A 107411-nucleotide genomic window follows, 5' to 3' on the forward strand; every position below is an offset into this window, starting at 1 on the left:
TGATTTTGAGAGTATATTTTGCGATTCCAGTGTTTTGTGAGTTTTGTTTTAAAGCAGTGTTCAAGCTTGCAATAAATATTATCAAGGAAAATCATAAACATGTGGTATTATAATATAACAAATTATGTATCAAATATAAGAGTCGTCCAGAACTCAATATTGTAGTGCCAAATGCAACAAATTTGCAATGTGTCAGGAGTATAGAGATAAACCTACTGCTTTTGGAACCAGTTTTTGCAAGGTACAAATATTCATAACGGGAGCTAGAGCGTCTCTTACTGAAAGTGGATATTTTGTATTCATTCATCTGAGAAACGATGTAAGTGGCAGAGGGGGGGGATATGGTTGCTGTGTTTCACAGCAAGTAAATTGTAAAGCCACAAATAAACTGCTATACCACTCATGCGCAAACAAGCATTGTTCACCCACAAAAGTAGATGATAGTTGCACACTTCAATGATGTGAGAATGACACTTTCTTCTGCCAGAAGAAAACAAAGTCTTCTCTGTTAGCCAAGTTACTCAATTTCTTTGGTAGAGGAATTCACTGTAGAAACACTGAGATCGAATGTCACATACAAGTTTCTTTGGATAACAATTTGAGCATTATTACAATTTCAGTATGGTACTGATCATTTACGTAAAGACAGTAATACATTTTCGTATTTCATCTTATTAATTTATTCAACATACATAAATTCAAGTCAGTAAAATATTCCTTAATATTATATACTGTAAGCCATACTATTTAAAGAAATTCGAGAGCATTTTTCATGGTAGAGGAGGAGGAGGAGGAGGAGGAGGAATGGCACAAGAAGGAAAATTATACCTCTTCTCTGTTTTGAAGGTGGTGACAAGAATAAACAAAGACATCTACAGTTATGGCACAATATTACTCTTAGTTCTCTCAATATAACAGTAAAAATATACCTATATTAACAAAAAATACATACTAATATTTATATAAAAATATCTATAGGAAATTGTTACACTCCAATACTTCACTCATTATTCCATAAAACAGACAAACTTTCTGCAGTAACACATAGGTCTTCTTAAGGAGTGACAAAAATTCTTAGCTTTCTTCATAAGAGAAGTGAAACAGGGGTTACAGTCTTGTGGATTCACTACCTATAAAAGAGGACCTCAGTCAAAATTTATCAACTAGCTATTAACTCATCCTAACAATTTCCCGTTTTGTACACAGGTGTCTACACAGACCAATGTCTAGACTGAGAAATGTTTCGAAGTCTGGATACAGGATAGGCCCTCAAAATAAAATACAGTATATTTCTACGCACTCTACACAGCCTGATATAAAATCGTAATGGCGAATCTACTACATATTCCTGCAAATTAAATGAATGAAAAATCCATTACCTTAATGTAACTTATACCTACTCTGTTTCTATATAAAGTTCAAAAGGAAACTATGTAAAGAAAGAACAATCAAGTATCTTCAAGTTTCTGTCTGATATTTGGAAATGGTTAAACGCTGAGCTCCAGACAATGCTGGTTACAGGATATTAAACTATAAATACAGGGTGATTCACGAGATTTATCGTCACTTATGGAGCTTATTTCCGAAGACGTTCTGAGCAAAAAATGTCATATAAACATTTGTCCTAATCTAAATATTTTCAGAGTTACAATAATTTCAAGTTGTTAGTAAAATACCTTTATGCGAGATCGTGCATATTTGCTTGCTTTCCGCACAAAACCAATACGCGGTAAGTGTGAAATACCACATTCAGTATTCCCAACGTAACACACATAACAATTTCCCTATTCTTACCGCTTAAGTGACATATTCATTTTACTGCTTTAGGCTTTTAACAAATTATTTTTAAAGACGTTCAATATAGTAATAATTATAAACTGGAAACTTACCACTGCAATTTCACCCAAATTGCACTGTTAACTATTGTTTTTAAATATTTGCAAAAATTAAGTAAACTCTACAACACCACAAAAGTTACTGCATTTGTAATGCAAGTAACATTAAGGAAGCCGTGAAAAAATCAACAAGATTCCAGACTCATCATAGACTGGGGGGAAAAAAAAGACAGACGTATATCACGGCCTGCTGGAGTATAGTAAACACAGAAAACATTTTATAGGAACAATGTTGAAGATATATATATTTGTTTCCCAAAATTGCCGTCATTGAACAGAAACCAAGATGGAGATTTCATTGCAACTAATTAGAAATTCCTCTTTCAGGTATGTAATAAACGATCTTCGCACAAAATAATGTACGATACACGAGCGGTATGTTTGTTTTCATGTTCTCGGAAATTAAAAAAGCTCAACTACATTTCGCTTTTTCAATCTTTTCCTCGAACATGAAAACGTCAACATACCGCTCTTGTAACACATATTACTATTTTTCTTTAGTTTTAAGGGTAAAAGAATATTACAAATAGAGAATGAACTATTCAGAAATATAATTTCTTTAATTGGCTAGTATTCTGTAGCTAAAAATGTGTTGCTAATGGCTTTGTACAAATCTTGATTTTTAATTTTTAATAAAAATGACTTCATTGTTAAGTACTTAACACAAAAATTGTTACAAATCAAACGACTTTAGGAACTTGATTCTTTACAGTTTAATTATGCAACCTAATGTACAGTCTTGAAGAATTTACAAGAGTAGCGTGATTTGTAACAATTGTTGTGATAAATGCATAAGAAAATTAAGTTTGTAGTTAAGAACCGAAAAAAAAATTCTGTACAAAGCAACTATGGAATTCACAAGACATTTTTAGCTTCAGAATACTAGCTAATTAAAGAAATGATACTACTGAATAGCGCATTCTTTATCTGCAATATTGTTTTACCTTTAAAACTAAAGAATAATGGTATTTTACAAACAACTTCAAATTAGTGTAGTTCTGAAAATATTGAGATTACGACAAATGTTTATATGACATTTTTTGCTCAGAATGTCTTCGGAAATAAGCCCCATAAGGGACGGTAAATCTTCGTGAATTACCCTGTATATACATACCTGTCTGAATCTTAGAAAACACATACTATTAACTTTGGAGGAAATATTAATAATTATTTTTAAGGACGACGAAACAATTCCGATGCTTAAAATGAAAAAAATACAATGGAAGAGAAAAAAATGCAACTTTCTTTGGTCTATGTCAACCTTATTGTGGCTGTCACAATACTTACATAAATATGTTTGAGTAAAAAAAATATGAAAATACAAAATATTGCAGTCATTATGATATGTAATAAATTACAACTTTTCTTCTGAGTTATTCGCCTGTCAAAATCTTCCACAAATGTTGGGGAATAAGGAACATTACAATCTTCAGTCTTAAAGTGGCAGCAGAGACTAGACTGTTGTACATGTCCACGATCGAGGCACAAAGAAATCCAAAACAGGATCCTGCAGGTACAAATATACAAGAATTAACATCTATTTTAAATGAGTGTGGTTAAATGTTACATACTTTTCAAAGTTAAGTTGCACTACGTAAAACAACAACCTACATGTTCAAATAAAGAATTGTTAATATGATAGCCTGTGATATCGCAAATGAGAGGGGGTATCAAGCTGAAGCCACATCATATCAATGAAGGCTAACCTCAAAAGCGTTACTGTATACAAGTCCTTACTGAGAAAGTTTTTGTATAGCAAATAGAGTTTAACAAACAAATAATTATTTGATTAGCAAAAATGTACTAACCAGAACTTGTGGACAGTTGATACGTGCGTACCATTCAAAGCCATACAGGCAAGTAAGAATACCAGTTCCAATACAGAGGAGAAGCCACACAAAGATGTTCCCTCCAGACATAAAATCCTTCGTCAAGAACATCAAAATTACTGCAATAAAAATGTACTATTACTGATACATTTAGGTCACATCTTTTATGAAATCTGGTTATTTGACATTTGAAAAGTACAGGCAAAAACAAAACGCTGCCATGAAGCTAATACCACAGTCTACTATATACCAGTCACGAAGCTTGAGTTTTGAGGGTGCTAGAAACAATAGACTGTGACGGTTCTATTTTGCATTGCCTGTAATGAGGCGATATTAGCGATCCTAGTGGTGAGCAACTATCTAATGTTTGCATATTTACTACTTATTGAGCTTCGCGACTGTATATACTAGACTGTGCTAATACATACTGTACTTTCTCATTATGAGCTATATATTACAAGTTTCAAGTTTCGTAACAATTCAGTTCTTTATCATATATTTTTGTAAATACTTATTTTTTAAACTATTATTCAATATACAACTTTTTTTAAAATCAAGGTCAGACTGTCTCAGTGGCTCGCCAGTCGGCATAATAATTATTTAGTTTCTACTGTCAGGTACAGTTAATGTTCTTGTATTATTTATTGTATAGGGTTATTCATAAGTCCGTGAAACATTAAACAAATTCACCATAAATGAATTATGCAATAGATGATGGTAATTCTTACCTGACAGAGAGAGAAACTCTCCATAGTCGGCATGCTTTGCCAGCAGGGGTCAGTAGTAACAAATATGGCGTTCAGTTAATGTCACCATTAATACCAGCCTTGACCATCAACACTACCACAGCCACTGCCACCACTACTCAGTGGTTTTATGTTTCAATGTCAAAAATAACCTATGTTGTCAAATGTCCCTAATTTGGAATTTATATTGATAGTTTCGTCATATAAATGTATAAACAGTTATTAATAGTTTAGTCCAAATGGAAAAATTATTGCAGTAAAATTCAGCCATCAAACAACAACAAATTAACGTATTCGTCTTAAAACAATATAAAACAAGGACATCACATCAATTTGTAATTATTCTGCAACGAGCAAGAAATTATTATGTTCCTTGAAGTTAGTACCGGTAACTAATAAATTATTTCACAAAATTATTTTACAAATTCATGTTACAACGTACCTCCAATTCCTGCAAATGCTATAAATAGCATTGGATAGAAAAATCGGAAAGTGAGGGCCAGGATGTATTCATGGAAGACAGCTGACACAACAAACACCATTAGTGTTGACACCCAGCGTTTTCTTGGACTCACATTCTCATTGAAATCCTTGTAGATGTAAGTGTACAGCCAATCATGAACAACAATGTTCCACAGACGATAGTATGCTGCATGTGATGATGCTGTCCACCAGTCCTGAAAGATGACGAAATCTCTTCCTTTAAGAGGAAAGCCAAGGCAAGGTATGTGGACTGTATAAGTAAGCTGTAAAATATTAATATTTCCCCTTATAATGGAACAGACGGAACAGTGAACATCAAATGAAAGTGTCCCATATACCCTTCACATTAAAATTTACAATTACGCGACAATCTTAAAAAAAAAAAAAAAACTACTGATCCAACTGCTCACTGTGGGGAGGAAACATCATATCAAAAATCAATGGATGAGGATAAAAATTAATTAATGAATAACTCCCATTTTTTAAAACGAGTGTCTTGAAGATGACACGTATTTTACGTATAATTAATGTTTAATGTATTTAAGAACAAATGTTATCTTTCTTCGGTGAGATCCTACGCTGCATTTTTTGGTTTCTTAGGCTGTACACTTCCAGTTTCCTGAAATGTATTATGAAGACTATGAACTGTTTTACGATCTGGAGCTTCTATACCTGGGAATCTTTCTTGAAACAGTCTTCGAAATTCACGAGCTGAATGAGTTAACACATATGAATCGTAAATAAAGACACGCTGTGCCGTTGCAAACTCACGAAGGCATAATACATTTTATGTATCTGTCGAATTAAGAAACGAACAACACAACACACATCCGGGAACAGCTGTGCTATGACTGTGAGTCAGCAAATAAGCAAGCAGACTTGCTACTCCCTCCAGTGTGCGGCAAACGAGTGGGGGCTCATTCATAAGAAAAACCCCGCACTGCAGGGAAAAACATAACTGATTGCACTGTATAACATAACACAACATAATTTTATTGTATTTCATAGATCTTACATCATTATTTTAGTTCTGAGATGTGAAGCACGTAAAAATTGTGCAAAAATATGTAACACATAATATTATAAATTTAATTTATAGGCATAAATAGTTCACTAGTTGAATAGAAAGTACCAGTGGCGTAGCATGAAATTTTGAGCAGGGGAAGCTAACTCAAGTTGTTTTTCTTGTACATATGAGAAAACGTATTACAAAAATATAGTCTTAAAATAAATAGTAGTCAATGTCAAGTCAGCAGTCTGAAGATTGGTTGGAACCTCGTAAGTAACACCAATAAGGCATGACCTCAAATGGTACGTAGCAAAATATGATTTCATATTTCTAACAAATAGACATGGTCATTTGTTTTTTAAATCACACTTTTGTTCGTAAGTCAGTCTTGATAATAGAATTGTCCTAACAATTCAAGTAAATCGGTGTCAGGAACTGTTATTTCACTCATTATTTATTATATCAGCCACAGTGCACAGTAACACTTCAAGTGAACATAACTCACGAAAGGGATAACTCGGAAACTACATTATTTTCAATGTAAAAGCTAGCTTCTTGCGAGCCTTGCGACCAGGGTAGTTTAATTAGAAAAGGATGGAATATCTGCGGGGTGGGTTACACAGAAGAATGAGTGAAAGAAACCAGTTTGCTTGGAAGCTGATGTGTGCAGGCTTCTTGTTTACTGCTGAATCACAAATCATCCTAAGCTGCCGCATCACAATATTTAACGCATTAAATATAAATTCTATTAAAATTAATAAATAATTTTGTTCATAAACTGCAGGTTTATTATGAAATTATTATTAATTGGGGAAGCTTAGCTTTTTAGCTTACATTGACGCTACGCCACTGGAAAGTACAAATATGGAGAAATTTTAACTTCTACTCTAAACTTTATCTTTTGGCCCTTTAAAGCTTTTAAGATAATTAGGCAATATACTGAAGAGTGACATAAATAATGAACTCCCGTTTTGTAACAGCTGAAAATAGCAGAGGATAAACAGAGACCTGATTTTTCAGTACATTCAATATATCTCAATTGTGATCTATTTCTTGCAGATTTCTTTCTCCAGTCAGTTACTTTTAATTTACCTTATAAAACATCCGGTCTGCAAAGCGTAGCATCTCAGCAAAAGCATTCATCCAGGAGTGCAGAAGGCAGTAAAATGCGCACAGCATGACCAGCATGGAGGGCATCATACTACCGAACATCCCCACAACGATAGATTCGGAAAGGGGAGTGTTCCGATGACTCTTTAGTCCGAAGTCTCGGTATATTGGTATCAAGAACCTCTCGAAAACAAATGCCACATAGAATATAACACCAATCACTTCTAGGAAGCACCATACCACAAACTTCCACCGGATTTCTTTCGTCCTGAAAGATAAATTATTTCAACATGTAACAAATAAAAAGAAGTCTGCTGTATTTCAATTTCATAGGTAAAATAACATGTTTGTATAAACTGTATTCAAAATTTGCTCAAATAATAGTAATTATGGTAGTAAAATTAGAGAGCATGTGTTCCATTTTCGGCAGAAAAATGGAGTTTACATGTTTCTCAAGGAATAGGCGTGTCTCTTGTGTTTCTTCTGTGATGTCCGAATTATTATTGTCCTCCTATCAGGCTGAACATGATCAAGGAGTGCCGTTATTGGTACATGTCTAGTATTGATTAACGAAAAGGAATATAATAAAAATACCAGTTCTACAAATTCAGAAACCAGTGATCACCTTGTCATGTATCACACCCTATTTAATTTAAAAACGGGTGAATCAACCAATAAACGAAAATATGATGGATCATATTCGGCTCTTGGATTTACGATTTACGTACAGGCAATAAAATTGCTCTGGACACCTTTTGTGTGCTATGTAACAAAGTGTTAAGTAATAGTTCTTTATTTACCGCAAAACTGCGTAGACATTTGGAAACAAACCACCCCGAATGTAAGAACAAGAACATACATTATTTCAACGTAAATTTGAAGGGTTAAAAACAATGTCAGAATTCATTGGTGAAAAGTGCGAAAACCGAATTTGAAAATGCTACAGAGGCCTCATACCGGGTGAGTTGTGAGACGAGGAAACAACACTATTCTTCACAATGGCAATTTGAAGATATTTTTTTATAATTATGCATGTAATTACTGAAAAAAAAAATACACGCAGTTTATAAATACTAATACTGTATTTTTATAAACTCATGTACTTTTAATAGTACATTATGCAACGAGCCTATAATGGTAGTAATTAAGACGCAAGTATGATTGTTTATGAAACGAGCGCAAGCGAGTTTCATAATTTTCATACGAGCATCTTAATTACCATTATAGGCAAGTTTCATACGACTTTTTATGCTCGACCATATTTCTAACCTGTAAGTATTGAAAATTAGGTCTTTTTATGGTTATGTGCGAACTGACCTGAATTATGAGATGTGCGCAGACGCGAAAGTACTGATTTTTTCCGAGGCCGAATGTCATTGACCTTGGCACAGAATAAGAATGAACATTAGTCTGATATAACCTGGAAATTGATTTAGAATTGAAAAACGAGATGACAAATTGAATTTATTTGAATATTATTTACAATTAACGCTAATTATTATAGTAACAGAACATAACCTTCTGTGACAGTATTGGATTTCCAGCCTCCGTGACGTTTCTCTAATTGTCTGTCGATTGCATATCCGAGAATAATTAATCGATATAACGGTACAAAGCTGACTTGTGATTGGCTGAAGACCTGTACTTTAATGAGTAGGTGTACTTTAATGACATGCATTAAAGGACTGCTACCAAGTGTATAATTACTACATTTCGGCATGGTCGAGCATAAACATATTGTCGACGTTGACTATGTACAGAATATAAATATGGATGCATATTAAATTAAATCTATATTAATCTATCAATTAAATTAATTTAATTTAATTTGAAGATCTGTGAATCTTTTTTCGAGTCGAAAAGGATCTGCGATCAAAAAAGTTTGGGAACCACTGGGTTAAAGCAATATTATTTAACATTAGGACAGATACTCCTTTATGCTCACCTAGGATAATCATCCCTGTATACTAGTGTTGGGGCAAACAGAAAATATAAAAATTTTGAAAATCCTGGACATGCAATCATTTCTTTATCACCAGACTGATGAGATTTGTAGGCCAGAGCACGAGGTATGTTACTTCGAACAAATGCATATGTCTTCATCATAAGGCGCACCTGAAACCATAACCAAATGTTTTATAAAGATATCATTTAAGTCATCCAGAATAACTTACCAAAAATAATGTTATTAAGATTTCATATTTGATGTATCATCTACTATCTAGCTGTATCAATACTTTAGATCCTGTCTATCTTTTATTTCTAAAATAAAAAACAAATATGTAGAATTCATTACGTTGCAAATCATTGTCTTACCTGCTCCATTAGAATAGCCATTGATATTGCTGGAGCGAGGTTGCTCTTCAGAACTTTTATGGCAGGAATACAAAGAAATAGTATCTGATATATGATAAGTATAGCAAGCCAACCATAATCCCAACATTTTCTTCCTAAAGCTGTCGAAAACAAAACAATATTATTTTCCTAAAATGATAATGACAGGCCGACAGAACCAGACACAGTCGAACTGTCTGCCTATTGGCAGTAAAATTTAGAAGATTATGGAAGTAACATCGTACTGAACTAGTCAATCAGGTAAAATAACACGATGATTTAAATACCTACTAACATAGTGAAGTCGTTATTTATTTTATCTACGTAACTTAATAGTTCATAAGTAGCAAGCATTTGTCTATTTAGTGCATGATCTAGATCTGCAAATCTTACTATGTAACACAATTTTATCATTCTCAGAACGTCTTGTAATAGTAACTCTAACAAAACAAGAATAAAATGTTCTTCTATTACTGAAGAATCTAACCATTATCCATATGATTTGCTTAATAGAATATACAGACAATGACTGATTTCTTTGAAGATACGTATGAATTAATTAATCATTACTTACAACTTGGTACCCATCTAATCCTCTGTGTTGCCCACATATTGAAGCAGCAAAATAACAAAACTGTCGTGACTGACAAGCACAACCAGAGGAAGAAAATCATAGGAAAACCTTGAAAGTTCCAAAGGATTAAATCAATCCCCAAATCCAACCTGAAAAAAGCACGTTTTTATTAATATAGCATTCAAACAATAAGACAGAAAGAAATGTATCACACATTGATGTATTGTTTACGTATACCAGTACAATTTTATAAGAGTGACATGTATCTGGATATTATTTATATATTTATTTTGTTTTCTACCAATACCTCGTATGTGCAGCATTTATTGTGTTAGTGACATAAAGGGGTGGTGTTTTAAAAGTAAGGAAAGCGAGTATAGAATAATTTAAGGAAGTTTTCTAGAACTTATCGAAGTACAATGATTCATATGAGCAGAAAACATGCAACATAAGCACATGTTTCTGGTTACCCTATGACAAAACTTAAAATCTGCAGAAAAGCAATTTGCAAACTTTAGAAAGTTTTCTGTTTACATAAAATAGTAGCAGTCATAACAACTCCCACAGCTGCTTTATATATCTTTCTGAATCTTCCTCCTCTACACTTATTGATGAAAGCAGAGAGGCAGGGATGGCAAGTTTCATATTTCGTCGACAACTGAGAAAACGCTTTATAAGACAAAGAGAGCACATGAAGTTTTCTTGAGACAATGAACTGAAAACACATTTAGTATGGCAATAGATTCAACGACACCAAGATACTAAAATGCTCTTTCTGAAAGAACTTCACTGCATCTTTTTCCGGGAGAAGTGAATGATGAGTCATCAACGAAATTCAGACATTCGAAAAAACTTAAAGTGAGAAGATATACAATTTTATCAGCAAAAATAACTAGGGCACCTAGAAAGAATGGCTTCAAATCGCATACAGACATTATTATAGAATATCAACCAAGAGGAAAGTAAGAACATAGGCTAACCACGACAAAGATGAAGAGCTGGGACACACCTTCAAGAGCCATAAGGGAACAGGTAACAAAGAACCTGAGCTATACAAGCTCATGAGGATGATAGTGATTATGATGATGATGGAAATGACGATAATGGGTGAGGCCCACAAATACTATACAAATGACTTTTAAGGAACCCGGAGGTTCGCTGTTGCCCTCACATAAGTCCACCATAGGTGCCTATCCTGAGCAAGATTAATCCAGTCTCTATCATCATATCCCACCTCCCTCAAATCCATTTTTATATTATCCTCCCATCTACGTCTAGGTCTTCCCAAAGGTCTTTTCCTTCCAGCCCCCAACTAACACTCTATATGCTTTTCTGGATTCGCCCATATGTGCTACATGTCCTGACCATCTCAAACGTTTGGATTTAATGTTCCTAATTATGTCAGGTGAAGAATTCAATGCGTGCAGTTCTGCATTATGTAACTTTCTCCATTCTCCTGTAACTTCATCCCTCTTAGCCCCAAATATTCTTCTAAGCACCTTATTCTCAAACACCCTTAACCTCTGTTTCTCAAAGTGAGAGTCCAAATTTCTCAACCATACAAGACAACTGGTAATATAACTGTTTTATAAATTTTAACTTTCAGCTTTTTTGAGAGCAGACTGGATGATAAAAGTTTCTCAAGTGAATAATAACACGCATTTCCCATATTTATTCTGCGTTTAATTTCCTCCTGAGTGTCATTTATATTTGTTACCATTACTCCAAGATATTTTAACTTTTCCACCTTTTCAAAGGATAAATTTCCAATTTTTATATTTCCATTTCGTACTATGTTCTAGCCACGAGACATAATCATTACTTTGTCTTTTCGGGAAATACTTCCAAACCTATATTTTTTACTTGCTTCAAGTAAAATTCCCGTGTTTTCCCTAATAGTTTGTGGATTTTCTCCTAATATATTTACGTCATCCGCATAGACAAGAAGCTGATGTAACCCATTCAATTCCAAATCCTGTCTGTTACCTTGGACTTTCCTAACGGCATATTCTAGAGCGAAGTTAAAAAGTAAAGGTGATAGAGCATCTCCTTGTTTAGTCCTCAGTGAATTGAAAACGCATCAGATAGTTATAATAATCATAATAATAATAATAATAATAATAATAATAATAATAATAATAATAATAATAATAATAATAATAAATAATAATAATAGTATACCATCTGACCCTAGGAAAGTAGTATCATGAACATTGAAAGTACAAAAATAAAATAAGTAATAGAGAAATGAACATACATTTATCAATAGACTGACTCACAAAGAGACTTTAGTGAGCACAATAGAAGTTTTATGGGAAATAACAAGACAGAAAAAAAATCTGTTGTTGTGAAATACTTATTCAATGTTCCCATATGGCCTCTACATTAGTCACCAGAAACATCTGCACTTCTATTGCAACACATTAACTACTGACACATGCAAGAGGCAGGTGTGCAAGTGTCAACAAAGCATATTATAAACAATGTTACAACTCGAGCACGAAACACGGGCTGATGTATTTGGTAGAAACAATGAAAGTCAGATGTTCTATGTTGCCAACTTAATTCAAGATTATTTCAATACTCTTTTGCAGTCCTACTTAATTTAGAAAATATTCAAAATTATGGATGAAATATATACCAGTAACTATAACTCAGTCCTTGCAAATGACCACATTGGGTTAACATAAGGCACTTAAGATTGTTTTTAATCTGTTATTTAACTATGATGCATTAATTGCAAGGTTACCGGTATCCAGAATTGATGGAACTCGCTGATTTTTGGACCTATGTTTATTAGGACTTTTCTTCTTTCATTGTCCTCTACTCACCCCTACTATTTGTACCTATAACTCTGAAACACATTGTATAATTCTTGAGTACCATAATGGAAAAAACTGCAATCAAAGACCCTCCTCAACTAATGATTTCTTTGGCATTCTAATTATATTAAGAAAGTTATAATAAAAGCTATACCGATACTTACTTCCCAGCAATGACAAGGTCGTATACTGCCGTATTAATGAATAGAATAATGAGAATGACAATGAAGATATTGTAAATTGTTTGGATGTGTTTAATCTCGAACAAATCCGTGAGAAGGGAATTCCTAGCCATGAACTGCTTTTCTGGTAACACACCATCTTTCTTGGGTTTCCTGGAAATAAATGTATTACATGTTATTGTTACGAAAAAAATTAAGAATCTGAAAACAAAGTTCGGCCTCAACCAACATTATTTCCAGCAAAATTTTGTACTTCTGTTTCTTATATTTTATGAAACTCTATGTCCCAGAATCTTTAGCTTAAACAGCAATTACAATATTTATCTGGGAACACAGTCTATGTAACAATCATTTTTAAGTGTTTATTATACATAGAATTAAATATAAGTATGAGAATATCCACGTTCATATTCAATTTGTAAACATACAATACAATCAAATGGTCAGTAAGCAATAACTAAAGCTCTAAGTTAAAGCAATCTAACCTAACCTAATTTATAGCAAAGACAATGTTAAACTTCACCAGTGCACATGTAAGTTTATGCTATCATACTCTACTCGAACCATTTTATAATAATAGATGTGTGCGTTGTTAGTTCATGAAAGGGCCTGGAACTGCAGTGAAAACCTAACGTTTGTCTGTATGAATTATCTTCCTGTTTCTCAAATCACAAGTTCTGTATTGTTTCTCTAATCAATTTAAAACTGAAAAAATTTTTAACATCGGTAAGAAATACTTACGTTCTATTCTGATACTTGTGTCCATCATCAACCAGGACATAACGATGCTGTTCAGGCATACTGTTCTGTTCAATCTCCTGCAGTACCTTACCCACCATCACTGATAACTTCTCATCTACTTCTTCAACAAGAGTAGCTTGCAATCTCTATATAAAGACAAACAATTTATGATAACAAGAGTTTTCTATAATTGTACCAAATACAGAGATAACAAAACATTATCAAGCAAAATTGTTACTTAATAACAAAACATTAGAAATATATTGATAAGCATTAATGTGACTTATTGCAGATTGAATTAAAAAACCTAAGATAGTGGAAAGATATATACTTTTGGTAGCATTATGGTATGTGACTGATTTGTTTCGATTAAGAACAAAGCAGTGATCAGTTTCAATATTATTTACAGCTTTCGACTTGATTACAATGACAACACGACTTCTGATTACGATGTGGTTCTAAGGAAAACAACAAATTTAATAATCATGAACGATGAAGTGGCATCAGCCGTTACGGAATTTCGTTAGATACACCTCTGAGTCTGATGGAGTGTTAATGAGAGCAATTATTGAGCATGCGACTTTTTATGACGTTATTGAGCAGATCGCAAGAATTATGTTACAAAAAGATATAGTTCCACCATACTTCACCAATGGAGCAATTCTTATACATAAAAAAACGATACAAATGATATATCAAACTGGGGGCGACTTACGATCTTTTCAACATTAAGGAGAGATATAGAGCGTGTACTGGAGAGGCAAGTCCAGTTTCTGTGAAGTCCAAAGAGAATTTAGTGATTTCCAGACTGTCGTTGACTTAGTAAACTAGTTTCTGACTTGGAGACTGGGTGACTGAGTTTCAACAGTTAAAAATGAAGTTATCTGTGTAACCTCTTAAGGATTATTCTTATGAAGAAAAGTTGAATGTTAAAGAAAAAGGCAGACCTTGCCTGTTTTAGTTGTTAAAATTTCTGACAGCCAGGGCTGTATGTAAAAGGGGAGATTACCAGGTTTGAAACTCCTCCCCCCTCCCCTTGAACTTAAAAAAAAGTAACATTTTTAGATTTGAGCATTTCTTTATCCATAATCGTTTTCCCTTCTTCAATTTTTCACTGCCAAAGTAACAAAATCTACATCGACATAAGACATAGTTCTCTTATCTCTCCTTCACTATAACCCCCGTGCTTGGTGCTGCGGCACGTTCGAATTATAACAATGCTATATTTATTATAGAGAGACCTACTGTCTATTATCGACCTTGTAATATAATGAAGCCAACACAATATGAAATTTAACTTTTTGTTTCTTAAAAATTGGATGGCTGTGAAAAAATTATGTTTAAAAGATTTTATAAGGATATTAATAAATGTTGTTGTTGTTTTCTAATGCCAGGCATTTGACAATGAAGTCATTTGACCTCTTGCACTCCAATATTTTTCAAAGATATTATCATGACCAGCCACTGAAGCACAGATTTTGAGGTGTTCCGAATCCATTTCTTGGTTTGAGTTGCACAATGGACAGTTAGGGGACTGATATATTCCAATTCTATGCAGATGTTTGGCCAAACAATCATGGCCTGTTGCCAATCTAAATGCAGCTACAGACGATTTTCGTGGTAAATCGGGAATTAACTGTGGATTTTGATGCAGAGAGTTCCATTTTTTCCCTTGGGATTGTGTTATTAAATTTTGTTTGTTGAAGTCTAAGTATGTAGATTTAATAAATCTTTTCACAGAGTAATACGTAGATTTAGTAACAGGTCTGTAAGTAGCAGTGCTGCCCTTCTTTGCTAAAGCATCCACATTCTCATTTCCCAGGATTCCACAATGGGATGGTATCCATTGAAATACAATTGGATATTAATAAATACACCTTAACCCTCCTAGTACCAATGGGGTCAATATGACCCCAGAAGCTCTTTTGAAAGAAAAATCTCCGCCATTTTTAAAACTATAATTTTCAAAATTTATCACTTTATCTCTTTAAGTCAACTGTATCCAATGATGTTTCATTCATTTTTATATTTTCAACACATTAAAAAATATTCATTTTTTCTTCACTGAGTACCATTGGGGTCTATATGACCCCATTATAAAATTGGCTTTTTTTCTTTGAATGTAACATTATGAAAATAGAAATGCTGATCGTCACTTTGAACATCTGTTATATGGAACACGTGCAACAATGAAATATTATTTCTTACCCATTGTTAAGGTTTGTTGCCTAAGTTTTTATTAGTGTTTTGCCTCATTGTGATGTAGAATTACATGATGAGTGCAAGATATTTTACTAGTTCAGAAATAGGCGTAATTGTGAATGAAGAAGATAAGGAGGAAGAGGAATATAATGAGGACCATGAATATAATGAAGAAAAATCTGATGACGATGGAGAGATTGATGCTATTACAACAGAAGACTGTCAATCGGCTGAAAATTCTGATGAGGATGATGACGATGATGATGGAGATTTAGAAACTACTGTTCCTGAAGTTTCTAACATCTCAAATTTGAATGTTTTCAAGTAAGTTTATTTCACCTACCAATTATTTATTACAACAAAAAACATGAGCAATAATAATAGATGTTCCGCGCCGTAGCATCGTGGTCTAAGGCATTCTGCCTAGGACTCGTTACGGAATGCGCGCTGGTTCCAATCCTCATGGGGAAAGAAATTTTCTCATGAAATTTCGCCCAGTGTATGGGACCAGTGTCCACCCAGCCTCTTGATGCACTTGGGGAGCTACGATAGGTAGCGAAAATCCGGTTTCGCAAACCAGCTCTAACGGCTGGAGGGATCATCGTGCTAACCATACGATACCTCCATTCTGGTTGGATGATCGTTCACCTCTGCTTCGACATGTGAACGTGAGGCCAGCAGCCGGCTAGTCGATCTTGGCCCTTCATGGGCTGTAGCGCCACGGATTTACTTTACTTTTTATAATAATAGATAATCACTAAGTAAATATCTGGAATAGCAATACTGTTGTTTTGAGATCCAGAAATGGAAACGAAGTATGGAATAAAAGTCCTGTTAGATTGCATCAAGGGAGGCAGCCAGCACGAAACGTAATGAAGACGGCTCCAGGTACAACGCAGCATAGTCTGAGGAAAGTAAACACTGTGCAGTCAAATTTTGAATTATTTACGAAGCCCAGCATTTTGCAGAATATTTTGAAGTGGACCAACAAAAAAGGTAACATTACTTACGGTAACAAATGGATAGATCTTGATAGAGAAGAATTTGAGTCCTTTCTTGGCGTGCTTATACTCGCAGGAGTGTACAAAGATCACAATGAGGGCATAATGAATTTATGGAACACAGAGCATGGCCGACCACATTACAGTTGATGAATAACTGGTAACTTTCAGGGGCAGGTGTCCTTTTCGGCAGTATATCCCCTCAAAATCCGGAAAATATGGCATCAAAGTATGGGCTTCTTGTGATAGCACTAATTACTGTCACAAACCTGCAAGTATACACAGGAAGGGGCGAAGACGAGCCTAGAGAATCGAATCAGGGAAAAAGAGTAGTATTGGACTTAACTCAAAATTTATTCCTGAGTGGTAGAAACATCACAACAGATAATTTCTTCATAAGTTTGGACCTGGCAAAGGAATTAGAAAGAAAACAGATGACTCTGTTAGGAACAATAAGAAAGAATCGCCGTGAACTACCCGCAGAATTTGTCATGGCAAAGGGAAGGAAAGCAGCTTCAAGTCTGTTTGGATTCCAGGAATCCGCTACGATAGTTTCCTATTGCCCAAAAAAGAGTGAGGTAGTGACCCTGCTGAGCACTATGCATTTCAAATAGGAAATAGCTGAAGGTGATAAAGAAAAACCTATTATGGTACTAGACTATAACGCAACATAGTCAGGTGTAGACACAATGGACAAATTAGTCAGGACATACGCTACAAAACGTATGACAAGGAGGTGGCCCATGGTTATTTTTTATAATATTTTGGATATTAGTGCGCTCAATGCGTTCATAATTTGGCTGGAGTTAAATCCTGACTGGAAGAAAAAAACCAACTACAGAAGAAGATAATTTATTCTTGAGCTGGGAACATCTTTAGTACAGAAGAACAGAAGTCGGCGCATCAAAGTTCTTCCTCCTCCTCTTTCAGCACAAGTGCAAAGTGGGGCAAAACGTGGACGATGCCACTTATGTGAACGTTCTGTGGACAGAAAGCCTCCAGAAAAGTGCATAAAATGTCCATCTTTCGTCTGTAAACAACATTCCGAGTTGTTTTGTTTCAAATGTAAGGACGTATAATATGGGGGCGGAAGGATGGCAAAGTGTAAAATATAAAAATATAAAAATGTTTATATACATAGCTGTTCTGTTTTCAAGGTAAACATGTATGTTTTTATGCCAGTTCATTAAAACAATTGCATTACTACCGATATATCTCGTGTAAATTACTTGGGGTCTATATGACCCCAGCGGTACTCAGTGTAAAAAAAGAAACCTGGTAGTAGGGGGGTAATAATAATAATACACAAAAAATTAAAATAGCTACTAATAATGTAAATTGTAAACAATTTTAATAACAACCCTTCCTTGACAAAATTTTGCACACACTACTGCTGACAGCAATATGGAAAAGTAGTATATTTGCTACTTCTTATAGTAATAAATGAATATACCGTAACTTGGGGTTACTTTGTTTCATTTTTCTGATTCTTTAATTAAAACAGACTTAGAAAATGACATTCTTACGGAATTATTATTTTTTGATAATTTTATTAACTAATTTGGATTAAATAGAAAGTATTGGTATTACCATTTTCAACAAAAAAATACTTAGGTTTCTCCTACTATATTTTTTAAAAAGTGGAGCAATGTTACCTATATGATGGGGAAACTTTGCCCCAGACTTCAAAGCCAACACTCAGAGATGGAATATTTGTTATGGAGCATTGTATGACTTCTATTAAAATAAAATATACAATATTTATCAAAATGAAAACAAATTTTCATACAGAAAAATTGTAAAATATTCTTATTTGTCACAATATTCATACTTGTTTAGGATTATATCCCACAGTAATACATCAGCTGATTTGAAACCTAGACACCGATTAAACTTTTTATTTAAGTGGAGCAGTGTATGATCCCAAAGAGAAAAGTAATCCCAAGTTATGTATGGTACACTAAACTATTTGTAATTTACTTGAGTAAAGACTATAGTAATATCCCAGAAGTAACACCAATTTCTTGAATAGATATAATTTTCGCGAACCACCAGTGGCTCAGTGCTGGAATGCTGGGTTTATAAGCCAGGAGACCTGGGTTCAAATCATGCTCTACTCTCAATTTATAACTTGTTTAATGAAGTGGTATAGTGTTAAAAGTTGTGTAATCAAGATGTATATTATAACTTGTGTTGGGCAAGCCCATAGGACAGGCAACACAGATGTTTTCTTCGGATACTCTGGTTTCCCTATGACATTCATCATCATCATCATCATCATCATCATCATCATCATCATCATCATCATCATTCATTACGAGTGTAATGTGGTTCCACCATCTATGGTGCACTCTGGATAGTCTCTGACAAAGTAAGTGGTCTATGCTTCTCAGCACTAGTGACATCTATGAATCTGCTTGTAGAGTTGGGGGAAATAACGACAAGCTAAGGGAGCCCTGCCATTATAAAATACTTTGCACATAAATTTCAGAGAAACTAGAACTGCTATAAATATTTGTAGCCATTCTAATAACAGCAGAAATGAAACACTGCTTTAGAACTTCAAAGAAATAGAAACATTCCTTTCTTTGTGTGGATGAGTGTAAGTGTGTGTGTGTATGCACAAGCCTTTTTTTTGGGGGGAAGGGGAAGGGGAAGAAAAAAAACGCTTTTCTTAGCCATGCTCTCCACTGATTACGTTTCCAGCAGCCTCAAAAATTTAATGACAGGGTGACTGAAGCTTTTATATTACATGAAGCAGTGAGGAATGTTGAATGGAGCTGTTATCATAAATAAGTTTTTTATCACTTGATATAACAAACAGAACATCTTAATTTTGTGTATACCGGTATTCATTCATTCATAGTTTTCTGCCAAGAGAAGGTCTTTCACTGCAAACCCAGCATTCTCCAAACTTTCTTATTTTCTGCCTTCCTTTTAGTCTCCACATACGATACATATAATTATCTTAATGCCGTCTATCACCTGATATCTTCTGTTGCCCCGAACTTTTCTTTCGTTCACCATTCCTTCCAGTGCATCCTTCAGTAGGCAGTTTCTTCTCAGTCAGTGACCCAGCCATGTAGCTACAGGTATATTATATAATATTGTACTGTATGTTTAAGAACTCTGGCGCTTAAATATTTCGTTCAAGATTTATCATATTCCATTTTGCAGGTTGCAGTAACACCAAATAATAATGTGTTCACAGACCACCACTGTTGCGCGTGCCTACGCACGCACGCACGCACACGCACACGCACGCACACACACACACACACACAACTCCACGCACGCGTGAAATATGCGTGAGTTCACAGGAGAGTAAGAGAAAGAGAGAGCTACGACTATCTGCTTTCAGGCTGATATCTTGGAAAACATCTGAGATAACTGCTGGTAATGTCCTTTGCAAGGCAACCTTTGATATTGCCATCTCAACTATAATGCTCTCTCTCACACAATCTCCCTTTCTTTCTCTCAGACGACCAAGGTACAATTTCAACAAGTTACCTACTAGAATATTTATATTTAGAGGTGACGGACTTTGTAATTTCTGTAACTATGTTATTGTAATATGATGTATGTCTGAAAATATTTTATTGCAATGTTCGTGATGAATGCGTATTATTATTATTATTATTATTATTATTATTGTAGTCTTCACCTGACATAATTAGGAATATTAAATCCAGACTTTGAGGTAGGCAAGGCATGTAGCATGTACGAGAGAATCCAGAAATTCATATACTCGTAGTGTGTTAGTTGGGAGGCTGGAGAGAAAAAGACCTTTGGGGAGGCCGAGTCGTTGATGGGAGGATTATAAAAATTGATTTGAGGAAAGTTGGATATGATGGTAGAGACTGAATTAATCTTGCTCAGGATGGGAACCGATGGCGGGCTTATGTGAGGGGCAGCAATGAACCAACAAAATGCGATCACCATGTTCGTCTCTGTATTCGTGTCTGGGTATACTACTGCATGTTAACGTGAACAACATGTACAGCAAAGATTTTATGTGTAACATTCTATTACACTAGTCAACAGTCATTTTGTAATCTAAACGAAAACATGTAATCTTACATGATTTTTATACGCCTACGGTAATTTCTAATATATCACCAAAAAATCTCTATGGGGCTCTATTTTTGAGTTACGTACAATCTATATATGAATGAAAACAAACGTAAAAATGAGACATTTTCATGCACGGTGCTTAGTCTCAAAAACCACCAATAATCGCTGAAAGAATCATTTTGTCTTTCAGTAAGGATGTGTGTCAAGGTGAAAAATCCCTGATGAATATACGCTAGGTTTACCAGGAGTATAGAGCAATGGTATCCGAGCTATTCTATCTTTTCAGTGAAGCAGTTGTAAAGAAAGTGTGATTGAGTTAACAAGTACGAGCTTTATCATGAAGATTTCCAATTGCAGTAGTACTTTTCAGATTGGAAACAGGCCACAACTACTTAGATGAACATCTTTAAAGAATGGGAATAGTCTCAGGAACAGGATACTTCTTGTGCAGAGAGGACGTAGCTTCAAACAAGGAATACGTACCTGTTACACTGCAGATCACTGGACCCAGAGAAAAAGGACCGAAAATATCTAGCAGAGCTCTACTGGGAAGCACGAGGGCTAATGATGTGAAACTAAGCTCTAGCCATTTGAAAATAACAACAGATTTCCAATTTCAGCCAAAAAGTTATCAACAAGTTTGCTCATAGCAAAGAACATAGAAAGGACTTCCCTTTAAAGTAGGACTATATATCATTCCTTACCTCGTGAAACCAAATACATTCGTGCGCTGTAACTTATAGTAAGAGCCTTATGGTTGCGGTAAGTGAGCTAGCTAGCTGCAAGTCGAAGCATAGCGAGGGAAGGAAGCATCTCAGTTCACTTTTTCCTTCCCCTCACATGCAGGTAGGTTTCATGAGATACCGAATGGTCTATAAGTGTTTTAAAGGAAGATAATTATGTATACTATTATTTGGCATGTTAATTGTTTATATGACCAGCTGATCCTGTACATACAAAGTAGTTACGTTTTAGTCGTAATTTAATTGTAAAAATGAACACCCTTCCTCATATTTCATTATTTATTTCTTCCTTTCTGTTGAGGTTAAATCTATTTTTCTTGGTCTGAAGGCTGTTTTCAAAATGTAAATTTTATAGATATGACTTAACTGTAACCATCTATAAATTATACCATGAACTGCCACTGGTATTCTATTCATCTACTGATAAACAGAAGAAGGCACAAATATTTGCAAGTGAAACCATTATTTTTGGTAGACATACAATGAACTCCTCCCCTGATGACTACCAGCAAAGCTTTCTTATACCTCTTACGAAAGGAAATATTTTTTTCGAAAATAGACTATTTTACCTTATTCTAATCATCTATTACTATACGAGCTGATAGCAATACAGTTAGGTCGTTTTATTGGCCAAGGAATCGTCTATATGAAAACTCAATGATACATAATTTTTAATTTTTTTAAATTCTGGAGCTATTAAAGGACATAAGTTTGAAAGGCAACTGTATTGTTTCGTTTAGGTGCCACTTTCTAAAGACTTAATTATGGATGCTAATTTGTAAATACAGACCTGCACATTCTCACGAACTGTTTGTATGGACATTTTTCTAAGTGTGACAGAGTCCATTTCCTCTACTGCTGGCCCACGTGCTAAAACAAACAAGCAAATAAACAAATGCATGCTAATAACAGTGTTAAATATAATAATAACGACTTTTCCTATTAACATAAGCTGTCGACAGAAGAAGAGTAATGACGTAAATGAAGTGTGATTTGAGATAAGGTGACCATTCGCCCCCGAAATAAGATGCATGTCACCAACTGATTCTGTCCTAGATTTTGTCTCCAATCTGTTAAATAAATGAAGTTAATTAAGGGAGTGATGGGTGAAATTTTGGTCATTTGCAGTCAAAAATCCCATTTTCATTTTCTTGTAAAAAATGAATTGGCAAACTTTTATTTATATGTTGAGCAAGTCTCAATGCTCTTGGGTGCTGGGAGGCATAAAAATTACGCAATATATAAATGGCTGCACCCTTGAACTTTAATTCCATGCAAATTTTACAAGCTGTTTTTTCACACTTTTTTTAGCACATCTTGTCACGTTCGAAGTGTAAAGGCTCTTATAATTTTTATGCTAGGAACATTAATTTTTTTACTGCATGTTCTGCACTGTGGTTAACAAAATAGCACATGGGTTTTATAATTAAATTAACATTAAAAAAAATGAAATATTTATAATGGCTATGGAAAATTTATATCTTTAGGTATGCAGTGGTTATAACAATTTTTCCCCCTTTTGTAGTAAAGATATAGAAAAACCAATGCGTGACGTTTTTCTAAATATGCCACTGGTCTTCTTGCAAAAAAAAAAAAATAAATAAATAAATAAATAAAATTAAAAAAATAAAAAAATAAAATAAAATATTTTACTGAAAAATTGAGCGACACATTTAAATTTGAAATATGAAAATTTTTCAAAATAATTTTATTAATAATTCAGAAACTAATTGACTCACAGAAATTAAACTTCACACATCATTATCTATCACAAAAAATCAAGGACGTAGCTTGAAAACTGTAGAAAATAGAAATTTCAACCATCACCCCCCCCCCCTTAAACACTGCTTGCAGAAAGTTGGTAAGTCAAATCTAGGTGCTGTTTTGCTCATGTATTACAGTGAGAAAAAATTTGTGTGGAGAAAAAGTTGGTAGGTCCAGTTTGGAGGCTCTGGAATTAACCATGAGTAGGCCTACACTATATTTCAAAATTATGGTAACACTTTCATGTTACTATTATTATTATTATTATTATTATTATTATTATTATTATTATTATTATTATTAATATTATTATTATTATTATTATTATTATTATTATTATTATTATTATTAAAGTATTAATGATAAAATAAATTAACTCTGAGCATATAATTTGTTTAGAAATTCTTAAACTTTTTATTGATACATTATATACACTCAATGTGAGAACCTCTTGTTACATGGCATACATCAACACGAAAGTCAAATTCTTGCCATGCTGTTTATGGATGCAATTGCAATTATCTGATGTCTTACTTCTTCAAGATCTTGGGGTAGAGGTGGCACATAAACTGCATCCTTAACATACACCAAAAGAAAGAAGTCACATGGTGTCAAGTCTGGTGACCTGGGAGGCTAAGGACGATACATCAGATCAGCGGTGTTAGCACGTCATATCCAATGATGTGGTTAGATGATCAATTCGGAAATGTCTACGAAATAACCTTCGTACTATTGTTACTATTTGCCCAAGTATGTATCAAATATTGCCCCATGCCATAGCATCGTGTTCTAGGGCAGTGGTATTCAATCTCTTTTGCTAGCGTATCCCCCAAAATATATTTGTACTCCTAAACTACATTGCAATTATATAAGATTTAACAAAACACTATGATTGAAGTTGTACTAAAAATAAATTATTATTATTATTATTATTATTATTATTATTATTATTATTATTATTATTATTCAGTAGTTATTGATGCAATAATAATAATAATAATAATAATAATAATAATAATAATAATAATAATAATAATAATAATAATAACGATTTCCGTAAAATGTTATTCAAGCAAGGAAAAACAAGAGTTGATAAAGCAAAAGAAAGTATAATATAATGCAATAATTATCAACAAGTACCTATAAAAAAATAAATGTCAGCATTTTTACACACGTAATCAATGCGATGCATACCCTTTGAGACAACCCTTCTGAGGATACATGTACCATAGACTGAATATCACTGTTCTAAGGCATCATGTGTAGGATTCAAGTTATGAAATGCGCGCTAGTTCGAGTCCTCCTGGAGGAAATTTTCTCATAATTTTGGCCAGTATTGGGACCGGTATCCATCCAGCGTTGTGATGAATCTGGGAAGCTGTGATAGGTAGCAAAAATCTGGTTACAAGAACCTTTTGTAACCGCTGGAGGGATCATCATGCTAACCACATGATATCTCCGTTCTGGTTGGATGATCGTTCACCTCTGTTCAGGTATGTGGACGTGAGCCAGCAGCTGGTTGGTCGACCTTGGTCCATCATGGACTGTTGTGCCACAGATGTATCAAATATTTAAGTATCAGTCTTGAAAAATACTTTTGTTGGTAGTTTATGTACTAGTAATGATCATATCACAATCACGTAGTTCATTTATGTTAGCAATTAGTGAATGCATTATCATTACTGTGAAAAATGGAGTCCTATTCATAACACAGTCTTTGAGAAAACCTTACTTTAAATAAAATCATAATATTTATTTTTACAGAACATCTGTTCTCCATTACTGAGGGATAAATGTACATTTCGCACAGCCAGTCATATGTCTAAAATCACATATTGCTTTCGGGAATAATTTACAATACTATTTTACTGATTGGAGGTAGAAAATTCTAATAATAAAATAACAATCCATCAAAGGTTTTGGCAAATATATTATAATATTTTTACAGCAGTATTTTGCTAGGAAATAAGTTAGTATATATTTACAAATCACAATTTTCGAGTTACGACTCTATTTTACTGGAGGAGTGATTTGTACAATCGCGTTGAAATGAATTACTAGACTTGAAAAATACTTCTGTAGATAATTTATGTACTAGTAGTAGAGCAGACTTTAATATAGTAAATTGTTAACAGTGTATATTATTTCCTTGCATAAACTGAGCAAATTAAAGATTAGGGAAACAAATAATTGTACTTACATAATGTTTTCGCTCTGTTTGAGATAACTTTTGACCTCACTCCTCATTAACATTTAACATAAAATCAGAAAGTTTCATTTTTTCTACAACGTCCTTGATTGTTGGAACTAACTGATAAAATTGAAGTCAGTTGTTATTCTTGTAAATACATTAAATATCAATGGCAATATAAATAAATTCAATCTAATCTGATCACTGTCAGCAAAATACTACAAGAAAATTATTTTCTACTTTTCCAGTTATGACGTACAAAATGTCCACAGTGCGCTACTTGACACTGTGTGAAAAGCAAAGTTGTGGGTTTCAAACCTGACAAGTGCACAAATGTTTGCTCATTGTCAATGTGACATTCTGTGTTGTCTTGTCAGGCAGAGGCCCAGCATCATGTTGACTCCACGTTTTCCATCTAATTTCGGTCGAAAATATACCACCATCCTCAAAGAAAATAATAGCGAATGATGCATGGTGTTTTAAAAATATTAGACATACAGTATAGTCTCGATTATCTGACCTTCGGTCATCCGACATTCTGTCTTATCTGTCACTGCTCGTGGTAGGTCTCGCAGTGAGAAAACGTCAATCAGCAGGCAAGAAAACATTAATGAGACATTTTTTTCTTAAATACTGCACTATAAGCTTGTGTTCTCAACATTCGTTAACGTTTTATTCCACTTACTTATTCAGTAAGTAAAATATTTTACTACTGTATATAATACTGTTTTATTATGCATTTCTTTGTATTCTGCACTATCAGACATTTACCTTTATCCGACCCCTTTCAGGTCCAGTTTAGGTCGAATAATCGAGAATCTACTGTATCTTCGAACCTGAACTTAAAAATAAAACAAAAACAGCCCTTTTACTTTCTTTGTTATTTTACCACTGAAATAAACAAAATCTTAAACTACAATTAATTTGTAGTAACTGAAAAAAGTTAGCTACTGATAAAAAAAAAATCCTAACAAAACATAAAAGAAAAGAAAATACTGTAAAATGAAAATTTTGAATTTTAACTCTCAAGTCTTCGGACAGTTGACTAAACAAGTGTGTAGTACAAAGTTTAAAATTTAATTAAATGTAAAATACTATAATATGAAGTTTATTTTAATTAATTTTAAAAGCTTTTCTGTAGATCACTGTTCCTAGGGATAGTCACCTAGTACCACGGGCACCCTGCCTTCTGTTTTTTTGGTGCGAAATAAGAAATAAAAGCTGTTCACTATAAATTGAGTTGCAGGAAGACAAATGAAAAAGAACCAAGAACTCAAGTATTAGCAATGAATCAACAAGCCAATGTATGGCCCAACATTGTACAAAATAGCCAATATTGTACTAAAGAAATGTTTAATTTTTTATGTTTTTGATGTGCTAGGTATATAAAATAATACAGACGACCCTTAGTCATTATGGCCAGAACTAATTTGTTTAATAGTGGTGGTGGTGGTGGTGGTGATAACATAATGCTAAGCTATAGTGAGCCACGGTAGTACTATGAATCAGTGAATGAAATAATAATAATAATAATAATAATAATAATAATAATAATAATAATAATAGTAATAATAATAATAATAATAATAATATACCGGTAACCAGTTAATCCACCTTTAATAAAATACAATTAATTCATTAAATGCAATTTTCGGCTTCTGTCATTTATGTGCTAACAAAGATAAATATACAATAATACTTACGAGAAAAAAATAAACTTATTCTTAGAATCACATTCGGTCATAAAAACGAGCATTCATTATCATGTATGAACTATAAGAATAGCAATACTCACCTCTGTTCATGAGCCCATCCTTTTGTAATAAATGAATACTTGTTGGAATTCCGTTTTCCCTTTCATATCCGTTTTGTTGACGGCTTTCCATATTTACTTAAATTCTTACGGTATGTTCACGCTAACGTTATAAAAAGACTGTCCGCCGTCCGGGTACTACAGCACTGCAATCACTACTATCTCAATCAGTTCGTTCCGAGTGCATGTGCACTTCTCCAGTGACAAAACCACGTGACCCAACAGCTGTTTCAACGCCTACGGGTTAGCATGCACGCCATACGCCAATACACAGCTGATTGCCCTGTTCATATGACAGTTACTGTCAAATAATTGATATAATCAGTGCGTTTGTATTGTCCTAAACTTTAAACGTATACATGAATCATAAAGCTGAAGGAAGTAATAACAAATGAGAGAATTAGCGGATATTTACTTCCTAGGGAATTTTGTTATGATTAATAATCTTGCTTCATCCGTTTCTGACGAAATATAGGCTCAAAAGAATACAACTACAAACATACTTGAAACGACATTCCCAACCACACAGTCATTGCCATATCCTACGCAATGTTGGATGTAATGTAGCAAGAGTCATCGTACGGCCTTCAGAGTATTTTCTGAATATCCCACGATAACAAGCGGAAGTGCAAATCTGACCACTCTTAATCAAAGCGGAGTGTTCTGTCTCTAGACGGTCTTGCGCTTTGTCAATTGACATTTGCCTTTGTGACTGAGGAAAACTATGAACAAGCTACTCGTGAATAATAAATTTGTAACTAATCATTATAATCACGCTCCCTAGAGGTAGAATTTAATTTACACAAAAATATGTATAGTAAACACACCAAAAAAAAAAATCACTACTGGTACGGGGAAATGCAGTAGACCGACCGATTCAAAAATTAATGGTTTTATCTTAATTATTTTTATGTGACAACTTAAAAAATATTTTCCGATTCTTGTTTCGCTGAAGAATAGTACGAGCACAGTGAGGTACCGCGAAAGCGAAAACAAGAATTGTCCTTTAAGCAAAGGATGGGGTCGCTATGCAGTGATAAGTAGATGAAAATGTGTGTGATTTCAAGATATAAACAAAAATGTTAGATAATCTGTGGCAACATTAAATTAGTTAAGTTGTGTGTATTCATTTAGAATTTATTAATACAGTTTTTTTTTTTTCGTAGTTATGACACACGCAAAAAAGTTTTGCCCCTTTGGTACAGTTATTCTGAAGAATTGTCAAATATAGTATGAATGAGCTAACAGAGACAGGTTTCTCTCCCCCACTACCATCTCTGAGTTCATCAGCGAACTCACGGTGCTTCACAGGATTAAAACTTAATTAGGCCCTATGTATCTTTGCTGAGTAGATAACATTAATTTTATTATTTTCATTTTCTTTATTGCATTCCATACATTAGCATTGAAGCTGTAAGATGTGGAACAAGTCAAGAGTTATACAATTTTTTGGTGAGATGAAGTACCTTGATTCTTTATATATCTTATATTCTGTACTTATATACAAAATAACCACTGCTATGGCATGAGTAGGCCTAATAATTATGTTTTGTACCATTATTATTGATCTCACATTGTCGGTACATGTTTCTTTTTTCTCCGTCTCTTCTTCAGTTCAGCTCAAAATCAGGTAACTCCTCGTTTTTTGTCAATATTATTCCATATTAATCATTGTAGTATTTATTAAGATCTATGGTAATTTGGAAAATTTGTGCTGACACAAGCAACGAGATTGGTTTGATTGCTTCAGTTTTCCAAGTATGCCATGCATGTCTTGTAGCGTATGACAAAGTTTATATTGAACAGGACATTACAGCAGAACATTTACATTTTTTTATCATCGACAATATCTACTTCATAATATGTTTTCTTTACAAGATCACAAGAGTTTTAAATTGTAAAAAAACTCCACATATATCACTCTGAAAGTTCATAACTGTCACAATGTCATTGTATTTTTGTTTATGTAGTTTTAGTAGGCATTTATTACAAACAAATTCACCACAAACTGCTGTACGAACAAACTACTATAGGCTATCTTACTGAACTAACATCTTACATATAAAAGTTGTTTTTACCTGTGTGCAAGACACGCCATAATTTCTTTTGAAAGAAAATCCTACATAACAAAAATTACACTTGGACTGTTTCCCACTTTCTTCTGACACGGACATTTTTATTTTTTACATAAAAAATTAATTCGTATTGAAATCAGCGCGCCACGTGGCGCCACAGTGATTGTAACCTTTTTCCGAAGACAGCCGAACGAAAACAAAATGGCCCGAAACATTGAGCAGCACGCTGTAGTAATCTAATAATATATTACCACAGTCTTAGTATATACAGTCACGAAGGTCAATACGTAGTAAATATGCATCCAAGATAGTTGCTAACCACTAGGATCGCTAATATCGCCTCATTACAGACAATGCGAAATAGTACTGGCACAGTCTATTGTTCCTAGCGCCCTCACAACTCAACCTTCGCGACTGTATACTCTTGGTTTCACAAGTAAAGAACCTTCGTTGCAGGGTTGGGTTCAGGAAGCCATAAATCTGACTGACACGCTCCCCCAATTAGTGAAACTGTGGACAAAGATACCGCCAGGAGACCGCCGAGAATGCTGTGTTGTGAATTTTCCATTTTTGAAAGAATCCAACCAGTTGCAAAAGAAAATACATTTAAAGAGTCCAGCCAAGAGCAAACGTGGCAACAGCTTCCCCTAACTGGCCTGTCAATCACTGTCGTCTGTGCTGAAGTGGTGTGAGGCCAGGGTTCTTTACTTGTGGAGCCGAGAGTATACTAGACTGTGATATTACATTGATTTATAATACTAAATTTATTGTAGGTTAGTGGTGTAGACGCTTGTGGACAAAATACTTGGAAAATTACAAGTATGTTGTTGTTGTTTTCTAATGCCAGGCGTTTGACAATAAAGTCATTTGACCTCTTACAAGTATAGTCTATGTTAAAATCATAGTGTAAGATAAGAGCACATTTTTGTTTTACTAATTGCTGATACTTGATTGTCACTGAAGCTCCAGGAGGAAACCCTTGTATTGCCTGAACTACGGCTTGTGCACTTGCCCGACACAAGTAAGAAATCGGGAGTACGTCGGAAATCGAACCTGGGTCCACAGCAGTGGTGGCTCATACATATTTAATGCCTAGTGCCAAAATCAGTGGTAGATCCAGGATACCCTAAGGGGGAGGGTAATTCTTTTTCCTACTATTTCCTCCTTGGATCCGCCTATGGTCTAAACCAAAGACAAGAAATAATAATAATAATAATAATAATAATAATAATAATAATAATAATAATAATTAGAGACGAGAATTCCATGCAAATGCATGTTTTATAGGAACATAGGACAAAGCTCAAACTTAGTACTTATCCATTTCATTACTTTCCGGTTCCAAATATGTGTACTTTTCCCGTGCATATTTGCATGTTTTCGGCTTTTTAGGGATAAAAACATGCATAATGCATATTTAGGTAATTTTTAGCTTAACATTGCATATAATATACATTACATTCAGTTTAAATGCATGTTTTAATGGTTTTGTGTAGACACCGCAGTTTCTCGATTTTATATCCCATATTTTAGCTTCAGGAATCAGGATTAAGAATAAAAAGAAAAAAAAACTAAATAACAGAAAAATTAAATAAAATGTTAAAATTTTCACAATAAGGTGTTAGAGGACCTTTCCCTGGACGGAAGACCACTTTTACAACACTTTACCGACGACCCTCTATACACTGCGTGTCATAAATGAATTTATTACGTTGGATATTTTGAGAATAGTAAGTAGAGAGGAAATATAGAGGGTTCAAGGAAATTGCCGACAAATAATTTAGGTCAAAAGCATCCTCTTTCAGGGAGGTTGTAAATTCTCTTCCTTTTCTAGTACTAGTAGCAATTTAGATTCTTCTAAAATTGGAATCATCGTTAAACTGTGTTTGCTGTGTGTGAATATCGTAAGTTGTTAATGTGCTTGTTTATTCTGTTTGCGCGTGTTAATGTGGTTTTAATATGTTTCCAATTTAAAGATTCCAAAAGTGTACTCTTTGCACAATGGATTACTGTAAAGGAAAAGATTTTATTAGATCAGATGAGGATGTCGTATTTTGCGACTGTTGGAGTAAAGAGTTAAGCAATGCTGTTCTGTTTCCGAACATTTTATATGACAATTGTTCTTTGTAAAAAAATCACAAAACTTGTTTAAAATAATTATTAAATTACGATGTCCGTTTTTAAATCGTATCTAGGTAACCGTAAGGTCTATTATAATTTCAGATGAAATGTACTAAAAAATTTCAAGTCGACCAGCATGTCGCATCTGTTTCACATATTGTAAGAATGGAACAAAAGAAAGAATCTGCAAAGAATTTCCGTGGGAAAGTGGATGTAGCGGCGAAAAACAAATTGGACAGGGTCATAAATGCTAACCCGGACTGCCGATTCTTTTGTTCAGTGAAGAAGGTTATTTGTGGCGAAAACTTGAATGAAGAATTTGACCTGACACTGTCACAAATATGTTCATTTAAGTTTAAACCCGTAACTTCTTGCAATATAGAGAGGTCATTCTCTGCCTACAAAAACATATTGACTGACAAGTGCAGGAACCTCACAGAAACCAATTTAAAAATGTTGTTAGGTTTTTAACTGTGCAAAAAAAGTGAAGTGAAATAAGACATTTGAAACAAAAATAAAAGTGCATATTTTCATGTATTTTTCGCTTGATCATGCATATTTCATTGTTTCATAGTGCATGAATGCATGCATATTTTGGGATTTTATAGTGCATGAAATTCTCGTCTCTAATAATAATAATAATAATAATAATAATAATAATAATAATAATAATAATAATAATAATAATCACTCACCAAAATTTATACAACTGGAGGACTTGAGCACTTTTGTTGACCAGGTTAATATGCGCGATAGATAAAACCCATTCGCCGATTCTTCTGACTTGAAAATAAATCCATCATTTTTTGTTGAAGTTGTCTATTTTGCAAACAAAACTCCTCAGATTCATCGTGCCCTGTTAGTGCTAAATCTAGTGCCCCACAAAATCGTATGCAATTTATTATTAAATTTAACACATATCTGTTTTTATCAACTTGCTCATTGTGTTTTGCAATCGCGAGTCTGTAGTGTGAATTTAACTGATTTTCAATGTTCACTTTAGCCAGCATAGACAAACTGAAGACGTTATTCATATTAACCTTTGACTTATGATGTGTTTTTATTTTACCCCATAAATGTACTAAATCTGTCACACCCACTTTTGACCAGCTAAGTTCACCTCGGAACAGAACACACGGGAAACAGAAGAACGCATTTTTCACATCACATCCACACAACCAGTTGTTTTTAAATAAATATCTGGGTTGAATTTGCGAGATCTATTAACTTTAGCACTTTGCTGCTTTTGATGAATATTTAAGTGCGGTATATGTCTGCCTAATTCTTTAACACGAAGTTTGTTTTCATATGTTAATGTTGAAAACGGAGATTTCAATAAAGCGCCAATCGAGTTCATTTTTTCACATTACACAACACGATAACACGACCACTATTACGATGACAACCTCACGACTTAACACGTTCACACTACAATTGGTACTGTTGTAGAAATAATAAAGTGAAAACTTTCTCAAGCAAGTTTTCAAGAAACCGTTGCAGTCTTCGCTCTACGAAACTTGTTCCGACAAAGTGGAAGGGCAGATAGAGCGAGAGGTAGTAAGGGATCGGCATAGAAAATGGGGATGTATACAGTTTTACAAGCATTGCAAAAGCCAGCGGCAATTTGTGCCTGGCACATTTTAGATCATGCTTTAGATACTGAAAAGGACGAGCGAACATGAAGATTGCACGCATCCCATTATATTTCTTATGGGATGTAGTGCCTGGCACAGATCCATCCTCCAAACACTGGTTACAACGTGTTTCGCTGCAAAGATCATATTGACGGTAGAGATTGTATAAGCGTAACTTGTTTCTCTCAGGTTTTGAGCGGAAAATATGAATTCTCCTTTTCCTTCTGTATTCTGGTAGTGCCATGGCACAACGGCACTACCTCTAAAGCCGCCCCTGGTCCACAGGACTGTAAGTCCAGAGCTCTAGCCATTGGACCGCTGTGACAGCTATACAGTATTATTTTTTATATCTCATATTATTACCTTGCTATTTTAATACAACTGTCGACGATGAACTGTCGAGTTCATTATCTTTCAGATCCCCCTTTTCAATGTTTGACTATAGTAAAAAGTTGTGTAATTGTGATACTACTTGTATATGCATTACACATTTAATCTTTTGTATTAAAACAATACTTATGTATAAAATACAATAATACAACCTCCTATATTAAAAAAGTATGTTTTTTAACAATGAAGTGCCATGATAACCTGAGGGTTAAGTGGAGGGGGGAGCCAAAGGAGACTTACTGTTTTAAGCAGCAGGGGGCAATGAAACCAAGCTCAGTCACTGGTTTGTTCACATATCATTTGGTCGAAATGTGATAGCTGTCGAAATTAATACTAGACAAAATTGTCTTCGCCACAGTAATATAAGCCTATCACCTACACAGTTAAATTATCAACCATAAGGCACATATTTTTTTAATACTGTGCAGTATTCACTGTCTGTTTTTAGTCTTCTTCCTACAAGGTCCTTTTCCTTTGTAGTGGTCATCTGAGACTAAAGATCAGGATTTGATTCTCCCTCTTCATCTAATGGCTTGTGAACTTCCTCACCACTTAATTAAGAGCCGAAATAAGAAAGATATAGTTCCACAAGTTCACTATCATAAATTAAGACACTCGAGTTTTAACACATTTAACATTTCTGAAGCATAAAAAACTATTTTTTGTACTCTATCTCCACCACCATCATCTTTATTCAAGGACTAAATTTCTTTGCCAGTTCTAATTATCTTCGTGGGTGGTATAAACATGCATGTTGTGTTACAAAGGTATCATTTCACATAGAAATGCAAGAATAACACATTATGACTCAATAATTTTCATTTATTCAGTCTCCAGTAACATAGATGTCATGTGCACATACAACCATAACAAACACCTATCTATGAACATACAGAAAGAAAAGCATACCATTACCTCTAAATACACACATCTAACTACCATACATTACGTGAAAAAAAGAAATGAACAGAGGTACAAAAGTGTACTACAAAAAATGCAACATTTTCGTGGTATGACTCAAATAATTACTTTGAATTTTAAGACTGCATCAATAACAGAAATGTAATAAATACTCTCACGTGCATTTTTGATAGCTATAAAATGGTTACAACACACACTAGGCTTTGTTTCTCGCTTCATTGTGCAGAGGATGGATGCACTGTTTCAAAACTTTCGTGAACAGTAAGAATTCATTGCATTAAATATACACGATCTCAATTCAGATTATAAAGAATATACTGTGGCATGCATAGCTCAGACGGAAGGAAACAAATTTAATAATATATATTTACAAGTAAAGAAACCTCTTACCATTAAAAAAATGTTTATAAATGCAACAAAGGATTTCCAACAACATATTTAATGCCAATGATGTTTCTTTTTTCTGGTTAAATAAATGACAGGATAAAAAAAAACAGAACTGAAGATAATTCCTTCTATATGAATATTATTATTAATTAAAAAAAACTGTAACAGTTAAGTTAAACAAAAATATAAAAACGTAATATTTCCCAACTTAAATTATAATATATTAAAACAAAGTTGTAAGTTCCATCAATTATACAGGATACAACATACACCCTTTTGTTATCATTTCAGTCGCACACAATTACAAACTGTGTACTTCTGCATTGTCTACCAGTCTTCGTGTTCAGTCAACAGCATCAGTCTCCTCTACCAACGTCACAATAAATAATCCCACTCTCACTTCTCCAATCTTCACTTTTCATCGTACATTTTCAGGATGTCAGCCAAGTGTTCGTTGTCTCGCGGCTTCTTGAGTTGGTTTGGTTTCTTACGCTTGTGGGGCATCCCTGTTTCTCCAGATATTCCTCTATCTTCAGGTCATCCATACTCTCAACTGCCACAGAGCACCAGAGTTTCTGGAACTCATCGTCCACAGGGAGAGCTTCTGTCTTGTTATTGTAGAACATAATCTTCTTTTTGGCAATCGGTCGTGAGATGTATATGATCTCATTCTGCAAAGCCTTGAGGGCTTGATCACAATATGGCAGAGATACCTGAACGTCTTCCAACAGAATTCCTTCAAGACTCTTCAACTTCATATTTTTGTATCAATACTTCTCAATTCTGTATTTTCGGCTGCACCATTGAAGAATGTGTAGTGTCCATGTCCGAAGTATGGCGCATATCCTAAGCATAACAATCATCTACAGCAAATAGCTGCACATTTAGGCTTACAGACCCTTTGTTGATCAAGATAAAAAGGCATATTACAAAATACTTACTCTGTGACTGAAATCTTTGTGACAGTACATCTATACTGCATGCCTGATGATGTCATATTACAGGCAATGAAGATACTTAAATTCAAATATGAATAAATGAGACTGAATAAAAAATATGAAGATGAAACGAGAATACTCAAATTTTCATTTTATAAAGCCAGAAGTAGAGCTGAGACAGTATAATTCTCGATATTTTGATGCCTTACTAAGCAGTATGATTATTGCACTTATATTTTACTTTTTTTCACTAATTTTATACTATGTTCCATCTTCTTTATAATCAGATATTTATTTTCTCTCTTCTACTGTATCAGCTGCCTTTTCCATGTTTATGCATATAGTCAATAAAAGTATTTTCAGAAAAATTGTTTAACAATGTATTTACCACCTGACACACAGGACTTAGGAAAAATTAAAAAGTTGCTATTAAAAATACAAAGCTCAAAACAGAGAGGGGACCAATCTACCTTTCTTTCATATTTTTATTTTTTATTTACAGGAGTCTTTTTCCCTTTTCCTCTTTGTATTCCTTTTATTTTTCTTTGCTACCATCTTCAGTGTCTTAATTTTTACAGTTCTTACATCTTTATGGTTGTCAAATTACTATTTTTAGAAATATTCAACATGTCTTACAAGACCATTTACTTTAGAGTGATTATAAAATAACAACCAGCAAGTATATAAATATATTTAGCCTACATTTATTAGTCAAAAAAGTAATTTGTAAACATAAATTTTGTTTTATAAATTAAATATCTGTTACAATATTGCAGTCACGTTTCAAAGAGTCAAATTACTTATAAATTTTAAACGAGGTTTAGTGTCCCTGCTTCATCATTGAAATTGCAACCCTCAACTGGTTATCAGGTATCAAGTATCGCGAAATTCTGATACTGTCCCAGCTCAGGCAAAAGCAAAGTTTTTATCTAACAACACTTGTGTGTGAGAAAGCCATAAACCAAAGCATCCTGATGACTAATACGAGAGCAGAAACAAACATTATTTTGATGTATTACAATACCAGCTAATAATTTCAACAAACAACTGTTCATTCTACTGTTGTTAATGATACAAGAATTCTTAAAGAAAAGTGACAAATGTATAGAAGAGTTCGCATTGTAAACATTTATGTAAATTCTGTTTTGTTACGAGCAACGAGTTAGAAGAGAGATTATAGAGTGGCCATTGAGCCGCTATGTTTGAAGAAAATTGAAAGAGTGTCCACCATTAACACAATCAATCAATCTTCTTAATGTATCCAGCTGTTTGCTGACAACATAAAGTCCACTATAGTCCACTGTAGTCTATGACATTAAAGTGGGTGTGACGATAAGTAAGGTTGGAGTCGTGAAGCTGTCAAAATTTCGTTTACATAAATCAGTTAAACTGAAGTGGAAAAATCTATTGTTTCGTCAAATATTTGACTTATGTGCTAGTAACTTAATCTAAAATAAAGAACTTATGTATACTAAATTTAAAACATTTGAGCTATTCCTAGAAGGAAAGCTTAAAAGAATAACTTGAGCAAAATTGTCATGTATGTATGACACCAGTTCCAGCAAATATACTGAAGGAAAGTTTTGTTAATTGCGACCTGCAAGACTGCCTACAAAATGAAGTATGATTCGGATGATTTTATTAAATTGTTTTCCCAGTCTGTACACGTTGCAAAACTATTTATTGTACCGTAAGATATAGAATGAAAGTAGGCCCTAACTGTAGTAAACAATCTTCATCTCTAAGCTTGTGACATGAGTAAAACATGATCCAACACGCCTTTAGTTTTTTTTTTTGTTATAGTAGTGTATAATTATCGGAATGTGAACGTGAGGCCAGCAGCCGGCTGCTCTGTCTGGGCATCACATTATTATTATTATTATTATAAGTGTATAATTACAGTATGTTCTTTCATGTCCTTCCAGTCAAAATAGTAACAACAGTATGGCCTACCTGAGAGTTTTGCAGAATTTTGGATGCCAGTGTCGAAATATAATTTTAATATTTTATTGCTATTAGGTTTTAACTGGGTTTGAAACGGAATTGTTGTGGTTTTATCCATTTTTAGTTTAAGTCCATTACTAGTGAACCATTTATTTGGTTTATCATTCGTCTTTGAAATAGGCCTACTTTTTATAAGCTACAGCTCATCGTCTTCATGGAGTTGTTCACTATATATTTATCTTCGAAGTGTCGTGAACACAAAAAGCTATGCCCAGAGGGACACCATTTGTCTCGTTTCATATTTATTACTCACTGTTTCACGAGTTCCCCCTTTTTTTTTTTGAAAGGGAATCTGCAAGAAAAGAAAAATACTGTAAACGGTATGGTATGTCGGGCTTTGTTACACATTTACACATGAAAAAATGCTGCTAATTAACAGAACTATGGACTTAACTGCATAAAATTTACCTGAAATATGATATATCATTTGTATTTTTTTTTGTTAATGCAGTTATATGCAGCTCACACAAGAGGCACATATATATATATATATATATATATATATATATATATATATATATTTTTTTTTTTTGTTTTTCGTAGCTCCTATCTCCATATACACAACATTGTAAACAGACGAATTTATACAACGGAAGGCGCTTAATTCATACCTGCCATGTTCTGTGGCGGCACTGCTAAGAGCGCTGTACAAGGCAACTTGGCCACTCTACAATCTCTCTTCTAACTCTTTGGTTATGAGTTACGTAAAACAGATCTTTCCTCAAAGTTAAATTATAACAATCTGTGACTATGGTGAATAATATAACTGCAAGAATTAAATTACAAAAGAGACACTTCTTTAAAATATAATCAGCCGAAACATTACTGTATGATTTAATGTTACTTCTTTCAATGTTTTACATATATTTACGCACAAAACATTCTTTGTACTGCAGTGACATGACTTTCTAGCTTTGTTGGCAGTATTAGTCTTTGATAAACATTGCACTGGAATGTGTAACTATTCACTCTTGCTTTTAGTATCTTCTTTATAATGAAGGAACACAATGCTGAATAAGAAAACTCCAGCCATCATGCTAAATGCACTGACATAATATGGATATGCACTTGGGATGAAGCGTTCATATTCTGTATGTTGCAGAGGACGTACAGAAACCTGGAAAATAAAAACCAAAGCTCTCAGAACATGTTTCGTACAAACAATGATAACGTTTACTTTTGCAAATCATTCATCTTCCAGCAAGTACTTGTAGAAGTATGGCACGCACGCACGCACGCACACACACACACAAAATGACTCCAAGGTCTAACGCCAGATGTTACCCAGCAATTCTGCTTCAATTGGTTGAGGGAAAACCCCAGAAAAACCCAAACCAGGATTTGAACCCTGCCTGCTCATTTCACGATCAGATGTACTAACTGTTATTCCATAGCAGTAGACTGCCCATGGATTTAGAAAACAAAGATGTAAATATAAAAAATGAGTAAAAAACTTGATTATATGTTTGCATAAACTTTTTTGCTTGTTTCTAGGTCCTCTATCCATTCCCCAAACATGTCTCACATTGTGGTTAATACCATGTAAGCATAAAAATAAAATATGTAAATTATGTTTCTCCCTTACCTGTGTAGTACTGAAGAGATGTGTGTAACCAACACGGTTGTAATCCACCTTGAACTGGTACACACCATATACGTCAGGGATCTTGAATCTGGCTTCATATTTACCACCCTGCTTTCTTTTAAGAGTTGTACGCACAAAGGGATCAATGCGAACAAACTCCAGCTGTACATCATCTGCGTCATATGGAACCCAAGTTCCTTTCTGCAGTTTCTCAATCTCTATCGTGTAAACCTGTAACAATAAGCATGGCAATGCCAGAATCTCAACATCTCATCATAAAATATGATGCTTTTATCATTACATTTTCCAATAATTTTGATTTTTTCCTTTTATAAAATTTACAGTAAAATACTAGATGTTAGTTATAGAAGTATAAGAGTAACTGCAATGGTCCTCCACCAGTATGATGAATCTGATGGTAACTAGTTCTGATTATTATGTTCCCAAAATTCATCACATCTTGGAATGACTAAATCAGTTACACTGCTATCATCTCTGCATCACTTCCAAGATTACAGATGACAAAACTAACAAACTGGAAATAATCTCATTCTACAAAGCCACGAAATCTAGTGCGAAATCCACTGGCTATTTGACATCATTTCATAATAGTGATCCATGCTTCTTGGCACTAGCAACATTTATGAGCTTGGTTGTAGAGTTGGGGTGAAAAATGGCAAGTTAAGGGCCCTACCATTGGGGTGAGGGATAAACCATGCCTTATACGTGGTACAGTCATTAAGTTCTAAGACTTGACGCCTGGAGGATAGGCTCCCACAAGAATCTGGATGTATCACAAGATGCCGCATAACACGGCGTAAATTTATACAGAACCACATCTTCCCTCAAAACAGTCTCCGTTGACCGTTATGCATGTTTGCCAACGTTGGTATAGCTGCTGGAAGCACCATTGAAAGATGTTGGCAGGAAAGTCCTGTATGGCTTCTCTTGTGGCAGTCATGACCTCTTCGGAAGAATGAAATCTACGCCCACGTAGGGTTGCTTTCATGCGAGGAAAGAGAAAAAAATCGCATGGTGCGAGATCAGGTGAGTACGGAGGGTGTGGAAGAACTGTCACCTGTTGTCTTGCAAGTTCCTCTTGGACAAGGACAGAGCGATGTGCAGGGGCTTTGTCATGTAGCAACAGTCAATTCTTTGTACGCCATAGCTCAGGTCGCTTACGGCAAATTGAATCTCGTAAACGGCCAAGGATCTCTTTGTAGCGGGTTTTGTTCACAGTTGCACCTTCTGGGGATGAATTCCATGTGAACAATTCCATTTGAATCAAAAAACAGTTCAAGCATCACCTTGCCTTTTGACCTGTCTTGTCGCGGTTTTTTCTGTCGTGGTGATAACGGCGTTTTCCAGGTGGCGGATTGTCGTTTCAGTTGCGGATCGTGAAGGAAACACCAAGTTTCGTCTCCAGTTATTATCTGGTTGAGAAATGTCGGATCATCATCAGCACAAATCGTCATGCGATCATCACGTTGGTCTTGCGACAGGATTCGTGGCACACTGTGCTGGGTAACACGAGACATGTTCAGGTCATCAGACAGAATTTTGTAGCAAGTACCATGGCTGACTCCTACTGTTGCTGCGATATCGTCTACCGATTGGGAGCGGTTAGCACGCACCAACGTTGTAACTTCTTGGATCTTGCGTTCAGTTCGAATTGTTTGTGGCCGACCAGTACGCACATCATCTTCCAAACTGTCTCTTCCTTGCGAAAAACGTCGGCACCACCTAAACACAACACTGCGACTCACTGCATCCTCACCGTAAACTTGCTGCATCATTTGAAACGTTTCGGCAGCAGTTTTGCCTAATTTCTGGCAGAACTTGATGTTTGCCCGTTGCTCAAACTGTGACATCTCGGGTTCCGACGTGCGCATTCAAATCACCGTCACAATAAAGACCATAGTTCTGCTTACAGTGCATGCACTCAACTGTCTCTTGTTGGGTCGAGAGACTCTGCTTACAGTGCATGCACTCAACTGTCTCTTGTTGGGTCGAGAGACTAACTGACAAGGTATCATACCATGGCGCCACCTATGCGCTATAGTGCACCACAGTGCCACTATGCGCTCAGTATTAGAACTTAATGACTGTACCACGTACATCATCAACTGTAATACTTACCACTGTCTCCATGATGGTATAAGCTTGTGGAGGCACCTTCTCACCAGGACGATGGTGGGTCACAGACTTCACACGTAGCACTCCATGTTCCTTAAACACCCACTGGCTGAGTGCAGTCGCCACTTGCTGGTTACCAGATACATCGAACTTCTTTCCACCCTACACAGAACACAAACAGAGATCTTCAACGTCAAAATGAAACTCACAAGGGAACTACCATATTTATTCGCGTTATTCCCCCTCCTTTTTTTTTTTCTCAAAATTCTAGAAAAGGAAATTTATGCAAGAACTACAAACTATCAAGAATAATCTGATAATAAATAACATCAAACAATTGATATACTAATCAAATCAATGTTAAATACAAAACAACTACTAATATATGCTGTACAATTTCAGTAATTATGGATAATTTTGTGGCTTTTCTTTTTTTCAACAGTATGTCAGTTCTAATACCTTTAGCCTGACCTTGATTAACCTCAGTAAAATATTCGTAAAAAATTATTTTTTAATAACGCAAAGAAAATAAACGTACATGTATTTTACACTGCACTACTTTCAACAGATAACAAAACTAAATCATCTTCCTCATTGTCAGAGAAATTAAATCGTTTCATTATAAAAGGAACAAATAACAACCTTGGGTTTCCCATGCTTATTTTTTCGATACTTGAACTCTTCACAAAAGATGTTCTTGAAGGGAAAAGGAATGTGCAATTGAAGATCTGAATTGACAAACATCCAAAGTCCACTGAAGTAATTCATTCAGGGGAACAAGAAAACTATACAGGCTTGCAATATAAAGAGTATTGATATAAATATTTTTACGATTAAAGAAACACAGGCTTAGAGTTGGACTGGGATACTCTTTTTTTCACATGATGGTAGTCTATGCAAAACACAACATATGTCAGTTAAAAGTCAATTTTGGACTTAGGATGTTTGTCAATTCAGGTCTTCAATTTTGTTTAAATTAAGAATGAAAAATTACGCAAAGAAAATAAGATTCTGAAAAACATGTTCTAAAAGCTTGGGGAGAAATTACTCGAGGGGAGAAAATACGCGAATAAATACGGTATTAATGAGCTCATGTAAAAATCTCCCCTCACACAGCGCATGTAGTTAGATCTCCACAGCATTAGACAAATTAGTATAAACATATTCACCACTTTCATACTTCTTTATTACATGGGGAGTTTAGCAACTACTCACCAATGCTTTCTGAACAGGCGATGTAAATGCTTCATCAGAAAAGAAGTATAGTGAGCCAGAGAAGACAACACGTGCATTGTTCCTGGCTTGCAGAGCAGCTATCAGGAGCGTGTTACGACCCACAGCATGTGGATACTGAAATTTACAAATCAAAGCATCATTAATATTTTCCAGAGCAGTGCACAAGTACAGGGTTTTCAGTCTTGAGTGCAAGACTCGAAAATGCAACATTATTGGCACTACATCATAACACAATAAAGCACTGTGTCTAAGTTAAGATGCTATGAATAATTTTTATTTTCACAAGAAAAAATAGAAGGTGGGTCAAAAGTCACTTTCCTCAATATTCGTTCTTAGGTTTCATACTTGTACACATATACAAATGTCATAACTTGAATAAACGAATAGCTGGTGTAATAAGTGGTGGGTTGACAACCATGTTCGTGCATCAACTGTTTTTCTGATGCCATGTGTTATTGTTGTTGTTTTGTTTTATTGTGTTGGGTTGCATCTCTGTGAATAATTGCTAGTTTCTTGCAATGAATCGCAAATTAACCATAGAACAACGTGACCTGATGTGATTTTTCGCTGTGGGGTATCCTAAAAAATTATGTTTTTGCTCAGAAACTGCAGAATCTGCATCAATTGCGACAGATGATTGAACAGTAATTCGTGAAAATCGTGAGTTATGTTCTGTCATCTGTAAAGCAGGGTCTAAACATTGTGAATTGTGTATCGACAAACAGGGCCTCCATTTTGAACAAAATCTGTAAAAGAATGTGTAGTCAAATGTAAATTGAATGTAATTAAATGTAAGGAAGCGTTTGGGGAAAGTGACTTTTAACCCACCCTTTATTGTAGATTTGTTAAAAAAAAAAATCATATTTTTCATCAAGTTTCAGCAGTTCAGTTATCAGTCCCCATAAGAGACATTGCAATCCTAACACTGCAGGCAGAGCAGTTGTAGAATGACCTAATTCTTAGTGCTGACGAGAATTATGTTTAATTTAAGAATATAATCTTATTCTCACACAAATTCTTATAATGTTACCTCCTTAATGGGTTCATCAGGAACATAAGAATATGCAGAGCTGTGGGCAGACAATATCTGCAAGACAAGTGGGTTGTCTCTGTCAGCAACAAGCCCTGTACCTTGGTACAGGAGTGGTGATACAGAGCGTGATCCTGTTATCACAGGAGCATCAATGAGGTTGGTAGGTTCTGCCACTATAAGAGTATGCTGAAACACAATGTTTAACAATGCTCTTAATTTATATGTATATAATGTATTTATCTGTACAAAGACTATGTAAATAAATGAAAATCACTTGACAATGTTACTCGTATGACGAAATTCTATGGAATATACTTGTAGTTTAAATTAGGTAGAAGTGATCTAGAGATGTTCGCAGACTTTACATTCAAATATTTCTCATTTTATGCCTTGTTACATACAAATTAACAGTAGCTCTATATAAGACTGGGGATTGAAAGTAATTTCCAACTGGCTGACGAGTTCAGAAACATCCTGAGAGGACTGGCAAGGTATAGAAAAGTATACATTGTGTGGGTTCCTGACACACTGGTGCTGTGGGTAATAAGAAGCAGTGGTGGTTATTCAAGTGAAGTACATGAAGGCCACCTTCACCCCTTTTTTCGTGCTTTAATAAAATATATTTTATCAAGAAATTAAAATAAAATGAATTCTTCACTAAACCATATTTTGCTCTATTTTTTAATATCTTGTTCGGCTTAATCCGCTCAGTTAACGTTCACTGCAGTACTTCACACGAACCCCTCACCAGTCAGGCCACGTGGCTAGCAGACCAGCTGAAGGTCCGAATGAGGCTTTCCTTTTCGCCTTCAGTAAACACACCCGGTTGCCATGACGAGTTGCTTACTATGAATTACCGGTCCCTTTTGCGAGGCTATTATGAGGGTCTGTGGAGCAGGCATTCATCTCCTTTCTCTATTCTTGAAAGACAGAATCTCTCTCTCGTCCAAACATTGGATCAGGGTGGCAAACTGTAATATTTTGCAACTAAATAAGAAAACATAAAATATTCTGTAAAGAAGTTAAATATTGTTTAAATTTAGTATATAACGTATATATTTTGGTATTTTTTAACGTTAGCACCTCTTGAATATTATGTTTTATATGGATTTTGAAATAATTTGAGTACCCTGTAATAAAGAAAGTTGGCATAACATTTGAAACTACGTTGTACATTTGACCCGCGCTGACCAACGATTTCGCTTTAGGTATTCTTTGTTGTGACAAGTGCAGCGAAGTGTGAATGTGTTACTACGTGTATTAATGCGATGAAAACATGAATCCGTTAAACGATTTAGTGTGTAATCTTTTGGAGACACCGTTCTCTCGTTGGTGTGCAGAAGATAAGCAAGATATTTTAAAATACCGCAGAACAACACGTCACATTAATATAACTATGAAAAAAAGTGAAAAGTGGTGGTCGGTCATACAATATTCAGTTTCAAGATTCGTGGTATGCTGATTGCAACTGGTTATGTGGGAGTCACTGTAACGAGAAGTTATATTGTTGGCCTTGTCTTCTTCTGGGGAACAAGAAACCCGCTTGGAATTCAACTGGATTTTGCGATTTCAGAAATGTCAATCGCGGTCTTTACAGCCATGCAGATTCAGCTGAACACATTAAATGTATTTTGCAATTAAAGGACTGAACACCATTGCGGATGCACTAAAGGAAAGTTATAGGTTATACGTAAGTCAATTTAATGAAAACGTACGTTTAAATAGACTGGTAATGCACACTGCAATCGATACGGTATTGTTTCTAAGCAAGCAGGAGTTGGCTTTTCGTGTCATGATGAGAGTATTTCGTCACAGAACAGGGGGAATTTCAAAGAATTATTGGCTCTCATTTCATTGGCCCTATGAAAATTAGAAATCACTATGAAAAAATTAGGCCTGTTCTTTCTGGGAAATCTAAAAGGATTCAAAATGAAATAATTGATTGTATTTCTGAATGCGTCAATGAACTTGTAAGAGATGAAATTACTAGTGCCCCTTTCTTTTCCGTTCAAGTGTAAGTTTTCTGTTTAACAGAATACTGCTTGATTTTACTGGATAGGTAAGCTTATATTGGAAGTTGCATGTTCCGAAGTTGATTTAAAATATGAATGCAGTTTACGATTATGATTGTGATTTTGAATTTTGTTATGGGTCCTATTTCTTGTGTACTCTTTTAATTTGAAGTGTTGTATAAAATGTGTTAGATTTTGTCTTTTTTATGTCATGTGGACTTGTGGTTGTTTTATTATGTTGTGGTATGTATTGTGTGGAAGTTTTGTTGGGACAGTGAATTCTTCGGGATCAAGGGGACGTAGCTTCCGAAAATGTTGAAAATTTGTTTATTTTATATGCTGTGCTTTTCATAAAACTTAAGAAAATGGTGAATATATTACATTAATTCAATATGCCCATCGTATAGGTTACAAAAGCATTCGCGACGTCACGGGTATATAACGATTCCAGGAAATTACCTAGAATTCTATTGACCTTCACCTAATTTATCTGGCACGAGCCGCCACTGATAAGAAGGCTGATGCTTTGGCCAAGGAAGGGACTCAAAGTGCTTTATATTGGCCTCATTGTAAGTGCTGGACTCTGAGTCTGAGTACTGAAAGACCATCTTTATAAGAAATTCCGAAATGCTTAGAATAAAGTAGCCATAAAACAAAATAAAGTCTTCATTCAAGGAACATAGCCTGATACACACTTTCCAACATTAGAGGGAATCTGAGTACGGTAGCAGGTATACTGCCTAGTCATTGCTGCTTAAGAATACATTTACAAATCATGATGAGTACAGACTCCGCAGTTGAACTAAGAAACTTTATACAAAACCTACTCTACTCTCTTTCCAGCTAAAGATTGAAGTAAATGTAAGTAAATGCACGTGGCATAATGGTTCCTGATTGGCTATTGGACGCACGTCATCTTCTTCCTCACATTAAAATAGTTCCTTCTAAAATAATAAAATGTATAATATACATGGAATACGAGTGAATTAAACATGCTTATAAGAACACTTTCTTACGAATTAAACAACATGTTTATATTAGTAGTTTCAGACATTGCGTGTTAAATCATTGTAACGTGTATTATGGCAACGCGCATGCGTAATAGGCATTAAATCCCTCCCAAGGTGACTTGCAGCTTCACAGGGCACATCAGCACAGCTGGAATAACACAGTGCGAGATTCAGTGTTGCCAACCTCAAATAAATTTCTATAGAATTAAAGAAATTCTCCATTCTTCAAAGAATAACATTCAATCACGAATCTACAGAAAAAGAAAATCCACGATTCCCAGTTGAGAAATAATAAATATTAACCCTCTGTGAGCATTTTACAGGTTAGTTCAATGAATGTGTTGAAATGTCTGCAATATATCAGACGGTGGCTGCCCTGCGTGCTCACTTGCTGAAAATAATGCGCCCTGGTGGCTGCTTTGGTAGCTAGCTTGCGATTGCGGAGTAATACATTTCGGTTTTGTTTACGTCTACTTCAATCTTTAGTTGAAAATAGTTTAGTGTCCTGTACTAATGACCAACAAAATTTATCTGCAGCCCTCTATCAGTGACAAAAGTCGCTTACAAGCCGTAAATACGCAACACGAGACCCACAGTTTTAGTTGCCTTCACAGAAAGCAATGCTAAGGATTCTACCACAGCCTTCAGCCGGGTTTGAACACGCAAACCTTGGATTCAACAGCCAGCATAATAACCGCTAAACCACAGAGGCAACTAAACTTAATAAAATACAGTAACAGTAGTAAATACTACAAGATATGTAGAAGGTAGGCCTAGGCGTGGTAAGGTAGAAGGGTAGAAACAGATGTAATGGGATTAAAACATAGGAGTGACAGAATAGGAAAAGGAAAACCGCGAATCTTCTCTAGAATATAGAAATTTGTTCCAGACAAACAACGTCTAACTTAAGAACACTACAAGCAACAGTTTGAAATACTGACTTAATACCTTGCCCAAATCATTAACGTCATAGTTAAGATGATCTATGACTGATGCTCCTTCTTCATCCACCTCAAAACCAACTTCTGATGCTAATTCTCGTAAGACGTCTCCCGAATTGGAGCTTCCAGCAACAAGTACATTACCTGGAAACAAGATATATATATATATATATATATATATATATATATATATATATTTATGGTTATATTAAAGAATTCCTGAAAACTCCAGAAGGCACAATTTGACATGAATTATTTACCTCCGCCATCAATGAATTCTGTTATGGTTTCCACACTCAGGGTACCACCAAATTCCTCAACAGAAGGAGCAAAAATAATCAGATGTTCATAAAGAAATTCTCCGTACTTCGATAGAACAAGGCTTGCATCGTCAGCTGACTTGAAAGTAAGTGTATAGCCCCTTTCTGCAATAAAAATATGTACAACAAAACGTATGAAAATCGTTTAAAAATAGGTACCGGTAATATCTGAATAAACGGTGAGTGCCGTGTATTCAAACTTCAAGGAAAAATAACATTAATAATAACAATAACGTTAAAATAACAGGAGAAACTAGTGCATGGGAAGTTCAGGTGTTTATTGTATTTTCGGTTAAATACTACCGTGGCTCATTGAAGTATATCGCCTTACAAAATATTAAACTTTATCTCTACAAAAATATCCTTTGTGAATATGCGATTTTCGCTTCTAAAATCACCTGAACTTCTCGTGCGCTAAATAATTATTGGGATTATTGGTAATTCGGTAGAAAAAGTTGGTCAATATGAAGGGCACCAATGACATCATCAAGGATCACTGACAGGTTAGATTTGGGTTTTAGGTAGGCATACCAGAAGCCTGAACAAAACAAAACAAACCAAACCTAACCTATCACTGATGATGTCCGCCATATTGACCAATGTTTTCTACCGAATTACCTGATTATTTTACGTCAATAATACAGCATTCAATATTAGCGAAATGTTTTTGGCCTTCTTCCAACCCACTTGGAATCATACTAACTTAAAGTTAACAAAAAAGCCCAGGTAATAATGTAGTAAGCACAGGAGGTTTTACTATTATGCTTCCTTAGTTACTGAGACCAGTTTTCTTACTTTTAGAAAGCTAACAAGATACAATTTTATTAAATAGATCTTGAGATAAAGGTAAATTCTGTTCAATGAATTCAAAGTCCTTAACTTTAACATTTAACGTATTTCAATTTAAATAAAATTAGGCAAATAATAATTAATATATACAATTATCGAAGTTCTACATATACTACTATATTTAAAAAAAAACCATAGCCTACAATTTTCAATTACACAAAATACCCACATACCGGCAAAATTCATTAAAGAGTACCAAATGGTCTGTACGTAGCATACCTTGTAAGGATTTAAAGAACATCGAATGTGTTTCCTTAATAGCAAGATTATCTAGTAACACTAATGTATCTCCTCCTGCATTTACAATGGAAATAATTCCAATAAGTACTACGAATATCGACCACATCTTAATACACATCGCCATTTTTCACCTCATGGCCAACGTCAACACGTTGGCTGGTCATTATTGGCTGGAGTTAACTCAAGGAACGTTATCAGCTGTATCCGGTCCGTTTAAATTTCCGCCATTCAATCGTCAAATGCGGCTGTCTGGTTTGTATTGTGGTTGAGGAATCAAAACATTTGGGAAGCGTGCATTTCATCGAATTTCTGTGACTGAAGGCAAGATAATGAGTGAGGTGCCATGTATAACTTACATGGCACTTTATATTTTATCATTTCACATACTCCAAAGCAATTCAAGGACCTCGACATTATGGAAATTGAACATCGAAGAAGGGAAAATAGTGGAAGCCAGTCACTTTCCCAGGATTGTCACCTTGCCAGGAATGAGTAATGAGCACATTACGGACAGTGATCAGATATTCAATATTATAACTTCAACAATACATTACGGGAAAACTTGGACAAAGCAGAGCATGGAATACTACTGTACGGACTGCCAGGCCATAAATTTTAGCACAAATGATAAGTAAGTTGATTTTGTCATTCCAGCTTTTACATAGATTAACTAAAGACTTTACCTATAAATGAGATTTGCATGTTTATTTTATTATTTATTTCAGGTTGGGAAGTAAACCCTTAGAAAGAGGTAGTAACAAAACGAATGTATTTCAAAGTGGTTGGAATTCAAAACCAAGTGCTTCTGAAACCACAAATCAAGTCAGCCGTGAAAGTGATGAATATTTAGATTGTGGAAAATCAGTTAATTTTACATATTATGACAACTTAGTAGGAGTAGCAAATAGACATAATCATCCCCATGTTCCTGAACCACAAGTAGCTATGATATTTAAAAAGAAAGGCACAAAAAGTACAGAATTTGATGTGAATGCACTAGAAAGAAAATTAAAGAAAGCAAAGAGAGAGGTATGTATTACACAGTTTTATATATCTTTATCAATTATTTATTATAATTTAATGTAGGCCTAGAGCTGTCAAAATATAAAGTAATGTATTCCTTTTCCAATTAGTGCTTTTATTGTTATATGACAGAAACCCAAGTCAGTCCAGCTTTATAACCAAATAGGAAATTTCTGGCGAATAAAGGGTGATGCTCAGAAATCAATTGAGTGCTTCAGGCGAGCACTTGCGGTATCACCACATAATGCAGAGGTAAGAAACACTACTTTGACAGTCATTGTTAATACTATTATGTAGTTGGATTTAATATATTTTCATTTAGTTGCACTATATTATCCTCTCCGAAATTGCGTAACTGACAAATAGCTTATACGAATTAAATCTTGGGACTTGGTAAAACTGACATTTGTTTCTCTTAAATTCATACTTATTAGGTAGGCCTACTTGTTAAACTTAAATAATTTCACTTGTAACAAGATAATTATATCTATTAAGGGAACGCATAGGTGAAATTACTAAATCTTACAGTTTTCATTTTTTTTTTCTCAAAGACCAAGGACACCAGAATAAAATTATGTGACACGTTTCCTTTTTAAGATGCAATAAAAGGCAGGAATTTTTTTCAACGTGATTTTCTTTAATTTTCGACGTGTGGAACCATTTATATATTAATATTATATGTTATAATTTCACCTATGCATTCCCTTAATTTGAGAAAAATTCGTTCCGGCACCGGGAATCGAACTCGGGACCTCTCAGCTGAGGTGCTGATCGCTCTTTCAATCTGAGCTATACTAGGACACGATTCACTGTGCCGGCCGAACTCTTCTCATTCATATGATCATTATAGTGTCCTGGTATATCCCAGATGGAAAGAGAGCTCTGCGCACAGAGCTGAGAGGTCTTGGGTTCGATTCCTGGTGCCGGAACGAATTTTTCTCAAATTAAGATATCTTCAGTATGGCTACTTATAGTCATTGTATTCAATGAGGATGGCGAGACCTCATATATGAATATATATGTATCAGATAATTATATTTAATCAGCATATCTTTGTTTTGTTATTATTTCATTTACATCTAAAGCGACGAATAAGTTCAGTATCCATCATGTCTTGGAATGATATTTTTATGATGGTATTAATGAAAATTTACCTCAATTATCGTTATTACAATAGTTTTTAACGTGTTTAATTTACTTTTAGGTTCTGCTGAATCTGGCAAGGGTGCTATTCAATTTGCAGTACCTGGATGATGCCATTTATCTTACTAGGAGATCTCTTGAAGTCCAGCCACCTGACAAGAATGCGTGGCAACAGTATTTCACACTTGGAGAAATATTCAAGGTAGTGACACGTGAATTTATGCAATTCTCTGCTCTCAGAACATACTGATTATATCAAAAATAAATTTTATATTTTGTCTTCCATTTAATTTTTCATTGCCTATAATATATGTGGAAGATTAAAAACTCGCACAAGACATACTGTGGCATTAGTAGGAAAGAAGAAAGGAAATAAGGACTACGCTTAGTGAAAGAAAGGCCAATAAATAGTAAGGAACTAAAAAGATGGATAGTAAAATTAAGTACTGTAAATTTAATATTAGTCACTAAGTTATTGTTAGTGAATTTATTAATGCCATATGCTAATAGTACATTATATTTAGATGACAATAGAGGTGTTCCCTGGAATAACAACTTAACGTATGTTAAATATTTTTTTCAGTTCCAGCATATATTGAATCCTTAATAACACATCTCCCTCCTGATATATTATTTCCTCCAACAAACACAGTGCCTTCTAGAAACATTTCAGTGTTCTGTGCAATGCTGTTTACCAGATCTAAGATTTTGTAGCTAAGTTCTTGTTTCCAGAGAACGCCCCAATTATTAATACACATATAGTAGGGGAAGGTTACTTAAATACATAATAGAATGTACTGATAGCTGTCTAAACATATTTTAATTAATAGGTTACCGGTACTTATGTTATACTTACCAATATCACACAGACATGGAGGTCTCTGGAAAGTCTTTGCTCTTCAGTCTTGGCAAATTACCATATCAGATTGTCTAATAAAGTTCATGTTCACTACTTTTAGTTTTCTTTCTGTGGCTTCTGTTAATTATCATGTTTTTTTTTGTCTGTACGTCAGAATGCTTTTCACTATGGCATTATAGAAATTTTTTTTTTACTTGGTTATTTAATGACGCTGTATTAACTAACTAGATTATTTAGCATCATTGGAATTGGTGATAGCGAGTTGTTATTTGGTGAGATGAGGCCGAGGATTCGCCATAGATTACCTGACATTCGCCTTACAATTGGGAAAAACCGAAAAAAAATATCCAACTAAGTAATCAGCCCAAACGGGAATCGAACCCATACCCAAGCGCACCTCCAGATCAGCAGCAAATGTGCCTACCACCTGAGCTATGCTGGTGACTTTCTTTGCTATATTTCTATCCCAAAAAATCGAATTTATGGCCCCAAATATTTTTTTGCAGTTCATCTCTTTTATTTCCATTTCCTGAGTACTGTTTTTGATTATGCTGAATTTTGTTAGTTACGTACAAATAACACAATAGATTTGAAGCAGAATAACTTTGCAAGTTTTAATGTACACTGAAAAAACATGACAATACAACTGCAGAAAGAATGCTACTCCAGGTCACAAACGACTGAAAAAAAAATATACGGATTTTTCAGAAATCAAGACTTAAAAACACGTGTAAGTAAAGCACATATAATGCTGAAAAACTGCAGGAAAAATGCTACTCTAAGCTTGAAAACACGTGTAAATAAAAGCACATGTAATGCTGAAAAACTGTGAAATGTCCAGCAATAGAAGTAATATGATATCTTAAAATAGCTCTAATTTCAAGGGTGTGTCGTACACACAGGAAAATCCAGTACTTGGAGCCACCAGATTCCTAGAATAAATTTTTGAACAAGACTTGCATCTTTTTCATCTCTCTTTGTCGTCTTTCACACTTTACACCTACAGTGAGAGTAAGTTGAAGCAGTATGCATTATGTTTTATGCTTCCATTTTTCAGGCATATGGGCATTACCAAGAGGCATCTCTCCACCTGCGGCATGCTTTGGAGTTGAAGCCTGAATTCGAACCTGCTCTTGCAGCACTCAAAGATATGGAATCCATACCAGACACAACAATTCACATTTATACTCTGCTAATCATCATATGTCTGGTACGACTCACACAGCCTTGAAATTAATACATTTATTATTTTGTCAAATATTATCGAATGTTTTAAAAGTGATTTATTTGCACCATCTATTCAAACATTATTGACTCAATGATTTGGATATTGTTAACATCTAAAATGCTGGTTATTATCAGGTTATCATTGCATGACACTAGAGTTTGTTGGTTTCTTATACCAAGCACTTGATAATTGTTATGCTCTGGATTATGAAAAATGAAACAACAGCTGTCAAATTATTGAGCTATAAATGTAAGGAGTGACAATAGTGCTTTGGAAACATAAACAGACTTTCCCACATTCAACTTCTTCAGTGTTGTCGCATCAGAGATGTAAACTTACAGATTTAAACAGAAAATAATGATGCAAGTTATAACTTAGAGAATAAGTGTGTCAAAATATACTTAAGTAGGTGTGGCATACATTACCACAGTAGATAATATTTATCCTTTCGTTCAAGATTCGAACAATATAAAATTAATTATTAAATGTATCTTTCTGTTGTGTTTGAAATGTAGATTCTTTTTAGTATTCACTAATGCAGCTTTTTGCTCAGTGTACAGCCATGATAATAATTAATTCACTGATTTATTAATTATGATGGAGTAATCTCACAAACTCGATATTGTTAGCCTATAGTATATGATTGAACAATACCATGGAACTAAGATCATCGTTGTTAATTCATTCCACAAAACTGTGATAGTTATCGAATTGACAGTAATTGAATCATTCATACCCATATTGTAGTGGTAATTCATTCCAAAAATAAAATCTAGCCATTTATAAACATTTTTTTTTTTTTTTGGTTATAAGTTTGAACAACATTATGTATAGTAAGAAATATTATCCCTTAACACAGTCACAATAATTTAGGAAGACATTATTAAATCCATTACAGTTCTTATAGAACAGAAAAGTTTAATAAATGCTGTAAAATAAAATAAATACAAAATCTCATATTTTATAGGATATGATGTTTGTTTATTGAATTTGACGTTGAAATTAAAAGTTGATATTTTCCTAAATGTCTATGATACAAGGGCAGTTGGGCTATGAAATGAATGATTCGCACTTTGGCACATGACTGAATGCTCGAGATTTTGTGAATGTTGGTCACCCAGGAGAAATGTATCAGTATATGATCAAGTGACGATAGTCAAAGACAATAATTGAAATTTAATTGTATCAGCATAATACATAATATGTTTAGTATGCATTGTAATATTGAGTTAATACATATTAGCATTTGGAAAGTAATATCAGTAAAACGAAATTATTGCATTTTTAACTTATTATTATACTGTACTGTTGTCATGGAGATTGACAACATTATTGTTATTGATACGTGTAAATGACCAGATTGCATGCGTCAGATCACAGTTATATTAAGCAGGTGCTATTAGGCTTTTTAATTATATCCAATTTGTTATATGATGCGGGACAGTTGGTAGTCTCAAAGAGAGATGAGAGATTAATGGTGAGCCAAATCGTAGAATTATAGGAACAGCGTATCTCATCACACGTACATTTTGACAGCTGTTGTGTGTTTTCTTTTATAAATATAGGCTTAAGTCATAGCCTTAATTGATAACCTAATTTAAATTTGTACTATTGTCTATCCAAAATTACTAGAGTTCTGTACATCAACAGAATTGTAGAGTATTCTTTCATTTTGCTTCCTCAAGATAGATTAAGTTACAGTGAGTGATAAATAAGGTTGTGATTGACACTGTGTGGGCGAATTCACATGTATGGAGGTTCAGCGTCATCTTGCCTAATAATAATAATTCATGACCCCATTACGACACTCCTAATGTAATTCAGTTTTTTATAAATTCATTAATAAAATTATATATTCAGCTTGCAAATATGATTGTTGAATATATTAACCTTATCTTAAAATTAATTGCAGCTTTTTTAATTATTACAGTTGATAAAGTGGTGTTAGATTGGAGAAGTGGGTGACTTGGTTCTTAGCTAAATGTTTGCTTTTCATATTAGAATTAGTAACTTATTATTTACAACTGCACCAAATGTAACTTCATCATGTAAAAAAGTGTCTAATTGTCGATAAATAAATCCAATTGCTTGTCAGAATTAATTATTTTATGGTTTAGGTTCATAGAGACAGATAATAATAAACACTGTTTCAATGTACACTTTGTATATTTATTTAAACATAAACGGACTTTTAAACATTCAAATCTTTTAATTTCGCAGCACTCAAAGGTACAACTATAGTTCATATCTCCTTAGAACTTTACAAGTTTCCGCTTCCTACATCTAGTAAAATCATGGCAAATACATTTTCAAGCCTTTAAGTTATTTTTTTGGCATACAGGTAATAATTTTGTTATATTGCTGTACAATCACTAAATTATCTTGACCAATTGCTCTAAGAAATTTGTTTAGGGTTTACCAGTTTACATGATTCGATGAAAAAATGAAGGTATATTACACATTCTCAAACTGTTTCCTTCTTTTTATGGCATGAAAAATACACTTTTTAAGAAGTGTCAACAGAATAGATTGTGATACAAGACTTTTTATATAAAAAAGTCTTTATAATTTAATATGTTGCAGCATATTTCTATCACAGTTCTATATTCACTGTGAAGTTTTAGGATTTTCATACCAGATTTTAACGTGAATACGTCTTTGTTCAAGGTACAGTAATTAATGAGAAAATCCAACATTTTTAGAGTAACACGAAGTTCAAGAAGCTTTTGCTAGATGCTGAGTGTTGCATAATCAATGTGCAAGTGAATAAATGACCAGTGTTATCTAATAAGTAACTAATGTTATCTGTATATAACCAGATACAGTGAAGGCAGAAAACTCAAATACATTGAAACACATTAAACAATAAAAACCATATCCCAACGATAAAAAAATAAAACAAAACCATATTCTTACAAAATATACTGTCACTTTTTTATGTTGAAGTATATCTGACTAACCATTCTTAAGTAAGACCTTAAATGTTTAAAGAAATGTTATCTTTCAGTCTATAAATGTAATAACATTAAGTAATTGATTAACTAGCAGACTTACTCGTGTTAATTATGTAAGTTTGTGCGGCTTACAGCTGTTGCGGTGCTTCATCACACCATCCTCAGAGCCTACTAGATCTCAGCTTCATCTCGAAACACACCCACATAACAGGCAGAGAAGTTCGAGATGATGCCGAGATCTAGTAGGCTCTGTGATGAAGCACCGAAACAGCTGTAAGCCGCACAAACTTACATAATTAACACGAGTAAATCCGCTAGTTAATCAATTACTTATATTCAAGTGTTAAAAGTAGTGTACACAAGATTCAAAATGTAATAACATTCTATAACTATATACATTTAAAACATTTTTTTTCTTCAAGTCATCACGTATCATGGGTAGAGCAAGGAGAACAGTTAAAAATTTGTGTTATGTATACACAGTTTACAATTTCGATTTGAAATTTTTGCTCCACTAATAATATAGGTTATAGCATATAGAGCGCAAAATAATTTAACTGAGAAATTTCGTGTGTCTAGAAGAGTAAAAAGTAATTTTTAATATTAAATCATTGCCCGAAAAAGTCACCCAAATAGGACAATATATTATCCCTTTAAATATGCAATCCACTGAACATTGAACCCTACTTCATGCTGACAAAAACATTTTCTACTGGGTCGCATACATGGCACTGTGTACAAGACTGGTGAGCTGGTTGCAAAGACTGCTGTTACTGTAGTCTCCAGTAAGCGAATGCATGTAATCAGAGTAGTGAACAATTTTTATTAATTTTACAGTGTTCTGCGGAAAGCTTACGTTTCTTTTCGTTAAAAATATGCTATTTTTATGTGCTATTAAAGGTCTGTTTTGGTCTCTAGTCATTTTAGAACTTTCTCTTCTCGGCTGAATTGGAGAATTATGCATGAGTATCTGCCTTCTGTCATTTTTTAAATATGTTGCATCAATTTGTTTTACATTAAAAAATACTAGTTTTCCTAAGGCGTTTCATTCATGATTAATCTTTTTCTATCCTGTTTTCGAATAGTCCAAGTTTCACTCCCATACACTCAGTTTGAAACCACCTTTGTGTTACAGGCTCTTAAACTGGTTATTTAATTAATAAGCTTACGATTTTGAGAAATGTTAACTTTAATATTTGTTTCGCCTTACAATAATAATAATAAAAACTGCCTTCTGAACAGCTAAATGTATTAATTTATTCAATAATTTTATTTTCAATCACAATCTTATTTCGTACAAGTTATTCACTTAAAAATGCCATTATGTTGGACTTAGTGCAAGATATTTTCATTTCAAATTACTTTAGAATATCATTTAATGTATATACTCTTCTTTTCACATTATGCTCTTGACTTGTAAGAGAATAATATGATGATACTATTAAAGTCCACACCTGTGGAGTAACGGTCAGCACGTCTGGCTGCGAAAACCAGGTGGCCCGGGTTCGATTCCCGATCAGGGCAAGTTACCTGGTTGAGGTTTTTTCCGGGGTTTTCCCTTAACCCAATATGAGCAAATGCTGGGTAACTTTCGTTGCTGGACCCTGGACTCATTTCACCGGCATTATCACCTTCATCTCATTCAGACGCTAAATAACCTAAGATGTTGATACAGTGTCGTAAAATAACCTACTAAAATAAAAAGAAATAAAATAAATAAAAAAGATACTATTAAAGTTTTATTGCAAGAATTCCTTCCCCTTTCGCCCTTTGTTATAAGGCCTGCTTTTAATGACATTTCCCTCCATTTTCCGGCACAGGCTTATTGTTATGATTTACTCATTTTGACTCTGACAATTTTTATTGGTGCAATTTTTCTGTAAAAAAACACACACACACACTTAATAAAATCTAATCTCACTCAGAAAATTTAACATGCTTATATTTCCTAAAATTTAAAGTTGAGAGGGGAAGTGTAGTAATCCAAAATAAGAAAATTGAAATATATAATACAGAAAACCTCGTTAATTTGGACCAGCTGGGGCCGAGTCTTGTCTGAATTAACAGAAATAAATGAGCTGTTTCATTAAAAACAAAACAAATATGAGTATAACACAAATACCTGTGTTGAGGATATCACAATTTATAAATTGTTTTCTTCCTTTGGCTAAAAGAAATTTTTTTATCAGTGCCACCAGGTTGTCATTTGATATTTCTGGTCTCTCCTGGCAATGGCTTACTTGGGGTGCCTGGAAGGTGGAGTTACGCTGCCCCGATGATATTATGATAGGATAATTATGAAGTGCCAGGAGAGGTCTTAAACCTAAGCCTAACCTAATTTCCAGACCATGGACGAACACAGGGACATTCCCCTTTAAGAGGAATCGAATCTGGGACCTCATGAACTGTAGTCAGAAGCTCTGACCACTAGCCCATAAGGCTGGTCAGAAAATATTTTCTTTGTGGTGTGGTTTACCACACATCTCTTTTGCTTTAAGTTCACGCAGATACCTCATGTGGTAGTAATATGCAAAAATTTCCCTATTCTCATTTTATTCAACAAAATTGATCGTACAATTCAAGTTTTTTTTTTTTAACTTCATTTCTGGGATTCCCCATATCTTCAGAGACACAGTCTACAGCCTCGTTTACACTAACTGCAATTTCTTTTGCATTCATTAAGTGACAACCAGGATCACTTTCATTATTTTCGAACCAGTCCTCAAACTCTTCTGCTTTGGTAGATCTCTCATCCCCAATAAATGCTTCATGATAGTCCTTTGTTTCAATTTCTTCACTTGAATTCAATACTGCTGTCATACAAGATTGTCTTCTAGGCACTGACCAATGTAGAGGGCGCTACATCATTCACTACAGCTGCAAAACTTAAAATTGACTTCAGTTTACATAAATCTATATTTTATTCAGTCGCCAGACATATTATTAAAACTAAAAAAACTCTATAGCAAACTTTTAGGGATGATAGGAGATCATTATGAACAACTTTCATATAGGAACCCGTGTGTCCGGAAAAGTTTCATTTGGTTGTTACAGAACATGACTTGTGCTGTCTCTAACTACAGTTTGTTACTGTAAGCGGTCATGGTAAATCATCATTTTATCTTTAATGTTGCCATGGTGATGTCTTTAAATAATACAAACTTCATGGGAATAGGTACAGAATCTTGTTTACAGCATATATTAAAATAACCATCTGGCATCGAACTCATGGCTAATGCACTGTAACCTCACCTCTCTAGCTGTCCTTCTTGTATGATGTTAGGTTTTTATGTATAGACAATTTTAGTGTCTTTATTTTCTTATTATTACGGGAAGACTCACATTAAAAGAACTTGCTGATGTGCATTTCATTTATGGAAGTGGAAACAGAAAGAAAGCTGCACGGTTTATCAATCAATATATCATTTACAATGGTGATTAGCTCATACCATGTTGACCAATTTTTGCAGGAACAGCTAGTCTGCAACCAAACTTCTCTAATTGCTTACAATGACTACATATATCAAGGCTTGTAATTACCAAATGGAACATTTTTGGACACGAATTTCTGTATGAAAGTTGTTATAATGATCATCTCTAAAAGTTTGTAACAAAGTCACAGAATCACACTGTATATACAGAAAGTACCATGGAGCTGTTAAGGGGACATTATACTGAAATTACTAACTTCCATGTTTTTGAAGCTAAATTCACAGAACTTTTATCACTGATGTATTTGGTTAATAATTTCATCCCTCTATGATAAGTGGTTTGCATTTTATTAATATCTTAATAAAATATTGCATCGTTTTATACTAGTAGATTCAGAAAGTACAGGAACTTAGAGGTGGCAATGCCATGCTCTGTAGTCAACTTCTCTTCCTTGTCCATATGGTATGTGGCCTATCCTCCAGGCGTATAGTACTCAGTGTGCCTACCAATTAAAGGGGAAAGTAATGCTATAAGTGCTCTTCAATATTCAGGGTCTCACAAATTTCGAGTTTATTCCTGAGGGTCGAACTGTCAGTAAGGAGACGCATGTTGCAATTCTTCGAAGTCTTCGTGATATAGTTCGACGAAAAAAACCCAATTTGTGGCAAGGACAGAATTGGGTTCTCCATCATAATACCCCAGCACATGTCGCTCTTGCTGAGCGAATTTCTCTCACAACACAAAATACCTGTCCTTCCACAGCCACCATATTCTCCAGATCTTGCTCCAGCAGATTTCTACCTATTTCCAAAGGTCAAATCCCTGCTAAAGAGACCGGTTTGCGTCAGCTGAAGAGATGAAAATTCATGCAATGCACGCTCTGCAGGAAGTGACCAAAGATTGGGTGCAGCATTGTTTGTTTTATACACATGTTCAGTTACGTTTTGACTCTACTAGTAGGTAAAAATCTGCTGGAGCAAGATCTGGAGAATATGGTGGCTGTGGAAGGACAGGTATTTTGTGTTGTGCGAGGAATTCGCTCACCAAGAGCGACTAATGTGCTGGGGTATTGTCATGATGAACCCAATTTTGTCCTTGCCACAAATAGGGTCTTTTTCGTCGAACTGCATCACAAAGATGTCTAAGAATTGCAAAATGCGTCTCTTTACTGACAGTTCGACCCTTAGGAATAAATTCGAAATTTACGAGACTTTGGATATCGGGCGGCCGGGTAGCTCAGTTGGTAGAGCAGCTGACTACAGACTGGAAGGTCCGGGGTTCGATCCCGAGTGGTGACGGGATTTTTCTCGTTGCCAAACTTCCAGAACACCCCCGAGGTTCACTCAGCCTCCTATAAAATTGAGTACCAGGTCTTTCCCGGGAGTAAAAGGCAGTCAGAGCGTGGTGCCGGCTACACCACCTCATTCTAGTGCCGAGGTCATGGAAAGCATGGGGCTCTACCTCCATGCCCCCCAAGTGCCTTCATGGCGTGTGACGGGGATATCTTTACCTTTTTTTTTACCTTTGGATATCGAAGAGCACTTCAAGCATTATTTTCCCCTTTGATCGGTCGACATACCAAGTCTACACCCCTGGAGGGTAGGCCACATACCACATGGACAAGGCAGAGAAGTTGCCTACAGAGCATGGCGTTACCACCCGAAGTTCCGGTATTTTCTGACTCTACTAGTATAAGTTCTTTTTAAATACATTGGAGCAAACATTACTATATTTTTTATTCTTTTATAATAAAAAATTCTAGTAATTTACTGAGTAATTTTACAGCGAAACCCTATAATAAGTTTTGATCCCATGTATATAAGAATCCATATAAGTATCAGTTAAGAATAATGCAAATTGTGGCGCAAGGGACTTTTTTACATAAAGTGATTCAATATTTAAATAAAATATTATAAAATGAAAACCACGTATCATAGGCGGATGAAATTTTGTACATTTGTCATTATTAAGCAGATATACTAGTGATCAAAATTAGGTTAATCTAGCTTCATTTAGCATGGTAGTTATTTATTTCACTACCTTGAACCCTTAAAAATATTGAACTTGGAAATTTCAGTATAGTGTCCCCTTAAAAACCAAAGCATGGAAAACTCTTAACGAAAACAAATTTCTAATTTCTGACACCCTACAGAAAACTGCTGTTACACTCATGCGATTGATCACTGTCTTGTAAAGTATTTACATTGGCTGAATGTCTATCGCGTTGTTTGCAGCAGCAAAATTCCCACAGACCAAAATCATCTTCACAACTATAATACAGTGCCTGAAGAAGTAACAACACTTTCAAGTACTGGAAAGTGAGACTGCTAATGACTTCATTGTCACAATCGGCTCATTAGAAACCAACAATATTTTTCCTGGTCTAGAGATACGAACTACAGTATGCGAAAATTTAAGCCTCACCTTGCGATAGTATAGTAATTTGTTTTATTTGCGTTGGTTTGATAATGGATACTTATCCATCATCATATCACCATGGTAATGGCATTCATTACTGCATTCGGTTAACGATCATATCATGAACACATTAAACGCATTATTAAATAAACACAGATAAAATATTGTATGCAACTAGTGAAGTGAGCATAATTACCACTATCATGTAATTACAGAACTCGGCTTACACCTCATTCTTGCAAAACACATTTGAGCAGTAATGATGCTCATATCCCACTAGTTACAGAAAATTATAATAGTTATTTATGTATCAATTTTTATTTCTTCAAAACACCCGGCTGGATTAAATGATATTAAATTAAAACAAATTTGTCTGCGTGTCATACACACATTTCTCATTGCATTATCACTTTCAATAAACATCTTATGTCCAGAAATTAGGATATTTACAAGTATTATTAATAAATACACGTGAAATATACTAGTACCACATTTTATCAACCTATATAATATGCTTTATGTTCACAGGTACTGGGGGTTCTGTTAGTGATCCTATCTTCAGTGGATGGGAATCTGGAATCAGACTTCTCAGAAGTGAAGACACAGCGCCATTTCAACCGTGCCATGGCCATGCGCAGTCTCAAGATGGGCATATCCCCTCGAGCCCTTAGAGCCAAACGTTATGGTGGAGTAGGTGGCGGAGGTGGAAGTTGCGGGTGAAACGACCTTGTCCTGTGGTTATTTGTAGTACCACAACGATTTCAGTGTTATTTTCAGATATTAAAAGCATCGTTTGACGACATGATATTTCTACGTACTTGAATGTTCACATAGTCAATCACAAAATAGTGTATTATCGTACAAATCTATTGGTCTAGTTCAAATGAATACATGCCAAATTCAGTTATTTTATTTTTGTATAGCTGTGTGAAGGAAACTAATATTTACTTTTAATTTAATTGGAAAGAAGTCTACAGAGAACAAGAAGGCCTTCATTCTTACTCTTAGTAGCTAGTTTAGTCTACAAATTAGTGTTTGTAGATTATGAGAAGACACTGGTAGAAAAATAGCAGTGTTATTGAGATTATATGTTACCTTCACGTCAATAGTATTTCTATTTTCTACCTTCCTGTTCTCTGCAGCATTTATCTTTCTGTGTCTGTAATCGGGAAGTCTTGCTCATTAATAATATTTTTAAAGCTCAAATATTTTTATTTATTAAATTACGCTATATTATTTTCAATTTATTTTTTTACTATTAAATATTCTTATATTCATGTAACATTTGATCTTGACATGAAGATATTTTTTTAATGTTTTTTTTTACGAACATGGATGCAGAAAGTGCACAACAGTACCTTCTAATAAAACTGCATTAAAGGTAATGAAAATTTCCAGAGAAAAAAATATGTAAATTAAATATACAGTCTCAAAAAGAAAAAATGTTGGCATTTTCTACATTCTCCATATTTAATTTTCAGTATATTAAACGTAATAACAACCCAAGGTTTGAGTGCTAGCAAGTACTCTTTTATTGGTTTTAAGTCTGCATTTCTTGTACTTAGTAATACAAACACAGAAGCATTGGAATGTTTTCAGGTTAGCAATTGAAAGTACTTTTCTCAGGTTTTGTAGTACAGACTAACATAATGTAAACTGTCATAAAATCTAAAATACTACTTGGCAAGTACTAAACTCTTGACTGTCTTTAACATAGAAGTTGCACTTTTCCATTGAAACATCATGGGATGGGCTATTCATCATATTTTATGCTGCCACTAAGGAGAAATATTGTCTATTCGTTGTGATTTTGTTATATTATATCGTCCCAAACACATCAGTGCATTTCATTGCTCCATGTTCAAATTTACAATAAGACTGTGTAATGCAGTAGTGTTTGAAAACTATTTATGTGAATAAACAAGTGTTTTCAACCTCAATCTATTCCTCATTATTTTTAATTGCCTGAAATGACATTAATTCCATATTTGCTCATTTACAGTCAGTTACTGCTATAGATGCAATGTATAGTAGAGGATCCCGGTCATTCTATTTTCTTATGGTGCTGAATGTTACAGTCAACAGCCAGTGCCAATAAAAATTGGAGTGTGTGTGAAATTAGATATTTTCTTACCAGCTGCCAAATGTGCTGCTGGTACAGCTACTATGTACAGTGTTACCAGTTATAACATGTAAAGCCAGAAGAGAAATTCATTAACTGTCCAACAGAAACTAAACACAAACTTTTATGCAACTGACATATTGCATATTAATATAAATAAAATTTTAAAAAGTGTACAGTACATCGAATTATAAAACAATCTAGGAAAATTGAATCATAACTGATGTGGGTTATGGTATTTTGAGCAATTATGAATTATTAAAACTGTTCTGAATTATGCACAAGGAAAAACAAAAAAAAATAATCTTGTGCTGAAGAAATTGCTGATTGTATAGAAGTAACCAATATGTTTCCTAAATGCATAAAATGGTTCGAGGTGTAAGATATGGACAAGAAAGAACCATCCGTTCTTTGTACATTATGTAATTGTGCTTTACAGAAAGCTTTCCAACAATAAAATTACATTTTTTAAACACAGAAATTAAATACTATTTTTTAAATTGGTTTTTGTAACTCAATATATTAAAATTAACGTATATGACGAAAATATTTTCTGCAATGACATTTTGATATTGCTGTCTAGCATAAATGAAAGGAGAAAAACAAAGATTTTTCTTTTTATTTTTATTCTTACAACTCTTAGTTATCAAAGCTGAAAGTACCTATTTAGTGAAATTATTTCACTTAGTGTTATCAAGTAAATTGTCAATACATCTATTAAATTGTGTTACTTTGCCATGTGCATTGTATGCAAGTGTTCACTAACTGCAATGCATTCAAGGGCTCAACTTCTGGCAAACTGTAATCTCTACAGTATAGTATTAAACAATATCGAGGAAAATGACAAAGACATTGCAATATGCAATTAAAAAAAAACAGTCATGTTAAAACTAAAGAATTGAAGTAAATGATGGCCTATGTGATACATATTGTCTGGAAATGGATCAAGCTAGTAACAACTGTACCATTTTTAAAGGTTTGTAATTCATTGAATGCTTTTAGATGCAGATAAACAGGTAAGTATAATATTTAGATCACATATTCCTAACATTTTCAAATTAACTTCAATGAATGAAAATGGTGACAAGACTACCAGAAATACTTGTTTTCAAAGTTTAGAATTTGGATATTCACGATGAATGAGTTATGTAATGGTGGGGCGTACTATCAAGTTTTAAACATAGTGTGTAAAAGTGTACTATGAGCCTATGAAACAATTCTTCAGCTGCAGCTTAGCTTTCAGACTTCTGTTATTGAAATATTTGAGCGAAATATGATTTAGGCCTTATCTGATACCATTACACAGCCTGTATATTATGTTAGGTTAAGAGATTTTCAAGCGTCTAACACCAAAGTGAATAATTTCTGTCTATATGGATCCAATTTATTTATGTACGTATACTAGGTATATAACCTACTGAATACTGTATGAGAATTTCTTACTGGACATATGACGAGAAAAATAGTTTCAGATTTATTAAATTCTCATGACACCACATGTCGGTAAAGATACTTTAAAACCTTCCTCTGTTATGGGGGTTAATGAGCAAATATAGTATTAAAGTGAGTTTTGAGAATTTTTTTTTTACCTCCTAAAATTGGCAGCCAGAATACTGATATGGCGCACAGCAATATACTATAAATGAAGCAACTTTTTAAATTTTCCTGCTTTAAGTATCAGGTCTAACAAAGGCACTCAATAATGAAACTGCACGTGTATTTGTGACATCTCACTTTTAGACTAATTATGAATTTCAACACCTTCATTATAACTGTATGTGTAATATTGTTCGATAATTGGTTATAGTTGCCTGGTTCTATAGTTCTCTGGTATCAGAGCAGCAAAATTAAAAATTAAATCACATGCATTTTAATAACTCAACATCCCTTTCTATTCCAATAGTATTCTCTCATCTGCACAGAAACTATGTTCATAAAAATATTAATGAAAAAACTTATAACATCTCTGCTTAATGCATGTGTTCCCTAACCATTCATTTCTTCTTAATACAATATATATATCTAAGCAGATCCAATCGAAAGACAGCACTATCACACCAGATTACGCAGTAAAATATTACAACTAGATCACAAATATCTGGCATTTTAGTTTGGGATGATTCACCACTGGCAGTTCTCTACATTCTGTAAGTCTAATGCATCATACAAAGATGATGTGTTAAAAAAATGTGTTATATTTATAAACACACATTAAATATAATTTAACAATATTATATATATTTATATCTATATTTTTCTTTACTGTATATTAAATTTAACAACTGTTTTAATTACAGTTCTGTATTTCAATTAACAGTTTATATATCTGGTTATTCACACTCTGACATTTCTTGTTGTCTTCCGAGCTGAGACTGAATCGAATGCTCTCACTAAGAGAGAATTTAGATTTACAGAAATACTTCTGGAATGATGATGCAAATTCATTTCTATTAAATTCGTTTTGGAGACAGTTGAGAAAATAGAAACCATACAAGTTCTCTGATTTAAATTTCAGAACATCTTGACAAATAACTGACATCCCTCATTTTCCCACATTCACACTTATAGCTAATTGCTAAATAGCTGCAACCAGCATAGAGCACGTACTGGTTGTCTGTTATTAGTAGAACTCCAGTAACATGTGCAGAAACACGGTCTGTATTTATGGCAAGGGAGATCACGACTACCACTTATGACAACACCAGAGATCTACTTATAACAGAATTACTATACACTATTACAATTTTATTCCTTAACACTCCTCAATCTCTCACTAATTAGTCATGAATATACATAATAGAGCTTCCCAAACTATACTTCATGGCTAAATTAAATAAATACTTATTGGGACACACAGTTTTCATTTCATCCATGAATCTACAGTTACTTTGATTGTCCTAGTAATAAAATTAGAAAAGAATAAGGGAGACATTGCTATTTTCCATTTTTCCTGCGTGGTGTATCCATGACTCAATGTATACAGACACCATTTGCAAGAAACCCTGTAATTTTCATTTTAACTTATATAATATTACAACTGCTAGCTCTATTATTGCAATATTTAAAATTAAGGAGCTCTGACACAGAACTCGTTAAATCTACCTCCACTAGTGTAACAGCCTTAGAAGAGCCCTATATCAAGGCTACAAACGCCATCTGGAGGAGGATAAAGTAGTTAGAAATGAGTGACGTTCGTAGGCCAATGTAGGGCCTTCTGGAAGTATGAATCTGTTCTAAACACAGTTACGATTGGAGATGGACTTAATGGGTTTTGTTTCAGAGCTGCTCAATTGTTATTTTAGGAACATTATTCAAATACGATACTTGAACAATAAATTTCGACTCACACGTCCACACAATATCCAAAATGCTCTCTGAGATGTGGAATATTCTGTGAAAAACAATCACAAGAGAGATCATGATGTTTACTTCAAATACGTTACAATACCCATAACTGAATCCTAGGTTTGTTTGCAAGATATAAATATTTGCCTTGTAAGAGAAAATATCAGACAATACCCTTCTTTGAATAAAATGCTGTAGTAGTAATATTGAATAATTAATGTTACTATTCCAGCCTATTGCACTCGTCAATACACATATTACTTCACCAGGCTGACATAATGAAGCACTTGTTACGTGTTTAAGCCAAGAAATAATGTTTATAGCTTCGTATGTTTCAACCACCAACCTGCATGGAACACATGTGGTGTCTGCGTTTATCATTTTCATATTCACATGAACAAATACTACTACTACAATTTTTCAATGGTTTTGAACAGAAATATCCTGGGCAATAAAACAGTGGCTATATCTGTTTCCTTTCTTACAGATGGGACATGACAGTTACCAGCTGAGCTTGAAACTACACAGTGCTGTGTTGCCAATATGAGCGACCACATGATCAGCTGATGCGAGGTACCAGCTGATGTTAGATAGCTGACATTAAAACATTCATTGACAAATGACTCAAGGGTATAAATAATACAATACAAAATCTACAAAGAATGAAACACGAAACGTATTAATAGCTGATACTGTGTGTGCACAAAGAGTGATGGAACTCTCACCATGTAAAAACATAGCATCACTATAACAATGCCAACTCAAACATTGTTACCATAGCAACAGGCCTCCAGCACTATGTGATTTTCAGTTGTTTTTCCAATTGCAGTGTTAATGTCATATCCTATCTTCAGAAAAAAACAGATACAGAAAAATGCATTAACCTAATAGCACAGTCTAGTATATACAGTCACGAAGCTCAATTTGTAATAAATATGCATCCATAGATAGTTGCTAACCACTAGGATCGCTACTATCGCCTCATCACAGACAATGCGAAATAGTACCGGCACAGTCTATTGTTCTTAGTACTCTCATCACCTCAAGCTTCGTGACTGTATGTACTAGACTGTGCTAATAGATTATGAGCTGTTCCCTCTACTAGAGATATACCTAGAGATTGAATGTTTAATTTATTTACTGTGAAGAACTCTTGTTAAAAATAAAAGTAAATTAATTTTATGTAAGGTCAAGAGGGTTAAGCATGATATCAGTTGTGAAATATTGATTTAGATTGAGATAGAACATTAAAATCAATGGAAACGTTAACATAAAACAATGCATTTTGTTCAATATCAAATTTCTTGTGTTAAGTACAGTTTCAAGTTTGTCAAGAAAACTTTGAACTTTTGGGCTACCCCTGATGCTGGGGGGGAGGGGAGAGGGAACTGCAAAAATTAACACCCTCTATACACATGTTTAAGTAAACTTCTGAACATGGGTTACACTTATTCCAATTTTCTATCATATTAGAAGTGTTACCTGAACACTTCGGACAAGTGTAATTCATTTATCACACAGTGCCATTAATCTACAACAAATTTCTCACATTTTGAATTTTCATTGAATAGTTTTGACTGTTTATATGTTGAAATTGTTTTATTCTACCCTTTATCTTTTTACAACAAATTTTGTTTTCTACAAGCTATGCCATACTAAAATAAAGATTACTGTCCTAATTGTGTACCAAGGATTTTGTCTGCACTTACTAGTGCTGAAGTTTTAAATGTAACGTATTATTTTACCTTTAGTTATTTCCCTCATTTTCTACCATGATTTATAAAAATAAATGTTCCAGAACTTAAACGTGCCATTTTTCAACTTAAAATTTCGGTTTACATAATAATATACATAAAAAAGAAACAAATGAAGATCAGTATATTTTACTGATATTACGGTTTTCTTTGGAAGGTGGGGGGGTTTGTAGTCTTGCCTAAAGAAAATTTAATTCTGAAAAAAAAAAAAAAAAATAGGTTGGTCACTATGTACTCTATTTATTAGTAGAATATACTATAAATGAGTCTACTTATGCCATGGGTGCTCCCTACAGGTAGTATTTTAAGTAAGTCATACCTCCTACATGTTTTAAGCAAAAAGTAGGACATCTTTGATTCATTTTGAGACTGTCCAAAGTTACTTTCTCTTAATATTTTAGATCTCAAACTATATTTATGTAGGAACATAAAGCTATCGAATTGTTGTTTACAAATGGCTGTAGAGCTTTAGACCTCGTGCCTGCTAGCAGAGTTTGGGTAGTCCTAAACTTGAATCATGCAGTTTTAGGGTTATTACTCCACTTGACCTTACATAGATCTTCTTTCTCTTCTTCATTCAAAAAACTGACTACTTATTAAACAGAACTTAATTGGAAACAATTTCATCAAGTGTTATAATTATGATCAATTCATTATTTCTATGAATGCATATAACCTTATCTTCAGTCAACAAAGACTTACCAAGTTCATTTGCAAGAAGCAAAAATTTCACTCATTAAGACTATTTGTCTCATCTACCTGCTTATTTAAACAGAGAAAACATTTAATTTAGTTCCTCTTAATAAGAAAGTAAATTAAGTTAGTGTACATGTGCATATTGTGGATAAAATTCCTACTGAACTAAAACAATTGAATGCTGAAAATGAAGACTCATTATGATATGATAGTCCTTTCAAACATATTAGGTGTTCAGATTATTAAAATCAAGAATATTTTTACAAGCATAAACAAGTGAAGATAATTTTACAAAACATAAAATGTACTTCATGTTAGAGAAAGTATATTGGTTATTACAAATTCAATATTTCTACATTAATTTTATTTAATCTAACGCAATATTTGGACCCATTTTTATCTAATTCATTTCATTAACATTAGTAAGCTGCAAAACATCATCCACTGAAAAGATAAAAGGTTTCCAAGATAGTGAGAACTACAAGCTAATTCAAATGGCAGTATAAGGGTGGCTACAAAGCATACATAATTCTAAAAGAAGTTATCTCAAAATCTTCAGAACAAAAATAAGAAAGAAAACTACATGATCAGTTACCAAAGGAATCTAACAGTACAAATATCTCACTGTGCTTTCTCCACATATTTAGTTGACAGAAGTCAGATATAATACTGAGAGAAATAGATAAAAGAATTAGAAAATCAAAATATGATCTGCAAGAAATTAACACACACTTTCGTAAGCAAATATCCATCCAATTAATGATAAATTAGAAGGAGTGTAGACACAGTTCTAAATCCTTGTGGACAATGAAGTATAATGGTTTCCAATATGTATGGTATTCTTTCATAATTTTGCACACCAATCTCACTTCTGGAGAGGGATCTAAGAGAAAGATGGTGATACGTAATGATAGCAATGTAGTACTGCAATAGACTCTGTGATCAATGGTTTTGCAATGGCCCAATTTTTTTAACTAAGTACTATTAACAAGAAGTAGAGAGACATTTTGTTGACAAAGCACATAAAATGAAACCTAAAAGATTCACTAAGCATTTGAAACGTTATGAAACGAAAATAATTATTTTCTGATTAGTTTTGTTACTACTGATGAGACATGGGCTCATGAAACAGAGAGTAACTGGCAGACTTCAATATGGAAACTTCTGTCATTGAAAAGAGAAAAAATGGTTTAATATTCAGCTAATCGCAAGAAGTTCATAATGATGGGAGGTCTGGTTCAGTTCAGAAAATGAAATAGTAAATAGTGACAGCTATTGTAAACTACTGTGAAAGCATTGAATCAAATCCAATTAAGATTGGGAACTTTAGACATTTGTGGTTTTGCTCCAAGGCAATGTCGAATCTCATGTGTCTAAATAAGATAAAACTGTTAAATTAATTTTGGTAATTAGCCATCATCAGCAGCACAACAGCCCATTATGAGCCTCGGCTTCCCTTAGAATCCTCTTCCAGACTTCTCTATCTTTGGGAACCAGAAAGTTAACTACCAAACAGCAGCACAACTAAAACATTTGAAAGCTGCTTCACAAAGCATTTGGAATGTTACGAAACCGAAAGAAAATTATCTTCTGACTCACTTTGTTACTATTGATGAGATGCCATGACAACACTTTTTTGGAATATGAAAGGTCCAATTTTGATTGAAAAACTAAAAGTGACAGTTACTGTAAATTACTTCTGAAAATGAAGCCGAAAATCAGGTTCAAGGGGATGTAGAAAAATTCTGAAATTTATGATTTTGCTCCAAGACTGTTAGACATTATCAAAAGTCTAACAAAGAAAAACCAGTTATTTAATATCTAGCTTTTTACCTCATCATGTAGTTCTGATTTAGCACCAAGCAATTTTCATCTTTTAATTTTAATAAAAGGATTGACAGAGTGTAAGTTTCATTCAAATGAAGACAATAATGCAGTGCAGAAGTAGCTATGTAACAAAATGGAAATATTTTTCCAGGACAATCCAGGCGCTCACTAAGTAGTGTGTATGCAATACCTCCTGCTAATGGTGGACATACTGTTCAACCTGTACCTGCTCTTTTTTCTACTATACTTCTGTCACACTGACTGAAACAGGAACAAGATGAGGATGATGGCAAATCTAGTTAGCCTGAAAATGACTGTGCAATATATATACACACATATACGAGTAAGCACGGCATAAGACGGGGTTTCGGGACCAAGAGGAAACCATTTGCTACATTATCCATTGCAAGAAGAAGCTGATTGCATTGGCAGTATTCACAATTTTGCCTTTCTACACCTATATAATTACATTATGATTTTGCACAAAGTGTTTTACATGTGAAGTTAATACTGAATTCAGAAATATTCCGAAGAACTAGGAATAATTAAACAATTTTTTAAGACTCAGTATAAAATTCTGTTTAAGACGATTTCTCTATTAGGGGTGTAATTACAGAATCTATTTTAACTATCAAATCTCACTTTTCATGAAGGCTGACACGCTCTAATACTTCTGCAATTCGTGTGTATCATTTATACCTGAACTCACTGATATAAAACTGTATATTGTCCATCCATACAATGATTCTACATGTCAATTATTGTAAATTTAAATTACAGTCTCTCTTAATTGAATTTTTCTTTAATTCACCAGTAATTTTAATTAATGTATCATATTATTTTTAAATGCTACATTTCTCTCAGAGCAAAGACGTTTGGCTAGATGTTGCAACTATCCCGTTTTAACTTCTTTTTCGTAAATATTGAGTCAAAAGTAAGAATCACCCAAATGTCTGCAACATGCTATACATTAATCCAGAATTGAAAAGTTTTGAACATGGGTCATTTTAATATTTTTTTTACCATAAATAGTTTTGGTTGAAGTGTTCAAAACTGTAGCACTGTATTTCATTTAATCTACAATAAGTCACAGATAAATGACATCTTTTGCATATAATGTAACAAATCACTACTAAGCTATTATTATACGTAATACAGAAAATTAAGCAACACATTAAAGCAACATTGTACCTCAATATATCTGGAAAAAGAGGAAAAAAAAAAAAATTCTTACAGACACATTTATATTAGACTGGCATTATCTTTTAAAATTTGTCAGTCAGTTTCCTGTGAATCTTTTTTTAACAGCCAATAGAATATAATATTAACATTGTAGCATTTTCCACCTCTAAGCAGTTTATTCTGCAAAAGATGAAATTTCAAAATATACATGTTCAGGACATAACTAGCAGTGAGTTTCTGTATGTGAAGTAAAAAAAAAAAAAAAATCACTGTAGTGTTATATTTCTTAGAAACTTCCCATTCAGTTACTTACACCTTTTCTTTAAGGAATAAAATATATTTCGATGATAATAGAAGAAAAGGCTGGATCTCTGTCAGTTACAAATAATGAAGGCAAAGGACAGTGAAATCATTCACTGAATTTTCTCAATCCCACAAATGGTGCCTGCACAAACTATACTGAGAATTTGTTGCAACCTCTACTGCAAAGGCTCTCAAAAAAAGAAATTCATCACACAAATTCTGACAAACATTTGTGGGGATGCTTCTAGGATGGTTAGCAGCAAAGAACATGACAGGAAATGGTGAAGGATATTCGGATACACTAACCAAAAGACCTGAGTAATGACATGGCTACATCCAACACCTGTTTTAATGGCCATGTAATACTGTCTACCATAACCACATGTGCATTAGTACATTAATATAGTGAAATTGTTATATCTGTTCAATTTACAGAGTACTGATTGTAATTTCTTTCCTAATCCATTTTTGGTAGTTACTTTGCCTTCTATATGGTTGAGGAAAACTGAATTTTCGTCATAGGTTGTAAAGAAGTGCCGAAAATCTTAGTAGAAATAATAAACAGTCCCCTGCCCACTACTATCACCTGTATTTCTGGCTAGAGTTTGGCTTCATTTTGTAAGGTATTACTACAGCAAGAAAATGGCTTCACTTGCAAAATCCACTTGAGTAAAACATTTACTTCTTTTTTTTTTTCTTCTTCACACTTCAACGAATTTTGTTGGTTGAAACCAGTTTTTATCAGGTTAAAACCAATTTTTCTAGTTTGTTAACTTAAAATTTAGCTACTTTTTGCCAACTCTTCATTAATTACCATTATATATAAATGCAGAATACATAATGTAAACAATATAATTTTCAACATCTTGTAGCTATTTGGATAGTTTCTGACTTCTGACTCACCCTATAAACTTTGTTATATGTCATCTTGTCTCTAACAGAGTCACGAAGTGATCTAGTTTAATAAAACAGTCACTTCTGGTTTCTATGCTTTACAAGTCAATACATCACATTTCTAGCCATTTTTATAAAAAAATATGAATAGCCTATAAAATGAGACTTACATAAGCTGATTTATACATATCATAGCAACAAATTAAACCACCACAACATGCAGTATACTTCAAATATAAACTGCAAATACAACTTGAAAAATAAATTCAGTAAAATTCTGTCAAGTTTCAAGCATGAACAGATACACTCTGAAGTGCAGGTATACAAAATCACTAGAAAAATACACTATTAGCATGTAGAACTGAATGCTTCGTGGACAGAATATAGGTTGCTGATTCTGTTCAAACCTGAACTACAGACGGTTGGGCCTGTCCTATGTTAACCCTTATTGTTCAAATGCTCATCATGGTCAGATCGTCAGTCTAGCTTGGAAGATACCTTTAAATTGTAGAAGATAATGTTCTGCTGACAATGTGCTAGAATACAACAATGAGTACAGTAACATTTACACAAACTCTTTAAGAGGAAGTTACACAGTATAGTCCTCTCAATCCTTTTTTTTTTCTTTCAACTCCAGTCATATATACATACGTATAACAGACTTTGGACAATATTCCATTTCTCTGATAATTCTTAGGCAATACCTTCAAAACTGAACCCAACTAGAATTGCTAGGTGGAGCACTGAAACAAAAAGAAACAAATATCAACTAAACAACTTTTTCTTACTTCTAACAAGTACTGTACATGTATTTTATCTATTATTTTATCATTATACGAAGTATAAAGAGAAAATACTGTGATTTTATGAAAGAAATTAAGACATTTTCACGAATTTACAGACTGTTCATGAACAAGATTAATCCAGTCTCTACCATCATCTCACATCCCTCAAATCGATTTTAATATTATGCCCTCATCTAAGTCTCGGCCTCCCCAAAGGTCTTTTTCCCCTCTGGTCTCCCAGCTAACACACTATATGCATTTCTGGATTCACCCATACATGCTACATGCCCTGCCCAACTCAAACATCTAGATTTGATGTTCCTAATTATGTCAGGTGAAGAATACAATGCATGCAGTTCTATATTGTCTAACTTTCTCCATTCTCCTGTAACTTCATCTCTTTTAGCCCCAAATACTTTCCTAAGAACTATATTCTCAAACACCATTAATCTCTGTTCCTCTCTCAAAGTGAGAGTTCAAGTTTCACAACCATACAGAAGAACCGGTAATACCGGTAATATAACTGTTTTATAAATTCTAACTTTCAGATTTCTTGACAGCAGACTAGATGACAAAAGCTTCTCAACCGAATAATAACAGGCATTTCCCATATTTATTTTACATTTAATTTCCTCCCGAGTGTCATTTATACTTGTTACTGTTGCTCCAAAATATTTGAATTTCTCCACCTGTTCGAAGGATAAATTTCCAATTTTTATATTTCCATTTCGTACAATATCCTGGTCACGAGACATAATCATATTATAATTTATCTTTTCGGGATGGACTTGCTTAAAGTAAATTTCAATAGTATTCGACTTCATGTCTTTCGACATGGGAAATGGTTTAAAATGTAAACACAGATGTGGGTTGAATTTATTACACAATATTAGCATATAATCAGTTGATAAAATTTTATAATCATTCAAATCTAACTAGCAGAGTTCCACTGAACACCATGCTAACTAACATTTTAAAATGCCAGTGTAAGAGATCGGTATTTGGGTAGTCTTGATCTTAGTGATTAAGATAAGCCAATTAGATGTAAACATGTATTTTTTGTTAACCAATGGCAGGTACATGACTTTTCGTCATTCACCCATATGAAACCAATTGTATAGACCAATTTAAAGACAGAGTCATTGCCTAGGTTATGCCATAGGAGACTGGTCTATGCTACACCCACAATGAGATGAAATTATGATAATGGAGATTTGTTGGGATGCCACAAAGAAACTGGAGCTCCTGGAAGAAACCTCTATGTTACCTGGACCACAGGCTTGTCGAACACAAGTTATAAATCAGGAGTAGGCTGGAAATCGAACCCAGGTCCACAGGATTATAAGTCCAGCACTCTAGCCACTAGACCACCATGGTGGCCATACCTTAAGAATGCAGTATGCTCGACCATATTAGGTTCGAGGTATGTCAAGTGAACAAATGGAAAGTCAGTCTTGCAGTATTTTAGTATCAGAGCAGAAAGGAGAGGGAGACGAGGATATGGTGGTAATGTTTGAGGTGGAAGTGGAGGATGAGGTGGTAGTATTAGAAATGGAAAAGGTGGAGGAGAGAGAGGACAATGAAGTTGTGGTGGTAGTGGAAGCATATGAGATGATAATAGTGGGAGAGAAGAATGTAATGTAACAGAGGAGGAGGAGGAAAATAAGCTTATGTTAGTAGTGGAGGAAAATACGGTGGATGTCAAGGTTCTATTGGTAGCAGAGAAATATGTGGTGGTAGAAAAAAGACGATGACGAAGCTGTAGTGGTAGTGAACAAAACTAAAGAAAAAAACAAGGAAGTTCTGACGGTCTAAGGCAGTGGTCAGCATTTCTTGACTAGTGAGTCAACAACCCTTGAATACACATGCAGGGTGGAGCGGTAAGGCACGAACTCCCTCATTCAAAGTTAAGTAGTTTGGGTATCCTCCTACTTTCCCCTTTGCTGTGTATTGTAGGCTGTATTTTCTATGATGTAATCGTTGCTAATCAGTGACATAAGGAGACCAGAAAAGTACAAGAGGTGGCAATGGTGGTAGTAGATGAAGAGGTGCACTTGCAGATATGCTGTGAGTGGATGAACTTGCCCTTAATCTGTTCTTTTAATGTGAATTCTCTTAGATACTCCAAATATCTCTAAAACCTACTAGAAGCTCGCTGCACACTTTGTCAATAGATATCACTATTCATAAGCTTCAATTATGAACAAGTGTATGTTTTTTCTCCTTATTCTCTCCGACTTGGAGGGCTACTGGTACAGTGAAGTACATGTTTCGAACCAACACTCAACTTACCCAGGTGGAGCTGCTGCACTCGCAAATTCTCCCCACGATTCACCTCCTGCACCCGCAGGTTTTGCTTGCTGGCCCTGGGCTCCTCCACTCACTCCCAGAAGCAGATCCACATTACTCGACGCAGACACAGTCGTTTGCTGAGGGGGTGCTTGGTGTGATGGGGAAGAGGTGGGTGTAGTCTTAATTCCACTGGAGGATGGGGGTGCTATCTTCACTCCGCCTGGTGGAGGTGGCAAGATACCTGAACCTAATCCAGCATTAGGTCTTGCCTTTGGCTTGCTCGACACCTCACTGCCATCTTTCTTCTACAATTAAATATAATGAAAAGAAAATAATACTCATTTTCACTCAGTGACAAAAAAATAAAGGGAGGAAAACAGTCTCTCCTATGCTTTTGATATAAAACTACATCTTTCTCCTTGTTCACTGTAATGGAGTAACGGTTAGCATGCCTGACTGTGAAACGAGCAGGCCTGGGACATGTTACTTGGTTGGGGGGTTTCCCCCCACTCAACCACTTGAAGCAGAACTGCTGGGTAACTTTCGGCAATGGATCTCGGAATTGTTTCGCCCTCATTAATTTCAATTTTATCATCTTTTAATAGTTTCTGGTTGACCAAAGATGAAGCAAATGTAGTACAACAATTTTCACACAGATGGCACTATCTGAGAGAGCTGCAGAAGTTCCAAGGGGACGGAGTGGCTTTCATAGTGGACTGTCAGCCTGGATGACGTGCAGTTGAATCAATGCACCAAATAGTAAATCACAATATCTACAGTAATGTGATCTTCAGGTCAATATACGAATACAAAGTGAACCGTAAGTAATATCATTAATTTCAAGGGGTTATTCTTTGAGATCAATCCATCGACTCATTGTTTAATTAATCCATGGATTCACTGACTGAATCAGTGATTCACTGATTGGCCTACACCAGACATGGGCATCAGTAGTACATGTCGAACGGAGTCGAACGCAAGGACGTGATCTCCCTCCCTCCACACCCTTAGCTGGGGTACCTGTCCGACTGGTTGAAGTACTATACTGGCAGTCAGCGGTGGATTTCACTAAAAAAAAAAAAAAAAAAAAAATGTCGCTCTCTAAGGAAGCACCTGAAGTAAAAAAGTCCAAAAATATTATTTCCACAAAGAATGGGAAAATGAATTCTTTTGTTGCGAAGAAGGGGAAAGCTTATTATGCTACAAGATTTTACTAGCACGTTGAGCGACATTATGAAAAGACTCGTTTTAATGGAACAAATTTTTTTTTATTTTATTTTTTATAATAATAGTAGTCCACACCTGTGGAGTAACGGTTAGCGCGTCTGGCCGCGAAACTCCAAGTGCAAGTGCACAAATATGGCTGGTTTAGATGTATATAAGCTTAAACAACTTTGCAAAGTAAAATATTCACATCTTCGGAGTTTTGTTATGAAAATTGCTTCTATGTTTGGCTCAACCTTTATTTGTGAACAGTTTCTTTCTCAGTTGGCCATTGTAAAATCCAAATCAAGATCACGCATTTCAGACGAAAATTTATTCTGCTCACAATTGCAATGTCTGACATAACTCCAAATTTTGAAACACTTGCTGATTTACATGACGAAGAAGAATAAACGAATCCTTTCTTTTAAGGGCATGAGTCAATTGACGTAAATTGACAAAAACAACAAAGAACTACAGTAAGAAGTTTAAAAAATAGCCTAATTGTTACTTTTCTGTTTCTTGGTAATGTGCTCGATATTTTGTTAAGAATCTATTTTTCCTTAGTTTCTTAATTTTATTTTCAAAGAATGCAAATTAGTGACTAATGCCCTTTCAAAACAAATAGGCTCAGATTAAGGCATTACTTTTTAACTGTTGTGGAATTGTACGTTTTATATCATTTTATAAGGTTTTTACAGTAATTGTTTAGATTAGAAATAAAGTTATGTTTCAGCTTTTTGTAAAATAGTTTGTATACTTCACGCGATCCACCGCTGAGTATTACGTTAACAGGTGATGTGTGTTGCAGCAATCAGAGTAGTACGGCGCATCTCTTTAAATGCCCACATCTGGCCTACACAAAGATAATCGTGTCCTTGCAAGGGCTCTTGGAACTCCTGCATGGCTCAATGTGGTCTGCCTTTGCTATCCACCCACAAAGAGTGAGAAACAACTCGAATATTCGTTAAACCGAGCCTAACACACTGCACAAGATGGAAGAGCTTTGCATACTGATTACAGCGCCAGGTGTTCAGGAGCAATATATAATTTCTATTCTTTGAAACTGGTTGTGCACGACTCTAATGTAGATAGTAATATCCTTTGCACATTACAACACACTGCCCAAGATGGAAGAGCTTTGCATACTGATTACAGCGCCAGGTGTTCAGGAGCAATATATAATTTCTATTCTTTGAAACTGGTTGTGCACGACTCTAATGTAGATAGTAATATCCTTTGCACATTACAATTTGGTTTCAACAGTCAGCTGTTCAGATATGTTGCACTATCGTTAAGCAACATCACATAATATGTGAAAGTAAAGTGACCTAATCAGATGCCATTTCTTTCCAGTTCTGGTTTCCATTTTCTGAAAACCAAGTTACAATGGGGCTTATCTTTTTTGGCTTTTAATAAAGCTGAAGAAGTTCTCAAAACATTGTAATCCAGGAAATAAACTAATACCATTTTAAATTGTGATGGTCGTAGTGGTGATGATGGTGATGATAAAATCAATGGCGAAAGCTTACTGTGATTTTCATGTTGATCTTGATGGTTTCTCCTTCCTTAAAGCGGAGATCCAGTTCCTGCTTTGGTTCTTCCTTCTCTTTCTCGATTTCTTCTGATTTCTTGAGCCATTTGAAATGATCCTGAAGAGCAACATTCATGTCAAAACTGTCAGAACGGTCCGAAAATCCCACGCCAATGAATGCTGACCGACCTGTCAGAATAAATGGTTTAACATGAATAGCACATACTGTCACATATAATTTATACAGTTTTTTTTATATAAGAGTCGTCCAGAAAGTAATAACTGTTCGGCAATAAAAATTAAATGAAAGAGAGGAAAAAAATATTACGCCATTACTTGTCACTTAATTTTACTTTCTCCACAGTCACTACAACAACTAAGCACTTACAAGACAGCATCAGAACGATATAAATGACATCATCTGGTCTGCAACCTATTCATTTAATGCTTTAAGCCCAGAGGTATTTAAATATTCGGCATACCCATGTGCCAGCATTTTTAAATGCTCCTGCTATGAAAAATTTTCGTGAGGTGGCAGCATTTGACATAGGGATGTCTATTTTTACCATGAATATTATATGAAATGGAGTTTCAAATGGTTAAAAATTCACATCAACATTATAGTTGATTTTCTCGATAAAAACTCGCGAAATTAAACATGTACACATGACGCAGTATACTGGTATTACTGCCGGGTTCTTGGCGATTTAAATGTTAGGCATGGTAGTACTACCACTGAGTTCAAAATGTTAATCAGTCCTGTACATTCAAAAAATGACCAGAAGTAGTAATAGTAGCAGTACTTTTCTTAAGAAAAAAAAAAAGTTGTGAAACTCTGTGTAGAATATTTTATATTAGTGGTCAGGGAGATGATTACTGTCAGTGATTGGGAATTTTGTCGTGTTTAACCTCTTTTTCGTCCAACTAGGACTTTCAAAGGCTAAGCAGAATTCAAAGTTATTCACACATTTTTCGATTCCATGATGAAAATTGCAACAAAAAGATGGCAGAAAAAAAGCACTGAGCAGTAGTAATGATTTATTTAATGTTGTTTTCAAAACAGAGGTTATTCAGCATCAGAATTCAATATGGGTGAGAAATAGCTGACGAATTTTATATGGAGTCCTCCACCATTGCTGAACTTTGCCATTATTTTCTACAGGCCTTAATCACAGAGTTCCCATACATCCCATAAAATACAGGAACATCCCCTTTTCGCTAATCTGTCCCATTGTCCCGAAAGAGACTTTTGGGACATGTTTTTGTCCCGTATTTAATAATTAGATATTGAAATAATAAAACTGAGGATATCAACTGTTACTTTATTTACTGTTGGTGACAGTGTAATTCCCTATATTGGCAATATTAAAAGAACTTAATGTATATAATGTTCTTAAAACAATTCATACTATGAAGTCAACTGTTACTAGATCAAACTTTGTTGAATCTCATTTGTTTGATGACATCATGATTGTGAAAAATGTTCTGAATTCCAAAGAAGATAATTAATTGAAGAAAATTCTTAGACATAGATGAAGTCTGGGTTGATCTATTCGAAAGTGTTGATGGAAAGCTCCAAATTAAAAAAAAAAAAAAAAAAAAAAAATGACAAAAATTGTTACAAGAAATCTATTTTTCAGAAAAGTATTACACAAGTGACTCTGATTTAAAACAGTGTATCCTCAGATGAATCTCGTTTATAAGAAGTACACTTTCAATTTATTTTGTTTAATTTATTCAAAGATCATGTGGAATAGCTCATCACATTAGATTCTGAACAAGCTACCCTTTTAAATTAGCCTCCCTAGCCCTGGGACACAGATGGCTAAATCATTCATTCATTTATTTGTACTTCATTTTCAATCATAGTAGGTATTTAATTTGATTTAACTGTATCCTATATATCTTTCTGACGTTTCTGGGAACCATACCTAACCAAATGAGTCAGTGTATCAGACATAGTATTGCCTGCTGCATTTCAGAGCAGATTATGGGTACTTCGTTTATATAATCGATTTTTAGTGTATGGGATTGCATATCTTCGTACAAAGAAGGTGCTGATGACTCATCACCTGGCATATGTACATTGAAGTGGTACTAACAGTTCTACTTAGGTCATTTATCAGAAGTGATAACTATTATTAACCTGGTAGGCAATAAACTCAATGTTAGATAGTATCCTTATCTAGCAGGTCAGTTTCTCCATTACAGGCTGCAACCAACGGCCTTCTTAGACACAATTCCCTGAAACTTTCAGGGCTGTTGGGAAGCAACAGCATCACACATGAGCAGAAAACACTACTCATTCAATTTTGACCTAACATAGAATGGCTCTGATAAAGTACAATAATTTATACAGTATAAAGTAATGTGTCAACATCACGTAATCTTATGCAGTAGAGTAATATTTACTCTAAATACTACACTCACTACTATTCATTTCAAATTACCATTGTCATCCTGGATTCGAACCACAAAATATCGAGATGAATCGGTAACAGCCTCAATAGCAATTCCTGGATATTGGTCAATTGGGCATTTTGCAAACAGTTCTCCTGTATTCTTATCTTCTAGTTTCAATATGCAATCCTTCCCTTTGGCAACCAGTCTTAACCTTCCAGTCCATTGTGGTTCATTTAGATTCCAATCTGCTGCCCTGAAACAAAGTAATTTAATATAAACATTTGACACACAAATACTAATACATACAATATTCACAATATTTACAGTGTTAAATGATGAGATCAGGTGCTGTGCTTCCGTAAGCAGTAAACAATGAGGGGTAACAGCTGGCTAAGAATACACGCGCAAACACATATGCAATACATAAGAAGTTACACTTTATGCAGCTGAGTAAATAGACTTGTATACTTGTACGTGGAACACACAAACAAAAAGATTTAACGAATATTGCTTAGTACAGATTTTCAATTCATCACCATTTTGTGTATTAATACTTACTTACTGGCTTTTAGGGAACCCGGAGGTTCATTGCCGCCCTCACATAAGCCTGCCATTGGTCCCTATCCTGAGCAAGATTAATCCAGTCTCTATCATCATATCCCACCTCCCTCAAATCCATTTTAATATTATCTTCCCATCTACGTCTCGGCCTCCCCAAAGGTCTTTTTCCCTCAGGCCTCCCAACTAATACTCTATATGCATTTCAGGATTCGCCCATACGTGCTACTAAGAACCTTATTCTCAAACACCATTAATCTCTGTTCCTCTCTCACAGTGACTGTCCAAGTTTCACAACCATACAGAACAACCGGTAAAATAACTGTCTTATAAATTCTAACTTTCAGATTTTTTGACAGAAGACTAGATGACAAAAGCTTCTCAACCAAATAACACGCATTTCCCATATTTATTCTGCAGTTAATTTCCTCCCGAGTGTCATTTATATTTGTTACTGTTGCTCCAAGATATTTGAATTTTTCCACCTCTTCGAAAGATAAATCTCCAATTTTTATAGTTCCATTTCGTACAATATTTTGTGTATTAATATCAAATAAAAACCATTTCTTTATTACAAATTATATTTCATGTGCATCATACCCAGATAAAATGATTTGTAATTCTGAATATGAACAAAATCCGATCAACAGTTTACAGAAGAAATTCCTATAAACAGGTAATATGCCCAGAACCATTTCTTTTTTTTTTTTTTTTGTATCAGTAATACTGGAAACGAGCATTATTACTGTGTTTATCTCGAAACCCATTTTTTTTAGCATTACAATATTTTTTTAAAGTTAGTCCCGTATGTAGGCAGTGCTACTCCCATAAACCTACAAAAAAAAAAAAAAAAAAAAAAAAAAAAAAAAAAAAAATGCACCCCCATGAATAACTTATGCAAATCTTAAGTCCAGTCCAAATGCAACAGTTTACTTGCACATGCAAAACATTACAAGTAAAAAGGAGTGTTTTGACCGTAAAACTGAGTGATTTTTAGAACTGAATGAAGACCAAACACTGGAGACATTCAGTTCTAAAAATCGCTCAGTTTTACAGTCCACACATTTCTTTTTCCTTGCAACATTTTGCATGTGCAAGTAAAACATCAAGTAAGCTGTTGCGTCTGGACCGGACTTTAGACATTTAGATTGTAAAAAAGTGGCATGTAACAACAATTTAACCCATATCCTACTATCTAAGGCAAGCGTCTGTAAATATAGGGAAATATCTAAAATTTATTTTTCAGCTTTTCTTTTTTCTTCCTTCATTTCTCAAAATTTTGCTGTCCCTATGAATTTGCCATTCTAGGTCCAGATGTAAATACGGGCCTGCATATAACGAGAAAATAGGGAACGAGTAGTATTTGAGAAAAAGAAACCACAGAACACCTACTCAGGACAAATATATAAAGTGACATAATAGAAAATGTTCGTAGATCCACTGCTGTATTTGTAAAGCTGTCGAAACACAAACAGAAACAGATAAACAGTATGAACATAAGGCAACTCCAGTATTAACAAACAAATACGAACATGCAACGGTAAGCTTCGATCAACTTACACAGTAATGATGATTACAGATGTTGCAATTTCCAGATGCAAATGTTATAAGAAAAGATGGTGATAGTATTTTATGTAACCATACTTTCAAATGCAGAAGTTACTTGGCATCAAAATTAAACATGGACGAGAAATACTGGACGAATTTTGAATGAAGGTTTCTATCAGAGACATGGTTCTCTTATGTACCACAAATCTATGACATGGGACCCACAGCTTTACTTCCCTCCTAAAGCAAAGTTAAGGATTTTATTCTATTACACTCTTACTACGTCATACTACTTTTGACCAATAAAACAGTACGAAAGGACGTATTTCAACCAATCATGGCTGCTTATCGCACAATTTTATCGCGTCCCTAGCATTTGTTTAATTTTATCGCGTCCCTAGCATTTGTTTCTTTGTTTGCCAACATTTGAAACTGCGCTGGTCTGGACGTCAAAAAAAAATATATATATATAAAATTACAAACCACTCCAGTCGATGCACAGCAGTTTCAAATATGACTCGCATTGGCATTCAAGAACAAGAATTAATAAAAATCACTGATCATACCTATGCATCTTCTGAAATCCGATTTACAAATAAATGAAGAGCACCATTCGGAAATCCTGAACAAGTTGAATACACCATGTAGGCCTAAATCAACGAGTTCCACTTCTATTACGCACACGTCCAATATAACATCAATTGAACCACCAACCACATTCAAATTTTAAAATTGTACATTCAATAATTATTCCTTTTAAAATTATTCATTCGGAAATCCTGAATAAGTTGAATACACCATGTAGGCCTAAATCAACGAGTTCCACTTCTATTATGCACACGTCCAATATAACATCAATTGAACCACCAACCACATTCAAATTTGAAAATTGTACATTCAATAATTATTCCTTTTAAAATTATTCATGTTTATTTTTTATGTCATCGTCGTTAAATAAAACTTTTCTAGCACTTGTGTATATTAGTTAGGTTATGTTATAGCTTCTGCTATATGATATTATGGATAGTCACGTATCAGAGATTGTTTAATATTAAGATTTATTGAAAATCATCTATCAAGTGACGTTGATTACTGGGATTCGGATAATTGAAGTGGAATGCAACTGTCTTAATAAAAATGAAACTGAATCAACAAAGCCTTCTTGACTGGTAACAGGCCACAGAGTTCAATGATGATTCCATAGTTGGCACAACTGATACCGGTAACAACAAGAAAACATCATCATAAAACACTACTGCCATCTAGCGTAATGTTGAGATGGTACAATAATACATTTGAAGACAGTTGTATTTTCGTAAGCCAATTAATATTTTATTGTACACTTTGTTACTTCTAATCTTTATATAGCCTACTTTCTTCTAATCGTGTAACAGTCAATTAAATCCCACTAGAGTTTTGATTTTCTCTAGATAAATCTGCTCGTGTTCCACTCGCAGATTTATCGATAAAATCAAAACCTCTAGTGAGATTACTGTTGATAATCATAGGAATGACAGCCCATAAAGGGCCAATAATGACCAGCCAACTGCTAGCCTCACGTCCACATGCTTAAACTCTAAGCGAACAACCATCAAACCAGTATGGAGGTATTATGTGGTTAGCACAATGATCCTCTACTTCTAACTGGTTTGCAGAACCGGATTTTGCTACCTACTGCGGCTCCTCAAATTCATTATAATCCTTGGTGGGCACTGGTCCCATACACTCAACACTGATCGAAATTTCAAGAGAAATTTTCTTTCCCGATGACAGATCGAACCAGTGCTCGTTCTGTAATGTAAGTCCAGGGATGATGCCTTTGACCAGTGCTGTCATGGTGCTATACAGCATACAGGAACCTACAATTTTTTTAATGAATTGTAAGGCCAGTGGAGAAGAGAAAATTTTGCCCATAGCCATACAATGTACGGGTGCCTAAGTTTAGTACACCGAGATCTGTACTGATCATAGATCATCTCTTGCTAATACAAATAATCTTATTAAATAGTCCATCTCTACAGCGCTGGGATCCAGAACTGTAGCTTATTGAAAAGAATGGTTGAAAAAAACCGGATGCTGCAGATACATGTTTCAGGATTCAAGACAAGTGTGCATCTACTGTGAGAGCTTCATGGAATCTTCTTTAAATGAAGCTTGTTTTATAATTAAAAAGTTAAGGCGAAACAATTTGTTTAGGCCTACTTCTTCCTTAACATAAAAACATAAATTAAATGACGGTCAGAGGGATAGAGGGAGAATAAAATATTTTTCAATGCAGAAAAGTAAGGGGTGGACACATAGTCAAGAAAAAAAATACCATGACAACACTGCCTTAGACCATTGCGGCACAGCATGGGACAAGGATTTTATCATCCTTTTAAAAGCCATCACCCTTGGCTGGATTTAAATCCATGAACTTTGGATCCATGAGCCATCATGGTAACCACAAGACACATCAATACTTCAAGTTGCCCCCCTCCAACTACATCGAAAATAAGAGGAAACGTGTTCCAGTTACGAAAATGCAGAATTTTAAGATAAATGGTTTCGGCAACAGAACTTTGCTGATATGAATGCCCATCATTCCGAAAAAGTTGTGTATAAAGACCATTAAATATAAATGCGCAAAATGATCTGATCTCAACAAAACTACAGTTCCTGTATGCAAACAAAGTATTATACAAATCACCCACAAAATAGTTACAAATGGCTGAAGTTTCTTATATTACACTGCTGTGACATCAATAGCAAATCGTTGCTGTGCCTCAAAATCCACTAAGGTATGTGCATTTAAACAGATTTTTCAGGAGAAAGAAAAAGGCATTACTGTATCACTTTTAATTCCCTTGATTTTCAAAGCTATTTTCAATATAATTTCAAGCATTACATGAAAAATGATGAATTTATACCGAAAGTAGCTTTGAAAGACCGGCAGTCCCTTGCTAATTGCCCTTTTCCATGGTTGGAACATGTTGAGATCTGTATTATTATTATATTTTTTAATTCGTTTGCAGCCCCTTCAGTAAGGGTTGCCAAAAGACACAGCATACTAAACAAATAAAAATAAACATTTGTTTTATCGGTATTTACGATTATTTTCAAATGGAAGCTACCCTTGGGAAAGTACGTTTATTCAATAATTATTAGTAATCAGATAGAATATAAAGAAATTTAGGTGTACAGATGATTAGGTACGTAAAAACTTCTTTGGTCCTCTAGTTGAGAACAAAATGTAAACCACGCAATCACCTAGGGGTCATAAAGATGTGTTACTGTGTAAGAAATAAGTTTGTGTAGGTCTAGTCATAATTATAGCGTTTCTTTATACTTTTCTGAGAAGAAAACAAGAGTAAAATGTAATTACAAACTGCAAATTTTCGAAAAACCGAATGGCAACATAGGGAGGGAAGACCTAAATTTTTCCCCAAAGTATATTTGTTAGGTAATTTTTAACTTTGTCGATCTGAAGGCAATAATATGTGTGAATAATATATAAAACAATGTATCTGTACAAGTTAGAGGTAGAATAATGTACCAGGCATGACTCTAGTTTAGTCAGGATGGCAGTTATATGCAGGATAGAAAGGAAGAAGAATTTAATATGGTCTGTGATGGAATGCCTCTAAAGTAAGTAGAAACTTTTTAATATCTCGGTACTATTATAAGTAGTGATGGGAAAAATGAACAAGAGGTATTAAATAGAACTAAGAAAGCAGTTTCAGCCTACTACCAAATGAATAATACTATCAGAGGAAAGTCAGAGATCAGCAACAAAACAAAAATGCAGATTTACAACTCGATAATAGCTCCGATTACGTTGTATGGTATGGAGAGCCTTGCATTACAAGACAAACACATAAGTAAGATTACTGCTACGGAAATGAAATTTGTAAGGAGAGTAGTAGGAAAAACCAGAGAGAGAGAATCAGAAATGAAAGAATCCGAGAAAAGGTTGGACAGAGGAAAGCTATAAGCATGGTAGTGGAGGAACGCCAATTGAAGTGGTATGGCCACGTTAAAAGAATGGGAGAGGAAAGGAAAGTAAAACAGTTTTTTTGAAATGCGAGTGGAAGGAAGATATGGAAGAGGAAGACCACATATAACATGGGAGGATAGAATTGAGAGAATTGGACGAAACGTGGGAAGACAGTGGGAGAAATGAAGAGATTGAGAGTAATAGACAGGAGTGGCAGAGATGGATAGACTGCGGTTACCCCAACGCTTGACAGCATAAAGGATGGAAGAAGAAGAAGAAGAAGAAGAAGAAGAAGAAGAAGAAGTAGTGGTGGCAAACAACTGTCTCCGGTAATTTACGATATGCTACTACACTTGATAATTCAACTGGAATTCAACTAAATGAAACAAATTACATAGGCCTACGAAGTTGAGGACTCACTACACTAATGGACCAATGAAAGATGATCTCTTGGGTACGCAGTAAACAAAACGATTGGAAACCTCGCAGCTGTTTGAAGGACAAAACAGATGCAAGTAGTTGCAAATAAAGCACCTATTAAATTACAATTTCACAATATGCCCGATGATTAATCTAACTTTAATGAAGTTCTTGCATTTCCTATGATGAAAATATATTAGGCCTATGTAGGTAGCTCTAAAGTGACAATACTGGTGGTTTTATGAGAAGCTGTCATATTATAGCACGTGACATAAAATTGCTCAAAGTCAAAATGATGTACGCATTTCATTTGCAAAATTTTATATTTTCTTCTTTGTCCGTAATACGTAAAAAATTGTTATCAACAGAGAAATTATTGAAAATCGTGCCAAACCATAAAACCAAATATAATCGAGAAGACGAAAATTTGGTAAATTAGGACCAATAAATCTTAGCCCAGGAAGTAGATGACATAATACAATCTACTTAGTTTTAATAAACTTATTCAACCATGACACATTCCTGCTATGATTAGGGCCTAATTGAGTTGTGAAATTATGTAAATTATGAACGAGAATGATGCATTTGGAACTATTAAATTGCTACGTCTAGAGAAATTCATTCATGAATTTGAAGAGTTCTATACTTGTCAGATTACCTACTATCAAAATGGTAAAAAATTATGTTAAAAGTATCAGATAACTTTACTTAGTTATTAACTTTGTTTGCCTCACTTGCAACCAATACTATTTGAACAAAAAAGGATAAACAATTCTAAAATGTTAACCGTGTATCTGTGTGAAAACTGCAATGTATTTAAGGTCGCCGATACGAAATAATGGAAAACTTTCCTAATTTCAGAAAATTATTTATTCTGGAATCACTACAACTTCATCGTTCACTGTACCAAACAGTTTCACCATACTCCGTAACTGCCCGAAAAAATAATATAACAGTAACATTAAAATTACTTACTCTCAATTTCCTGATTAATGTTTATGAATAAATTAATTTATACATGAGATACAATTGCACCACTAAGCACCCGAGTCTAAAATTAGGGTCAGGAAATGCATTATCAGGGATGACTGAACATCCGCTGATAACAAAGACCATATACAAACCCCATTTTAGTTTCAATTCCGTCAACTTCCACGTAGTATGGTGAAAATACCATTATTTTGTTAGACAATGCTGTCATGAAAGTAGACCAAACGTCATAATTGTTAAGAAATACTTATACCTTTAAAACCAATATTTCAGTTATGTATCAATTATCGATAAAAGATCATTATAAACACATTTACCTGTAGCCCCTATTAGTAGTTCGAGGTGGAATTTTAAACACAAATACTTCTGATTTAACAAGCAACACACTTTCGTACGTCTCCATCTTCGATTCAGTGCACTCTACTGTAAAGTTTCAGCATCATTGAAGACACATAACAAAAGACTGAACGAAAGCGAAACACAGAGACGGAAGACAGTTTCCCCGTTTCCCCAACACCCGCAAAAACACAAATGTCGCTCCTTATTAAATATAGTAACCTGTTACTGCTCTAGATGGCAGCTGAGTCCGCAGAACTACAGCATAGACAAATAACAGAGAACTACAGTGACTATTCAACTACAGTGACTATGAATAGTCACTGTAGCTTTTTTTTTTTATCCTCTCAGCACTGTAGCAGAACTTGTGATGTAACAGTAAATGTAAATAATTGAGGAAACAGATAACCGCGTCTGCTATAGCGTACAGTCTATTGCAAATTATTTATTAATTTCATAGGCTAGCGTGCATGCTCGAGAAAAAGTATACTTACTTTTACTTTTATAGGCGTTTCCACTTTCAGCGGTTGCCTTTTATTCCCCTTTGCCATTGTTGTCGGTCATCCCAACATCCATTTTCCAACCCTCTAGCCTCCATGGCCTCAGCAACTCCTCCTCTCCATGTAAGTCGAGGTCGTCTCTTTCTTCTCCTCCCTGGGGGTGACCAATTCAAAATTTTTTTAGGCCATCGTTCCTCGGGCATCCTCTGAACATGTCCAAACCACTGAAGCCTTTGACATTCCAAACGGTCGATCACATCTTCTTGTATGTTCCACTTTTCCAAAATCGTGTCATTTCTGACCCTCTGGAGACGGGATATGCATAGACTCCTTCTTAGTATATTCTTGTGTATATAATATTTTTATAATGGCACAATTGAAAAAACAAAAACCGAGAGTTAAACTTGTCTTTTTTTTTTTTTTTTTTTTTCAGAATATGAGAATACTGATAATGAAGAAAGAAATATTTTCATCTTAATTTTAAAAAATAACGTTTGTTACACTCTACTCAGCACATAATTTACCAATATAATTTAAATGCGAACATCAAGGCTTGGAAATGTGACAACCTTAATTAATCAGAACCTGATAACACATTTAACGAAACATGAGTACGGGTAATGAAAAATTTACATGAAAAATCTTAATTCAACCAAACAAACAAACGCGAAAGATTGGAAGACGAAATTTATTTGCTGACCTAAACAGACCAAGATCTAAATTCGTCAAGAGTGCTAGAAACATTAGTTTTCTTTTTCTCGAGGACGTATGCAATTCTTATCTTCTCATCTATGAAGGTACATTCAGATTATTAAGATTAAACCGTTAGGAAAACATCTGTTGTCTCACAGTGGGTAAATTATTTACAAACACCACGACTCACTGCCGCGAAAGGTCCAACATGAATTACGTGTAATTCCATTGTTATTAAAATAGCGGGTTATCGCTATTATACGACAGTGCAACAATTTAATAATATACCACTTTTCAAAGACGTCGCTAACTTGAATAGTGTTTCTTTCAGTCTCTCTAGACGTGAATGTTTATGTATATTGTAGTTACACGGATTCTTAAAGAATTTCTTTCTACCGGTACCTAAGGTACGGGCACTAACTGACTTAAAAAAAAACACAGGAACTAGGAACCTCTGTCTTACAGTGAGTATTTTTGTTTCATTATTTTATCACCTACTGATTAGTGTGATTACGTACTGTAGATATTAATTTTAAAAGGTAAACTTCGCCAAAGCGAAATGATTATGGCCGCTGCGAGTATTTTCGTAAAAGACGAGTTATTTCTCCTGGACCAATAATAAAGCTCCAAAGTGGCCGTAATTGTTTACCGCTCTGGTGAAGATTGCCTTTTAAAAATCTTTATTTTAAGTTACTTTAAGTCTAGATATACTTAACGCAAAAGTTATTTTTACGCAAGTTTAGAGTGCAATAATTTAGCATTTCTGTAAAAAAAAAATATATATATATTAAAATTTATTGTCACAGTCCCGCATCGTAGCGTCGTGGGTTAAGCTTCTTAGGCATCATGCCTAGGACTCGCTTTACCAAATGCACACTGGTTCGAGATCTCATTGGGAAGGAATTTTATCATGCATTTTCTACCAGTGTATGGGACCGGTGCTTACCCTGCATTGTGATGAATTTAGGATGCCACGATAGGTAGCCAAATCCGGTTACGGAAATCAACTATACGGCTGAGGAGATCATCGCGCTAACTACACAATACTTCCGTTTTGGTTAGATAATCGTTAAACTCTGCTAAGGCATGCGCACATGAGACTTGTCTCTTCATGGGCTATCGCACACGTATTTAATTTTGTTTTAATTAAAATTAATTTTTAAAAGACTTTTGTAAGAAGTCTTTACCTACGCTTAATTGTAACATTCATGTAGCATAAATGATGAAAAATCCAAATAACACATACTAATTTCAAACTTATAGTATATATAAAACATCATTAACAGAATTTGGAGTACGGTAATTTCAAAGATCCTTTGATTTTTCACAGTAACACAAAACTTTAAATTTTGAGTTGTTTCCCTTTTAAATTAGGTCGTCGATATTTACGTAAATACTTTAGCCTCTATTAAGCCACCGGCGTGGCTCAATCGGTTAAGGTGCTTGCCTTCCGGTCTGAAGTTGCGTCCTGGCGCGGGTTCGATCCCCGCTCGGGCTGATTATCTGTTGGGTTTTTTCCGAGGTTTTCCCCTTTCCCCAACCGTAAGGCGAATGCCGGCCAGGTAATCTACGGCGAATCTTCGGCCTCATCTCTCTATCACCAATCTCATCGACGCTAAATAACCTCGTAGTTGATACAGCGTCGTTAAATAGCCAACTAAAAAAATAGCATCTATAAGATGGTATAACACAACTTAAAAAAATGCTTGAAAGACACTTCTAAAAATATATTGTTTTAAAACTATACATCGCAATTCGATTGTGTTAACGTAAGGTTGGGTCAGAACTTTCATCAGTGATGATGAAGGATGAGTGACTGAAATGACCAATTTAATATATTTGAACATTGCTATTACTTTCAAGGAAATCCATTCTCTTTAATGCCGGCACTTTATAATCTTTTAGGATGACAACACGAGAAATATCATATTCATAAGGTGACCTTTTTCTCACAACACAAATACGGGACACTATCATCTCAAAGGTAGACTACTCCTTTATTATTATTATTATTATTATTATTATTATTATTATTATTATTAGCTACAATACTTTGGTCAATGACTATAAATGTGATACTAATCACTAATAGAGAATGAATGAAAATAAGAAAATTAATACCGGTAAATTATATTATTTTATTATTATTATTATTATTATTATTATTATTATTATTATTATTATTATTATAAACTCACAAACATAACTTCTTCTGAGTTGCTCTGGCTGTATTTGTGCACAGAATGAATTTCCTTTAGAATGTCGTCCCCATTTCTTATGTACGGTACCGTAGGATACCGGTACTCACAGAATTCCACACACCTTATATCATAATACAGAGTTTTCATAGTTTCTACCTTAATTTCTGTTTTGTGTCCCACAAATTGTTACCGGTAATGAAATAAAATCTCCTTTCTGTTGGATCATTTGATCCAGGCAAAAAAGGCAGCATTCAATTATTTTGAGCAAATTGCCATTTAAGTAATAATAATAATAATAATAATAATAATAATAATAATAATAATAATAATACAAAACAGATTAAAATTATTTATAACGCATAATCAGAAATGGTGATGTACACTACCGGTATGTCTAAATAACAGTAATTTTCTCCACGTTCCACTTTTTGGAGCAGTGGGATACAAATGGGTTAAGTAGGCCTACGTGAAAAGTTGAGGCCTGTGAATGGATGAAGTAGAGCCGTACTTCAGAACATGCATTCTCAAAAATGTTTTAATCACATTGGGCCATTTTTCTTGTGACAGGATACTTAATAGAAAAATATAGTCAAATATTACAATTTTCAATGATTCAAACCACTTAATAACGGTACGTAAAATAGGGGACATTTACACGACGCACACCGGTAGTAAAATGCGGAACATGCACCTGTACGCTTTTTTTTTTTTCCGGACTTGTAAAATATATGGTACAAGACTCTGAAATACGGAACTACCCGTAAAATACGTGACGGTTGGTCACCTTACCTATTCGAAATATCTGGCTGAGGTACGTTTTCTAAATGTCGTCCCTAAATGAAAGCGTTCGAAGTCGACCCGTCATGATTACCGGTACTTGTAAACTGACTGATAAAGTGGTAACAGTACACGTTCGCATGCTGTCAAATTTTTACATCATCATATTGACCTTTAGTCAGGGCATTTATATAACTAACTTTTCTTTTTGTACGGTGTGAGAAGAGACCCTGATTCAAGGCGCTCAAGGCTGAATCTGGTCCAGTGAGTGCTGATTCTACTATGGTTGTTTTGCAATCTCATTGCGTTGTGTTGATTCGTAATGCAATTCCGAAACGAAATTGTTTCTAGTTTCTAGCCTTTCTTGAAGCAGTACAAGATAAACTTAAGGACAAGTGTTAGAAAAAGATAAATAATTAATAATTGTAAGTAGCCTCGAATCTTTACATATTACAGAAGTTAAGTCGTTGAATTTCAATTGTTTGCGATTTCGCTGCATGATGTGCGTACTGAGCATTGGCAAAAATTGCAATGTGAGATGTAGGCTAACAGTATTTTATCATTCAAAGAGGAAACGATTTCTGGATAACTTAAGACAATTTTTTCGAATAGCCTTGTTTGATTAAACATATGTTGTTCCAAAATAGGCCTTGATATTATCTTTCCAGTTATTTATATCTGTTTCTGTAATCCATAATTTCGCACTGTCAACCTTAACATAAAAATATTGATTTTACTAGCTTCTTCAAAAAGAACAGAGAATTCCTGAAAATATATTAACATCTTTAAATAATCCCAATTTAATCTAGTGCACTCTAACCTAAAATAACTTAGAAATGGAATAATTACATAAATAGGGGGATTGTGAAGGACGTATAACTCGCAATTTTGAGAGATAAAAAAATATATCAAAAAGAGCTTTTTTTTTCATGAATAGAAGTTTGAAGAACGAGGATTGTAAAAATAATGAAATTATATTTGTAAATTTACCGAAAAATGTTGAAATATTGCATGAAACTTAGTGATGCAGATAACCTAAAAACTGTGAAATGAAAAGGTAGAACACTTGAAAATAAACGCTATGCACATTTCACTTCACTTAGTAGCCTATATGCAAAGCATACCAAAAGCCTAGCCTAGCCTAGCCTAACCTAACCTAACCCGTTACAGATTCGTATATGCAAGGCATAGGCCACAAGTATTTGGATGATACGTCCTTCGCAATAGCTAAAATGGGCCCCAAAAATGATTCATTTTTCATTTAAAATTATGGGCTAAACAGTCTCAGATGGTGAATGTTTAATTAGCCATAGTACATAATTAGAACGTGAACAATGTACTTTTCCATCAAAATCGATTTGTTTTCCTTCAAACATACCGGTATATGAGGTAAAAATAGTCTATAGCCTATGATACTCAGCATGATTTCACGAAAAAACTGGGAAAAATTTCTTTCTTTCTCTCTCACATTTTGCTTTTCTTCGTTTTATATTTTCTGAAATCAGACACTTCTACATATAAAATCACACCTACACTGCATATTTTAATTCTCTGAGCTAGGAGGATGTTATAAGATAAAATCAGAGTTTATGCTTTTGGCTTTGGATAACGTTGATGAAAGACTAGTATTTTGATAGCTAGTCAAAAACAATTTTGTAATGATGAAATTTAAATTACGGAAAATAAAATATTCGGAGGGAGCATGCTTTTCCACTACAAAATCCCTAGAATCTGGCTGGTTTCTTTGGTGAACACTTGATACAGTTTAAAAACTATAACTACCAGTATTGTGTTTTTCTAATCTTTTTATTATAAGATCACAGGAGAAATTTTGCTTGTAATTAAAACTTAATGTAGCCTAGTATTATTGACTTTACACACCCAAAGATAGTAATATATATAATTTATAATATTATGGACATACAGGTCCTTATTTATGCATACTGTAGGCCTGGGTACAGGGCAGCAAAATTTTGAGAACAAAATAGAGTTGGAAATGAATTTTCGATATTTTCTTACTTTGCAGATGTCTAATTTGAATAGTATCATATTTATTTTCACAGAAATTTTAATAACTTTTAAAAATATATAGGCCTACATAAATATAGAACTAAAATTACGAATTCTCTGCGTTTGTCTGAACCTAAATGTAAAACCAATACAGCTTTTTATCATAGCATGAGTCAAGGTCCCAGATTATTAAACAAATTTTATCCTAATATTTTAACCTATCCAAATTAATAAAAAAAAATTGTATTGGATTTATAGTTTTGGTAACACTTTTTAATCTGTATTCACTCTTAATTTTAATTTTATTTTTTGTCTGTATTGGAACCCCCTCCTGAGGACGAGTCTTACTCATTCAGGAGTGGGCTAGTTTATCTTACATTGTATTAACTTCAAACTTACTAGCAATAAAATAAATAAATATGTTAAATTGTATTTCCTCCTCAGGTTGGGTTTTGTTAGAGCTTGTGTTTGAATACTGTTTATGCCAATTATAAGAAACCTGGCTTGACTTAGCTTATCAAGGGCCAAGGGCCAGACCTGAGATCAATCCATGCACAAGCTTGCACTGGCCCATTGTGCGTCCTGTGAGATGGTTCTCCAAATCCGATAGGCAGCCTGGGTGGCATATGTGAATTCGATGCTAACAGGTGTACCATAAGACGAGTTCTTGATAATCCCAGAACCCAAGCCCTTTCTTTATCAGCATTGAAACCCATACTATCCTCACGACTTCACGCCAGTCTATTTTTTTTTTTTTAACTATTGCAGATAGATTAAATGAGGGGAAGGTGGAGTGATGATGGGATGATAGAGGGAAACTGGAGTACTCCGAGAAAACACCTGCAAGTTTTTGTCCACAAATTCTATCACGACCTGCCGGGGATCGAACCCTGGCGGCCAGGATTTGCCATAGTTACTGTGCACAACAAATTTTAAGTCCAGTCTTGCATGAACGCACTATTAGTAAGCAGTATTTCACGTATGTGATGAAGCTACTTCTGGGGAACTTTCAATTATTACACTTTGAACCGATTTGTATTCGTAGGTAGAGATAAAGTTTGCACATGCATCTATGTACAGATCCATTTATTTATAATATTCGACCTTTGATTTTCTAGTGTAAATTAACGTATTTTAGTGTAGCATATATTCTATTATCTTTACGAAAATGTGAATTCAAGTTACAAAGTCGAACACCAGAAAGGTTCACCAATTACCAGTCACGATAAACGAGCAGTTCTTATCTTTTGCCATCGGTTGTACTACGTCATGCATGTTATCACTTACCAAGGTCCAATCCCAGCCAGTCAATGTGAATATGAACAGTTACAACCAGGAAATTGAAGTAAATGAACTAGTCAGTAAGCCAGTTCTACAGTTAAACATTTTTTTTACATCTAAGTTACATAGGTAGGTTACGTATTCTGATTATAGTATATTTGTTACTGATGTGGTAAATATATTAAAGTAAATAATATCACATTTATTTTGATGATGAAATATGTAGGTCTAATATTGGGATTTTGTCCCTTTATAAAACATCGTATTTTAATTATACTACAGCAATCATTCATTATCATTTGCTGATAATAATAGCTATAAGGAGTGAAGAAAAATTGTCGGGCACACAAACTACCATGTAATTATTTGGCGAAAAACAAGACAGCTACCGGCTGAGACAGTAGAATGTTTGTCTGTTGGTCCGAAGGGCTGTATTCGAGTGTGGGTTCGAATCTAGGTGATTGGGTGTTCCCCTAGGTTTTCTCCGACTGTAATGCGAATGTCAGGCAGTCCCAGTGCAAATCTTCGGACTCACTTCCTCAAATATTATCTGGCTATTACCAATTCCAGCAGCATTAGGCTGTAACCTCGCAGTTGATACAGCGTCGTTAAACGGATAAAAAAAACAAGACAGTTCTGTACATTGAAAAATAATATTATTAGAATACGCACAAATTTTGTATGCAAAATCGTATATTAATTACAAACATATATTTAAACCATAAGACGTATAAACGAAATCAAATACCGTATCAATTTCGGGTTTAAAATAAGTCTCCAGAAAAGGGATACTTCATCCTGTACTTTGGGTGTGTATTAGATGGCTGTTTCGTGCTGTGGCATCGTGGTCTAAGGCAGTGGTGTTCAATGGTTGTCTCAAGGAGTACATACCCCACGGATTACGTGTGTATACAGATGTTTATTATATGTACTTATTGCGTTATATTATATTTTCTTTTGCAATATCAGCTCTTGTTTTTTCTTGCTTGAGTAACATTTTACCTACCGGTAAGTCATTACTATTATTGCATCAATAACTACTTTATAATAATAATAATAATAATAATAATAATAATAATAATAATAATAATTTATTTTTAATACTTCAGTCATAGTCTTTTGTTAATATTATATAACTGCAATGCAGTTTGGAGATAGGTCTACAAAATAAATATATTTTGGGGGTACGCTAACAAAAAAGATTGACTATCACTAGTCTAAGGCAGATGCTTGGACTCTCATTACAGTGTGAGTGCTGGTTCGAGTCCTCATAAGGAAGGAATTTTCTCAAGAAATTTCGGCCAATGTATGGGACCGATGCCCACCTAGCATAATGATAACTTTGAGGAGCCACCTAAATAGCGAAATCCAGTTTCGAAAACGGTAATGGATGGGGACGGGGTCATTGTGCTAACCATGTTACCACCATACTGGTTGAATGATCGTTCACTTCTGCTGATGCATGTGGACGTGAGACCAGCATTCGGCTGGATGCCCTTGATCCTTCATGGGCTGTCGCGCCATGAATTACTATTAAATGACTACAAGAACGAAACTCACTAGAGAGCAAAGTGAGGATGAGCAACGAAATTTTATAAACTTTTTACTTATATTACCAGCTGAAATTAATACACTTACTAACATTCTTCTCTCTGCTGCATTATAATTAATATAAAGTGCAGTAACCTATGAAATGTATGTTTCAGATGCTGAAACTACTGGCAAGAACTGTATGGAAACCAAGTGTAGAAGCACTGAATCTCCAGAAGGCATACATTCACAACATCGCAGCCAAACCTCTGGAAAGACAAGTGTATGAAGTACAGATCCCTGTGCCGTGGGGTCACATAGCAGGTAATAAAACACGTCTTGTATAATGTTACCACATAAAACTTAGTTTTATTAATAATTCAAGGATAATGATTATGTGAAATTAATGGTAGTACAGCTGTAGTAAATAAAGATATTATGACAGCAGCTGTATCCACATACATATACATAGGCCAACTTTGTTCAATCATTCTTCATTACTTTTAATATTCTGATCTCAAATTTTTCACTGTTAGAGTAACAAAATCTACATCGACATAAGGCATAGTCCTCCTTCAATACAATTCCTACGCTTGGTGCTGCGGCACATTCGAATTATAACAATGCTATCTTCATTATACAGAAACCTACCGCCTACTACCGACCTTGTAATAAAATGAAGCCAACACAATATGAAATTTAACTTCTAGTTTGTTAAAAATTGAATGGCTATGAAAAAATTATGTTTCAAACCTATTAAAAGGATATTAACAAATATACCGTAACATAATAATAATGAACAAAATTTAAGATACCGATAATGTAAATTGTAAACAATTTTAATAATAACAACCCCCCCCCCCTCCCCTTGACAAAATTCTGCATACACCACTGTATTTTGATGTGACATCTCTTGTCATGCATGAGTTGATTAGTATCTCTTCTTTCACTGATAATGCCATTAAAGTTATAATATTTCAAGATAATCCAGTAGAACAAAATGATAAACCCACAGAACTTAAATGAGAATCTAACAGGACAAAGTGATAATCCAATAGAACATAAATGATAATTCAGCAAAATAAAATGGTAATTGTAGGATTTGAGGTTTTCTCGGTGATGAATATGGAATAATTCTTCTTGGGTTCTCAGCCAGGTAAGTTGTATAGTTGGATAGAAACGACTATCCAACCAGAAGGCCTCCTCCCACATAGTGGAATCGAACCAAATCATCTGCTGCCGCTCACATCTAGTGGAATTGAATCTAACTGAACAAAACCATGTTGTGATGTAAAATGAATCGCATAAAGCTTTAACACAGTTATGTGATGAGGACAGAACAATATGTAATTATCTTATTCTTTTCTGCAAGTTATAAAGACTATTAGTCAGTTATGCCTCAAATGGTTGATCGTACTATTACTTCTTTTGACAGCCTATATTCCTTCTTCCTTGCGGCCTATAATCCAATAGAACAAAATGGTACTCCAATAGAACAAAATAGAAATTACCCCAACCAGAAGTGTAACTTCAAAACATGTGCCACGAAAATCAGTGAAAAGCAGAGGGCAGTTCACAACAATAATTTTTCATTGAACTTCTATTTTTTTATTCACATAAGTTAACAGTCTTTAGACACTGAAATAGTGTAATAGACCATGTCAAATACAATTAAAATTTAGAATTAAAAAATTCTTGTACATCATAAAAAGACTTACTAATGAGCCAGCTAGAGATAACGTTTCTAAATTCACCATTGCGTAAAGTAAATAAATATGTGGGCATTTTGTTAGACACTTTTATTGTCATTATTTCAAAATGTTTGCTGGTTTTTGTTATTCAATATTTTGGTTGATGAAACGTACTTAATTGCCTAGTATTATGATCATGACAATTTTCCTAAAAGTGTAGTTAATAAAATTTTGTTTGACATATATTAATAACTCAAAAATATATAAACTGATAACAGTTAGCATCTTCTCGTTAATAAATAAAGGACGACAATGTTCATCATAATGTGAATTGGTAATAATCCTGATTGCCTTTTTTTTTGTAATTTAAAAATATTGATGACACGAGTGCTGTTGCCCCATAATAAGATGCCATATTTTCAAATGCTGTTAAACTAGACGTAATAGGCAGTCTTAATATATAATGGTAAAATCATTTTTAAACTTTTTTGAAGAAATAAAATTCTGGATAATTTATTGCTTAAATGCTCAATATGTTGTTTCCAAGCTAGCTTTGTGTCAACCATAATTCAAAGCATGTTATATGAATGGCTCATTGAGCAAGGTTGTAAACTAAATGTTGATTGTGTTTTATTTTCATTTAAGACTAAACCATTAGCTTCAACCATTCTTCTTGTTATTCTGAATCGTGTTGATACTTGTAATAGAATATTATTTTAAAATCCTGACTGTGGAGTCGAAGTAAATTTGAAGATATGAAATATATAAAGATCTAAGTGCCATTTTCAAACATTAGAGGAAAAAGAGTTATAATATACGTTGAAGCTATAGGCTAACCATATACATGTCCCACCATCTGTGAACACCTAAGGAAACAGTTAAGGAACGTGACTTTGATTCTTATTTATGTTATAATACTAGTTACATAAATTGTTAAAAATCCAGTAAAAACAGTTTTCACAAAAATGGCACTTATACTATCTTTATTTATTTAAAATCTACATTTTTACATGGATTTCAAAGAGACCTTCATTGTTTACAGGCAAATGGTGGGGCTCTCAAGACACAAAGCCGGTGCTTTGTCTACATGGATACCAAGATAATGCTGGTACCTGGGATAGGTTGGCACCCCTGCTACCTCAGGATATCAGCCTGTTAGCTGTGGATCTCCCTGGACATGGACTATCTTCCCAAGCACCATTAGGAGCTGCATATCATGTGTTGGACTTCATTTTGACCATCCGACGTATTGCTAATTACTATGGCTGGGAAAGATTTTCTCTGTTGGGCCATTCATTTGGAAGTATTTTATCATTTCTTTATAGTGCTATCTTTCCAGAACATGTTGAAAAATATGTTGCTTTAGACGCAATTAAACCTCTCAAAATGGATCCAGCAAGGAGACTGAAGAAGCATGGAGAATACTTAGATGAATTCTTACGAATAGAATCCCTAGACCCAAACAGTAAGCCCTCATACACGTATGATGAAACTGTTAATATTTTGCATAAAAGCATAGGAAACTGGGCGAACAAAGAATCTTGTGAAATTCTAACACGAAGAGGGACTATAAGGCAGAACGATGGAAGATACGTTTTCAGTAGGGACCCACGTTTAAAGGGAAATACCAGTTTTCTTTATACAAGGACTTATGTTCTCGATTTCGCTGCTAATATAAGGTGTGAAGTCCTGAATATAAAAGCGAAACAGGGTTTGAAGTTCGAAACACCTGAAGAAAACGAGGAATTTCTTGAAATAATTAAAAAATCTGCAAAAAGGTACGAATATCATGCTGTTGAAGGTGCCCATCATGTTCATTTAGATCATCCAGAAAGAGTAGCTCCCATAATTTCAAACTTTTTGAAAAGTACATAATATTTATGATAAGTTATGAAATTACCTTCTAGTCATTTAGAATTGAATTCGAGTATTTAATACAGTACCATTTTTGATTCTTTGTGTGCTCACAAGCTTCCATATTATTTAATTTCATGCTTCCATGGTGACTGAGTTATGAGAAGGATTATTTTTTTGGCGTAGATATTCAATCCTTCATTGTTTGGAATGGCACTAGTATCAGATGTTCTTGGAGAAAGATTCTGATTGTTACTTACTGGCAGGATGTCTGTAAAATACATGAGTAACCAGTAGAAGAGCAATGTGACATACTCAGGTTTGCTGTGGGACAGAATGTCCAAAATATAAAAAGTGCTGATATAAAATTGGCTTACCTCATCCCTTTCCTTAACATGTTTGTTCATATTTAATTTTATTTCTCTTTCTTTTCTGCTTTGTCCCATTTACTTTATTTTAAATTTTTATATATTAAGTTTAAAATTCTTGCTTTACCGTATTTATTTAGTTTCAGTTTACTGCCCCAGAGCTTTTGGCAAGAGAAGAAAACACCCTTCCTCCACTATGCTACAGATGAAAGCATCCATAGGTCAACAGCAGAGGGGACGAATTATTACTCTTGATGCATACATTATCTTGCATATAATACCAAAAGAAATAGTAGTGCATAAATAGGATTTTAATAAAGATTAGAAATTTTAATATATAGAAATGAAATGCAGATAGAATTGCATATTTAGTGGCATTGTTATATTTGTTAGTCTGTGACTGTGTGCAGTGCAATTTCAGTCTTTTCATAACTTTGAGTCTCATAAATTGTTCATTTGGCAGAAAGAAAGAAAGAAAGCTCACTTTGTGTGCTACCTTCCATATTGGATGCTTTATTTAGATAGTGCAATAAAAATTTTATTTCTGGATGCTAGACTCACAGAGACGTACATTTTGATGTAGGTATTGGATATTTCACATTATATGTTACAGTTTCCAATGCACCAGAGCTCATATGAGATGGTATGTAACTTATATCGTTTTTTTTTTTTATTTTAGATATTTTCTTGCACCTTTTCATTAGATCACAACAATGTTACATTTTATCAATAGTTTCTGTAGGCATACCAGAATCAGTTACTGTAATTTCTTTCTCCAAGTACCTGAAAACAAAAAAACATTCGTTACTGTCGCCAAAACTGGAACTGAGATTATTGAGAACTGGCCTAATTGCATATTAACAATTTATTGGTTATTTTTACAAATTTAAAGGTATACCACCTACCAAGCCTCCGCATACCACAGTTTCAGAACCCCTATCCTATAGCATTCCTAAGCCTTTCTGAATGTTTAGCCCAACATGATGCTAAAACTTCTGGGAAGAATAGTAAAGTTGTCTATGAAGGTGCACAGCAAGCTTCGATTATCATTTTATGCTATATCAGTACTTTATAATTCTGGCATCATGGTTCCATGTTGTTCAAAACCTGCGAGGGCCACAAGCGAAGCTCAGGGATAGGGAGCTGGTCTCCTGATACAAGGTTGCACTCGAGTGTGGGTTTAAAATTTCCTTGGAAACTTCTTCATAACAAGTTTCCATAATATTGTCATTCTTTTATTGGCCCTTTATCGAAGTAAGAATTTAAATGGGTAGGAGTTATCTGTTTAACTATATGTTACGCTTGAGTTGCAATAGCAACAACAATAATGTTAAAACAATACTGGTAATCCAAAAATTCTTTGTAATGTACTCTAATTAAATGTTACATATTTCTAGAAATAAATATAACTTTTGTAATAAATTAAGCTGGTTGTGATTGTACCATTATTGTGAACATGGACATGATAAATGTTTTTCTTCTGGAGAAAAATGTGCTGTAAAATATATTATAGCAGACGGAGTGATGATTACTGTCCAATGCACGGGAATTTTGTAGTTTTTAACTTACTTTTCGTCCAACTTCAAGATTTTCAAGGTCTAAGCGGATTTGAAAGAAAAATTATGTTAAAAGCATAGTTATCAACACATTTCTCAGTTCCACCAGGAAAAAAAAAAAAGCACTGGACATGATAATGGTTTGACTAAAATATATTTATTGAGATAAGGTGCTATAATTTAAAAACACAGCAGGTAGGAAATAGAACTTCATGGCCTAGTTTCTTTATAACTGTGTAAAATAAAGTATAAAAGACTTTCGCTTTTATGTGTGTATCAGTTTGAGGTCATTACAAGGACTGTTCAAAACATAAAGTATGATAAAAACAAATGAAAGTTTTATTCTTATCCTTTATGGTTCTATACGAAAATAAACTTTTCGGCTTGTTTGTTTTCATTATTCACAAAAATCAATGCCAATGTTTGCTAATATTGAAAGCTTTGTTGAGGATATTGACATTTCACGAGCTTGGTTTGACAAGGTTCTAACTGACAAAATCGGTGAAATTGAGATTGTGTATTCATAACCTCTCATTCAATCAGATCTTTATAGGAGACTGACTTTTGTTGCTATATGTTGACAAACAAAGAAATTAGTACTGTACCATAGTTCTATCTGCAATGAAATTGGTTATTTTTTAATTTGACAAGGTTGTAACTGCAAAACCATACCGGTAGCTCATGCTTTTGTTGTGCAGTGTTGGCGGTTTAAAAACGCATGCCTGTTAGTGAAACATTCTTGGTTGTGTACTCATTGTTGGATACTCGTATGAATATCTTATTGAAATGAGTTTGTTTCCTGTTGGATTGAATCTTATAATACGGTCGTGAATGAAAATACATTCGAGCAAGATAAGCTATTTTGTCGAACAGTGATTCAGATGAATTCGTCCCACCTACTTCTTCCGAAACCAACCAGTAGTGATGAAAATACTATGAATGAAAATCAGTAAATAATTTTACTGCTAAGTAATAAATTTAGTTATTTCTGTAACTATGGTGTGTCCAAAAAAATCGAACCAGTTAACAATATTCGCAAGAATTAAATTTCTATGAGTGCCATAGTTATCCATTAGACACATTCCAGAATGTTTTTTTAAGAGTAACCTTAATTATGAGCCCTTTTTTTATCATATCACATAATATTATAATGGTGTTATTTAAAATTTTGTAGACACAGAAAGCTCAATAAATTTTTTTTATTATTATTTTCTGTTACTGTTATAAATAATTGTGTTACTTAATCACTAAGAAGAACATAAAACCCAGAAAGACTGTGAGCCTATAAAGTTGTTTCAGTTAAAACAGGAAGAAAGTAAAAAAAGACTTCATGCTGTAATAAAACTAAAATTTCCTACATTATGTGAAGATCTATTCCTGAATCATCGAACATGAATATTTATTGTGCGACAACAGCAGAATATAAAAGTAACATCAGAACAAACAGTTTTAACATGGATGTCGATGAAAATGAAGTAGAAAAAAGGAGAAAGGCTGGAATTGAAACTAATACAAATCATAATACAAAATACACCAAAGAAGAAGCATGTACGGAAGATTATGGCCAAACCAGCATCGTGGTAATGTAATATGTGGAAGAAAACACATCAGAAAGGTAAGGCGTAGACTATGTGAATCGTAGAGGAGAGGAAAATCTGTTTCATAAAAACTGTAAATAGCCTATGCCAAAAAATGTCAGGCAATATGTAAATATAAATGTATGTAAAACAAAAATACTCACGAAGAACAACTAGAGCTTCATAGATTCTATTATTTTCTGCAATGTGCTACTCCCAAATAGGTCTGATAAGACTGTTAAAGCTGGTGAATTGTTGTAACACTTATCGGGTAATACAAATGAGAGCAGAGATTTCAAGGATTTTTCAGCAACTGTAAAGCTGTTAAATTACAAGACTTCCATTCACCCAAGTAGCTACTGTGAAGTTCACAAAAACATATCATGAAATCAAATAGAAATTAACTCATGAAACAGATGAACAACAAAGTTGCTAATAACTTATCAATTTTAATGACCACAGAGGAGTGTTGAAGCCTATCCCACAGGATCAATACGTATGTTGAATATCAAACGAAAAATCCAAAATAAGAAGATTGAACTATCAAAGTTGAAAAAGGACATCAAAGTAGCTATCCCTTCCATGCCTCTGCAAGAAGGTCAAATAATTGTATTAGCATGAACAATTGCTCCCGCAGTAATTCTAGCTTTTATTGCAGTGCCATCCCTACGACGAAGTTACTACTTAGCAACCCACTTAGTGTAGACTAAATACATTTTTCTTTGAAATAGTGTAACAATCCAATATTATTTTATAATTTATCCATAATGTTCTTTGTACAACAGTGTTTTAATTTCTTTGAT

General features: G+C 34.3%; 5 protein-coding genes across 11 annotated transcripts; 2 read left to right on the forward strand and 3 right to left on the reverse strand.

Moving 5' to 3' along the window:
• Positions 1-3104: 3104 nt before the first annotated feature.
• LOC138701131 (sterol O-acyltransferase 1) lies at positions 3105-27841 on the reverse strand. 2 transcript variants are annotated; one of them, XM_069827727.1, is made up of 11 exons: positions 27496-27841; positions 22536-22615; positions 13726-13871; positions 12967-13137; positions 9981-10129; positions 9389-9528; positions 9018-9187; positions 7055-7340; positions 4913-5147; positions 3704-3843; positions 3105-3402 (listed from the first exon to the last, which is right to left on the reverse strand). In XM_069827727.1, exons 1-11 carry the CDS (start codon positions 27584-27586, stop codon positions 3349-3351), a joined length of 1662 nt encoding a protein of 553 aa, XP_069683828.1. In that variant the 5' UTR covers positions 27587-27841; the 3' UTR covers positions 3105-3348. The 2 variants fall into 2 exon arrangements, with proteins under 2 accessions (XP_069683828.1, XP_069683829.1); XM_069827728.1 differs by lacking the exons at positions 22536-22615; positions 27496-27841 and adding an exon at positions 19914-20071 and having other exon boundaries at positions 3212-3402.
• A 6693-nt stretch (positions 27842-34534) lies between these two features.
• On the reverse strand, positions 34535-49506 carry Ost48 (dolichyl-diphosphooligosaccharide--protein glycosyltransferase non-catalytic subunit Ost48). Its single transcript, XM_069827729.1, has 8 exons — positions 49325-49506; positions 48197-48361; positions 47944-48080; positions 43971-44159; positions 42920-43054; positions 41708-41866; positions 39569-39799; positions 34535-39100 (listed from the first exon to the last, which is right to left on the reverse strand). The coding sequence occupies exons 1-8, from the start codon at positions 49467-49469 to the stop codon at positions 38945-38947; spliced, it is 1317 nt and encodes a 438-aa protein (XP_069683830.1). The 5' UTR covers positions 49470-49506; the 3' UTR covers positions 34535-38944.
• Positions 49507-49536: 30 nt separating this feature from the next.
• On the forward strand, positions 49537-64342 carry LOC138701133 (uncharacterized). The gene is made up of 6 exons (XM_069827730.1): positions 49537-49976; positions 50071-50374; positions 50501-50620; positions 51573-51713; positions 53428-53580; positions 62931-64342. The coding sequence occupies exons 1-6, from the start codon at positions 49675-49677 to the stop codon at positions 63120-63122; spliced, it is 1212 nt and encodes a 403-aa protein (XP_069683831.1). The 5' UTR covers positions 49537-49674; the 3' UTR covers positions 63123-64342.
• A 2356-nt stretch (positions 64343-66698) lies between these two features.
• Positions 66699-90765, reverse strand: LOC138701134 (NECAP-like protein CG9132). The gene is made up of 5 exons (XM_069827731.1): positions 90552-90765; positions 82790-82995; positions 80338-80528; positions 77603-77907; positions 66699-75268 (listed from the first exon to the last, which is right to left on the reverse strand). The coding sequence occupies exons 1-5, from the start codon at positions 90635-90637 to the stop codon at positions 75232-75234; spliced, it is 825 nt and encodes a 274-aa protein (XP_069683832.1). The 5' UTR covers positions 90638-90765; the 3' UTR covers positions 66699-75231.
• A 1081-nt stretch (positions 90766-91846) lies between these two features.
• On the forward strand, positions 91847-103954 carry LOC138701135 (probable serine hydrolase). Of its 6 annotated transcripts, none has more exons than XM_069827733.1 (3): positions 91847-91867; positions 99739-99886; positions 102296-103954. In XM_069827733.1, the coding sequence occupies exons 1-3, from the start codon at positions 91862-91864 to the stop codon at positions 103126-103128; spliced, it is 987 nt and encodes a 328-aa protein (XP_069683834.1). In that variant the 5' UTR covers positions 91847-91861; the 3' UTR covers positions 103129-103954. The 6 variants fall into 6 exon arrangements, with proteins under 6 accessions (XP_069683834.1, XP_069683838.1, XP_069683836.1 ...); XM_069827737.1 differs by lacking the exon at positions 91847-91867 and adding an exon at positions 94825-95005; XM_069827735.1 differs by lacking the exon at positions 91847-91867 and adding an exon at positions 95012-95166.
• The last annotated feature ends 3457 nt before the right edge of the window (positions 103955-107411 follow it).

The sequence above is a fragment of the Periplaneta americana genome, chromosome 6 (assembly GCF_040183065.1).
Source record: "Periplaneta americana isolate PAMFEO1 chromosome 6, P.americana_PAMFEO1_priV1, whole genome shotgun sequence".
In the NCBI taxonomy this organism is placed as follows: Eukaryota; Metazoa; Arthropoda; class Insecta; order Blattodea; family Blattidae; genus Periplaneta; species Periplaneta americana.

What these genes read in the sequence shown, in the direction of transcription:
- LOC138701133 (XM_069827730.1), top strand. Translation starts at nt 49,675, where the DNA reads ATGAGTGAGGTGCCATGTATAACTTACATGGCACTTTATATTTTATCA. An exon ending in CACTTGGAGAAATATTCAAG is followed by an intron (nt 51,714 to 53,427) that starts GTAGTGACACGT and finishes TCCATTTTTCAG; the next exon opens with GCATATGGGCATTACCAAGA. An exon ending in TGCTAATCATCATATGTCTG is followed by an intron (nt 53,581 to 62,930) that starts GTACGACTCACA and finishes TTATGTTCACAG; the next exon opens with GTACTGGGGGTTCTGTTAGT.
- LOC138701131 (XM_069827727.1), bottom strand. Translation starts at nt 27,586, where the DNA reads ATGGAAAGCCGTCAACAAAACGGATATGAAAGGGAAAACGGAATTCCA. An exon ending in GACCTTGTCATTGCTGGGAA is followed by an intron (nt 10,130 to 12,966) that starts GTAAGTATCGGT and finishes TGCTTTTTTCAG; the next exon opens with GTTGGATTTGGGGATTGATT. An exon ending in AGCATTTGCAGGAATTGGAG is followed by an intron (nt 3,844 to 4,912) that starts GTACGTTGTAAC and finishes TTTTTATTGCAG; the next exon opens with TAATTTTGATGTTCTTGACG.
- Ost48 (XM_069827729.1), bottom strand. Translation starts at nt 49,469, where the DNA reads ATGGCGATGTGTATTAAGATGTGGTCGATATTCGTAGTACTTATTGGA. An exon ending in ATACCATCATGGAGACAGTG is followed by an intron (nt 39,800 to 41,707) that starts GTAAGTATTACA and finishes TTATTGTTACAG; the next exon opens with GTTTACACGATAGAGATTGA. An exon ending in ATCTCTTCAGTACTACACAG is followed by an intron (nt 39,101 to 39,568) that starts GTAAGGGAGAAA and finishes TTTATTTTCCAG; the next exon opens with GTTTCTGTACGTCCTCTGCA.
- LOC138701135 (XM_069827732.1), top strand. Translation starts at nt 98,900, where the DNA reads ATGGTTGTCTCAAGGAGTACATACCCCACGGATTAC. An exon ending in GTACATACCCCACGGATTAC is followed by an intron (nt 98,936 to 99,738) that starts GTGTGTATACAG and finishes TGTATGTTTCAG; the next exon opens with ATGCTGAAACTACTGGCAAG. An exon ending in GCCGTGGGGTCACATAGCAG is followed by an intron (nt 99,887 to 102,295) that starts GTAATAAAACAC and finishes CATTGTTTACAG; the next exon opens with GCAAATGGTGGGGCTCTCAA.
- LOC138701134 (XM_069827731.1), bottom strand. Translation starts at nt 90,637, where the DNA reads ATGGAGACGTACGAAAGTGTGTTGCTTGTTAAATCAGAAGTATTTGTG. An exon ending in TCGAATCCAGGATGACAATG is followed by an intron (nt 80,529 to 82,789) that starts GTAATTTGAAAT and finishes TTATTCTGACAG; the next exon opens with GTCGGTCAGCATTCATTGGC. An exon ending in AGTGCAGCAGCTCCACCTGG is followed by an intron (nt 75,269 to 77,602) that starts GTAAGTTGAGTG and finishes TTTTTGTTTCAG; the next exon opens with TGCTCCACCTAGCAATTCTA.